The 132,489-nt window shown below is 44.3% G+C and overlaps 1 protein-coding gene across 1 annotated transcript; it reads right to left on the minus strand.

Annotated features, from left to right (window-relative positions):
- Positions 1–27,464: 27,464 nt before the first annotated feature.
- On the minus strand, positions 27,465–121,527 carry Enpp6 (ectonucleotide pyrophosphatase/phosphodiesterase 6). Its single transcript, XM_038327572.1, has 8 exons — positions 121,212–121,527; positions 83,713–83,892; positions 59,829–59,940; positions 48,817–48,958; positions 48,185–48,364; positions 45,124–45,261; positions 32,734–32,857; positions 27,465–27,798 (listed from the first exon to the last, which is right to left on the minus strand). The coding sequence occupies exons 1-8, from the start codon at positions 121,450–121,452 to the stop codon at positions 27,593–27,595; spliced, it is 1,323 nt and encodes a 440-aa protein (XP_038183500.1). The 5' UTR covers positions 121,453–121,527; the 3' UTR covers positions 27,465–27,592.
- Positions 121,528–132,489: the final 10,962 nt, after the last annotated feature.

Genomic DNA, 132,489 nt, shown 5'->3' on the forward strand with positions numbered 1-132,489 from the left:
GAGATTTGTACTTTATATTCTAAAATATATTCTAAAAAATCCTCTCTGCGTGTGCATGCACACACACACACACACACACATGCACACACACGCGCAAACACACACACACACAGATCACATTTTGTCATATCTGCTCTCAAAGAGTGGCTTCATTAAATAGTTTTGAAGATTAGTGTTTTAAGAGATTTAAAAAAACTAAAAACAAATTTCTCTATCACCCAGTGAAGATTGTGTTTTCTATTGCAAACCGAATTTATCAGTTTCTGGGTCAGAAATGGTCTCGCAAAGACTGACCAACTTGTCAGAGAGTTGCCCAGATCAGTCTGTGCATTTATGGTATTAAGTTAATGCCCTATGAGGTGATTGCCCATGGACAACCTTCATGACCAGTTCCTGCGACATGTTGCTTCTCAAGAGAGGTGTGTGAGATGGGAGACACAGATCTAGAATTCTTATAATTTCAGGGTGGGAGACTATTGGTTTTATAATTGATGGGGAAAAATGCTTTTTTTCCTCCTAAACCAAAGAATTACTTTATAATCTTATTACAAAGATGAGATATCTTCACAATAGACAAATTAGAAAATGCAGAATATCCTGAACTTAGATAGAAATAAGGATTGTTAACTCTTGGTTCCTTTATTTTTTTAATTACAAGACTGTACATGACTTCTCCATGCCAAAGACTGGCCACATCTAAACCTTGCTTTCCTGTCATGGCCCCTTTTCGAGGGAGCTGACTTCTCTCAACCAGTGCCAACTGCTGAGAGGTGCCCACACTAGGCCGGTCACTCTTCTTTCCTCGTTGGGTTCTCACGGTTTCCGATTTCACCTTTCCATTCCAAGGTCTGGATATCCAGTTCTGGCGTTCAATGTAATTAATGTACCGAAAATTCTGGCATTCTATGTCATTAATACACTGAAATTTTAATGTTCATCTTCTCACACAGCTTTGCACTAATGCATATCTTATTACCAAATGCCAAGCACACGACCACAACTGTTAACTGGTTCCCCTAACTCTATTTCCTTCCCCTAATCTGTCGTTTGTACTGACACAAGTTTATTTTTTCTGGAATTCTTTTTTTTAAATATTGTCTAACATTTCTCTGATGTCTAAAAGATCATATGTTAAAACCTGAACCTAGAAATCAAAATGTTTTGCAATCTTGCCTTATCTGTTCAGTTGACCTTCCCCACTATCATGGCCCTGTGAAGTTTCCAGTCCTTTACTGTTTGGGCCTAGGCAGTCAAGTTCCAACTAAAGGAATGTGGGTAGAATTACAGTTTGTCTCTCTGAGGTCTGGCCCTGACGGCCGCTCAGTGGCTCTCTGCCTTTTCATGTTTCATGGCGTCTTCAGGGCATCTTGGACATGAAGTTCCAGAGACAGAAGTTATGAAGTAATGGAGTCTTCACGAGCTAGGGGTCCTGAGTGACAGGGTGGTATAGAGTTCATGTTCGGGTAGGTACTTTATAGTCACTTGCTGAAGAAATCGTTCATTCTCTTAGGAAAAGAGGAGTGACAGAAGCATTGGCTGAAGTTTCAGTTAACGTCTCTGGTCTACTTGTCTGTCCTTCAACCATTGTTCAGACTTAGCGCTGGAAGCCTAACCATCTGGAAAGTCACAGTCCCGAGCAGACCTGGTCACCTTTCCTCCTACCAGCATGCCTTGGTTATTTCCACGTAAACAACCTCCTTACAAATAGCATGACTCCTTTTATTCTGAAATGATGGCATGACCATACAGTGTGCTGCTGTCCCCCTTCCAGTCCGGCAGCTGGATGAAGTGGCTCCCTGCACCTGCTCTACCAGGAATGCCCATGGTATACCAAGGCTCAGGGATTTCTCTAGAGATGACAGGTAGGACCCTGATGGCCATGGCTAATATTTGTTGATGCAATGATAACGTTTTGGGTAATGCACAGCTAAGACTTAGGACCATAGAAATTACAGTGGGAAAATTGAAAACCTCCTGCCCTATGTCTGGTTTGGGATATGTCTGGAGAGTATTGAGACTGAGCTGCCCAAGGAAGAGCCTCCTCCTACCCCTGTCACCCATGAGTGCCCATACACACACACACACACACACACACACACACACGGAGAAGGAGCATGAAAGTGATCTGTGGCAATTTCTCATCACATCTCATTAGGTACCACCAGTGATCCTGTGGCTCCAAACAACTTTGAGTTCCCTGACTGGCCAAATGGACCCCTTCGACTTTCTCGAAATTGTCCTATTTATTTATGTTTCTATCATGTCTGCAGATGTGTGTTATGTGGGCTTCCTTCTCTGTGTTTCCTCAGCTGTGGCTCCATCATTTATTCTGCCAGGCTCAGCACGTCCTTGACATACCAAGCCATTAACTTGAAATCAGAAAAGTTCTGTGGGGTCTCTAAATTCTTTCCTACGATTATCAGCCCCTTCGCTAGCTGAGAATAAAGTTGCTGGCTGCAAGACAAAATATAATTGGTCTGAGTGGTCACAGAAAAGTCTAAACAGGGGACTGTCTTTCTCTCCCCACTTGCAATGATTTATTTTCAGGGTTTTATGAGACTTTAATGAGGAAACCTTATCTGTATGTCTGATAATTATCCACCAAATTCCCATTTCCTGTCAGAAAAATCCACACTAAGTAAAACAAAAAAAATGGTGGAATGGGGAGAGTTTTTGACCTCTGACCTGTGTGGCTGAGGAATATCTTGTCGCCACACAGTATATGTGGCTAGAGGCACGACTGTGATTTTTCTCATTTACTTCTATTTAACCCAGCTAGCCACATTCATCTTAGGACAATGGTGAAATAGGACCCTGTGGTTCCTCGGGGTTCTATACTGAGAGGTAGCTCGCTTGGGCAAGGCAAGTCCAGTTTCCCTCTTTATCATCTAATATTAATCCAGTATCTTGGCCAGTTCCATCTGTTGGGTGATGCTGTGGGATGGTCCTTCTGTATGCTGTAAGTATGTATTCCTCATTGATTAATAATAAAAGCTGTTTGATCAATCACCAGGCAGGATAAGGTTAGGCTGAACAATTAAACTGAGGACTGGGATGAAGAGGGGCAGAGGTGGGGGAGACGTGAGCCAGCCACCCAAGGAGCAAGATGCCAGAAGACAGATAAAGCCACAGCCACGGTAATACATAGATCACTAGAAATTGGCTAAATTAAATATAAGAGCTAATTAGTAATAAGCCTGAGTTATTGGCCAAACATTTATAATTAATATAGGGCTCTGTGTGGTAATTTGGGAAGCAGCTGCTGGGAATTTGGAAACAGGCAGACAGGAGGCAAAGCTCTTCTTACAAGGGTGAGGTACACCTGAACCAAATGAAGTCTAAATTTTGAGGAGTCTATCCTTTTTGTTTTCCTTGCTGTGCATTGTATCTTCTGCTGGAAAGAAAGATGCTACTACAGTTTGGGTTATGAAGTAAAGTTGCTATGGTCACTAAGTGAAGACTCCGTTGTGAGTCTGTGCTGAACATTCTGAGATTCACACAGAGGGCTTTGTCACTCTCATTGTGAACATCACTGAGCTTTTAGATTAGAAACCACGAGTAGGTGGGGTTCCCGTGAGCCCACTGGGAAGATGGAGACTGGCGAGTGTTTTCGTCTTTTTAGAATTTTTTAGAGCACCATTGTGTGAATTTATTTTCAGTTCTAGCTTAGTGAACAAGGTGAGACTCTTCGCACTTTTCTCTCTAGGTGTGAAATTCGCCGTACTCTCAGCGTTTCCTTGCTTGTTCTGTCATTTAAAGGGAGGCTTGCTAATCCTTTAATTGCATCTTTCTTGGTATCTAGGCCAGTCATGAAAAGAGCCTGCACGGCGATTTTGAGACCTTGAATTAAAGAAACACTTTTCAAAACCTGCATTTTTGAAGGGACTGCGGGTAGGTGGGAGAGAGGAGTTTGTATCAGATGCAGGGTCCACAGGAGAAAGCCAGGTGGTTGAACTTGCTCCAATCCCTTCGCTCCATCTGGGGGACCCTCCTCAATCTAGTCTTCTGCATTGCGACTAGAAAGGAACAGGACCCTGGGGGCTGGAAGCCATGATGCAGTGTAGACTTATCATGAGCTCCGAATACTGCTGGGTTTTTATTTTCTTCCCAGTTACTGAGCAGCTCCCGCCCTTTGACTCACCTGGATTGTAGGCGGGTTTGTATTTGGCAGGCTTTCTGCACTGATGGATGAGTTAGGCCAGACCTGCCTACTCTTGAGGACCCATGGCAATGAGATCACCTTGCTAAAATAGCGGTGCAGACAGCTCTTGGCTCACTAGTACTAACCAGAGGACACTTCAAGGTCAAGCATCTTCTAAACTAAGACTCAGGCAGTATACTGACCTAGAACAGGACTATCTGACAGAACTATAGTGCAAATCATATAAATAGTTAAAGATCTTCAGGTTGATATATTTACTAAAAAATGGGAGGTTTTAATTTTTAATAGCTCATATAAGACGATTTTAAATTTTTATCTCAATATATAGCCAGTATAAAACGAAGTAATATACCTTATATTAAGATATAATGACAAATATTATATAAAATGATACAAGATACAAGAGTGTAACTCTATCTCTAATTAGTGATGTTTTAAATGATTACTAGCCATGTGTCTATGGAATATACTGTTAGCCTGGCTATGGAAAATTATTTATTGCATCTAAGCACACAGCCTCAGATAGTCTACATCTGATGTTCTGGGTACATGAACGACTGTGTGTAGTTATCAGGCACAGTCTGTTCCAGGAAGCCTAGTTTTCTCTGCCGTATGTTACTATATTTTATCCACTACCCATTCTCTGGCAAAACTTAGAACTAGGGTTCAAATTCAGGCAACGCCATCACTTCCTTGTCTTCTGCAAGTGATCTGTCAATTCACTACAGACCTTCAGACTGTTAAGTTTAAACTGGTTCTCAGAGCTCGGGGCAAATAAAAATCAGCTTATTAAAATTCAGATTTCTGGGCAGAACTCCAGTCCAGCTGATGTTCAAGTTTCAGAAGGTGAGACTGAGAGAAACAGCTTGTATCCACATCCCCCACCCCCTCGTAAACTCAGTTTGAGAACCCTCCCTGGGCCCTCAAATAGCTTAGAGCAGTTTCTCCGTGGAGAAACTCCTGGCTTTTCACTTTCAATCCGGCTCTTCTTCTAGTGATAGCCCATGCACGCTCACGGCATACAGGACCTTCCTGGAAGGTGGCGGATTAGCCACCGTCCTACATTACACAATTGCCAGCCTCTCAGTCCTTTGCAGTCAGAGACCTACATAGCACCTGAAGCAACCGAGAAACAGAACCGTGCTGTATTTCAAAGAGGTGAAACCTCCTTTTGAATCCAGTTCCCTCTAGTTTTGAGAATTCCGAGACAGCTCTCCATATACACTACTTCACACTTACACAACTTCTTTTCACTCCAGGGTTTTAAAATTATTTATAAACATCTTGTTAATCTTAATTGCCCTCCTCAAAAAGAGGTAATAAGCGAGAAGGGCTTCGTTTTATAAGAAGAAAACTGAGGTCCCCGGTCGTTGATTTGCAAAGACTTACACTCAAGTGTAAGGCAGAGAGTTAAATCGTTTCGTCTTCCCATAGCCCACCTGTGCTTTCATGTCTCTGGCCACTGCAATAGCTTGCGGTCTGCTGTCGTTGAAGCTGATTTGGAAGTGCGCTTCTGGTGCAAACACTCTGCAGCAGACGCTGTGGGTTGCCCATTTCCGGTTCAGATGAAGAGGGAAGGTAGGATTACTCCGCGGTTGTGACGGGAGACTTCAGGTGGGAGGTGAGTTCTTCCATTTCATACTTATCCCGGACACTGTGTCTTCTGGAACACATTCTTCTACAGCTTCCAAATCCCGGGAGCCAAGTGATGCACATTTGAAATGAAAACTTAGGTCTCCCCCTCCCCTGTGCCCTTGCTCCCCCATGGAGCTGACAGGATGATTCATTCCCTGGCTGCAGCAGGCTCAGGGAGGGCTTCATGTCTCACACAGTGAGGGCCGGGCTGTGATTTCTTAACTTGGTCCCAAGGCCATTTCTGCCTATAGACTTGAAACATCTATCTGCCAGGAAAGGCACATGTGTGCATAGCCCTCCAGAGAAGAATTTCTGTAAAGAATATTTCAAATCACTGTTTTAGTGACTGATGAGACTTCCAAAGATACACTTTAATACATTTATTTTTACAGGTGTGTTTTCTTAATATACTTTTGTTCTCCACCTTTTTAGTCTAAAGGTCTTATTTTCTTCAAACAGTCGCTGTAGAAAATGTTAAAATATTGAAACATTAAAAAGGAAACTTTAAATTGGCTATAAACCACAACTCTTTGGGTGTATTTTCTTTAGGTTCCTCCTGCTTGCTTTCTTGCTTCCTCCCTTCCTCCCCCCTCTCTCTCCCTTCCTCCCTCCCTTTTTTCTTTTTTTCTTTCTTTCTCTTTCTTTCCTTCCTTCCTTCCTTTCTCTTTCTCTCCTTCCTTCCTTTCTTTCATAATATTTCAATTTACTAAATACTTGAAATCAGCTTTTTCTTCCTAAAGTCCTGGTCTCCTTTAAAGGAAAACCACAGGCTGTACACCAGGAATGCTAACAGTATACAATTTGTTCTAGGTCTTTTCTTAAAAAAATGAATTAGAAGATATATATGCTTAAAAATAAAAATAAAAATCTCTATGTTTTAAGTTGATCATTTCTACATAAAAGTTATCACAGAGAGGTTTGGGTATCTTTTATGTTGTATATTTGTATCTCCTTTCTTCTATAATAAAAAATCCTGTCTCTTAGACACACCTATCAATGGGTATGCTTTATTTCATACTACTTTATTTCATATACTTTATTTCATATTTTGATAGTCTCAAAATAATAGGCCAAATATTTATACCACCAACATAATGACTAAAAATAGACTTTTAATATAATGTATATATTTATTTTGTCACCTTTCTATAAGAAAACGTAGACATTACATGCATCATCAAAGTTCATAGCCCTTATATACTGTGCCATTTTTTTACACAGTGTATATATTTTATGTTCATTACTGTGGTAATATTTCTCTGGTAATTTTTGTGTTTGAATCTTGTTCTCTAATAAATTAATCTGGAAAGACTTACGGAAACTATATTATCTAAATTTTAGTGGTCATATTTGCGAAAGTCAGTTTTGCTAGGTATGAAATCTTTTGCTCACAGTTTCTTTCCTTCAGGGATTTAAATACATTAGTCCAGGTTCTTCTGCCATAAAGTATTGTGTTTTAAAATTGTATCATCGTACTTCATTTCTTCTTTTTACTAAGATTCCAAAGAATTCTTTAAAAGAAAAAACCAGAATGTTTTGCTTTTAGCATTAGTTGTTCTGGCTGCTAGCCTCATGTACACAGAGCTTTCACTCAATATATAATATCAGGCTTAGTTTTCTTTTTAGTTTTATAAAAACTTTCCTTGCTGTACCCTCTTGCATTTACGATATTTAAAGACGGTGTCTACTGGCTAGATAGGGAAAAAGAAGGCAGACTGATAGCATCAATAACTTTCCTGGGTTTGAGTGGGCACTCTAATTAACAGTCTTCTTGATGTTGATGCCTGCTATGAACTTGTATATTTTTCAGTAAAAAGTTGGTGTGAATGGGCAGTGGCGGCACACACCTTTTATCCCAGCACTCAAGAGGCAGAGGCAGGTAGATGTCCGTGAGTTTGAGGCCAGCCTGGTCTAGAAGGTGAGTTCCAGAACAGCCAGAGCTGTTACACAGAGAAACCCTGTTTCTGTTTTTTAAAAAATGGTGTGAAAGCCTGGCGGTGGTGGTGCACGCCTTTAATCCCAGCACTCGGGAGGCAGAGGCAGGCGGATCTCTGTGAGTTCGAGACCAGCCTGGTCTACAAGAGCTAGTTCCAGGACAGGCTCTAAAGCTGCAGAGAAACCCTGTCTCGAAAAACCAAAAAAAAAAAAAAAAAATGGTGTGAAGAAGTCATGGAGAATTAAAGATGTGAATATATCATATCTACTCTTACAAGAACTACAGACCAGTTATTACTTTCTAAAAGATACCTGTTCCTATCTCAGAAGATACAATCCAAAGGAAGATGGCCAGTCGAGAAAGCCAAAGGCTCAATGTGATCAGAATGATTTCCTTGTCACTGTCCTTCCAAAAGAGATGTGTGCTGCCTGGGTCCTCCTTCTGCTGCTGCTCTTCACAATGGCATCGATAGATTTTCATTTGAGGTTGCCAAACTGGCAACATACAAACATAAGAGCATGTACTTTTACAATTCTATGCCCAGGATGTCAGAGATGACCTCTTGAAGATGTGTTTACACACAGGGGTGTGCATGTGGTGCTTCTGATAGAAGCATACACCCAATAGTATAGGAAGCCCAGGTGATGATGTAGCTTCTGATAGAAGCATACACCCAACAGTATAGGAAGCCCAGGTGATGATGTAGCTTCTTATAGAAACATGCACCCAACAGTATAGGAAGCTCAGGTGATGATGTAGCTTCTGGTAGAAACATGCACCCAACAGTATAGGAAGCCCAGGTGATGATGTAGCTTCTGGTAGAAACATAAACCCAACAGTATAGGAAGCCCAGGTGATGATGTAGCTTCTGATAGAAGCATGTACCCCATAGTATAAGAAGCCCAGGTGATGATGTAGCTCCTGATAGAAACATACACCCAACAGTATAGGAAGCCCAGGTGATGATGTAGCTTGACCTCTGAGACAATTCTCAATCTTTGATGGATAAACAAATAACACTTCACATTGGCATGGTGCCCATGTGAGAAACTGAAGTCTTTTCCTCCAACAGGAAAGACTCAAAATATCTCTGTTGAGTTTCAGGCTTATATTATTGTTGACAAATTTTATACTACGTTTGAATATTCTTGCCCATATTCTACTTTAGTTTATATAATTAGCAATTATATATAAAACCTCTGAATTCTTGGATAGCATTGTCAACTCTTGTCAAATATGTGCCTTCCATAGAAGCCATATTTATATTTATGTATATTTATATTTGATGGCACATATTATTGTTAGATATAATATATAGATGAACTGTATATGTATACACACATATGTGTTTGTGTGTATGTGCCATCTGTGCATATCCCAGAGAACAATAATTATTATTTTCTTTCTTGTGTGTTGAAACAGGCCATGTTGTATAGTCCAGGCTAGTTTAAAAACTCACTATCTAGCCCGTCATGGTCATGAACTTTCTGTGGTACAGACTGGACTTGAATTCATCCTGGCTCAGCATTCTGAGTGCCATGGGATTATCAACCCATACCACCATGCCTGAGTCAGCTATCATGACTCACAGAAAAATGTTTCTAAGTAATTACTGTAAATTTTTAAGTGGGCAGAAACATGGCAATGAGATAAAATCTGTTATGAAGATAAAAGTGCCAATAAATTTATAAGCTAATTCTGTGCTTCTGAACTGAATCTTTGATTATACCAGAGATTTGTAAAAACCAAGTGTTCAAGTTATAGCATGTTTTTCTTCAATGGCAAGAAAAATTACAGGAGCATTTGAAAAGTTGCTTAACAATGAAAAGAAGAAACTAACAAGCTGTGAGTGGAAACAGCTTTAATATCTGCTCCTTTTCTTTGTGTTTGGGTTTGTCTTAGATTCCTAACATCCATGAGTTAGACAATATGCTTATTTTCAGCATTAACCTGTTTTTTTAAAAAATATTATCTCTAATTTTGTTTCTGGTTTTCCAAATTGTGCTCCATCTCACCTTTTATTTTTCCTAAAACAATATCCCTGGGGTTATTGATTCTTATTTTCCATCTGCTCTAGACTTTGTTTCTGAAAGTGTTTTTCTTTATCTCTTAACTCTTTCTTGACTATAACCCTTTGTGCTTTTACTATTTGAATTATATTGTTATTTTCCATCTTGTACAGTATGGTGTTTTCATGTATTTTATCTTATCTTGAGATAGTAATGAATAGTTTTGATTTGTTTTCTAAGCAGGTCTTTCTGGCGTGTTTTCATTTATGTAAAATTGTTTCTTTGCTCTGGATTTTCCTCTTAAACCATCTGAAGGGAACTCTCAACATGTATTGCCCACTCTGGCAAGGAGAAACCTAATGAATCTGATCAGTTTCAGGGACTTCCTGAAGCTATTTTGAGTAGTTTACCTTCCTGTTTAAAGACACCTGGAGTGTTCAGAACCGTGGCTTCTTTCCTTTTAAGAGTTTCAAGTTCTCAGTATGGTGGCTTGTCTTCTAGGTATTCCGAGTTGTCAATATGGCAGCACACCTTCTGAGTCTTTCAAGGTCTCTCTCTGAGGCTGCCTCCAGGACATTCTCTTTCCCTCATCTTTGTTGTTACTTTCTTCCTTTATTTTGGGTCACCTCCCAGCAGATTTCCCTGAATTTGGGGCTTTGTCCTAGAACCCAACACAGCCTGCTTAGCTGCAGAAGTTCCAAGAGGGCAGCCTTTTCTAAGCACATGCTTTCCCTAGAAGCCACATTTTAGGAATATCCCAGCCTTCAGAATTTTCTATGAGTCCCCTGTACTTGTTCTCCACGGGGCCAGTGAAGGCCCGAGTGTCAGCGATTACCAGCAAGTGGATACATTCCTCCTCAGTGTTCAAGCCTTGACTAGCTGAGATTCCTTTGTTTCTGAACCTGTCACATGCCTCTTGCTTCCACCTGCTCTTCTCCCACAGAACTAACGTCACACTCGCCTCATGAGTACATGTACTTTCTTTCCAGTCATGCAATTGCTACGTTCTTGGGGGATACTTTGACACCTACTTTTATTGTGAAGGTGTCTGTGCATTGTTAAATCCGCAGATTGATTAAAAATTATTGCATTTTTATTCATTGGGGCTGGAAATACATGTTGAAGTCTGAAGACAATCTGTACAAGTAGTTTCTCTCCTTCTACTGTATGAATCCCGGAGACCAAACTCAGGTTTGGTCAGACTTTGGGCTTTGACCTACCCAGCCAACTTGACAGCCGCAGGTCAAAGCTTTTAATGTAAGATTTGGGAGATCGTTCTTACCTTCCCAGAGTCCTCCAGTTAGATAACTGTATTTCGAGAAATTCATAAAAGTAGCTTTGAACCTGAGGCTGCTACCTAACCAGGCACGGCATTAACTTTGCTCAACTCCTGTTTTATGGCCAGTTGCTCTTCCTCCTAGGTTCAGAACCCCATCCCCGCCTGTAGTAGTGTCTTAATATTCATCTTGTGCCTTAGAGCAAACTCCAGCCATACTAAGCTACCCACTTGGGTGATCCAGGTAATGGCCAAAGATGCCAGTCATTATTTTGGTCACTGTTTCGATTACATAATTGTACCCATTTTGAGAAGTCTCCTTCAACCTCACTTTCTCCCCATAAATTAATGTTTGATACATAGCTTAACAGAATATGGGGCTTGTATATTTTGGTAAATCATATCTCATGACAGAAGTAGCTGCACATTTTCACATACGGCGCACGGGAAAGAGCATTTGGAAATTATTAAGTCATTGTGCTTCAAGGCTAAGAATGAATGAACAGATGATCCTGTTAAATCAGGAAGAACCTGTGTCGTGGTGGAGGAGATAACCGGGCACGGGGAGCCTTGCCAGCTGTGCTCTCTAAAGCACCCATTAGCGTTGCCGAAAACTGCCAAATAACCATGGTGAGAGGAAAAGATGGATGCAGGATGCTGGGGAAATCAGATTTGCTGTCGAAAAATCTAAGCTATGGTGGCGTAAGCATATTGTGTATGGACAGAATTTGGAGGTAGATACTAGAAAAGCACTGTTAGCATCTCAAGTTCAAAGAACTGAAAAACTAGAATTTGGGATTGTACTATTATTATTATTACTATTATTATTATTTTCTCTTTCATTCTATTTGACCTTGAAAATATGTTCATGGATTACTTCATGAGTACTTGTGAAAACATTTTAAAGCAACATTGGCTTTTCAAGGCCAAGTTGTTATTACACAGAGGACATAATTTAAGACCGACAGGGTCATGTTTTCCCTTCTGATGTGTCCTTAGAGGTTGCTCAGTTTCTGCTGGGCAACAGCACTGACTGCTTCTGCCACAACCATTGAAATAGCCTTTGTCAATTTTATACTAATGTCTTACCTGCTTACAATTTTAATCACTCATAAGGTTGTACAATAAAAAAGTCCATTAAATATTTATAAATAGTAGCCTATGTCCTTTATCCACTTGTTTATTTGGGACATTGATGAGTTTCTCCTTTTCTTCTTAAGGATTTTTGATGGTTAGGGAATTCAGCATTTAGTATGTTTACTATTTATTTATTTTGTCATTTTTGCTATTTAGGAATCAATTTAGCTAAGTTTTGCTTAACTCTTCATACATTGGACTTAAAAGTTTTATACCCCTATATATTTAGTCTCTACTGGGCCTATTCTAGACAATGCTAATTTAATTTACTAGACTTTTTTAATGCATCATGAGAAACAGAACGCAGGACATGAGTGTGATTACCAGTCAGTGCTCAACTATTGAGCTGTACAATCAGGCCATGGATTTAACTTTTTTAATTCAACTGGTGTGTTAAAGTATGTGACAGAATTTCTCCCAAAGAAAAATTTTCAGTCACATCTTGTGACCCAAAACAAAACCAACTGTCTTTCACCTGAAGTTTTTGTTTTGAGTTATACCAATGAGGTATTTTCCTGCCTGGCCAGCGAACACCTATGACTAGGTTGATGTGTTCAACAGTCCTTGAGGGAGGACTCAGGTAGCCTCTGTTTCACCCTAGGGAGAGTGTTTGTCTTCCTTGTGATGAGTTCCACAATGGGAACAGTAACTTGGTTATTACCAAGTTCTCTATAACCGGCACCCTCTTAACTGTCTCTGCTAGACACAAATTCTAATATTAAAAGTACATCATCTCTTAATGTTCTGTCAAGAGTCATAGGAGGATATAGTTTGTACTGGCTTTTCTTTCTTTTTTTCTTCCCAGGTAATAGTGGTTTTTGTTCCTGCTTGACACTAGAACCACCTGAGGGATTTTGGAACACTAGTAACACCTGGACCCTCCCCAGACGATTTCAGTCTCTTGCAGACTGGAGCCTGGACATCAGTACTTTGAGGTCATTTCCTCAGTTAATTTTGGACATCCAGTTCTGAAATTCTATGACTCAAATAAAAAAATTTAATTGGGTAGGTTATTTCCCTGTCACGCACAAGACCTTGGGTTCAATTCCCATCATTGAGAAATACATTTTAAAGGAAAAATTGAATTTGTCATAGTTATCAATGCCATAAATAAGAAGTACTCATCTCCAGGAGCTTATATGGGGACCATGTGATCTTTGGGTACCAAAAAGTGATGTAGAGGAGTATGGGCAACTGCTTGGTGGGGGTTGAGCTAAGGGTATGTTTGGTATCAAGAGCTGTTTGCTTCCCCCCTTGGTGTTTTGGGGTCACTATTACAATATTTTAGGTCATTTATAAAGGATATTATTTATCACTCCCAGCTCTGGAAACAGGGGAGTCTAACATCAAGCAAATGGCAGATTTGGTATTTGGTGATGCCTATTCCCTATAGATAGGGCTTTTCTTAAATCTTAATATAGTGGATGGCAATGGTTTATAAAGGTACCAATTCATTTATGAGGAAAAATACCCATGACCAAATCACTTCTTAAAGGCTCCACTTATTAATACTGTCATTTTGGAACTAGGTTCTGCAGTGGGTTAAATGAGAAATGCTCCCTTCAGTAGGGTCGAGCATCTGAGTTCTTGGTCCCCAGTTGGTGGTGCTATTTGGGGAGGCTTAGGAGGCGCCCTCTTGCTGAAGAAAGTGTGTCACTGCTGTGCAGATTTGAGAACTTGAAGCCTTTACTCTGCTTCCAGTTTGTCCTCTCTGCTTCCTATCTGCTGATGAAGCTATGAGCCTCCTGCCCCATCCCCCAGCCTGCTGCTCAGTGTCCCTCATCTTCAGCCTTGGTGCAGTCTTACCCTGCTCTGGAACTGTAAGCCACACTATATGTTGCCTTGGTTACTCTACTCCATCACAGCAACGTACAAATTTGAGACTGACAACCACATGCAGATCTAGTACCGCTCCGATGTGATCATTTGCGAGGCGACTTGTAGAAAAAACTAGTGGATTTGCAGGGCTGAGACAGTATAAGGCCACCCTTGAAGGCTTCCTTTCATTCTCGAAGTTCAGTGCTAGCCCTGGTCCCTTTCTTGCCATCTCAAGCAAACCCTTCAGCTGCCAAGTTATCCGTGATAAGCAAGAGACGCTGTGAAGTGAAGGAATATGTGGGGTCTTTGCTAGTTTTAGAGTTCTGGATGCACGGAGTCACCTGGATTCTAGAAGGCTGGGATCTCCCAGAGGCCTTCTGCCATTCTGCGCAGCTCCTGGAGTCTACTAGGAAAGGCTCCTTGCTGGCTGTTCATTAGCGCGGCAACCTCAGTTCACACTGGGGAAGTGGCTGGGCTAGGATGAGCATCCTGGCTTCAGTTTAAAGGCAGCTTGGCGGCTTCCATCCTTTTTCCTGGACCCTTAGCCCCTTCTCTTTCTGAAGTCCATCCTCAACTACTGGAAGAAGGCACAGGCTGAAAGTTTAGCTTTCTGCTCTTTTGGCTGACATCCAAAGATTAGCTAAGCAGCGGTGTGGTAGGGCAGCCAAGAAGGTGCAGACTACCACCTCGATGCCCCCTGGCTGTTGAAGGAATCAAAGGTAAACCCCACCCTCTGAGACGTGGAAGAAAGGAGATGGCAATTAGGAGCCTCTCTGTATAAAATCTTGCGTGGTCGGGACTGTGGGCTCCTTCTCATTGTCTCTTCCAAGGTCTGGGGAAAACGGCAGTAGAGCCTTGTACTAAAGACTTGTTGAAAAGTTCGGTTAAATATGGTGAAGACAGAGCTAATTTATCACTCCTTCCTTTCTTCCCACTGCTCCACTTCCTTTACATGACTAATGAGGGGGAGCTGCTAAAATGCTGGAAAAGAAACCCCTGCCCTCTGTATTCCGTGTCACGGCACGTGTCATTTCTCAAGCCCTCTAGTTCCAGCAAAGCATTCTCCGCATCTGCATCCGGGGTCTCCGGGGTCTTGCCGCATCTCCGAGAAAACTCTGTCCTAACCTAAATCATCTTCCATCCGGAGTCCCCTCACCGTCTCAGGGCATCCATCGTCCGCTCATTCAGAAGACAACTACTGTCGCTTATCAATTGTTGCTAAGCAAATAGGAAGATTGCAGAGAGAGATGGGGCACTGGGTAATATTTTAATGCGTGCATCCACGGTGTAACGTTTCAACCAGGATAAACATGTTTTTGTCGATCCAACACTTATCATTTCTTTATGATGAGAACTCAGAATGCTTTGTGAAATTCTCAGGACAGCGCTGCTCTGCGCACGCCCTCCCTGTGCACAAAAGCACACCAGAATGGCACTCCTGTCTGTCGTCAGCACCCACTGACTAGACTTCACCCATCCAATCGACGCCTTAGCCTCTGCTAACCAACACGCTACTCAGAGGTTCCACAGGACTTGTCAACTATTTTGTGGCAGACTTTGCTGAGTGTAGAGGGAAAACCAACCCAAACATGAAAAGACTCTATGCCGTCATTCTTTCTAGCGTACAGCCTAGTCTGAGAAAACAAAGTGATTACAAGGCAGTTTGGCTTCCTTTGTAATAAACATGACAATAAAAAGAATGTAAAGGCATAAGGGACTCACGGGAATCTGGAATTTTACTTTCTTTCCTGTTTGTGCTGTGGAGGGAATTGAACCCCAAAGCCTTGTGCAGAGGAAGCAGACACTCTACCACTGAGCTCTATTCCCCACTCCCGGAGAACCAAGAATTTCAAGAAAAGAAAAAAGAGTTTGCTAAACAGAGTAAGAAGAAACACCCAGGGTCCAAAGACAAGGCAAGAGAGTTGAGGATGGCACACCCAAGGATCAGCTGAAGAATTAGGTTGGCACATGGGGAGATTTAGGGAGAAGATAAATCGCAGGCATTTATTGGCGATGGAGTCTGTATTTTAATTCTGTAGGAGCAAGAAAGACAAGAGTGTTGTTTAAGAAGGCAAACAACACAGCCACCTCTGTTTAACAGAGGGAGTTATCTCAGCAAGGCAAAGAGCCAACCGGGGGCACAGAAAATGGCAAGAGTTAGATGCCCAAGGAAGCAGAAGATGGACTCTGCTAAAAACCCACTAGCTGGACTCCCTGCTTCCAGCCCTCAGGCCTTGAGGTAGGGTGTCCTACTCTGTTCCTTGGGCTCTCTCTGAGTTTCTCTTTATTCCTCTTAGCCACCAGAGTATTTACTACCACAACGTCAAGAATTCACTCTGCCCCAGCATGGAAGGATCCAATGACTGCAGCGTACACTCAGTGTAACAATCCCCAGATGTTTCCGTGTCTCCAGCCCCCGCACACACCCCGGTGTCTTGGAGGAAGGAGGAGAGCTGAGGAAAATGATGAGCTGGGTTGACTCGAGGCAATTTGAAGGTCAGGCTAATTTCTTCCAGCTGCCATGACAGATTACCACAAACGGGAGTGCTCGGGACAATGGGGATGTGTTTTCCCAGGTCTGGAGGCCAGAAGTCTGAAGTCAAGACGGTAGAAGAACCATGACCCCCTGAAAGGTCCATGGCAGAGTCCTCCCTTCCCACTTTCCAACTAATAGCTGGGATTGGCGGCAATCTGTGGCCAGCTGTGGCTTGCAGCTGCACCCCGTCTCTGTCTCTGTCATCACCTAACCGCTTTCTCTGTATCTCCGAGCCCCAATTTACCTCGCTATATAAGTATACCTGTCAATGGATTAGGGTCCGCCCTAAATCACGATGACCAACTAAACCGATGACATCTGCAAACATCTTGTTTCCAAATTAACTCACATCCAGAGCGATCTTTTCGAGGATAAGGTATCTTTTGGAGAAGACAGTCTATCCCCCGAAAAAGGGTGTGGGGATTTTGCTATTGTTTTCTTACCAGTTCAGATCTCTTCGGGCCATATGGGGCAGGCTGGACCAGTGCCCACTAAAGAACTTTAAGTAAGTATATTCCATAGTTACAGATCTCTTTTCTAGAAACTGTATGCATCCAATCTCCCAGAGTTTGATGACCTAGGACACTGTTCTAGGGTCTGATGTGGAAAAGGTAAGAAAGCCACCCCAGACTCTTCTCCAAACAAACGATTTAGGCTTCCAATTTGCCAACAGCAAAGTAAACTTTTCTGGATAATTTAATGTAATTTAAGAGTCAAGAAAATCAATCTTTTTATTACTATGGTTGTTGTTTTTGTTCAAAAGTGAAATGACTGTGTATAACTGGGAAGATGTAATTATATAGAATCAGACTTTGTTTACAAAGGCTTCTGGCAAAAATGTGGAACCCTACTTGAAGCTCCGAGTTTGAGCACACCAGGGATGGGGGGCCTGAAGGAAAAACCGAGTGAGGTGAGCTATGTGACATCACCCTCCAAGGCTCAGGTTACAGGTGCACCTGGGACCCCGATTGTGGAGGGTTACCCAGAGTTCTCCTGAATCACCATAGAGACAGATGGACCCAGGAGAGATGCTCCTTTGGAACTTGTCTGGAACCTTCCCAGAAGACAATAAGTAAGCATTCAGAGAAGGCCACCGGAGCCACCATGTCTTTGTGCTCACTTCTCTCTCTGAGTGTGACTCCTCTCCCATTATCCTGAACTCTTGGATCCATGCTACATCTTTCTGTAGCTTTCCAACTCAATGACACATAATATGTCACAGCTAAGGGGGATTTCTTGGGTATCACGCTTTCCATAATAAAGTACAAGCACTAGTCGAATGTTATGCTTACAATAAGAATTCCTGTCCAATTTCTCAGCTATTACCCCATTGTATTATGATTTTGTTATACTATAACCTGCAGATAAAGTTCAGTATTCATTAAATGAAATAAGTAGCTATTGTGGAATATTCCTTTACACGGTGTGAAAATGTGTTGCTATGATTGGTTTAATAAAAAGCTAAACAGCCAATAGCTAGGCAGGAGGTATAGGCGGGACTTCTGGACAGAGAGAGCTCTGGGAAGAAGAAAGCAGAGCCACCAGCAGACGCAGAAGGAACAGACGTGCAGGAGAGGTAAAAGCCAGCTACCGCGGCAGCTTCAGTGGCTGCAAATCCAGGGATGAGTGGCGATCTTGTGATCTTGTGGCCTGAGTTGGACACCAGCTAAAGCATCTATCTAATTATTCTTTATCAATAAAAACTCAGGAGTCAGATATTGGGGTTGGAGCCTGAATGGTTAGAGAGATGGTGGAACAGTGAGCAGTGACCTCCTCTCTCTCTTTCCTCAATCCAAAAGGTCAAGACCCTTGCTAAGCCCACCCTACTACTTCCTATGTCTCTCTATCTGTTCCCAGTCCTCTAAAAACCTCTATGGTTAATTTTGGCAAGCTAGTAGCTAGCTCTGCCCTCTGATTTAAAAGCAAGCTTTATTGGTAGCCTCGGGAGCATCAGAATGCTATGAAAATATCACACATTAAGTAGTCACCATCTTTGACTGTTGCCCAAATGTATTGAAGGCTTATGGTTTCTACTCATGCTATGAATGGACTATTCCATGCCCTTTAACAATTGTTGACATGGGATGGTAAGGCATTCACGAAAAATGGCTATATTTATTCCCCAAGCCATCAAAAAAATGAGTTCATGTTATTTTTGTATTAATCTACTTACATTCATTTGCATGCCATTTAAAAAAAATTAATTTCAGTATTTGAAAGTAAATTCAGGAAACCCATGGTACTTATGTTTAGCACTTATGGAAGGGTAATTAATGCAAGTGGCCGTCATGCACCCACTTCACCAAGATGCTATGCAAGAGAGTGAAGATGCGTGTGATGAGGTGGGAAGTCTCCTGGGAGATGCTCTATTCTAATTACCCTGGGTTATTGCAGTGTGAGAAGTGGGAACATACGGTGCATGCTGCAGTCAAACATTCAGCTTCATCATTCAAACCCAGACCTCCAGTTATTCCGTAGGCCTGACCGAAATCCTACTTCTGTGAGCCTCTGATGCCCAGGGTGGGCAAGCGTGACTACCCAGTGACTGTCCTCCAGAGAGAGCCTGCGATTCATTATAACAAGGTAGCATTTCCTGTCCCCCCACCCCAGCTCTCAGCAAGTCTAGCCTTGTCCAGACTCTGCTACCACTGACCTTCCCATGACATGTATCACTGTGACAATTAGGGTTTGAATGTGAAAAGACACCCACAGACTCACGGGTTTAAACACTTGGTTCACAGCAGGTGGTGCTCCCTGGGGACCTCCCAGAACCTTTGGGAATGTTGCCTAGTTGGCAGAAGTGAGTCACTGTGGGGCAGGCCTGTCGGGGATGCTGCCCAGCCTGGCAGCTGATGCTGTTCGCTGATTGCTGCCTACTGTTGGATGCCCAGCTGCCTTACCGCACAGCCAACACTGGGCAGAGCCCCTCCTGTGGGCACGCCTTCCCGGCCACAGTGCCTGCATTTGTTCCTGGAAGGTAATTTGTCACAATGATGGAGAAAGTAACTCAAACGGTGACGGAGCTACTTCTTGACCTTGTCTGTCCAATCTTCTCATGTAGGAATCTGTAGTTTGGCCATGTTTCTATAACTAAAGAGGTTCCACCTTCCATTTGCAGGAATGTAACACAGTTCCAATTCATCCAATCTCCTTTCTCGCCACCCATGCACCCCACTCCCACGCTTAGAAATGACTTATGCAATTGGTGAGTTTGAGACCCCCATTGCATCTCCACAAGACCTGTGTATACTAAGCTCTGCTCCTCTGTGAGCTTTTGTTGGCAGTGTATGACTAAACAGGATGCATTAAAAGCTGTATTCTCCAATATCTATCAGGCTTATTGAATCTGCTGAACCCTGGGTCTATTTCAGTGAGTTCTAACCCTGTGTCTATTTCAGGATGGAGGTGACAAGGATTTTTTTTAGGGTACCTCAAACTCTGAAATTCTGAACACCGAGGGAAAAAGAAAATGAGAAAGATTTCTCTTCCCAAAGAAGCTGTAATCTGTGGGGATAGAAAAGGAAAATGAATTGTTTACAAATTTACTGTGTAAAACAAACCAATATAAAACAAAATGTTTACGAATATGAGGAGTTAGAACTCAAGATAGTTGTGAGGTGTAACGATGATGTGGGGTTCCCCTCTGTATGCTATGAATATGCTTTATTACCATTGGTTATTAAAGAAGCTATTCCAGCCAATGACTTAGTAGAGTAAAGCCAGGTGGGAAATCTGAACAGAGATATAGAGAGAAAGGAGGCGGAATCAAGGAGATGCCATATAGCTGCTGAAGGAGAAAGGCGCCAGCTGCCAGCCAGAATCTTGCCGGTAGGCCACAGCCATGTGGTGATTCACAGATTAATAGGAATGGGTTAATTTAAGATGTAAGAGTTAGCTAGAAATATACATAAGCTATTGGCCGAACAGTGTTGTAATTTATCTAGTTTCTGTGTGATTATTCAGGTTCCAGTGGCCAGGAAACAACCAAGCAGTCTCTGCCTACATGACACTCTTCATTACTAAAGGGGAATAGAGTGAAGACATAAAGAGCGGGAGTGTATGAAGATGCTGGAGCCTGGGTTCAAAGAGAGTCTGAGGCTATATAAGGGGGGGTAGGGTGAGATGGAGAGGCAGATCAAAGAGAGCGGAAAGTACAATAAACAAGTGAACACAAGTGAACTTCGTGCACACTCCCTGAGTCAGCAGGCAGGCAGATCTGGGCCACACAGACAAACCATACTCACAGTGCTGACGTAAGACAGTGGGAAGCCATCGAGGAGAAAGAGTAGGGCAATAGCCTGGTCTCAGTGGCCTTTTAGAAAGAATGTCAGAAAGGTGAGGGAGCCCGGACCTTAAAGGTGCTTGGGAAATGTGAAAAGAGGTCATCGCATGATGGTGAAGGAAAGCCTCTGGGAGTGTTGGAAACAAGAGACACGTAGAGCTTACTGAGTTTTGTTTTGTTTTTATGAAACCGTAAGTGTGCTCTGGGAAATGCTGGGTGCATTCGAATGGTACAGTTGGATAGAGATGGGTTTTTGACTCTTTCTAAATCTAAATTGACACAGAGGCTCCCATACTAACACAGGTAGAAGATGGTGTAAACTCTTTCTGACTTGCTTGTCCCAACAATCCAGTGGATGTGATCTACCTTCAAGACCATTCGATGCTCACCTTCTGCAGAAGGTGTCTCTCCTCAAGTTTAGGGCGTTTATTTAATGGTTGTGTACCTGGTGATTGGACATCTAGGAATAGAAAAAAAATCAAACTTCTGAAGTTAGTCAGGTCTTTTAAAAAAAGAATACATATTTTTGTTTAATAGAAGGAATCATTGTAACATTTCTCTAAAAGAAGTAGATCTGTTTTGCAGCAAAGACATGGAGGTTGTGCTCCTTTCTTACCACCATACATAACAATGAACTAAAAACAGATTTTAGATTTAGATGTTAGAGTTAAAACTAAGCACTCACAGAAGAATGTAAGAAAGAAACCATCATGGTCTTGGATTGAGCAAAGCCTTCTTAGGTATGACACAGAAAAAGCACAACTGACTGATGCTGAATTTCATCAAAAACTTAAAAAGTGTGAGCTGCAAGGGATGCCATCAAGGAAGTGTGTGAGCCCCAGAATAGAAAAGCAAGGGCAAATAAACAATATCTGATATGAAACTAGTATGCAGAATCTATGTTAAGCTTGCAGCTCAATATGAAAAAGACAATTCAATGCAAAAATGAGCACAAGATTTGAGTTGACATTTCTCTGAAGGGCACATAAAAATACCATGCTGCATAACTTGGGAGGCACAAATATAAGCATAGTGAGATGGCTCACTCATTAAGAGGTCTACAATCCCCAAAGACTAGTAATTACAAGTGCCAGTTGGGGCACACAGAAAGTCATAGATGACTGGTGGAAATGTGAAGTGGAGCAGTCAATTCAGAAAACAGTGTGGCAGTTCCTCAGAAGTCTAACTTAAAGTTGTCATATATTATTAGTTATATTCCCGAGATAATGAAAATATATGAACAGAAAACATATATATGACTATTCAGATCTGTGTTGTTTGTATCTAAACAGTGAGGAAAATTAACATGCTGGCCAATGGATGGATAAATAAATAAAATAGTATCTATCCATACAATGGGATGTTATTTATAGATGAATGAAGTATGGATTCAATCCACAACCTTTAAAAATTATATTTAGTGAAAGAAGCTATACACCAAAGTATGTTTATAAAATATCCCAAATTGACAAAGTTGTTGACACAGAAAACAGCTTAATGTTTGACAGTATGTCAGGTGGTTTGTGTCAACTTGACACAAGGCAGAGTCATTTTGGAAGAGGGATTTCAATTAAGAAAATGCCTCTGTAAGACTGGCCTGGTAACAGGCAAATCTGTTGCGCATTTTCTTCATTAATGAGTGTGTGGGAGGGCCCAGCCCACTGTGATGATGTTGCCACCCCTGGGCAGGTGGTCCTGAGATGTGTAAGCAGGCATGGTGAGCAAGGCAGTAAGCAGCAGCCCCTTCTGTCTCTGGGTTCCTGCCCTGTGTTCCTGCTCTGCTTACCCCAAGGATGGATGGACTATTAGCTGAAAGTAGAAAGTTAAATAAACCCTTTCCTCTTTGTTGCTTTTGTTCAAGGTGTTTTACCACAACCTTAACTGAAACAGGAAGGGGTAGGGAATGGATGCTAAGCACTAATGGCTGTGGAGCTGTGGTGACAAGCCTGGTTGCACAGCACTGTGAATACCAGAAAAGCTACTGTCCTGTGTAGAAGGAGCGGCGGGCTGCGTCCAGCCACCCAGCTATCTTTACCCAAAATAATTACACGGAAACTGTATTCTTTTAAACACTGCCTGGCCCATTATCTGTAGCCTCTTATTGGTTAATTCTCACATCTTCCTTTAACCCATATTTAGTAATCCGTGTAGCACCACGAGGTGTGGCTTAACAGGAGAGATCTTAACCTGCGTCCATCTCGGAGAGGAGAAGCATGGCGACTGCCTGAAGCGTCTCCCCACTCCTGCTACCCAGCACTCTGTTCTGTCTACTCCGCCTACCTAATTTTCCTGTTCTCTTAAAGGGCCAAGGCAGTTTTCTTTATTAATTAACCAATGAAAGTAACATAGACAGATAACTCTCCTCCATTAGTCCTGTGTACTTCAAACAGATGAGTGGTACAGTAAGTGAGTGCACTCTCGATAACTTATTATATTTTTAAAAGTTAGTATTTTGTGGAAAGGAGAGGCCTCACAAGTCCCCACCCTCAGCTGAGGAGCTGTTGGCTTCTAGGGGTGGGAGAGTCAGTGTTCCTCAAGGGTGTGGCCCCTGTGACATGTCAGACACACTCCAGTAGACGACCCACACCCATGAGTATATGAGCAACCCAATTGGACTCAGGGTTAAAAACATGGAAAAGAGAAAAAAGATCATGAAGGTTGGAGAGGTAGGGGAGGTAGGGGAGATTAGGGGGGAGTTGAGCCAGCGTAGGCAGTGGTTAGGATTAAAGTACATTGTATGCATGTATGAAATTGTCAAAAATTAACAAAATATTACGTCTTAAAAAAGAAAAATTAGTATGCTGAATGCATTTGAAATTGAGTCGCCTACTCAGTTCTCTCTTTCCCTTCTGTGATGGTTTGAAAGAAAATGGCCCCCAAAGAGAGTGCTATATCAAGTTGAAACATTTTTCTTTATAAGAGTTGATGTGGTCAATGATGGTCTCTCGACAGCCATAAGTAAAAACCTAAGTAAGAGATGTTCCCACCTCCTGTTTTTCGACCGCCTTTGTTCCTCCTCCAGCGCGGAGGGCAAAGGACGAGTGGATTACGCACTAAACGAAACAAGAACCTCCCTCTATCTCACCTCCTCCCTCTCTCCTCCTCCCTTCTCATTCTTCTCCTTCCTTCCTTCCTTCCTTCCTTCCTGACTTCACTGCATCCTTTCTTCATTCTTACACTATCTTTTCCTCACTCCCTTGCCTTCCTCCAAGCTCAGTTTAAACCTGGGATAGCATACAATTTAGTCCATGCCATTATGGTGTAATGATATTGTCAACTGGGAGATAAGAAGAGACAGCAAGCCAAATGTGGAAAATTCACTTAACTGAAGCAACCCCAGACAAGAAAGAGAGAGTATCAGAAGTTTACATCTCCCTTTGACATTTATTCTTTTCATTTAAAATATAAACATTCAAGGCATTGTACTGATGCCATTTTATGATTTCTAAGCAAGACACATTCTCCTTAGCTTAAACTTGAGACCAAGTTTCAAATGTTTAATGACCAGTGGACATTGGTTATGCCCTCCTTTTCTGTAGTGAATAATTTATAGTCGCTGACTTTGGTAAAAAACAAATCACACTTGGAAATCTCTTGACATTTACACAAACTCGAAACAGTTAGAAAATTCCACAAAAGAGCTGTGTGTCTTGAACAATGTCCAAGTTGGTTTGATAGCACCATTGGGATTCTTAGAACCACAAGGAACGGCAGAAGCTGACTTTGTTATTGCTCTTTCCTCCACAAGTTTCTTCCTCCCCAAGAGCTTTCAGACTCCACCTCCCTCATTGGTTTTGGAGGGATGGAAGTTTGACCCAAATGGGGTTGGTCAGTGGCCAATGTCAGCTAATGATCCCTGGAGAAACTGACTAATTATGAAATGGGTCTCTGAGGATTCAGATGTCCCAGGAATGAATTAAAACCCACATCTCCTCGGGAAAGCCCCAGCTTTCCTTATTATGACTCACAAGTGTTGTCTGAGGCTCTACCCTGCAACTCTGGAAGGGTTTACCAGGTACTATCTGTGGCTGAACGCAGATCAAATATGGGTTTCCAAAGTCATTTTAAAAGTGAAGAGAATTGGGCCTTTATAATTTAAGACTCTTCTAGGCTTGTGAGAATTCCCTGCACCTATGGTAGTTTATGGTTAGGTCTTTAGAAATTAATTAAATTGGATTCTGGAGATGAGGCATATGGGCAGAGAAAGTAGCCCTTAGTCTTGTCTCTAATTTGAAGACCATCCCTTTCATTTCGCTGTGGTAGGTCCGCTCGGTTGTCTCCCTCCTGGGATCAGCAGTCAAGTCTCAGAAAACTTCAGGAGGCTGGATGCATGTGCATATTCCCAGGACTTCTTACTTTTACAGACACATTCCATTTAGAATGTCTAAGCTATAGGGTCGTTAACATACTGTGTCTCACCGCACCTCAGAGGCTAAGCGGGGTTAGTAGTGGGTGGGGAAAATAATCAGACTTTAAAGCAAAACAAATTTCAGCTAACTAATTATGACATCAGAATATATGCATTAGTTTCGGGCAAAGAATGTGTTTCCTAAGTTTTATTATTGACCTCTACTCAAGATTCCTTTGGTATCTCATTCTTATCCGTGTATTCAACATTACTTATTGAGAAATTATATTTTATCAGACAGAGATCTGAAAATTGGTTGTATAACTTAAGGGTTTTTAAGGATGAGTGAAGGAAAGAACAGTATAGACCAAGAAAGAAAAATGCAACATTGTGTCCAATCTTATTATCCCCTCTTGATTTTAATGGTTCACTTTTAATTGAATCACTTGACTGTCTCTCAGAAACCCTTCTTCTGTAGAGGAAGTCAAGCCTGCTTCCTGGAATTCAACAAAACACCATTCTTTGGTGGGGGGGAGAAAACTTTGAACAATAGATGTCTGTTTCCACAGCTTGTATCAGTGTTCTGAAAGTACTAATTTGCTCTCAACCACACAACAAAGGCTGATTCGCCTCCTTTCCAGTTGATTCCATGGTTTGTTGGAGCTTTTAAAAACACATTACATAAATCCTCAGTCTTTTGTGAGGATAAACACGACGGTTTGTAAGCGGTGATCTTTTGCTCTGCCCCATAGGTACTTCATCTTTACCGAACCCGGGAGCTGTTTGGTCAGGGCGAGCACCAAACAAAGGCTTCCTCCTCCTGAGCTCTGATGTTTTGTCTTTTCCCAAAGCAGTGTCGCTTACTAGTGAACCATCTGCTGTCAGTTCATTTCGGATCCTAAGCAACAAGATGCATAAGTTCCACTGTTACCATCCTCAACTTACAGTGGGGTCACATCCCAATAGAACCACCATGAACTGGAAATACTATCTAGTCAAAATGAATTTAATACCCCATCCTACAGAACCCCTTAGTTTGGCAACACACAGTGCTCTCAGGTACTGTGTGTTTACACCCAGGACCACGTGGCCGGGTGGGAGCGGTGGTTGGCTGCCGCTTCTGGCCAGCCTTGTGAGATAGTGTCATAGTACATGATACTAGGTTGAGAAAATGTTCAAGATCAAAATTCAGATTGCATTCTATTGAAGGTGTCTTGCTGCCTCGCCATAAAAAAAAGGAAAAAAAAAATCCAAGCTGGGTGGTGGTGGCACATGCCTTTAATCCCAGCCCTTGGGAGACAGAGGCTGGCAGATTTCTGTCAGTTGGAGGCCAGCCTGGTCTACAGAGTGAGTCCCAGCACAGGCTCCAAAACTACACAGTGAAACCCTGACTTGAAAAAGCAAAACAAAACAAAGAAAAGAAAGAAAGAAAGAAAGAAAGAAAGAAAGAAAGAAAGAAAGAAAGAGAAAGGGAAAAAGTGAAACTCCTAAGTCTATCATATAAAGAAGACTGTATGTGTGCCTCTAATTGTTTAAAAATAAAATCAACTCTTTTTACATGTGTCTTCTGGACTCCTGAAATATGAACTTGCATTTGATATATCACCATCCCTAGCAGTGAGTTACGATTTCTAATGTTCATACTATTATTGCAAAGCCATCTCTTCCTTCCTAAGCCCATGCTGACATATCAGGTATTTACCTGCTTTCCACCCCAACTCAAGGGCTAAAGAGTGGCAGTGTCTGAGGAAAGTAAGTGGTCAGATTCAGATCAGAGATTATGTATGAAGTCTCACGGAACCCTGTAAGGTTGCACTCAGTGAAACTGAGAAGCTATTGTGTTCACAGATTTTGAGAGAAGACATCATGGCTTCCACCGGTTCTATGAGTTGTCTAGTGTTTTGATACCCCAATTGGTTGATCAGTGATCTCTCCTGGCCCATGTGCTTTCTGGGGTGGTGTTATAAAAATACCATGCACCATGGCAGAAACAGACAGCATGTATTGCTTTCCTGTAGCTAGACCTCCTCTTTCTGAAATAGAAAAGACAGTGCAGAATTTGGGATGCAGATCCCCAAATATGAGCCCTTGGATGTTAACTAAACCCAGAGGGCTTTACTGACAGGACAAGGCATGATGAGGGACCCAGGATGACTACAGGATATCCATTTAAAGTTTGGCTGTTGCTTCAGTAGGATGCTCAAAGAAAGGAGAAAACTGTAGTGATAGGAATGAAAAGGTAAAAAAAAATGTCAAAATTTTAGGTAAAACAGTTTAAGAATTTTTTTAAAAGAAGGGACTTTTGTGTACATAATCATCCAAGAATAATGTATTTATAACTTTAATGGCCTTGATTGTGTTAATAAGCTATTATTGATACAGAAAATAAACACTGTCCCGTGCTGGTGGCAGGCCTTACTGCAGCAGTGCTTTGGAATGAGCAATCCGACCAGCTATGCAAAGTATAAGAGGAGAATCAAGACCAGGACACAGCGGTTGAGTGGGACAGATGGAGCCGAGCTGGTCTGACCCTTCAGCATGCACACCACCCTGGACCAGGACCCGTTGTTGGGCAGTGGGGTGATGCCTGCTACATTGCACATAATGTTGTAGACGTCCACGGATCTGATCGGAGCAGCTCTGAAGTTGGACTTGAAATCTAAAAGGCAAAAACAGACAAGCAGGTGGTCACGACTGGTCACTCAGAAAAGGAAAGTTGACTCAAGGATGGAGAAACTCTACTGAGGCTCCAGGAAAGTCAGCTCCCTCCCTGTGCCTAAGTGATTATAAAAGAGGAAGCATATGTGGGCAGTTGTAGGCCGTAAAGGAACAAACCTGCCTTGGAATATTTGTTTACACTGTAGAGATGCGTCTCTGCTAAGGCACCTTCTGATTGGTTTAATGAAGGGCTAAATGACAAATAGCTATGTGGGGAAGATAGGCGGGACTTCTAGGGAGAGAGAGGAAGAGGAGGAGCAATTACAGGAGACACCACTGAGGTGCAGAACAAGACAGACACACAGAATGGGAGAGAGGTAAAAGCCATGTGGTAGAATGTAGATTAATAAAAATAAGTTATAAAAGCTAATGGGGCAGGCCTAATCTAAGGTCAAGCTTTCATAATTAATAGTCAGTCTCCAAGTCATTATTTGGGAGCTGGGGGCTCAAAGAAAAACCTGTGTACACCCTTCTATGGGACATAGAGATGATACCCTTCAGAAGACAAGTTAGCAGACAGGCTTCTTTGTGCCTAAGCTTCCTATACTTCTGTTACAATGAAGCATTCCTGCAAAGGGAGAGAGGCCAGCTAAGGTGCTCCACTTCTTTAGAGCATTTGGGAGCCAGTGTGGCCAAAGAAGTCAGACTACTTTGCTGGGTTCTTTGAAAACATCATGGCTATCTTCTAGAACTTCTGGCTAGCTGGTGCTTTTCAGAGCACCTAAGGCAACTTGAGAATGTCTCTCTCAGCCTGCCCTACCAAAGTCACAGTTCTCTTTGGCCCATAAAGCTGTATCGCCTTCTGGGGACTGAAAGCTCACCAGTAATGGCAGTAATATTCTCAATAAATTTAGAGAATTAACTACATATGGGAGCCTTTTGGAAACTGATGAAGTAATTTGCCTTAGGGAAATGAACTAACTGGTATTGGAGTTGAGATTTCAGGGAAGACTTCAAGTGACCTCTGGAGGTCAGGGCATTGTGCCTCTACTCAGATCCTGTGCAGGCAGAGGACATTAAACACAGGCGTGTAAAACAGAGGCTGGTCATGGAGAACACTGTTCTCCAGGGGCACAAAAAGTGATGTTTCAAGCAGTTGGACCGGTGTGCCTGTTGCTTCCCCGTGCTACAGATAATGAATATGGAGCCCTATTCCTTTAGACCCATGGCTTTCAACCTTCCTAATGCTGCAATCAGTTAACACAGTTCCTCATGTTGTGGTGTTTCCTGACCATGAAATTACTTTCATTGCTACTTCATAAATGCAATTTTGCTACTGTTATTAATTATAATATAAAATCTGTGATTTCCTATGGTCTTAGGTGACCCCTGCGTAAGGGTTATTTGACACCCAAAGGGGTCACAAACCATAGGTTGAGAACCACTGCAATAAACAGCAATAATCTGAATAAAACATAAAGAAGCAAATTTGCGTTTAGGCCCCAAACAAACTGTCTAACAAAAACCCCAAGCTATGCTAAGGTTGAATTCAGGGTTGAGTTTTGATCCATAAACAGAGGCCCGTGCTTTTAATGTTCATCTTAGATCTTTAAAGGAGAAACGGAACCTGAGAGGTGCCAATATGGCTTTCCATTTAAGAAAACAATCATTTCGTGTGTTCTGCTAAAATGATCAGATACACTTAAATTTAAAAGGCACAAACAATGTATCAGAATCCTCTGGAAGTACAGTACTAACACCAATTCTCTCCCTGAAATTATAATTATGGAAGAAAGTTATAGATAGAAGCCCCTGTCACCCAGTGTGTGTGTGAGATCTAGGGAAACTTCAAGAAATGGATTTTGCTTAACTTTGGAGAATTAAGTTGAATTCAGTGTGAAGAGGTACCAGCACTCTACAGGGTGTGGGAAATAGCACCTAAATCATAATGTAAGACATAAGAGCCATTATTATTAATAAATAAGTATAGTAAGTGGCAGCTAGAACAAAATTAGGGTTGAAAAATTATAACCTTATAAATGGCTTAGGAGGTTCATTTTCTTGTGAGGAAAGGAGACTAAGGGTCTGAATTGCTTAAAAGTAAAACTAGTTAAAAAAAATGAGAACTTAAAGAAGCACAGGAAAATGCAAAGGAGGCTTCTCTCAATGTCAAGGCGAATTATGTAATCGGATGAGGGTGTTGGTGATCACATGACAGCACATGAAGCCACCACAGCCTACGGGATCAATGGAAAGACTGTCCAAGGGTCATGAGAGCAGCTTTCTTCCTTCCTGCTGCTGTGCCGTGTGACTTGGATGTGAAGGTCACACTGCTTTCCACATGAGGCCAAATCACCATCAGGTGGTGGCAGGGGGCAGGGAGAGATGTGAGGGGTCCTTCTCTGACCTTTCAAAAATCCGTGTTTCAAAGACAGAAGGAGCAGTGGAGAGAAAGTTCTGACAGAAGTCCCAGGGAGGATGATCATATTTGAAATATGACCGAGAATGCAAAGTTGTGTCCAATGCCTCTGCCTGTTCAGCAGGAGAACACAGATTTCTTTTTGATCTAGTTCATGACCTTCCGTTCTAAAGGCATGGAATTCTGAGCTCAAGTCAAAGACATGCAAACTTTTAGAAAATTCCCTGGTAGATGACAAACACCTCGTCTGATCTGGAAGTCTTTTGCCAAGTTCCTCTAGCTCAAGATGATGCTTTGAACCTAGATTTGAATCTAACTTATTCCCACAGGCTGACACATGGGCATTACATTTGGGTATAAAAGACCCTGTAGGCCTGCGCTGTGCCCAGCCACCTTCTACCTTCATCTGTAGCCCTGAGAGGGGCTTACATGGTTGTGCCCATTCGCCGATTCCTGCTCCTGCAACCTCAGTTCTCCTGGACATGACCAGGTAGTTGAAATTAGGAACTGGGATTAACCACAGAGAGGCTGTCTTCAGAATTATTTTCCTTTCTCTCTGCTGGGCCAGACTTACTGGCTTGGAAAGCTGGTATCTAGGCAGCCGCAATGATTAGCTTCCTCCCTAAGCAAGAAGCACAAGGAATCAGGAGGTAGGCACCTTTATCTGTAAGTGCAGCTAGATACCTATTAAAGGGCTCACTCTTAAATATTCTTCTGAGTAAACAGTCAGTGTGTAAAGCTATTTAATCTTTCATGAGAATTGAAGCCTGGAATGTGATGGTTTGCAAGGCTCTCAAGAAAACATTTTTGCAATTAGCTCAGCCCATTTTCTTCCGGGGTTGTCTTTCTGTCTGTAAAATACTGAGGGCTTTCCATTTGAAAGGAGCTGATGACAGAGGCGTCTGCTAATGGACAAAACATCCCTGGTGAATTTAACTCTAAGTTAGCGTCAGGCTGGGCATTTCATTTAGAACGCTTGATGTGGAGATAGAATGACTTATGCTTTAAAACACACATGAGACTTGCTCATATACAGTCCAACAGACAACTGTTTGACATTCTTGACTTTACTTCCCTCTTCTGGGGAAGAAAGCGCTGACATATTTGACTGAAAAATTCTGATGACTGACATTCTCCATGACCTTGGAATGTCTTCTTTCTGATCTACAACAGACCTCAACATAGTCCTGAAAGCTCCGTTCTTAATTTTCTTGCACTGAAATTCTGCAAGTCCTGGGCTTGGCCAACAGGGAGCTCTCCTAACTTTCATTGGCCAATGACAATGTACTCAGACATCCTCTGGTCTCTTGGACCTGTGTTAGGAACTCAGCCAGCTCTCTAGAAATGTTTGCTGTCACTGATCCTGATGCTGACTTTGGGATTTGAGAATCAAATGTGGGGTCACATGGAGGTCGCCAATAGCTCCCCCCCCCTTCAGGCTCTTAACAGCTCGGTGTGTGGTGTGTGTGTGTGTGTGTGTGTGTGTGTGTGTGTGATAAGTGGGATATACAGAGACAGGCACAATAAGAAGGGCGAATTGACACGGTTGGTCTCGCTACTCGGATGAGAAGAGCAGAGTTCACATGACTTAGTATACAATTGGAAACAAAAGGGTGGACTTTCTTGAGTAGATACACTTTGATCAACACACAGAAATGAGCCTTTGGACCACAGACGTCAGAGGGAGAATGTTCAATAAAGGAGTGCACAGTAGTGGAAAGGACGGCTGTGAACTGGCCACCTGATGCCTGATAGCTGTTGGAGCGACTGCTCCCTTCTTCCTCGCCCCTGGATGCCTTTCTTTGAGGCACGGATCTGGCCATACGCTCATTAGACTACTTGGTAAGTTTTTCCATTGTACAGATTCATAGTGCCATGTCAATCAAGTCAAGTGGCCAAAGAGACTCTCCCCATCTGTCTTTTCTTCCAGACCTTTGGACTATAATCTGATCAAGGAAAGATCAGCAAATTTACTTCTATACAAACATCTCTCCTTATTCTGGCTCATTCTCAAAGTCAATCTCAAGGTCATTTCTGAGCCTGCCCTTGAATACATCCTAGTTTCTAGCTGGACTCTAAATGGACCCCACAGGTGTGGATATTCTAGACAAAGCAGGGCTATTGCTGGGAAGCAACAGCATCAACCTTGAGACTGAAGTTGCCAGCAAATTGGTGTGTTTGATAAGCCTTTCTAGACTTCAGATAGCTGTGAAAAAAAAAGTCTCGATGAATTAAGTAAAAAATGAATCACAGACATGTGGAATACATTTTCGGCACTATTCTCAGGATTTAAAATTTACAAGGAAAAGTATTTGGCCACAGTTGCCAAACCAAAGAAGCATCTGAAAGGAAGCCAGCCAAAGATGTTGCACGGAGAAGCGGCTGGATCTGCTTAGCTTGGCTCATAAAGAGGGTCCATAAAGAAACCTCTCCAGCTTTGTAGGAGTGTGGTTAGTCCCTATTAGAGCTGCTTCCTTGGAATGCTGCCTACGAGGGTCCAGTCATCTCCTTGCCTACCAGGTCCGAAGGCCAGGAAGATGCCTCTCATGTCCATGAGTTCGTTGTCATATCCGTGCCATCCACGCTGCCAGCCTTCGCGCTTGCCACTGCTGTTCATCCAGAATGGAAGCATCTCTCGATTCTGAAGTCAAGAAAGGCAATTGTATTATATTGCTCCTGGACAATTACAACCAGTGAGGCAAACTGACGCCAGTGTGGAGATTTCCTCACTAATATCTCTGAGACCAGGATCATCCAGCTTCAGCTAGGCCACTTCCTACTTCAGGTAGCTCTGACCCTTGGCAGCAGCCTCCTAGATCCCTGAACATCTCTGGTTAAGACGAATCGCATGGTGTAATGAGGTTTGGACCACTAAACGCAGCATGCTAGAGATAGAAAGGATGTTAGAACCTGTCTGTGGTATAAAAGCCAATTTGTTCTTCATCCCAAGTTCCTGTCAGAGAGCTCCTAAGACCCTCAAAATTTCCTGGACGACAGAGGGACTTTTGTTGTCCCTCATGAGTGCCTTCCTCCCATACTGGAGTCTATGCAAAGATAACTACTGGACTGGGGACTAATAGCCTCAGGAGGGGGTGGTCACCTAAGGAACAAACCTCCTGATTAGAAGGTTTTCTTGTTAGTTCCTGTTCCCCAACTACTGAAGAGACAGTGAGGTTGCTGGCTTTTGAGTCCCATCATGTAGCCAATACAAAATCTCATCCCCACAAAATGACACCCCGGATTTGACCCTGCCAAGCATAGTTCAGACACCTTCCAAGGAATAAAAGTGCTATGCCCCCCACTTCTCACCTGTATGTGTCTACTTGGCTATAATTACAAGCACAGCACTTCTCTGAGTCCAAGGATTTGTTCCAATGAGCTGAAGCCAGAGGGTGAGAACCCTAGCCTAAACAGGCATAGGTGTTGGTCGCCTGAGGACCCAGTCCTTGCACCTGGTAAATGTGTGGAGTCTTGCAGGGCTGGACCCTTTAATCTGTGATGTCTGCTCTAACTTCAGGCATTGGTATGGGGGCATAAAATTGAATGTTCAGGTACTGAGATATTAAAGGAGTGTTATAAAATATGATGTGTATAGAATCACCTCATTTTGTAGCAAAGCAACCAAAGCCCTGTGGGGTTCACTCAGCCCATCCAAGCGCCCCTTCCACAACACACACCATGACATCCTTCTTCCGGCTCTGCCTTCAGGGACAACACTCTACTCAGTGCCCCCTGCTCCCTGTTTTTAGCCATTTGCCTCCACAAGTTTCCATCTGGGAAAGGGTGTCAGGGCTACCATTTCTGGGTCATTTTAGAGACTGTATTATCTGGGGCTTTAGAGGCTCAGTTAATGTTGAAAAAGGAGCTCAAAGCTTTTGTGGGTCCCGAAGAGCCCACAGCCTGTCTAACACAACTCTAGCCATTTGTTGTAGACAGACTTTGTGCTTTTGACAGTCATATCATCTTCCTGGTGAGAATTCATCACCGCAAGTGTTCAAATGTAGGCACAGAATCAAAACAGCACAATAACCAGCCATTTCTAAGTTGTGTCCCGAAGCTAATGGTATCATGTATGTATTGAGTCATGCAGCACACCCAGGGCCGATCCCGCTGCTTACAATCATCATGTATGGAAGTCCTATCTTTTATCATTTGTAATTAAAAGCACTAAGGTGTACAGAGGTTAAGTTAAAGTCTCAGCATCACACAGCCAATAGGAGGTAGTGCCAGGACTGGAGCTTGTCTGTCTTCTCAGTCATTATACACATTCCGCCATCCCAAAGCCACAGTGCTCCTGGTGAAACTGGACCATGGAGTGTCTTCTCATGTCTTAGGTCTTTACCCACCATGTGGGGTAGAGAGAGGAGAGTCTGGACTTGGGTTGGCTATGGAGTTGAAGTTAGTTTTCTACTCTCTGATCTCAGAAGTTCTGTCCCTTCTCTTAACTCCACTTTCCCTGTTAGATGTTGCTCAACGCTCACCTTGTGGAATTTGGGAGACTACGATGACTATGTGTTAAGTACTTGGCACACAGTAGGTGCTCAGCAAATGGCTGGTCTGGCCACCAGATGCCACTAGCAATGGGGCGGGGCACTCTGGTTCTGAGGTGGAAGGTTCTTCTGCGTATGTAGCCACGGCACACTGCGTCCTCCTGCAGCTGCAGCTTGTATTCTTCCGCGGACGCTTTTACCACTTCGCTAACTTTTCATACTGCCTTTTTTTTTGTTTGTTTGTTTGCTAGCCGGCTGTAGTGAGGATCACAACACATTCCAATTTAGCTTCATCAGCTAACTTAATCTGTTGCTTTCCCCACTTTCTGTCTCCAAGACAGCAAGGCCGGAAGCCCTAAGCGGAACGATCTGATTCTTCAAGTCTCACTTGTGAGGAGTCCTGTAGTATGTCTGTTGCCCATAGCCAAAGGAGAGACAGACAGCCTAACTTAATAACTAGACTCTACAAGGCTACCATTTCTTTCTTTGTTTGTTTGTTTTTGTTTTTTTTTGTTTTTGTTTTTGTTTTTCAAGACAGGGTTTCCCTGTAGTTTCTAGAGCCTGTCCTGGAACTAGCTCTTGTAGACCAGGCTGGCCTTGAACTCAGAGATCCGCCTGCCTCTGCCTCCCGAGTGCTGGGATTAAAGGCGTGCACCACCACCGCCCGGCTAAGACTACCATTTCTTATTGCACAAATAAATACAATAACAATCTCAGTCCTGAAAGTAATTGGGGAATTGTCCAATCGCAGATGAATCACTATTGTTTATTAAAGTGACAAGTTGTCTCAGAGAGGAGAAAAAAAAACCAAAATTATTTTTATCTATATAAATAATAATAATGTAATCATGTAAGGAAGAACTAATTCTCTTAAAGAACGTGGGTGGACCAGGTGATATGTAAAGACACCTTTGATTTAAAATGATTTTGGGGAATCTTTGTATCATGCATGCATCCTCTTCTTATGGCACACACACGGAACTATGCAGTAGGAAGGGTGTACGCCACAGTTCTCTGAGTTCAGAATCCAAAATGGCAGCTTTGGGGGTCTTCTGGCTCCTAATTGAGAAGCTGACCCTATCCGTACCCCTACCGTGGACTGCCACACAGTGCCACCTAGTGACGTGCTGGGGAGGTAACCAGATCATAGAGATCTGGCCAAAGGTGAGAAAGGCGTGTGTGTGTGTGTGTGTGTGTGTGTGTGTGTGTGTGTGTGTGTGTCACATGGCTGGCTGCAGGAGAGGTGATCACAATGAGGAGGCTGCAGCAAGGAGCCAATCAAGAGGAGCAGATATCCTATAGCTCCTGTCAGGACCTGGGGGACACTGCTGACGCAAGGCCTGACCCTCAGGAGGCTGTGAGAAGTGAGGAGCTTTCACACTGCTCCCCTCATGTGGGACAAGACCAGATGAAAGCGACAGCCAGAGCGCACAGTCACGGGGCTTTCTACTCTCGCCTAGGGAAGTACCAACCCAGCAAGGTCACCAGCTGTCCCATTTTGCTGCCATGGGGACTCTAGAGAGTCAAGACTTCAGTTGTAAAACTGAACCAGCCCCAGGCAAACCAGGGCAAGTTGCTGGCTCTGCATTTAACACTGTGTAGAGTTCAATGATCTTCGCACTGTATGATCTCCCCAGCACTTCTGGCACCTCCCAAGCCCCTGCCGTGCATGTCACGTGGTTGATGCAATGGTCAGGAAGGCTCCCAGGCATGCTGTCACTCATCACCCAACGTTCTGATCATTCCCAGTGGGAAGGAACTAGAAGCTGACGGCACCATACGAGGGAACCCTGGGAAAAATGGGTGAGGGTTTTGGCTTCTTCCCCTGGTGTCTGTGCTCTGCTTCCAGCCTACTGCCACGACACCTATGATGCACCAGACTTTTATTTGGGATGCCAGAGGGAAAATGACAAGATTTGCAGATCAGGGCTTTGTTTCAACCATCTTTGGCACTAATAAGGAAAAGTGGCGTTCAAGTCAGAACCTGTAGGTGAGGTTTGCTCAGGCTGTGCTGGGGACTGTTGCTTTAAATCCCACCACGCAGGACTCTGTGGTTTTAATCTGCAGTGAAAGAGTGGCTAGAGATGTTGGGCTGGGAGTGGGAGTGGAGGTGGGAGGAGAGGCACAAGGCTGGGGAAAGGAGGAAGCAGCCTGAGCAGCGTGGATTCGTCATTTCCTGTTTGCACACAGGCAGAGAGAGCTCTTGCTCTGTTGGGCTCGTTTTACTCACCTGCCATTGTGTCTTTGGTGCACATTAGGATGTCTGGTCCTCACCCATGCACTCCCATTTCTCCTGACTGACTGCTGAGTCTCAGGGAAAGGCACCCCTGAGGAGGCAGGGAGGCAGAGGGTGAGCAGCTGAGAGGGTAACATCTGGCCTCTGTGTCCCGCCTCGAATCACAGACTGACTTCTGATGACTGGGACAAATGCTCTCTCTGGCCAGAGGGACTGGAGCGGGGCCTCACTGTGTCCTCCTCCTGGTGGATGCTCCTTTGGAGGCCACGGCTGTGGTGGCCAACCTTAGAAGGGAACACTCATTGTTCCTCCTGGTGGCTCGGAAACCAGGCTGGGCATAGGACCCTGAGCTTGTCCTACATCCCACTCTTGGAGGTTGTATTCTGTAGGTCCAGGATCATCAGGGCTTGATCTTCCCCTTTTTGGAGCATGGAACCTCCCTGGAAACCATTCATCCAGCATCCTTAATTGGTAATTCATCATTTACTGAAGATAGGCTTTGTTCTTGCTACCATCCCAAGGTCAGATCATGTGTTTTCCATGTGGCTCTGGGTACAGCTTGAGAAACCCTCCCCAGAATGGCCACAAAGCTTCAGGAATGGCATGATCAAGCATAAAACCGGCTTTGACCCAATGGTATAGCTGGGCAGCCAGCTTTCTCCAACTGGGCCCCGTTCTCGTTGACTGGTGCCTGAGGAGCCCTGGTTGCTCTATGTTAACCATCTTCCCTCTCCTACTGTTGCTGCGATTTGGATTCAGACCTAGAAAATCCCCAAAGGCCCATGTGTTAAAGGCTTGCTTTCCAGCCAGTGGTACCATAGGCAAGTGATAGAACCTTTAAGAAGTGGGCTCTAGAAGGAGGAAGTTGGATCTTTGGAAGGTTGCCGTTGAAGGTAGTATTTGAACCTTGGCCCCTTCCTTCTCTCTTTGCTTCACAAGGACCATAAGGCAGATGGTTCTCCTCTGCCATGCACTCCCACCGTGGTATGATGATGCGCTGGTCCCAAACAGGATCAATTGATCATGGAACCAGGAGCCAAAGTAAATCTTTTTGTCTTTTCTAATTGATTAACTCGGTTATTCTGCCACAGGAACAGAAAGCAGACTAACAAAACCACGAAGAGTATAAATCTTTTTCCTCCTTAAGTTATTTCAAAAAAAAAAATCTTGGTGAGGGACGGGGTGGGAGGATGTTATAGAAATTTAAGCAAAATAAATAAAATGTGGAACTACTTAAGATGCCTTGGAATTCTAATTTAAAAATCAACGTGCTATCATTTCCCTGGCCCTGCTTTTCACAGGTACCTTCCTCTTCCCCAAAGAGAGGGAAACTATAGAGTTACATTGTGTCATCTCAGAATGAGAAGGAGGAGCAACAATGTTGCCATTGTGGGAGGCCCTGCTGGGAAGGCCTGCCAGCTGAGAGCACATTGAAAGTCTCAGATCTGTTTGGGGGTTGAGAAGGAGTTGGTTGTCTCCTATACACCATGTGTTCTGTTGCCGTGTTCTTTCTGCCTCCAACTGAAAGCATTTCTTCCTGGAGGGAAGAAGGTGTCTCGTAAGACTCAAGATACTACCTATGCTTCCACAGCTAAGAAGATCAGAGAGTTGGAGGATTCACTAAAGATTGATCACAGAAGCAAGTGATGGCTGCCTGGCCAGAGGAGATTCTGGCGGGGCGGGGGGAGGCGGGGGGAGAGCGCAGGTGTCTGTGGGTCATCCATGGAGCTCCAGGGACCCAGCGTCTGTGAGTCGTGACTCAAACTGGGGTAGGCTCTCCAGGCATGCAGCTGCCTTGAGTCACCAGGGCTATGTAACAGGTGACCGATGCTGCTGTCAGAACCACCAGTAACCTCGCTGGTTCATGGAATTATTGCTCTGGTTTGTTATCAGTGCCCTGTCTAAGATGAAGAGGCATTTGTTTGCATCTGACGAAAGGACACACGGCCCCATTTGCTTAGTTTGTGTATCACTACTTTTTAAAAGTGTTAGGCAGGATGCCTTCCCGTTTCAGGACCCTAGGAGCCCCAGGGATCAGTGGTCTTATACTTGGGTATGTGTTTACTAAGTGGCACTCCCAAGAGATATCCTAACAGTTGCTCGACTTCTGTCTTGACAGGACTTAACTACTCAGCCTTGGTCCCCCGGCCTGACCTTGGAGAGTCTCCTGCAGCATACAGCTTGATCCTTGACATAGAAAATGCCAGACTGCAGAGTGACAGGAATGAAGAGAAGCCGGGGCAGAGTAAAGTGTTGGAGAGCACCGCTAAGTGGACCAGGGATCTCTCTCTCTCTTTTCTGGGATCACATTTGTTGAATCATTTTGAGAGGAGGAAGGGGGGAGGTCTGTACTCCCAGACAGCTTCCACATGTGACCCCAATCACTGGAGAGCAAGCTGTTTCTAGCATTTCATAGCTGACTTCCTGGAGCTCCGTTAGTTGGGCCTGGACAAGCCACTCTAGCTGCCAGAACCTCTCAGAAATCACGCTTCCCAGATTGTCTTGATTTCCTCAAATATTCTGGAGCTAGGCCTCCCTGCCACGGGCTTTAGAACTGAGCCTGACATGTCATACCCTTTACTGGTCTTCAAAGCAAGTCTTTCTTCTGTAGACAGATATTGGCCTCCTGTAAATGTCTGGGCCTGTGCTTGCCCTGCTGGTTTTAACCGACACAGGAATCCGGATGATCAGCACAAAGCACCATGCTTCACAGTCCTTTTCCAGGCTCTTGCTCCATCTTGTTTTTCTTCAGCTCAGTTGACACTTTCCTGGACAGGCCACAGACATTGGCCCTTGAAAGCTGGCTGGGGACTACATGCTCTGACATGTCCTGCTCAAGCTGGGGCTCACTAAAGCTAGAATCGCTGTTCATAGTTTTAATCACCTTTCCCAGCTGAACTCTTTTCTAGGGCTATGAGGAATTAGCTGAATTTTCGAGTTAGCCCTCCTTTCCTAGGTAATTGCTTGCCAACCAAGAAGTGAATAGTCTTAGAATAAACAATGCAACAGTCTAGGTATTTATGAATCTGTCCAATCCACCCGCATATACTGTGACTCTACTTCACCGTAGTACATACCCTTCCTGAGCAGGGGCTAAGCTCAAAAGACCTTATCAAAGGAACCTCTACTCTAGACCAGAGAGTCCAGATGCAGGCAAATTAGTGCCCAGCAGAACGATTTGAGGTCTTAGGAAAGTCCCAAATGAGAATAATTAGGATCAAGTAAGTGTATCAAGGGAGAGGGGGGTCATCATTGGCCTTTGAAGGACAGGAAGGACGTTGGAAGAGTTAGAACAACCCAGAGATCCCGTTCACTACTTATGGGGGCTGATTGAAGGTCCTAGGAATGACTTAATTCAAGATAGTCATTGAGGTTATCACTGTTGTTGACCAAAAATTTTAAAATAAAAAGTCCTTGCTATATTTACAATGTGAAAAATATTAAATGACTTAATATCCCCGGATGTTACTGCAACCTTTTCTGTGCACAGCTGGAGGCTCACTTAGCTCCTTCGAGACCCTGGCGCGACAAAGGAAGATTATGACCACAGTTTCTTCCCACACTTGATATTGCTATTTCAAGGATAATGAGACGAGCTCATCATTTCCGCATCTGCAAGAAAATGATTGGAACTGGAAATCATGTTTAGTGAAATAAGCCAGAAGCAGAAAGGCCAGCAGATAGTGTTTTCTCTCGTGGGCAGAGCCCTGAGTCTTTAGCACGTGGAACACATCTGTAATGACACGCTGGTTAACAAGCATGCTGATCCGATCTTTGGTTCCCTCTCTGGACTGCATCAGGCAGCTGGGGACTCCCGGGGGCTCCTCAGTGGATCAGTGGATTTAGCTTGTTATACAGTTCATTGCCTGAGAAGGCACTAGGTAAATATTTGCGGAGTTTGATAGGCCGGGATTCTTCAGACCCGGGGGGCTTAATAATTCAGAGTGCAAGAACCGACAAGTAGAGAGTGCAAGGTTGGTGGAAATGACTCTGGATTATTTCCTGTGTCGTTCTAACTGTCCCATGCCAGGGATATTTGGTAGTGCTGGCTGTATCTATTGAGGGCCCTTGGATGGCATCGGACATTGTGACACCCCGGTCTGTCTGCTCTGTGGCCAAGCCCCGGTTGAAGGAGGAGGTGGCAATATGGCTGCCCGAGAAGACCGTGAGTGAAGACGGAATGGCTCAGGGCTCTGATGCTCTGGGGGAAAGTGTGACCTCATCCCCTAAGAGAAAGAAGCAACACCCACGAATTTTTTTTTTCTAGAGGAACTGGACAGCTCTTAGGGAGAGAGAGGGGATAAGACATGAGTCGAGAATCCTGCTTCCTGTCCTGAGGAACCCAGACTGGCTGGGAGGACCGTGGGCCTTGACCTTATTGGTGACTCATTTTCCTCTGCCTCTTTAGTCCTTTGGAAACATGAACACCTCCAGATTTCCGCTGGCTGAGGAAGGGAGGTCAGACGAAGGACAGATGTTGGGAACGAGCTTGTATTTTAAACCATGTGGAGCGGAAGTGACCTGAGAAGAAGTCATCGAGCACCTGGGTCGCTCTGGATCTTGGTTCAATTCCTGTGACAAATTGAATCTGTATCTCTGTCTTCTCAGTGACCGCTCTCTAGGCGACCATGAGAAGAAACGAACTAACTCTCAGCTGTTCTCTTCTTCCGGTGAGCGCTTTAGTGGGAGGCGGGGCTTACAGGGCAGCGGCGTGTCCAGCAACGAAGCCGGATCCTTTGTGGCTGTGGGGAGGTGGCCGTGGGCACCGTGGTCCGAGGAAGGGCTGGGGCTCTCTTTTAGCAGCTGCTAGCGAGCATCGGCTTGTCCTCACTCAGCTGTTCCTCTAATCACGTCAAAACCAGAGCACAGATTCCCCTGCCGTCAGAGAGAGACCCGGCGAGACTGCGTTCAGGGCTGAGACTTTGTCGTCTGCCGATCGGGAGTGTAACCCCGTTCTGTAAGGCCACAGCACGCATCTCGGACAGGTGTGCGGGTTGCAGGGCCAAACACGACCCCTTTTTCTTCTGACTTGGGGAGAAATTTGCAAAGGGAAATGTGAGTGACCAGTGGTTCTGGTCCTGAGTGGACGCAGGGATGAAGAATGCAGTCGTCAGGGGACTGTAGGCAGGAGAGGGTAATAGGCATTCCGGGGCTGCAGAGGAAAGGCCACAGAGATACGAAAGACGCCTGTTTTCAGGACTTTGCAGAGAACGACTCCTCGGCGTTAGAGTAGAATCAGCACTTGAGATTCTTCCGTATGATATCCAGAAAATAGAAAGGTGTACGCCCCAGAACAGGAGTAAAGTAACCACAGTGCTAAGGTAAAAACGTGAGCGACGGAGACACCCCGGTTCCCCTCAGGATAGACAGTGACGACTCCCTAGAGAAACACGCACTCATGTATGATAGACACCATAAACGATACGAGTAAGACTGATTGTTCTGAGCAGCCCTGAGATAAACCCGTGTTCTACTCTCTGTCCCCACGTGTCACTTCAGGACTCACAGTACCCACGATCCAACTGAGGATAGCTAACAGGAGGCAATTAGTTCAAGACTTTTTTTAGTTGTTATTACTGACCAATGCTCATTTTTCCCAGGATATATTTATTGTTTGATAAAAAAGGTTAAATAGTTTTAAGTACACATCGTACAAACATTGGGAAAGCAGTTGTTCAAAATGCACAGTGCAGACGTGACCAACGTGAACTGGTGAGCACATTTCCCTGTTCCGTGCAGAGCGGCCCTCTCTTTAATGCCATGGGTCTCCTTAACAATTACAGCCTCTCTTGGTTGAAGCACGAAACTTTCCATTGCTCTCCTTTCTCTCCAAACTGTACATTTTGTATTTCTTTCTGCACTTTGCTTTTTTGTCATTACAGACTTATATAAATATTATCAGAAACAACGGAGAGAGAGAGAGAGAAAGAGAGAGAGAGGAGGGAGAGGGAGAGAGAGAGAGAGAGAGAGAGAGAGAGAGAGAGAACAGAGAACTAGTGTGCAGTTCCGTAATAATTAGGTCAACATGATGGGTAGGTCAACACACATCTTTCAGATGCTAATCTTATATTTTCATGTCAGATTTATCTTACTCTTATTTCTGTCTTTTCTTATTCTAGAGGTTTTATTTATTTTCTCCTTTGACAATTGTGTTATGTACACAATGCATTCTGGTTACTCTTGCCCCCACCATCTCTTATCTCCTACCCATCCTGATTTCTTTACATTTCTTTCTTCTTCTTCTTTTTTAAAATAACTTTTTGTTTTACTTATTTATTTATTTTTGGTTATCCAAGACAGGGTTTCTCTGTGTAACAGCCCTGGCTGTCCTGGAACTCACTCTGTATACCAGGCTGGCCTCATACTAACAGAGATTCTCCTGCCTCTGCCTCCCAAGTCCTGGCATTAAAGGCGTGTGCCACCACTCTCGGCTCTTGTTTTATGTATTTGTAATACCTCAAATCTCCCTCTTGAAGTAGTTCTCCCTTCCTCCTTTCCTTTCTTCCTCCCCTGCCTTTCTTTTTTTCCAGATGGGGTCTCATGCATCTGAGGCAGGCCTGGAGCTTCCTATATGGTCAAGGATGACCTTAAACTTCTGATCTCCCTTGCTTCCACCTCTGTGTGCTGGCATTACTGGTGTGTGCCAAATCGGCCAGTTTATGTGGTCCCTGGGATGAAACCCAGGGCTTTCATGATAGAACAAGCAGTCTATAAGCTGAGCTACATCCCCGCCCCTAATTATATATTTTTAAATCTGTTCATATAGTTGTCTATGGTGTGGATTCTTTTTATGGGGTTTTCTTTGTTCTTAAGCCCACATCATGAAATACTTGGGCATCTTTGCTAACTGGTGACTCTTAGTTTTTAATAACTTAAATTAATGTGTGCGATACATACAAAAGTAATACACAATATAATCTATATAACCATATAACAGAAGATACTAATTTCCAGTTTAATTCAGGGAAGCATGACTCAGGTCCCCTTAGGGTGTGGGGGGAGATGGGGGACCCAAAGCCAGGGACAGGAGGAAGCTTTTGCAGGTAGTCGCAGGCTTCCCAGAGTGGACTGTCGGTCTCCTGGGAAACGAAGCCATGCCCTATGCTCTCTTCCTCGCTGTTTCGTTTTGAGGCCCCTGTCTCTTAACCCCAGTTTCTGCATCTCTTCAGTCCTGTGACTGTGGTTCTTTACCCTGTAGTGCAGTACAACTCAGTGGCAAATCTCACCTCAGGCAGGGATTTTCTAGTCACACCAACCAGGTAGTCGGTCAATGAGATCAAAGAGGAAGTGGCTAATGGTTTCTAGACAGGGGCAGAAACTTCACTACAAGAACTTCTCGGGTATATGGGTTTCTTTTAAGACCTCGTCTTCATAATTACACACCTTTCCTTACAGAGATCTCCCCACCGGCATTCCCTAATCTTCAGGGTCCTGCATATCGGTTTCTATCTGTGGTTCACCTATCCCATAATAGTAGGTGATGTGTAATGAAAAGTCACACCATTTCCTTCCTGCTTTGGGGTGTTTCTAGCGGATACGCAGCTTGGAGCTGCGGCAACTCTTTTGTGATCTTGAGGAGAAAAGCAGAATTCTGTAGAGCTCCTTGATTTCGCCATTTCTGGATTAAGTGACCATAGATAGAGCCTATTGTCTCCAGATGTTCACTTAAATGAGATGGCCAATCATTATCGAAGCCATTGCTCAAGTGGTCTGTGATCCAGACTTGGTGACACATGCCTTAATCTAAGTACTCAGGAGGCTGAGGCAAGGGGATAGTGAATTTGAGTCCAGTCTTCACTACATAGTAAACTCCCATAGTAAAGCTATATGGGGAACATAGCAATACTCTATTTCAAGAAGCCAAAAATAAAAATAGAAAGGCAGAGGTCACAGTAATTTTTCTGCTTTAAGCTACACAGGTTGTATAGAAGCTTGAGTAATTTAGTTAAGGCCAATTTATTACAAAACAGGGGATCTGGAGCCATGAAGTCTCAATCTCGACTGTCAGTTTGTGCCTGAAGCTTGTGTTCACCTAGACAGCCGTCCAGCCTTTTGATTTTCTAAATAAGGAAGCGGGGCAGCAAAGGACTCCGAGAGAACGAATCTCAATAATTGCTACTTACCCGTGGGCTGTGGATAGAGTTTGAACAATGAGAGGAATGCCATGGATTTTATAATTACCTCCGTTATGAACCACCCTTCATCAGCCACCAAAGTCAAAGGAGAGACGAATTTCCCTTTCTTATAATAGAACCTGCTGGGTATCGCTTCTTTCTCATACACAGTCATGTGTTCCACTGCGCTGAGTTTGTGGTATATCTGCAAAGAAAACCAAAAATAAGCTGTTTGAACACTCATGTTAGATCTGTGAGATAGATTATAAACACACATGTCCGTGCACATACAACACACACACGCACACAGAGTTTAGCTACATAAAATAAATACTTTATTTTCTTGTGATAGGATTTCTATGTAGCCTTAGCTGGTCTGGAACTCACTATATAGACCAGGCTGGCCTTGAACTTACAGAGCTCAGCGTGTCTCTGCCTCCCCAGTGCTGAGATTAACAGTGTGTGCTATGAGAGACTTTTTGTATAGCTTGCAAATCAAGCCGGCTTTATCCAGGAAGTCTAAAGATCCATATGCTCTCTGACAAAAGAAATGGATGCCCTAGGGACTGTAATGAAACGCTCTCACATGTGTGCACCTGTAGATGTATGTACAGAATAGTCCAGGCACACAGCAGAAGCGGAAGAGCAAAGAGAACGGGGAGAGATAAAGACACGCTGGTGCAGTTTAAGGGCAAGACACTACAAAGTATAGTAAAGATAGACATTGCATCCTCAAAGATGCTTGGAAGACTCAAGACCTCAGCTGGATAAAAAATAATGTGCATTGTAGAAAACACCACAGGGGTTCTTATCGTATAAAACTCAAGTAACCACACAACCATACCATAAGTAATGGTTTCTTCTTAGTGGTTTTTCTGAGAGTGTAGAAAGCTCATGGGATCTGGGAAAGACTTTCAGAAAGTGCCATAGGTCATGCCAACATTCTACTTCTATCAAATATGAGGTGAGCAATGTTATCCTATACTGCTTAGAAGGATAATGTATTTTATTGTGCGTGTGTGTATACATACATACATATATATATAAACATGTACACACTATATGTATTCTTTTGTAAATAATCAGTGACTGGTGAACATATTACAAAATTTACTTACCAAAATCCAGAATTTTATGCGTTAAAATTAAGAGGCATTTGTAAAAGTGGCCTGGCTGATGTTAAATATCATCAAAATGGCGAAAAGATTAGTGCTCTTTAACTTGACATCAAGATTATGTCCTACCAATATACAAATTTTAAAATCACCAGGAATTGTTTACTAATCACATTGCCAATTCCATAATGAAGACGTAAAGCCTATACACACTTCCAATATTTAGCAGAAGCTCAAATATTTGTGACTAAAATTGAAAAGCAACCTGCTGGTGCTGGTTTGCTGGCCACTAGCCAAATCAGATATGTATTCCTTAATAATAAAATTGTGTTTATTCACTCATGACTTAAAAATAGTCTTTGGGCTGCTGAGTAGAAACTTGTTCACAGTTCCATGAATTAATCTCCTCTGTTTGATTAAAAACAACGTATGCAGAATGCAGAATTATTTTGAATAAGCGGAAAATCTGCTGACATACACCAGGTCTTGCAGATTGCTGTGTCCATCACATGACACAACTGTCACCAAACACAGCCCCCACTTTTGAACCCCTACCAACTGCTATTGGCTGCTGGCAGGGCTTGGGATGCACATCCCTGCTGGAAGATGCTCTTCCCAGCTCGTGAATGGTAATGCCCAAGCATTCTGGAGGTGTCTCATGCCTACGTGCCAAATTGGAGACAAAGATGATCTTCCCTGCCAGGAAGACAGAGTTGCTTCCCAGGAACCTGCCAACATGTAACATATTCTTTCCGTTTTCATATTTAGGGGTTTGCTGGGACGCTGTGTAAACTTCGTTTCCTGGCTATGGAGCTTGAGAAAACGAAAAGGGGGAGGCATTTCCCGCGTGAATGGGGACAAGGCTGAGAGCAGTGGGGTACTGTTGACAGGGGACCTCAAATGAGGGTAGGCAAGGCGGTGATGGGACTGCCTAGGAGCCAAAGGACCAGAGTCTGGCTCCCGTCGGGACCCTTTGACTAACGACAACTGTGCACAGGCAACTGTCCTGTCGCCGTCAGGATGAAGGAAGGCAGCAGCTCTCAGACTCCTCCTGACTCCCCTGTTGCTGGCATTGCCCACCCCCTCAGAAAGATAGATGCTTCCTGGCCCGTGTCAGCTCCCTGGGGATGGACAGACACTGCATCTATGCACTGGGAGGTGACGAACCAACATGATCACGAAGTTGTCAGCCAAGACTGTCACACATTCCTCCTTATTCTTACCACCCACTGCCATCCCTAACTACTGTTGTTTTCTGAAAGGGTGAGCATGGGGTACTGAGTTCCTGAAAGGAACTTTGGGTCCTCATCTGCACACACTCTCATCCAATGAGGAATCTTCTCATTTTGATGGTGAGCTTCGTGAGTGTGAGTGGCTCATCCGTTGTCTTCGCTGTGATCTCAGCCTGCTTCTGTGTACTCCCACGGGCTTTAGGATGGCACTCACTGCCATGCGCACATGCAGACGGCAGAGGGGCCAGACTTGTCAATGCCTCGTATGGCAGTCGATAATAGAACTGGGATCAGAACCTAAGGGGTGGGGCTGTGAAGTCAGGGGCTGACCCACTGCGCACGCGGGGCCTATGCTGTCTTCTTTGGTCAGTTTTATCATCTCCAGCCCCCTGGTGAAAGGGAAACGGGAGCAGATCAGAGTGGCAGCTTCAGTCTGAAGAGTCTGCCTCTGACAGCCTCCTCAGGAGTTTGTCCGATGATAAAATAGCTTTAATAAGGGCATGCTGACATGTGCCAGGTGTTTGCAAAGTATGGAGCGCTGCCTATCTCACTTAATTTCTATGGAATTCAGTAGAGGTAGACGCTATTATAGAGCAAAACAAACACAGAGAATGAATGACCTTTAGAAAGGTCACTTGGTAAGTGAATGACAGCTGATTCCAAAGTCTGTGCTCCTAACCCTGTTACACGGTTTCTTAAGAAATCTCTAAGAGGAACGACAAAGTGCAAATGAAGGGCTGATGGGTCCACGTCACCTCCCCTCCACCACCGCGTGTCTTGCCTCAGAGTGTTTGCCAGGGGCTGGCCACAGGCTCACAACGGGCCCTCGGTCCTTCACTTGCTGCAGGTCATCCAGGCTGACGTGCTTGCTCAGCTCAATCACTTTATCCATCCAGAAGATGTCTGTCATCCCATGGTCTGAGAAAATGATGACATTTAGGTCATTCTGCAGGCCTCGTTCCTGTGGGGTGGACACAAGACGTCGTTACAGTGACTGGAGAAAGGTCCTTTCATGCAAAAATCCTTGTAAAGAGGCATTTGTAAGCTATTGGTTAAAGGAGAAAAGAGATTGTTAAAGTCAGAACCCACATTTAACCCCTATGTACAGGTCAATAGACTTACTAATAGTCAATAGACTTACTAATAGTCAATAGACTTACTAATAGTCCTAAGAACCTGGCCAACGCTCTAGGCAAGCCAGGCAAAAACACACATTAGATGAGTTAAACCCCACTGGCCATCCATGATATAAGGAGTCTCTTGGTGCCCAAAAAAGTACAAAGTGGAGAAAAGAGAGCCTCACGCTGGCCTAGTAGAAAAATTGTTGGAGGATATATGAAGGAGTGGCAGTCAGGGAGATGACAAGACATGACAGGGAAACATGCCAGATTAGTTGCCCTTGCTTTGGGTCACCTGGATCCACTGGATCATATACTTCAGTACCGTGTCCACAGCTTTGAGGGCATCTTTTCGCTGAGGTGACGAGGGTCCATAGTGGTGGCCTTCCACATCAATGCGCTCATGGTATATGGCCGCCAGATCAGCTCGGCCACTCCTGGAGGGAACAGAGTGAGATAGTCACAGTTGAAGGAGACCTCTGGGGGCTGCTCCCTTGGGACCCACTGACCCTCTGTTGTGAAAATGTGAGAGTCTCCAAGTGGACCTGTCCAGTAGATGAGTCAAAACCCACATATCCACATAAACAAGGTGAGTTAACATTGAACTCAAGGTTTCCAGCCCTGAGCCACTTGTTGGCAGGATTTGAGAAGTGGGTCTATTGGTCACCCCTTCTTCTGGCCACACTGCCTTGCTTTTCCTATCCACAAATTGAAAATTGAAAGATGTAGTATGAGAGGGAGCATGGTCCATATAACTCCCTTCTCATAACCTGTTGGAACTGGAAAGTCAAGAAACTAGAGGCGTTGCTTTCAATAATGACTGTAAAATTATTAGCAGACTTTAAGGGAGTCCCAAAAACATGTTAGACTGTGGGTCTGTCTGACAAGAATATAAACGGTGTAGCCACAGCCACTTCTGTAGCTGTGGATGGAGTAATCCTTAGGATCTGCCATCGCAGACACACCTACCCCAGCCATGTGCTCTACGGGGACCTGTGACAGGCTAGCTCTTGGATAGACACAGAGTAAATCCTAAAAGTAACTGTCCTTTTAGGAACTCCCAAACTCCCCCAGGGTCAGCATCAATGGTGAAAATCCAAACCATTTCGCCCCCAGTGCTGGTCAAAGAAGCTAGCAATATCTATAGACATGGTCAGCTTATGGGACGAAGGGAGAGGAGTCCAGGAAATGTCCTCTCCTTCCTCCACGCAACACTTTCCACTGGGACTTCCCCTCCCCAAGCTCTGGCTTTGCCTTTCTTCCCATCAAGCACGCAACATAGATGGGAGTGATGTTAATAGCAGTAGAGACGGTATGCCGGCATCCAGAACTGACAGATGAGCCAATGGAAAAGAAATGGAAGGTATTTCTTTCGGCTTGGATCTGTACAAGAGGTAGTATTAATATCCTTGTCATATTTTCTTATTTCTCTTCTTTAAAAAAAAAAAAACCTCTACTTTAGGCACATCTTTGTAAAGCACACAGACACAGACCCATAGGCACATATTCCAACATCATGTTTCCCCTCAATACGGTCTTCCCAGCATGAGCAATGGAAGAGTGTGATTTCAGAGCTGCGAGGGCTTGGGTCTTGCTCTCCTCCAGCAGAGAACATCCTATAACGCTTGGAGAGCTTGATTTACCTGTCAGAGTCACACAGTAGCCATTCTTCCTTAAGATTTGTGGCAATCGTTGCCTCCTCCAGGAAGTTTCCTATGATGTTCTGAGGCTAGAACATCGTAGGTGGCCTTGGGACATGACAGTGTGATCCCATGACTCTATGCTCACTTCCGGGCACTTTTATCCGTACTTTTCTCCCTCTAAACTATGAGATTCTTTCACCTTGGGAATGGTGATTCATTCTCCATGGTATCTCAACTCAAGCCTAGCATTTGGCACACAGTAAACATGCTACAGCTGTCAACTAAGTGTATAATAACAAGTGGCCACTAGATGGGCTTTTGCCTATGGCCAGGTACTCTGCTGCAGCGTTTGCCAAGAGCCAGTGATGAAGGGGAAACCATTCCACCCAACCCAGGGGAACTTTGGAAATCCTTGCTCTGTTGTGTGACACCTTTCAACTCCCAGAAGCTGGCTGTGAGAAAGGGCAAACGTAACACTAGGAGACACCGTTCTTGTCACCTAGGTGCTCTGTGTTATGGGTTGACTTTGTTTCCAGGCCTGGAGCTATAGGGACAAGTGTCCTCACAAAAGAGCATTTACAGATTTACACATGGAGGCAAGCTTCAGAGGGTTCTAGAAGTTTCCCGCTCCCTGGCAGGTCTCTGAGACACAGCTGGAATGTGGAGATGTAAAGAGGGCCTTTGAAAGTCCATCCATATCTACTCTGTCTTCTAAACCAGGGAAGAGATTCCAGAGTGTTCTCTGCCTGGCACCCCCTTTTACGGTCACATACCCTTCAGTGATGTCATTGGGGGGGGTCTCCTTAGCACTCTGGGGTGCACATCATCAACAGCTCTGAGGAAACATTGGTTTCAGGTGAAGTGACATCGTTTGTCCTTTTAGAACAAAACAAGTCGACCCTTCGTTTAAAAACCCCATCACCAGCCTCCTCCACAGTGTGGATTGGGCTGTGTTAGTATTTAGATTTTTCTCACAAATAGTGTGATTATTATTCATATTCCCTGGTGTGAGAATGACTAACTCAAGCCTCCTGTGCACCTATACGTGGTGAGGTACAAAAGGTCCCTCTAGGACCCTGCGAGTGTGTGGGTGGTGGGGATAAGACCATACTAGGCAATATGATTTCTATTCATATGCTGAAACTCGTTCCTGGTCCATACCTGGGAGAGCTCTGGGCTCTCCCTCCCTCGCTACATCTGAACACAACGGACGCTTCCATAAAACCTGTCCCGGAGATAAGCCTCCACATTTATCTGCTTTACGTACCGGCCTCTTAGGCATTCCAGATGTGCTGGTTCATGCACTATATCAACTGTTTAGGTGTCCACACTTCCAGCACAGGCCCTAGATACGGTGGGAAATCCCACTTAATGCATTGGCGACTTAATAAAGTGAGGTTTACTGTGGCATTGGAGTTTAATGAAATCCACCCAGGCCTCCTCATTTTAATACCCACTGTATGGTAATGTATCCATAATGCACTCTAGTGTAGGTTGGTTTCTCCAAGGCTGTTTATCACATCTGAAAATCTCCATGCGGTCAGAAAGCTGGAGTGTGTCACAATTTACCCGATGGCATTGTTTCAGGAAGCTGTCAACCTCCGATGCCAGGAACACTTGATTTGGGATGCTTGTGTTACAGGGAATACACACGTGAGAGGTTGCTGTGTTAGGGTTTCATTGATTCATTAGGGACCCAAGTCTCCCAGGGCTGACAGTTCTGGCCTGTTTGGAGTTTAGCAGATAAATTCTTGGTAGCCAGCTGTTTCCGATGTGGGTCTGGTCTCTATCACAGGTCAGCTCATTTGTTATGAGGTTGGGTAGGGCAAGTGGGATGGAAATGCCTGCATGTCTGCTATTGGCCATTTATAGCTTTGAGGTTCAGGAACCTTGCCAGAAGGACATGTGGCCATCAAACCCAGTTCCCAGAAAGCTGCAGGGGGCCTCCAATCCGAGGGTTTCAGGGACACCCAAGTCTCCTATCACCTTATAATTCTGTCTAGATTGTTTTGCAGTATAAAGAGTTCATAATGTCATATGCATTTTTCTTACTGAAGTAAGTTGGGAAGAGAGGAGAATGGGGCAGAGGGAAATGGAAACAATTTAAAGGTATAGCTAGTTATTGACTGTTAAGAAAGATGACTTAATATTTAGGGAAAAGGGCTGAGAGGGTCAGTACACCCAAAGGGTCAGTATCACCTTGGGGCACTGTCCAATACCCTTGCTTCAAGGTCACCAGATTTCATTCACGGCTGTCATACAGATTCTGTAAACTTAGCAGCTAGTGAGCAGAAAAAAAATGATAATATAAAATGTGAATTTGGAGGCCAGCCTGGTCTACAAGAGTGAGTTCCAGGACAGGCTCCAAAGCCACAGAGAAACCCTGTCTCGAAAAACCAAAAAAAAAAAAAAATGTGAATTTGGAGAAAACCCTGAAATTACAGTTTGATTATCTCAATATTATTGATATTTTTACATGCATCAATACCCACACTCGTCACTCTCCAGCTTCCTCTGTTTTTATTTTGTGTTTCTCATCTTTCCCCTCTAACCACCTTGCTATCCCCACTCCCTCCCTACTAAACTGATCTGAATCTTGGCAGAATTCCCTAAATGAAGGGTTATGGACATAGCAGATTTAATTGTGAGAATTGTGGACAGGAGCACAAATACGGTTTCAGATCCTGATTTCTCTTCTCAATAAATAACGTGTCTCAGATGAATGGTAAAATATCTCCACACCGCAGTTTCCCTGTCTGGGAAACCTACCTGCAGTGATTTGAATGGGAATTGCCTCCTATAGTCTCATGAATTTGAACCCATGGCCCCCAGCTGATGGTGCTGTTCAGGGAGGTTTAGGTGGTGTGTGGAGGAAGCGTGTCACCTGTTTTCAGTCTTCTCTCTCTCTCTCTCTCTCTCTCTCTCTCTCTCTCTCTGTGTGTGTGTGTGTGTGTGTGTGTGTGTCTCTTCCTCCCTCCCTCCCTCCTTCCCACCCCCCTGCTTCATGGCAGTGACTGAAATATGCATGCTCAGCTCTCTACCCTAGCCACCATTCCAGCCGCCTGCTGGATCTGCCATCATGGATGCTATTTGTATAGAACCATAAGCCCAAATAAATGCTTTCTTCTGTAAGTTGCCTTGGTTATGGTGTTTATTACACCACAGAAAAGTAAGTAACTAAAGCACCGCCATCCAAATGCTGAATGAGCTGCTGGTATAGTACTGGACACGTAGCAAAGAGGAAGGGAGGAAGAGAGGAAAGGAGGGTGGGACAGAGGGAGGGAGGGAGGGAGGGAGGGAGGGAGGGAGGGAGGGAGGGAGGGAGGGAAAAGAAATGCCTCCTTCCGGTTGTGCCTTCATCACTTTGCCTGAGTGTGCGGGTTTTAGCAGGGAGGAGCATTTAAGCCCCACTGAGCAGCAGCAAGCTTCTCCACTCTTCTTAGTCTGCCCATAGAGAGCAGGGTCCCAGCCAAGACACCTGAGCCGGCTTCCTTTCCCAGGTGGCAGCAATTCTCTACTCGTCCATCTGTTCCTTTATTAACATCAGCGGTGACAGGGGTTGTGAGATTCGGGGTTGCCGAAGAAGTCCTCTGCAGCTGTCCACGGAAGTCATTAGCTTGTGTCCACCGTTGCTGCCACCCAGTGCTTTCTTTCTTTGCTTTTCTATGCTCCTTACTCGTGTGCTTGTTATTCTTTTCAACTCTCAGCATTAACCTTGGACTCCATTTGGAATGATTGGCAGGTACTTTATCACCAAGCTACCTCCCAGCTCTTTTTATTTTGGGACAGAGTCTCACTAGGTTTTCCAGAGTGGCCTTGGGCTCACTTTGTGGCCCAGACAGGACTTGAACCTGTGAACCTTTTGTCTCAGCATAGTTGGGATTATGGACTTGTACTACCAGACCTGGATTCTAGAGCCTCCTTGAACAGGTTGCTTGGACAATCTGCGTGGCACCATGTTGAAAGCTGTTACTGACCCTTCCTTCCAGCCGGGGCATACTAGCTACCTCCGATCCCTCCTCTGTTACCCCCCAAACTATTCTTTAAGTCTACCAAGTCTTTAGCACCAGGTATATGTTTTGTTTCTCACTGAACCATGAACCTCCTGCAAACAGAATTTCCCAAAAGACAAATCAAGTGATATGAAACATGAATTGCTTTATGTTTTGAAAGTGGGCGGGTGGCATTGTGTGCAGGGGCACTGACTGCTGAGTCTGTTATTCTTTTATAAAGATATGGTGGTTGGGAAAGCCGGTCCCAAGAGGGGCAGTGGTCCCACGAGGGGCCGTGGCGGGTCACCCAAGGCCTCAAAGAGCAGCAGTGGGTCACCTGAGGCATCGGTGGGTCCCCTTGGTAGGTAGGACACAACGGATAAGAGACAGACAGATATGCCATTCAGAGAGAGTTTGGGTACGGAGTTTATTTAGTGGGTTATGGAGGGGAAAGGGAAGGGAGAAGGGGAGAAGGAGGAGAAAGAGAGAGAGGCAAAGAGAAGTGGGGGAGAGAGAAGAGGGACCAACAGAGTGAGCATGCAGGTTGGAGGAGGTGGGAGATCTGCTTGCCTTGGCAGAAGGGGGGGGGCATGGGGGTGGAAGTGGGTGGGGCTTTCTCTTAAAGGGACAGGGTACCCAGGTGACAGGACAGGCCAGCAGATCAGTCTTGTGTGTGATAACAGGGCTCAGAAAGCATCAGTGTGTGGGGCTGGATGCTGCTGAACACATAGAGCTGCATTCCTCTTCGTCTTTGTTACTGTTGTGTTGCTATGAAGAGACACATGGCCAAGGCAGCATAACAGAGAATATTTACTTTGGGAGCTTGCTTATAGTTTCAGAGGGTGGGGCTATGACCATCATGGCAGGAAACATGGCAACAGTCAGGCAGACTGGCACTTGAGCAATAGCTGAGAGCTTATATCTTATCCACCAACAACAGGGAGTGGGATGGAGAGAGGGAGAGGATGAAGGGAGGGAAAGGAGGGAAAGAAAGAGGAGGGGGCAGGGGGTCTCATAGACTTTTGAAACCTCATAGCCCACCCCCAGTGACACACCTCCACTAAGCATGCCACACCTCCTAATCCCTCCCCCCAAACAGGTCAGCCAACTGGGGACCAGCCATTCAAATATATGAAATATATCCTTTGGGGATATTCTCATTCAAAGCACCAAACTCTTTCAACCTGCAAGAGCCCCAGCCCCAGCCTCAGAGATATGAGTTTCAACCTCTTCTATCTAATTCTTCCGGCAAGCCACATTAGAGATGTGAGTATGGACCAGGTTATCAGATTAAGGAGCCATTTTTCAGCGATTCCACACATAGGGGAGGCCCTGGAAGCCTAGCCTACCTAAGCCTCTACCGAAAGCGGTAGGTGCTGACTCTCTCTACCCTAAGAATTTGAGGTCAAGAGAGGCAGTTAACTTTCGAGCGTCAGTGATGTTTTTGTGAGATGGTGTCATAATTAAAATTTATTAACTTGACACAGACCTAGGCATGTCTGTAAGGAAGGAACCTGAGTTGAAGAGATCAGATTGGCCTATGGACATGTCTGTGAGCCTTTTTCTTGATTGCTGATTGATGTAGGAAAGCCCAACTCACTATGGGTGGTACCATCCCTGGCACATGGGCCCGGGCTATACAAGAAAGGTAGCTGAACAAGCCAGTAAGCAATGATCCTCTATGGTCTCTGCTTCAGTTCCTGCACCCAGGATGCTATTTGAGTTCCTGCCTAGACTTCTTATGGTGGTGGACTCTAACTGTAGACTAAAATAAACCCTTTCTTCCTCAAGTTGCTTTTGGTTATAGGGTTTATTACAGCAACAGAAAAGTCAAACAAGGACAGATGGGGAGAACACCTATGGAACATGGCAGATAAAGAGCAAAATAGGTTTGTGTAAATAAAACCCTTTGTCCCAGTGCTATTGATATTAAAGATGACACCTTTCCTTTTAGCTCCTTCATTTTCTATGTAAAAAAGTCATCTCAATTCAAAGGTAATATCTTACAAGGCTATGGCCAAGGAAGGCAATGCCCAGGTAAATACAGATGCTGGCTGATCCCTTCCTGTCTAGACACATAAAGCCTCTTGATCTGTCTGGACTCATGCTGAAATGTCCCTGGGTAAGAACGCTTGGTCAAGGTCCTAATGATGGCTCTAAGTTCTGTCATATCTGTCCCACGTGCATTCTCTCCGAAAGGTAGTCCAACTCTGAACAACACAGATTCAGAGGAATATGTGTGAGTGTGTTTGAACACTTGTGTGTGGAAATTTCCAAATGCTCTTCAAATTTGAATTAGGAACTCGAGATAGAGAAAACCAAAAGAGCCTAGTGTCTGGACTTGTGGCGCCAGGCAAGGCTACCCGATGGGAAGCCAAATCGCTCCACAGCTCTGCCTAAACACACCTACCCCAAGAATCAGCTCCCTTCTGCCATATGCACAAGTTCATGGACAAGTTCTTACCTGCAAAGCAATCCCTAGCATTCTAGAGTGTTTCAATCTGGCTAAAACTGTCGACCACTTCATTCCTGAAGAGGATGGTTCGATTTTTGCTTGAGTAGCAGTATTGACTTACAAACATCAGTCTTTAGTTTGCTTTGTAAGAAGGGAAATGAGAGGTGAAGGAAGTGCTTCCTTGTTTCTCCTGGGGGAGAGAGGACCGAGCTCACCTCCACTACCTTCCCCAGGCAGTAACCCCTGGGCTTTCCTTTCTCTCTCTTTCCCAATGCTCACTAGCTTAGAGATGATGAGCAGGAGGCTGTATTTCCGCCCTTCTTTGTCAGCTCATAAACAGAATGGACCTGGATTACATTAGAAATGATCTTTATACCTACTATGTAAAGAAGCTGCTTCTAGCTGCCCTGTTAACTTTGGCAGTATGAAGACCCCCACATACTTCCACCCCAAGACAATTGCATTAGCCTTGCTCAATCCTGCCCAGGTCCATGCTGTCAGAATCCAGATGCATCATCTAGGTTGCAGATTTATGAATGACAGTCCGTGGCAACAGCTCTCAGCCTGTCATCATAACCCCTTTGGGTGCATATCAAATATCCTGCATATCAGATACTTACATTATGATTCATAACAGTAGCAAAATTACAGTTATGAAGTAGCAATGAAATAATTTTATGGTTGGAGGTCACCACAACATCAAAAGCTATATTAAAGGGTTGCAGCATTTGGAAGGTTGAGAAACACTTGACTATGGAGTTCAAGGTCACGCACCTGGACTACCTGCACATGAGTGGCATTGAGTTGGGCAATGCACAGCCCCAGATACCATCTGGAATCCTAACCTGAGGCCAACTCTATGGACTCGCACTCTTTGTGGCCTTTTGTTTCTAGAGAAGCCCAACTCCTTTACCAAATATAAACCTGCACCCCACCACTACCACTAGGAACTAGAGTAACAATCAGAAAATCTTCTCTGTTACCAAGAGGAGATGTATCTCCTAGAGTTCTATTACCTTCACCATGTTGCTTGAAAAAGAAAAACAAAAGGAAAAGAAAACCCACAAAGACAACACTTCTCTAAAGGAAACAGAGCCCGGTTTTTATTCCTCTAGCATTGTGGTGCTATGAAAAGGAGAATGTCTGCTCAGATTGATGAGCACTAGCCTGGAGGTCTTGTGGTACTGCTTGCTATTTTGCTTTGACCACTAGATTGGGTTCAAAGAGAGTCCATTTAGCTCCAAACACGAGATAAACATGAGACCTATACAAACATACTCATAACCAGGCTGTCAGACTACTTGGAGGTATTTCTGTGGCAATTACAACCCCAACTCTCATATCTCTCATAGCAGTAGGGTATAGGGATGGATTGTGTTTGGGTCTGGGATACATCGGAAGCAGCACTGAGTAGACATGGAAGAATTCTGAAGTTCCAGCGCTGTTCATCTGCCATGCATGCTGTGGCAGTCTGCTTTGCATTAACCAGACAGCAGCCCAGTATACCAGCTCTGCCTGCACATGGCTCTCCAGCCCTCGTGGGCAAGAAAAAGAAAGGCAGATGAGGTAGCAGGAGGCAGCATCATATAACACACACAACACACATGATATATAAACTGTATGAAGAACACCCGATTACGTTAACTCTGCCCCTTTTGAATACAACCAGAATCAAATGACATGAACAAGTTTGTTTCTTCTTGATGCTTAGTATTTTGAAGCCATTTTCCCTTTAGCGTGTCAGTCATGCTAAACCATTTTGAGACCTAAAGACCCGTCTTTATAGGTTTCATGCAGGTAGATTGATCTGAAAATCAACACGGGACGGGGTCCTGCTTTCTCCTCTGATAACCCTGTGGGAGTGGTGACCACTCACTGAAGGCTGGGGCAGGAAAAGAAGTGAAAGCGTGGCATCCGTCATCAGTCTCTTCTGTACCACGGGGCTATCGTAAACCACGAGGAAGACCCCGCTGCCACGTGGATTCTTGGGTTACTTGGAGGTAATCTCACCCAGCTGCTCACCTCTGTACCTGAGACAATTTAGAATTCAATACATAGTTGGTCTCCTGAGTGAAAGATAATCTCAACCATAGCCGGCCATCACTGTTTGGTGCCAGCCATTCATGCCCTGGGTTTAAGAAGGGTGATCGCTCAGTGCCTCTCTGGAAACCACGCTCTTTCAAAATGATCAAGCTCCTGCCCCAGTCTATATACAGTGATTCTCTCGGTGTCTTCTGTTTTGACCCCACCCAACAAGATGACCTCAAAGGACCTCAAGTCCAGCTCCAGAAATAGGCAACCCCAACAGCCTCCGGCTCCTTCTTGCTGATTTCTAAAGCACTCTCCCTGCTAGACCTCCATCTGGGTGACCTGACTGCTTCCAGTTGAGCTAAAGCTTTATGTTTGACTTGGTAATTAGTTCCCTGACAGAGCTATGTGTTTTTCAGGGGCGAGGAACTCATCTTAGCTTGTTTCACACCATGTCACTGTTCCGGGCGCAAGGGAGAAACAAAACAAACTAAACAAAATCAAAAACCTTACTTTGTTCTAATAGGCTCATGTGCTTTGTGCATTTCAAACAAGAACATGGGAACGGTGATTTCCCCCAAACACATCTGCCTTCCTTTATGCAACACATATTGATGTCTTTGAAATGTACCTGTTCAGAAAATCATCACTATGAAAATTTTGATAGCTATATGGTTTCTCTATAGTCTAATAACAGAAAAAAAAGGTCCTCATGCCCTGGGGATTCTCTAACATTTCATTCTTTGTGGGCAATGGAGTAAGTACGACTGCTCAGAGCTACAATCCCTTAGTACACCGCGTAACAATCACTACATAAAACTTTCTGAGACATTATGCCACCTAGGTCCAACTCGCTTAAACCACTTTAAGACGTGCTATTCGTCCAAGAAACAAGGAAGAGGGAATGGAGAGATGGCCCAGTGGTCAAGAGAGCTTGCTGCTTTTTCAGAGGACCAGAGTTTGGTGCTTGGCACCCATGTCAGGTGACTCACAACTGCATGCAGCTTTGCTTAAATGTGTAGTGGAGAGCACCATAAATGGGACCTAACTCTTCTGCTCTCTGCAAACACCTACATCCACCCTACCTTTGCATGCAAGCGTACACATGCACATACACACACTCACACACACACAATCTCTTCTGAAAAACAAGAACAATGTTAGGGCTAAAAAAGTGTGGGACACTTACTTTAATGAGTCAAGAGCGTCACTGACTGCATTGGCAAAATTGATATCCGTTGGGACATTTTTATATTCTAGGCAGTAAGTTGGTCTGACACCAAGAATCTCAACTTCACAGCCTATCAAGAAAAAAGAGGAAAAACAGTTATTGTCTCGAATGTTTAAAGTAGGGCTATGAGCCTGTTCCATAAAACAAACATCAGTCAAAATATTTTTGTACCTTTCCATAAACTAAAATAATTGATTCCTGATAGGTCACATAGTTAATTGTATTTTCGCTTTACTGGAGTAGTTTCTTGAATGCCATTACAACATAATACAGAAACTTCCATGACAGAGACTGCCACAAATTGGACCATAGAAACAAAATATAAATTAATTAGTGTCCCAAAGTGTCTCAATTAATTTTCTTCTCTATATTTTCCGTAACTACCATCTTCTAGTCTAATGTACTCTTCCCTACTCAAGAGACATGTGAAGGATAGCATCTTGTAGCCAGGGAATTATAAAATAATATTTCACTGTCCTGATATAAAGACTTAACTGGACTATAGAGTTGTAACAGCAAGCCAGTTTCACCGAGCTAAAGCAACGGTTCTGAGCTGGCTTCTTCCAAAAGGCAATGAAAGTCAAAAGCTGGTTGTGAATCTGCTTAGGTTTTCTACCCCAGACTCTTAGACACGGAGACATAGTTGTCGTCAGGAGGGGACACTTAATCAGGATATCATAACACAGAGGCAGAGGGGGAGTCAATCTCAGTTTACATTGGTTGAGCAAATATTTATTGGCACTAACTATGAACGAGTGGCTCTGTTCAGGCGGAGGAAACAAACATGAATCAGCCAGGGTTTCCTTCTCAGAGCAGTCCAGAGTCTAGTCTCAGGGGAGAGGGCAAGCCTGTGCTGTGTGAGGTGCCCGCTTCCGGGGTCGTGTCGAACGCAGCAAGGCTATGGGGGATGGAGGGAAGAGTCGGAGACAGGAGGAGATTGGATACCAAGGCAAAGAAAGTAGTGTGAACCAGAGTTCAGGGAACGTCCAAACAGTTAAGAACCGTGAAATGCCGGACCAGGGAAACTAGGACCGCAGATGTGGCTCTTGATTACAGCCCGGGGAAGATGACTTCCAAGTGGAAGCAAGTAAAAGTGGGAGATGGAGAATGTGGGGGAGGAAGACATCTGCCGGGAAACCGGTTGGCAAGCACCTTGGAGCACATCTGCCAGGGGATGCAAAAGATAGCAGAGCAGCTCCTATGAAGACTCCCTCATTAGCATATCGTCATTTGATTGGAATAGTCTGTGGGAGACCCTGTCTATGTCTGCCTGAGATCTTGGGATCCGGGAGGGCAAGGCTTAGCTGAGACAAACAAGAGAGGACTAAGAAGTAGGCAGTGCTCCTTCCCCGGACATGCTTACTAAGAAGATAAACAGGTGGTGAGGCCCAGGAAGGAATCTGCCCTTGGTTTCCAGAATAATAGGAAATGCAAGGGGAATGTTGACCACTTATTGCCTTGGATACCTGCGTTTTGTCTGTCAACAGTTGTTTGTAAATTTTGATTGTCATCTCAAAGTCATTTGTCCTGGATACAGCCTTTTCTTAGGGCTAGAAACACAGCAGACATCATGCGCCCTTTCAGAGTTCAGCCACTATCTGCAGTGTGGCCAGGTGTCTCTTTTCGCATTTCCAGTATGTGGGAATGGGAATTTTGAAGTAAGGAGATCCTGAGCATTCTCTCACAGAAAAATGAATGGCATGGTTTTTGTTCTTGTTAGCTTAGTGCAAATCACAGTTGGTTTTGATGTCAACCAACAATAAGTATATTTGCTAAAATTATCAAGCATGTGTTCTCTTGACACTTTCATTTGATTAAAATTAAGCTGGGCCTGGACTGAAGAAATGGCTCTGTGGTTAAGAGCACTGATTGCTCTTGTAGGGGTTCTAAGTTCAATTCCCAGCAACCACATTGTGGCTCACAACCATCTACAATGAAGTCTGGTGCCCTCTTCTGGCCTGTAGACATACATGCAGGCAGAAAACTATATACATAATAAATAAAATCTTTTTTTAAAAAATTAAACTGAGCTTAACACTGTTGTAGTAATCTCACCTGAGAAATTAACTCTTGGCCTAGGTTAAAATAGGATACAAGCTGGGTTGGTTTTTTTTTCCTGGTTAATTATATCTAGTCTTCTGTAGTAAGTACAGGTAAAACATAGGAAAGAAGAGATATTATTACACTGTTACAGAATTTTTTATATTAAAAAGTATGCACATATATCTCAGAGATACTTATGTGTAGGTTTAGTTCCAGACCATCATAATAAGTAAAATATCGCAATAAGGCTAAAAACAGGCATTTTTGGATCTCATTTGCCTATAAAAGTTGCATTTGCATCATACTATAGTTGAATGCAGTGTAGCATTGTTTATAAAAGCAGGACTTTCAGCTTAAAACTATATTTCTGAAAATGATCACAATCACATGAAGTTTTAGAAAATGGTGCAAGGGGTTAAATACCACAGAAATGAAGTAGCTGTGAACCAGAATATGATGACGTGCGTGTGCATGCATGTGCACGTGCACACACACACACAAATAGTAGGACCATAGTAGCATCTTACAAAAGTCTTTGGGAGTGATAGGATAATACAGATAAATTCTACCCAAGAGCACAGACTCTACACTAATTTTCATGTGATGTATATCAAATAAAACAGAATTCTGTGGAACAAATAATGATAAAGGGATATGTTGTGGGATATTTGTACATTGTGTGAAGATGTATTGCTGTGACTGGTTTAATAAAGAGCTGAATGACCAATAGCTAGACAGGAGGTGTAGGCGGGACTTCCAGGCAGAGAGAGAGGAAGTGAGAGATGAATCTAGGAGCACAAGAAACACCAGGAGACACGAAAAAGCATGGGCGGTACATGACAGAACATAGATTAATAGAAATGGGTTACTGAAGTTGTAAGAGCTAGTTAAGAACAAGCCTAAGCTAAGGCCAAGCGTTCACAGTTAAAAATAAATCTCCGTGTTGTTATTTAGGAGCTGGCTGGTGGACAGAGAAAGATTCGTTAGAGGGATGGGCAATTCTTACAACAAAAGTGGGAGGACAATGATGGAGCCGTCTATAAAATTGTTCCTTGGTGATATGGGTTCAATGTGAGGAATCCCCATGAATGCCTATGAATTATTTGGGGGAGTTACTAAGGTTTGCAGAGGTCCTAGAACTTCTAGACGGTGAGGCCTAGAAGAAAGAGGTGGATCACTGAGGGCAGGTTCTTAGGGGTCTCTTGTCCTCGCCCCTTCCTGTCCCTTCTTTTTCAGTTGCCAGAAATTGTGATGCTTTTCAGCTGCATCTTTCCACCATCAGCATACAGTTCCCAAGAGCATGGGACCAAGAGGCCGTGGACTGAACCCTCAGAATCCATGAGCCATGGTTTCAAAACCATTAGCTAATAAATAGCACTAAACCATGAAATAGTAAAAGTATAATTAAGAAAAATATTACATATGTGAAAGTGTTTTGTTTAAAATAAGTTGTATATTTAAAATTTTAAGTAGGATAATCTAAATCTAAAGCTCTAAATTTCAACAAAAACTAGGGTGCATGCCAGAGAAAGAAGGAAACTGTTTTGCTTACAGAGGGAGGGAAAGGTTAATTAAGATACATCTCATGCTAGACATTCTTTTAAAAGATATAGACATGCAAAAGAGTGTTGCATGAATAGCTACTAAATCACGAAAAGAAGAAAATAAAGCATCAATTTTTAACCAAACATCAAAGTTTATAAAAGGAAAAAGGAAAAAAAAAGAGAAAAAAGGAGGGAGGATTTAAGAAGTCATAATGACAAATAAGAACAAAAGCAAGGATTTTAGTTTTCAGACAAACATGAAAGGCATGTAAAGCTGGAAGGAGCCACGACTCCACACAGACATGTGTTTAGATTACTGCTTATGTGTCATGGACATGCACACACAGAGGAATCTTGGTAATGTATAAGGCTTTGACATTAATGGAAATTGGCTCGAGACACAATGAACAATCTGCCATGATGACTCACATCTGCAATCCTGTACCTGGAAGACTGAAGCAGGAGGGTCAGAGGTTAAATTCAGCCATGGTGATTGGCTACACAATGTTTGTGGCTAGACTGAGTGAGAGGCCCTGTATCAAATGCTTAAAAAAAACAAACATACAGATAAAATGAATAAATAGAGAAGATCCATGGAAAATTTGGGTGCTGGTATCAATGGGATGAACTAAATAAATCTGAATGTTTTTATCGTATGAGCATAGGAAGTGAATTTTTAAAGACAACTTTAAGGCAAACTGGGCATATTCTGATCCATAAATAAAATCTCAATAGTTTCCCCAAAGCAGAAAAGTTCCAAGCACAATGCATACAATCTGACCACAGGTAATAGCATTAGGGATTTAATCATAATAGTTAACTAAAAATAAAGCTAACCACTTACAAATTTGAAAGAAAGCTGTTATGTAAATGTATGCACAGAGGAAATGAAAACTTCTTTGACAGGCTAGTTATTAACGACAGTGAAAATTCCATACTGCACAACTTCAAGGGACACATTTTCACTTAGGCCAGAAGAAAATCAGGAATGTTTCCCTCAATGCTGTAATTTATTGCTCTTAACATGCTTTTCATCAAGTGAAAAATAGAAGTAAATAAATCTAGAAATCAGGAGATGTGCCCGAGAGTTTCTGTATGACCGTCTTTACTAAACTTTCCGCAGGGCCGAGAGATGGATCAGAGATTAAAATGTTGGCCATGCAAATGCAGACTCCTGAGGTCAGATCCCTAGCACCTATGTAACTGCCTGATGGTCATGGCAACCTGCCTTTAATTCAGGTCATCAGAAGTGGAAACAAGGGAGCTCCGGGGTAAGCTGGCTAGATTAACTTGGCTAGAATAATATGGGTGAGCTTTAGGTCCAAACTGAGAGACCCTGCCTCAAAGAATAAGAAAGTAGAGAGCAATTGAGGGGCTCTTAATTGTAAAACTACAGCAGTTCCATTCCACGTTCTACTCACTATGTGCTATGAGAACTAGGCTGAAAATTTAAAAACATACAAACACAGACAGAGACAGACAGACGGGGCAAGGGGGACATCCTTGAAGCAAGAATGCCAATAATGCCCACTTTATTGTGCTCAGGGGCAGCTTATATAGGGCTCTGGCCACGCCCCAGCTCTCGGGATCTTTCAGCTGCAGACTCATCAGAACCCACTCAGGGTCTCAAGCTCAAAGCAGCTGCAGGCTGCTCAGCGCAGAGGAAAACAAGTTGTTTACAAGAAATTCAGGGTCTGGTGGTCGGCAGTCTCCAACACCTAATGTCAGCCTCCAACTTCCAGATACACACATGTACACATGTGCAAACGTGCATATACGCATGCACACCACACACATGTGCACTTGTAGGAAATTTATGACATAGTACAGTAGTGTGAGCACGCACAGTAGGAGCAAAAGTATCTCCAAACTGTGAGCAATGGGCACTAATACTTATTCTATGTTAACCTCTCTAAGTACTTTTTAAAAGTTGATTAGCAAGCCACAGGTTTACATTATTGTTCACTATGGGTCCTGACCCGTGTTGGAACAATGTTAATGATTGCACCCTCTTATCCAGAGGATACCAGACCTCTGTGGATACCAGAAACCACAGAGAGCACAGAAACTCATGCACAAAACTGATCAACGATGTATATCAGATCATGTTGCCTAGTGATGTTGCAGTCTCCTTAGTTTGTGTTAATACACTGAATGATGTCCACACAATGAGATTGCCTAATACCACATTCCGCAAGATGCAGTCTGTCTTTGGATGTGCTGTAGATAGATTAGATAGATAATAGATAGATGGCAAATAGATTGATAGGTGGATGACAGACAGACAGACAGGCAGATAAATAGATAGGCCTATGACATTTCATCTCTAAATTAGTCATGATAAGAGATAAAAGCAATAATAAAATAGAAGAATTATAACAATATTCTATAGTAAAATTCATATGACTATGGTCCCTTTAAGTATCCTTTTCACTTAAAGGAAGTCCTTTCTAGCTTTTCTTCTGCCTAGATGATCATTTAAAAGAAGTACTTCCTAGCTTTCCTTCCGCCCGCGCCATTACTCTTGTGCTTCTTTACTAAGTAAAGTAGGAGTTACTTGATTACAAGCAACAGCCCACCTGGGAGCCAAGTTGGCTTTCAGGTGATTATGTGGGGGGTAGCTGTGTAAATACAGCTAGGCAAAGGGGAGATGTCCGTCCCGAGGGTGGGGGGGGGATATTTTAGCTCACACGTGCTGTGTATATTAAAACGCAATCATCGTTTCTTCTGCAGTTTCTATTTTCGCGTCGCAGTTGAGAAGTAGCTCAATGCACGGGAAGGAGCGCTTCGTGGAGCACGCACCTCAGAGGGGAATCTTCGGCCACTTCCATCCGCTGCGGGGAAAGGTTACAAAGCAGCGTACTCTGACCATGTCTAGGACAGTGCTGCCCGTCCTAACAAGCCACTTCCAGGAACACATTGCAAGCATACAAAGTCAGAAAGCCCGAAAGCACATTTTACGCCTAACAAAAGAGGGAAAATAAACGCAATACAATGGCCGCAGGAACACATGCTCGTGGCTGCTTGGATAAACTATTTTTGTAGTGATCCAAACTGAAATCACCTGGAACGTTCCTTACCGCCCCCCCTCCCCCATCTTTGACTCTAGCAGGAAAGCTTTCAGCAGCGGCTTCCTCGGGAGGGGATGGTCATGTGACCCAGCCCTGACCCCCAGGGTCTACTGAGGAGCTCGAGGTGGGAAGATTGGCTTCCCTAGTAAAGATAACGAGGCATTGCGGGGGCTCTCTCGCTCCTTTGGCACAGAATGTAGGTTGTGAAGAATCCCGGACTCAAGGCAGCCATCTTGAAAAGAATGAGACAAGAAGCGGGAAGATTCTAAAGCCAATATCTTAAAGCAAAGCAAAAAGTCCCAGGGTACGCACTCTGAAAACCGCACCGATAAGCATCAGAGCCATGTGCAATACTTCTCATGTGGTCCAAACAAGTCCCATTGTTGCCAACTCTTAGCCTGTTTTATATTAGTCATAACAGACATCTCTTAATTTGCGATATAAAAGGGATCTAGATATCCTAAATATTTTCATATGGCTCATTCAAATCGGCCTCGCTTTTATAAAACAAGTGTCTGTTGTGTTTGTCGGAAGGAGCCAAAAGCTGATGTTTAAGCGATAACTTTCCAACTTCTTCCTAATATACCAATCAGAACACAAAAGATCCATTATGTGACGGCTTTATTTACCCATCTACAGCTGCTGGACCCTCGCTTATTGCCAGCTTTTAAATGGTATGGATTATGCAGACATAAATATTTTCACATATGCCTTTTGGTTCATTTAGGGGCACGTTCCTGTTGGGATGTGTCATGAACAGAACTGTTAGGGCTGGGCATTGCATACAGTTAAAAGCTGTCGTGTGGCTTTACTCCCACCGGCATTTCCTGGGATGTCATTGTTCCACTTTTTTTTTTTTTTTTTTTGAGACAGGGTTTCTCTGTGTAACTTTGAAGCCTGTCCTGGAACTAGCTCTTGTAGACCAGGCTGGTCTCGAACTCACAGAGATCCGCCTGCCTCTACCTCCCGAGCGCTGGGATTAAAGGCGTGTGCTACCACCGCCCGGCTCATTGTCCTACTCTTATCAACATTTGGATTTGCGATTTCTTTTTAAAATTAGCCATTTTTCCGTTTTAGCGTGTGTAGTTAACCAGGAGTAAATTCTGTCAAAGTTTTGCGCGGACTCTCCCCTCCCTCCCTCCACAGCAGCCACAGCTGAAGTCAAGTTTGCCTGCGGGCACGTGAAGCTGGGGCCTAGCGAACGGCTATCCGAAGCGGTGACTACACGCAAATATTCCTGGCTGAAAGAGCAAAGTAAAACAGAGGAATTCTGCAAAGAAAGAGGGTTTAGAATCTATCCTGGAGGTGTTGGCTTTGTTTGGGAAGCTCTCCTCTCCCTGCCAGAGCCCACACCACCAGCAGGGACCAGAGGTGCTGAAAAACGCTTTGGACTTTCAGTACCTTACTTGCTAAAGGGCTGGAAATCAGGGTGGATCTAGCACAGCAGTGGCATTAGCAGGTGCCGTGTTGAAAACCCTGTTGAAGCGCTGGGCACTTGGCACTGGCTGCTCAGCACTCCGCCCTCAGCAGCACCTGTCCCTGGCACTCAAGGGAGCATCAGCGAGGTGATATGGTCCACAGCTCTCTGCCTTGTCTGTGACTCTGCAGCCCGAGATCCATTGTGAATCTCATTCTTGGGAAAACCCAGAGCAAGTGTTGCTTGAACTATGCATTGCAACCTGCCCAACAGCGTACTGCTAGACTGCAGGAGGAAACCGAATCCGAGTCCTGGATGCAGGGCGCTGAATCTGAGCCGAGACAGAATCTGCCCAGGGCTCTAACACAGGCTCCAAGCTGCGTTTTCCAACAACAGGGAGTACCCCGCACTGGAAATCAAGCTTCTGACAAGCCCAGTGTGTCGCATGCCTTTAATCCCAGCTCTAATGACTCCAGATATGAAAGTCCAAATGCAAAAACACAGGGAACTCGTGAATAACGGAGCAACGTGTCTCCCGCAAAACTGCCAACTCCACAGTAAGGGCCGCCCAAGAAGAGTGATGCACAGTTTTAGGCGAGAATTCCAAAGGATGCTTATAAATATGTCAGAGACGTGAACGAGGACACAAGTGAACGCCTGAATGAATTCTAAGAGCATATACAAACATCTAAAAAAAAAATAAGTCAACACAGGATATGAAAATGGAATTCAATTAAGAGAGAAATACTGAAGAAAAACCAAATTTGAAATGGTATAAATAAATTCCATTGAAAAATTTCCATAAGTAAATAAAAAGTTTAGTAGAAAGATTAATAATAGAACAGATCATCGGGAAGACAGAATACCAGGGCTTGAAGATAAGGGGAAGGGATTATCTTTTATCAGTAACAAAAAATAAATTAATAAAAACATGCTTTAAGCCAGGAGGTGGTGGTACACTCCTTTTTCTTTTTTTTTTTTGTTTTTTTTTTTTGTTTTGTTTTGTTTTTTTCGAGACAGGGTTTCTCTGTAGCTTTGGAGCCTGTCCTGGAACTAGCTCTTGTAGACCAGGCTGGTCTCGAACTCACAGAGATCCGCCTGCCTCTGCCTCCCGAGTGCTGGGATTAAAGGCGTGCGGGTACACTCCTTTTTAAGCCCAGCACTCAGGAGGAAGAGGCAGGCAGGTGGATCTCTGTGAGTTCAAGGCCAGACTGGTCTACAAAGCAACAACAATAGAAACCCTAAGTAACACAAGTTGGTACCAGGGACTAGGGTATCGCTGTGATATCTTGGACCATGTTTTTGTTTGGAGGAATATGGACTTTCGGACTATGGATCAGCAAAGCAGTTGAATACTTAAAGTGGAGCCATCCTAGTAGAAGATGGTGACAATAGTGTCTAGGGTGATTTGGACTGTGTGGGCTTGGCTCAAGAGAGTTCAGAGGAGTAGAATGTTAGTATGTGGCCTAGAGACCAGGCTTGGTGGTATTTTGATGAAGAACATAGTTACTTTTCGCTCTTGTCTGAAGAGTCTGCCTGGTACTAAAGTGAAGAGGTTTGGATTAATTCCACTGGCATGGGAATCTCAAGACAGCCAAGCATTGACTCTATTTTGTGGTTATTAGTGTTAACTCTAATGAAGATTCACATTGAAAAGAAGTAAGTTGAGAAAGAAAAGATATAAAATGTACAATTTGAGGAGAAAAGGAACACTAGGAAGTGTATTGGAGCTAAGCTAAATTCAAGGATATAAACAGATTAAGAAAAGGATAAAAGGGAGTGGTGACCTCAGGGCAAGATCTGACTCAGTTGAGTTTCCAACTTGTGAAATTAAAGAAAAGCTTAGCGCTAGATGTGGTGGTGCATATGTTTAATCCCAGCACTCCAGAGGCAGAGGCTGGCAGATCTTTGAATTTAAGGCCAGCCTGGTCTACAGATTCAGTTTCAGCACAGCCAAAACTTAGGCTGTGAGGGAAACCATTGAAAACATAAAGTTGGTGAAAATGTAATTGAACAAGGAGACCATGTTCTAGCTCCAGCAAGAAGCAGAACTTGGCAGTTTTGGCCACATGGTTCTGGCTTTAGAGTCAAGGGTAGAAGAAAGGGGTTATGGAATCTTCCTCTGGGACTAAGGAAAGCCACGGAGGCCAGACACGTATCAGGGGTGTCCCTGAATGGAGGCTCGGGGGTGTCATTGTGTGAAGTGGAAGCCTGGATTACCTTGGAGAACCCAAAATGTTAGAGATGCCAGAGTCACAGGATACCCGTGGAGAAGAGCTGCTAACAGGGAGTGGAATCGGTCCAAGAGAAAGAAGTGTGTTGCAGGCAACAAAGATAAAAGGAGTTGGAGACCAGCCTGGTCTACAAGAGCTAGTTCCAGGACAGGCTCCAAAGCCACAGAGAAACCCTGTCTCGAAAAACCAAAAAAAAAAAAAAAAAAAAAAAAAAAAAAAAAAAAAAAAGGAGTTGGAGATTTGAAGAACACTTTGATATCAGACATGGAGATGCAGAGTTTGGAGTTTGCTCAGATGGGTTTTGGTCTTACTTTGGCTGGCATTTCCTCACTATCTTCTCTTTCCTACATTTTGGAATGGTAATGTATATCCTGTGCCATTATATGTTCGAAGTATGTGATTCTTTTTTATTTTGATTTTACATGAAATTATAGTTAAGAGGTTGCATGAATCTCAGAAAAAGACTTTGAACTTTAGGTTTTTAAGTGAGTTTGAGACTATTATAGACTTTTGAAGTTAGACTGAAATGTATTTCTGCATTGTGAAATGAATATAAGCCTGTGGGAACCAGGGAGTGGAATGTGGTGATTTGGAAGAAAATGGGCCACATAGGGAGTGACACTATTAGCAGGTGTGACTTTGTTGCAGTAGACATGGTCACATTGGAGGAAGTGTGTCACTGTGGGGTTGGATTTTGAGGTCTCCTATGCTCAAGCTATACCCAGTGTGGAACACAGTTCACTTCCTGCTGCCTGTGGATCAAGATACAGAATCCTCAGCTCCTTTGACGCCATGTGTGCCTGTACACCACCATGTTGCACCACGATGATAATGAACTAAACCTCTGAAACTGTAAGTTAGCGTCAACTAATTGTTTTTCTTTATGAGAGTTGCCATGGTCATGATGTCTCTTCACAGCAATAGAAACTTTAACACAGACACTCCTGCTCCAATGTTAATGCTCAGTTAATGTGTGTCTGATCTATTATACAAGCACAGATACATCAACTGCCCGGTAATTCTAGTTAGGCCTAGAGAAAAAAAAAATGTTCTCAAACTTCTTAGCATGTCTTTGTATCAGGTAGATCCAAATTCTAACAATTTTTTTTGATTTATTTATTTATTATGTATACAACATTCTGCCTCGATGTATGCCCGCATGCCAGTTCTCAGTACAGATGGTTGTGAGCCACCATGTGGTTGCTGGGAATTGAACTCAGGACCTCTGGAAGAGCAGCCAGTGCTCTTAACCTCTGAGCCATCTCTCCAGCCCATCTAACAATTTTTAAATATTAAGAACATAACATTTTATTATAAAGGCGTTTCTTAGTTTAAGGAACAAAGAAGCTTTAAAGGCTAACTTACATGTCCATGGATGAAAATGACTAATATCTAGAATGAGAGAATTCAGAATCAGTTCTGCTTCTCTTTCTGTAGTATGAGTGCTAAGAAAGTTGTTCACATAAATAAATGGATGAGAATAGGAATCATTTGAACCAATGTAATTTAATTCTTTGAACATCAAAATGTGATTCAGCACAAATTTTAAAACAGTATTTCAGTTGACAATTCAATTAAGTTTTTCTAAATAACTTTAAAAACAAGAGTAGCAACAACTTATTTTTTTATTTACTTTCCAAATACACAAACATGTGAGCCGTGTTTGGTGCTGGAAGTGTCTATGTACGGTCAGGATAACACAATGTACCTTAGCAAAATTCTGGGTGAGGGGTATTCTTTCTTATGTAAAGTAAGAAAAAGGCATATACCAGTCAGAGTAATTTTAATACCAAATATTAAACTTGGGGGAGTCTATAAAATATCCCATCAAAATTAATCTTGGTCTTGGAGATGCTTGGTCACCCAGTTTGAAGATCTCTGAACTAGGAAAGAAAGTCACAGTACCAAAGTGCAGAAAACAACAGGACATGAAGTGAGTTGGGAGCTGCTGATGAGAAATGGCTTATGACTGACAGTCCACCTTGAGGTCATTCACAACCCAAGGTCTGTAAGGGGAGAGAGAGAGAGAGAGAGAGAGAGAGAGAGAGAGAGAGAGAGAGAGAGAGAGAGAGAGAGAGAGAGAGAGAGAGAGAGAGAGAGAGAGAGAGAGAACCATTGCCATAGGGCCAATGGAGCATATCGGTCTGTTCAGGGTCAGCGATCCAGACAATGGAGCAAGAAGTCCTGTCCCAATTGAGAGATGTTCTGAATGCAAGTCCTAAAGGTGCCATCAATTTGAATGAAAGCTATATCCCTCCACATGCCTCACAGAATGGACTGGATAAGTAGCCAACTAGATACCTCTGAGGTAAGTAAATCCTTCTTCTTTGTCAGTCCACCATGGGGTCTTTCCTGTGTGAACTCTCAAAGCGAAAAGCATTGCACCTTATTGGGAATGCTAAAAACCACCAGTGAAAGCCGGTGAGAAAGACAATGGCAGCGTAATGGGACACAGTGGAAACTGAATCGGTAGCTTCAGAGAGAGCAGAGTTAATTACTCCTAGGTGGATTTGTGTGGGCGCTTTGTTTTGCTTTCTTTGGTCTTTGTCTGATAGGAATCAGCAGACTGGAAGGGGGTGTTGTGTGGATAGCTCTCTAATCAGGAGTCTGTGGACTCCTGGATTGGCCACAGGCTCATTCTGATCTGTGAGTGTGGGCAAGCATTTCTCAACTTCCGGGCTGCTAACTCTGAGCCTGCTTCGTGGTTTGTCAGAGAGAACAACAAATGTGGTCCACTGAGGTCACTCAAGTGTGTCTGAGGGAAGTGTGAAGCTTTAGACTGTTGCCTCAAGGATCTGCAGGGAAGGTCGTGGCCAAGGCATGGTCTGGAAGTTTAGTTTACATGACAATCGTGAGGGTGTGGTTTCTCTTTTATTCCATCTTCCTTCCTCGTTATTACTGCTGAGCTTGGAAGGGAATTGCCCTTAATTAAGGTACACTCATCTAGATCTACTCTTGTTCTTATTAGAGCCTGGCTTCTTGCTTAATAGTGGTACCTTGCGCTATTTCTGATGACCTACTAATTGTCCTGATAAGAAACGAGTTAGAAGGAACAATTACCAAAGGCCACCACTATGTTTGTGAACTCTTGTGTTAATACTTTAAGGCAGTTTTTCTCATCTTTCCTCTATCAGAAGATTATTTTAATATACTTTTTTTTTTAACAGCAAGACCTCATTGCCCTAAATAAGCTATCAAAACAAATATGCAAATCTATTGTGGGCAACGCATCACGTAGATACAGCGTCCTTGTCGGAGGAACCATTTCAAAGCAATACCCAACAAGCTTCCATAAAACCCTATTCTTTCATAGCTGTGAAACCAAACCCTCAGACAGAAGTGAATGTTCCAACACCTCTTTGCAGGCTAATCATCTGATCTCTTCCTAGTTCCGGTGCTTTCCTATCGTGCACATTGTTTTCATCAATGTGCCTCGCTTCCTAGCAACTCTCTCTGAGGACCACCAACCCGAGCCCATAAACATCACCTTTCTCCCAGCCTCCTAGAGCACAGGTCTCGCCTTCCAAGTGGAGTTCCCGCGTGCCAACTTTGACACATCTTGTAACAATAACTCCTGTGAGCTGCATTTTATGTGATGTGAGACAGGTGTGCAACTGTTGAATACATGTCTCAAGAGAGCTTATTAAAGCGGCTAAGCCAATTAACTCTCAGAGAAACGCACAACCTTTTCCAGGAAAATACATCTGAGGTACAGGAGCTTGTGGGAACAGGTCTTTGGAGGGAAGCGTGGCCTTTGATCTCAGAGACCCTTTCCCCAGGGTTGGCCTGGCCCCAGAAGACCAGAAGAACTATTGTAGGTTTCTTCTGACGGCCGGGGGAAAGAAGCTGGCTGTGCCATGGAAGACTGGCCTTGTGTACAAAGATTCAAGTTAGGAGCAGCTGAGGAGCAGCTCCTCTGTGACACTTGAGTCCGGAAGTTTGGCAGAAAGCGACCAACTGGGGATAAAAGCAGGAAGCCTAGGAGACAAGGGAAAGCATGATCTACAGGGCCAAGGCTCTGTTAAGATCCCATAGTTAGCTTTAGATGAGGAGAACAGTCTGGCTGGAGAAAAAAATGATCCTGGTAGCCCATGGTGGGCCAGGAATTAGGACAGGACCAGCACAGGGCTCTCTGGACTGGTCCCCTTCCCAAAGGTCTGCCATTACTTGTTCAACACCAATAAAGAATATGTTACAGGTCCAGGCAGGGGCCAGACCATGCAGAATGGATTCAGGTCCCCAAGACTCTGTCCCCCTCATCTGAGGACTAATCTGATATAAGAAGTACCAACTTTGAACCCCTTTCTTTATTTTGCTAGAAGCCCTTCTGAATCAGCCACTTTCTATTGAACATTTGGTAGCTGAGCAAGTAAAACTGGAAGACAGACTGGTGTGTGGCCCTTACCAGGCTTGGAGCTCAGGTGCCAATACAGGACAATCTGCAAAGGGTTTGGAGTCAGATGGGAGGGATGGTGCCTCAATTGGCTTGCTTCCTGGTTGTATGTTCTCTGAGTGTCGTTTTTCTCAGGTATTCCCTGAGCTAGGGAGCATGGACCAGGAGACATTTCCCCCAGAATCCTTTACAGAGACCCTCCCCCCAGGAAGAGGAATCATTACTGGAGCAGACCGAGGAGCCTGATGCTCACAGTAGCCCAGTGCCTTTTCTCGGGTACCCCTGGAGATGAGCCGCCACATAACATCAGCATCCGCTCTGAGCCAGAAGAAATCAAGGTGCGAATGAACCTCAAACTCACAAATTCACAAGCTGCCAGAGTGCCTGGAAGCCAGGTGTAAGCTGGGAGGGAACTATTGAGCTCTATGGATGACACCTGGTCTTGCAGCGCAGCCTCCTTCCTTGATCAAACTCAAAGCCCGTGATTCCCTTACTAGCTCCTCCTTCAGCTCAGACCAGCACAAGGGCACGGTGACTGACTACTCTATGGCCTGGGACACTGCAGCAGCGGCCTGACTGGAAATCTCCCGGTCAGGTTAGGTGTGAGCAAAGGTGCTGGACTAGCCGAGAGGGGGTTCTGTGAGTGCCGGGATGCTCTGCACTTGGAATCTGGGTTCAAGAGGGCATCAGCAAAAGGCAGTTAAGCCTAACGGTGAGCCTACAGCATCTCAGAGGCTGTCACAAAATAATGACAGCAACAGGGCCCTGGGAAAACATCTCCCTCTTTGGATTTGCGGTCACCCAAAGCCTTGCTTTGACTTACTTACTTGACTCCTAACCCATACTCCATTTCTCCGCTTCTTCATCTTCATTTCTAGCTTCTCTTCCTTCGCCTTACTATTCTTTCTTTATTCCTCTTTCCTTTCCAGCTTCTTCCATTTTCCCTTCTTGCTTTCTTCAACATGAAAACAGAGCTCTCATGTTGTTTTCTATTCCTGTTGTGGCATTCAGTTCATTTCAGGCAAAGGTGTGGAGCAGCTCTGTGGTTGGTCTGCACCGGGTTGGCCATGCTGTGGAGTGGTTACTTTCTGCACGCCTGGTCACATTATCAGACTCCAAGCTGCTTGGTGGCAGGGCTATACCAAGTCAGTCTGTATTTCATGCATCGGGAACGCAGATCACATAAGAAAGCAGCCATGGGATGAGTACATTAATGAACACTATACCCAAGAGATTCCAGATTTTCTTTTAGATATATGTGTTTACCAAGTCACTCCAAGCTCTCCCCTGAATTCCCAACATGCAAGCCCCTAAGGCATAACTGTGACAACTGAGGGCAGTGAACACAGATGCAAGACCTTTGGTAGATGCCTTCCAGCGCATGGAGGCCTTCCTCTCTTTAGGTCCCTAGAGGCCAAGTGAATCACCCGAGAATATACAGAGTGATATATAGTTTAATTGAAATCAATTTGGAGAAAAACAGTTCGACTGAAAATAATTTGATCAATACGCAAATTAGATCAAATCAGCTTCATGTACAATTACCCCCTGGTTTCCACAGGAGGTAAGTTCCAGTTCCCTTTAGGATAGTGCTGTAGAATATTATTTTAACCAGGCAAAGATGCGCTACATTTGTTTTTGCTGTAGAATATTACTCTAACAGAGTGATGGTGTATTACTTTTTTATGCTACATTTGTTTACTGATGTAAAGACGTGTGTTTAATTATGTAAAGATGTGTTGCATTTGTTTCACCTTGCCTGCCTAAGGCACCTGATTGGTCTGATAAAAAGCTGAATGGCCAATAGCTAGGCAGAGAAAGGACAGGTGGGGCTGGCATGTAGAGAAAATAAATAGGAGGAGAACTCTAGACTCAGAAGAGTGAGAGGGGAGAACAAGGTGCATTACCCAGCGCAAGAAGCCAGGCAGATAAAGAAAAGCAGTGAATTAAGATACATAGAAGTAAGAAAGGCAATAAAACCTTGAAGTAAAGCAGAGATGAAGAGAAACAGGTGAAGTTATAAGAGCTAGCCAGAAATACGCCTAAGCTAGGCCAAGCATTGGAGACTAATAATAAGTCTCTGTGTCGTGATTTGGGAGCTGGTTGACGCACCACAAGAAAAGGTCTGGTACAAGATAGCACAATTCTTGCTTAGGTCCCTACCAAAAAATGATGAGTTCCTCACCTTTAACCTAATTCACCTTTCTGTGTGCCTGGCATCATCTATGTAGTGCCCAGTACAGTGTAAATGGACATGTTCCTGGGTGGTGACTAAGGATGTTGAAAAATGTTTAGGATATTTAGAAATTAGTTGGAACAACTGTAATAGCTTTTTAAATATAAACTCAAAACGTTATTTCTAAAAGAAAATATTGACAAGTAAAGAAAACATATGAACCTTCATAATTTCACCTGATGGTAACGGTTGCTTTTCATGTGTATACACACACATATATACATACATATACACATGTGTATATGTATATTTCCACATAAATATATGTGTATATATTTCATGTATACATATATATCCACATCCTTTTAATATATATGTGTGTTTTTCATATATATAGTTTCTATATATATTTCTATATCTTTTTATGTAAAAGTATATTACTATTTTCTATCCATAAATAGAACAATTCTCTTTGTAGCATTTGATAATAATTTACATATTATACTTGTGTATATGGTAACACATTCCAGTAAGCTCCCTATGGTATCCAAGACTGTAAGCTTTTTGTCAAATATGTGTCCTCTTTGACCTGGACAAACAGATTTCTCAGGCTTCCTAGAAGCTGATGTGGTCGCACGATAAAGTTCTAGCCAACTGGACAAGCAAGAGCAGAAATGAAGCGAATCGATTCCCAGTCACAGGACCTTCCACATGCAATGCTTGCGCTCATGCCTAAGTGTGAGCCTGAAAGTCCTGTGTGGGTGACGGTGAAGTGACAAGACGGGAGGAGCCTGGGTGATGCCTGCATCAGTGCCTCCATGTCTGGAGAGAACTGACTGTGAGCAGGCATCCCATTTGAAATTTGTGGATAAAAATAAAAATTCTACTTGATTGATCTACCAAGACTCGGGGCCTTGTTTCTGCTATTGATAGTGCCGTTACTGTTCCTTGAGCCCAAATCTCTTTATATGACTATAAGATTCTTGAAAGCCTGAACATTTCTAGTTTCAAAGCAACTTATGCCTTGATTTGACCAACAGTTGCAATGTTATTTACTCTTGTTTTGTTTTTTCGAAACAAGGTTTCTCTGTAGCTTTGGAGGCTGTCCTAGAACTAGCTCTTGTAGACCAGGCTGGCCTCGAACTCACAGAGATCCTCCTGCCTCTGCTTCCCAAGTGCTGGGATTAAAGGCATGTGCCACAATTATCTGGCTTGACCTTATTTACTCTTTATGTTGCACAAATACAGTGTGGCCATATTTGTCTTGCCTTTAACCTTACCACATGAACCTTGCATGAGTCCTAAGTGTTCCTCTGCTCTACATGTAGAGTTAATATCCTAATATAAATATCATGTAGAATAGCTATAACATAGAGAATAAACAGATTCTACAATATAACATATGTCCATATATATATATATATTAGTCTTATACATATGTATAAGACTAATGCCAAACTGGTGACAGTATTGGGAAGTTTAATGACTATGTAGATTGTTTTATTTGCACATAAAATATCTGTCTTAAAAATGATCGCAAACTTTAGATGTTTAGCGTCATGTGCACACAGGAAATGATGGAGCTATAATGTTGGCTCACACTTTTTTTGTGTGATGGATGCTTCTAATTTTACCTGTGCCCAAGGTGATATGCATCGAAGGTCAACTTGACAGAAGGGCATCAAGGTTGCACCATGACCAGATACAGGAAGGTACTGTAGATGATCCATAACTCTTGACCAATATTTAGTATGTTCTTTTTGCTAATTCAAATGAAATAACTATGGTTATAATTGTCTAAACTGGATTTGAGCTGAGTAGATAGCCACCTACAGCCCTTATCTAGAAAGGGAGGGAGAGGAGGCTGGTAACCATGTGTGTTTTCATACACAGAAAGTAGCTTACTGGTCTAAATACCTGTATGGAACAGGAAAAGGCAGTGGCATTGAGCCAAGGTACATCCAACATCATCCTAAGGTAAATGGGTGGTTTGTTCAAGTCTTCCTGACAGAAGGCTGTTGAAAATTAGCAGCAAAATCCATAGCAAAAGAACACAGAACTGGAATGCCAGCACTTACTGGATAACTAGAATACACTTGCAATCTGCTGCCACCGTGTGATACAAGGAGCTCAAATATTCTCCCCATCTGATCACCTGACCTAATTCCCTGACTTCTTCCTTGAGACAGCCATCTATACCTTTTATCAATTGATGACTCTTTTTGTCCTTCAAAACAAAATTTCCTTGAGATCAAAAAATAAAGTTTGTGATCAACATGTAATTAGTTACAAACCTTTTGAAAGCACCAGGGGATCCTGGTGCCTGGCTTATTTCAGCCTGGAACTATTTCCTGAGCATCTTTCCTCTGTATAGCTCAATGGGACCAGTGGGCAGGGCTTTGAAGGCTCTGTTGACAAATCTTAAATGTCTTAAGACTTGGGCTGACAGAGGGAGGCCTCTTCCCCTTTGCTCAGTTTTTCACCCTCTTGCTTTATCTACCTGACAGAAAGACTTGAACTACTGCCATTTTAAAGTTATGCTTCTAAACACTGCCTTAAAGGCAAGACTCAAAGTGTCATAACACAGCTCACTGAAGCAACGAAGATTGTCCAGGCCTCTCCGAGAAGTCTGTGCAATGTCCCACCAGGAGTGGAAAAGGAAACAGAAGATACAAGAAGACAAATAAAATCCAGGCGTGTTTAGAAGACACACATGGCACTTCACTTAATCTTGTAGAGACAAATGAGCACTTGTTAGGTCGTTATCTGATGCTGGAAGGCACCAGGAAGGAGAGAATGGACAACAGTGACCGTGACTCCCTCAGCCCTTTTTGGCAGGAAGGAAGGGGAACTGGGACATTGCAGCCTGGGCTAGGCGGCCTACACTCAGAAAAACCTCCATAAGGTATTCATTCAGTTTTGAAGGACTAGACAGAGTAAGAAACAACATACTTTTTATCTCATTGATATAAAGACATCAGTCCAGATCTTTGGCTAACTTCCATGTAGGTCGCTGAGGAAGCCTCGTTTTAGCCTCTTCTCTTCTCATTGTTAACTCTGTAACTGCTAATCAGGCAGTTTTACTATGTCTGTTAGCTGCTGAACTAGGGCTCCTTCCTATCCATAGAGAGCTGTTCTGGAGGAGCAATAAGGTATTATACAGGGATATTGCCTTTGGATTCATCACATATTCAGCGATTATACATAAATTAAGATTCTCCTGGATGAAGCAAAAACAATGCTCTGTAGGACCACAGTAGGAGCTTTGTAGGACCACAGTAGGAGCTTTGTAGGACCACAGTAGGAGCTTTGTAGGACCACAGTAGGAGCTTTGGAATATAATCACTGCTCCTCTGCGGGTTTTCTCCCACCTTGCCCTAACACTGGCTTCTATGGCTATACCTAACACCATTGGCAGAGCTGGATGCAAACAAGGCATGTGGATGTTGGTGTGTGTGTGTGTCTGTGTGTGTGTGTGTCTGTGTGTGTGTGGAGGAGGGACGCCAACTATACAGATGGTGCCTTTCAAAACCTTAAAGTACCATGAAAGGTGGCTACACTGTATTGTGTCAGTAGTCATCTTGGTGTCCTTACTCCAATGACCAGTCAGCTGTCATATCCTCCTGTGCCTGCACATGCAATCTCTTGCATTCATTGATAATGTTTCTAAAAGTAACCTCAATGTGCAGCAAAGTCTTTTTTCTTTGTCAGACCTTGCATTACGGGTTTAAATCTGAACTGGACCCTACACAAGTCTAGATTGGCCTGCACTTCCTTAGTCTAGCATCCAACTTCATGGCCCCACTTGGGTCTCTATTTCAGATAAAGGCATACCCCTAAACTTGTATGTTATAGGTTGAGCCATAAATGGTCCCTGTAGATCCATGCTTTTAATACTTGTTCCCAAGGCACTATTTGGGGATGCTGAGGAACCCTTAGGAGATAGGACCTAGCTGACAGTAGTAGGTCACTAGGAGTAGGCCTTTGATAGTTACAGTCTGGTCTCGGGGTCCAGTCTTGCTGTCTGTCCCTGGTCCACTGTGATGTGAATGGTTGTTCTCTGCCATAGGTTCCATGAACCACAGTATTTTATTCAAGAGCACAATGCCAAGTGACTGTAGACATCAATCTTTAAAACCAGAAGTGAAAATAATTAAACCCTTGTTCTCTTACGGAATTTCTGTCAGATATATTTGGTCACTGTGGTGTCAAACAAATGATTCTCCTCCCCCTGACCCAAAGCATTTCATCAGTCTAGGTAACTGATGGTTGATGCACAAAATCCCTCATGCCACTTTGAACTTACCCCTGATGGTAAAATAAGCCAGTTAGCTCTTCTGGCTAAGTTGGACTTAACACTGTATGTGCTGGCCTTTGCGAGCCTACCTGTGGATGCTTGTCCCTGCTTTGTGACAAGCTTCCTGCACAGCTTGGCAGTGGGGCTGCCTTCTGCAGGCTCCATCTGTCTATGTCCTGCGATCCTTTGAGATCTGCAGAGAACCCTGAGCATCTCTCCACGTGGCCACCCCCAGAGAGCGTCCTCCGAACTCCTGTAGAAAGCCCACACCCTCAGTGCAGGCCATCTGCGGCTAGGCATTGGATGGCTCACTTTTCCCTCCGCTCTCCCCCACACCTGTCAGCCACCCTCTCCCATAATCCCCTGGGCTTTCGCAATTCCCTCAGCTGTTCCTTCCCTCCCTCCCCCACAGCCTGAGCCAGTGAGATCTCTAATGTTTTTCTCTGCCTCCCACCAGGCTACTGTTCATTTATTCCTTCGTTTCTTCTAGGCTTTTACCAATAGCTGACTCCACAAGGATAAGTGTCAGTATTATTGCATTGGAGGAAAGTGTCATAGCCATGTGCCCAAGAAGACACATTGCATATCAGCTGTGAAAGAATGAACCCAATTTTGTCAGTACTGAATTCCCTCATGGTTTTACCTGTATTTAGTGTGTGTGTGTGTGTGTGTGTGTGTGTGTGTAGACAACTCGCTGGAGTCTGTTCTCTCCTTCCAACATGTGGGTTCTGAAGATTGAATTCAGGTCTTCCAGTTGGTGGCAAATGCCTTTGGCTCCTCCTAAATCTCCTTATTCTTTTTTGTTTGTTTGTTTGTTTTTTGAGACAGCGTTTCTCTGTAGCTTTGGAGCCTACTCTGGAACTAGCTCTTGTAGACCAGGCTGGCCTTGAACTCACAGAGATCCGCCTGCCTCTGCCTCCGGAGTGCTGGGATTAAAGGCGTGCGCCACCACCGCCCAGCCAAATCTCCTCATTCTTAATGAAAGATATTCAACGGACAGGCTGAGAGTATCCACTGGCTTTCACAGGAGCCAAGACAGGTTGTAGCATTACTTAACTTCATTACAACACAAGAGTTTTGCTTCCCAGTTATCTAGGTGTACAAAGGAGTCCACCGCGAGAGGTGTCCTGTAACTCATTACCAAGCAGTTGGGTGGGCCTTTGTTTATCATTCCCAGTGCTGTGAGGGAAGTTGAAGGGGCATAGAAATTCAAAATCTATCGGATGAAATTCTCAAAGAACAAATAAAAACATTCCTTCTAAAAAGTGTATAGAAAGGGTACTCCACTCCTTTGTAAAAGTCAATAAGCAAACCAAAAATGATTTCTCTTCCATACTGAAAATGCTGCACATGAAATTCAAGCACGCGACACTGGAGCCAGGGGAGCAGGAAACGGCTTTGTAGCTGCTCATATCACAGAGCTCAGGAATGGGGTCTTTAAGACCTGCCGGTAGACCATCTTTGCCAGGTATTGCAGCTGGGAGAGGATTACTATCCAGAATATACAAAGAACTCAAACAAATAAAGCAACAAGAAAGTAAGCTAATAAACGGGGTTGTGAAATAAATGAAATCATAAAAGAAGATCATAAAAGAAGAAACACAAATACATGAAAAAAATCAGCCTCATTGGCTATCATAGAAATATAAATAAAAAATACACAGATTCCATCATATCCCAGTCAGAATAGCAGTCGCTAAGAAAACAACAGCCAAAATGCTAGAGCAGATGTGGATAGAAGGGAACTCTGGTGCCCTGTTGGTAGGATCTAGGCTAGTCCAGACCCCCACGGAAATAAGTATGAGGGCCTCTCCACAAGCTCGGACTAGAGCTTCTGTATGACAGAGCTGCTTCACTGAGTGGTCATTCAAAGGCTTCTAAGTCTTCCTGCAGAAACACTTGCACGTCGGGTCCCTGCAGCATGGTTCACAGCAGCTGAGTTAGAGAACCAATCTAGGTTGCACAGCCTCGGCGTGTAGCGACGGTAGAAATTATACTCAGGCTGGCTTTTCTGTCATCTCTGGGCAAAGGGATGCAACTGAAGACAACGTCCTAAGCACAGTAAGCCAGCCTCAGAGAGACAAAGACCATGTGCTTTCTCTCCTTTGTGGTCCCTGGTTTCTATAGTCACATTAAAATCACGTGTGTATACAGTAAATAACAGTAGGAATGAAACTAGGTGAACAAAGGGGATTAGTGTGAGAGAGGAGGGGTAAAGGGGTGGGGAGGGGGTAATGGAGCAGGGAGGGATAGGGGAGGGAATTCATTCAATATGAAATATATACCTTTAGCCGGGCGGTGGTGGCACACGCCTTTAATCCTAGCACTCGGGAGGCAGAGGCAGGCGGATCTCTGTGAGTTCGAGACCAGCCTGGTCTACAAGAGCTAGTTCCAGGACAGGCTCCAAAGCCGCAGAGAAACCCTGTCTCGAAAAAAAACCAAAAAAAAAAAAAAAAAAAAAAAAAAAAAAAAGAAATATATACCTTTAAGAAAAATTTAAGTTAATTTAAAAAACTTTAACATGCCCCTAGAACATAGTTCTTAAGTAAAAACTCTCTCCTTTCAACCAGGGCGTGGTCTTTGAAGGGCTCTGCCTTGTTCTCTTGGGCAGACTCCATGGTGTTTGAGGTTTGGGAGAGGGAGGGGCCTGGAGGCCAGCACACTCACCTGGCCAGTAATACATGTAGACCTTCCTCCTGGCCTTCATCAGCGTGATCCACAAGGGTTCTGACCCATTCCACCAAAGGGGCATCAGGCTGTCTCGGTTGACCCCGATGTCGAACGACTTGTTGGTCCTGGGATCCCACATGTAGTTCCCGATCATCTGGTGGACCTCACAATGGCGGCCTGCGGGCAGGAGGAGGCATGTGGTCACTGCATTCTTTGCTTTAAATCTTTGCTCAATCCGACTGCAGGAACTTTTCATCCTCACTTAGGGAAGAGAGAAAGTACCACAACTTGTTCCTTTCTGTTGTCACTACGGAGACTTCTTTTTCATAGATGGTGCCACAAGGACAAACAAAAGAGCCACCAACGGGTTAGAGGCCAGCCAATTCTACATACCAGGTTCCAGACCAGCCAAAGAGGTGTAATGAGACCCTGTCTCAAAAAAATAAAGCAGACATCCACTAGCTGATTGAGGGTGGGATCGCTTTGCAGGAAGCTGGGCCTTTCCAACCAGTCTGTTTTAAGTTACATTGAGGGGACTGGTGGGATGGTTTAGTATGCAAAAGAGCTTGCCACCAAGCTTGACAACCTGAATTCGATTCCCACAACCTACACAGTAGAAGGAAAGAATGGATTCAAGTTATCCTCTGACCTCTGATTCTCTGGTTGTTGTGTGAGTGTTGCACGCACACACACACACACACACACACACACACACGCACGCACGCACGCACTCACGCATGCATGCACGCGCACATCTATTTATAGCATATACATATGCATCAGCCTGGGAAGAGTGGATTCTTGCAATAGGTGGCTTAGCTTTTCAAGCCAGAGACAGTTCAGCATCCCTTCAGTTCTCCTCCCACAAGATCAGGGAGTAAGCTGCTAAGAACATGATTCTCTCCTTTCTTGGAAAAGATGAGGTATTGCTTCAGTGATAAACTATGACCCACCCGATAACATTTGGGACTAAATAGTAAAAATCAGACTCCAGTTGAGAAAAAAAAAAGGAAAAGAAAGCAAGAAAACACCCTACACGTGGAGTGAGGTAACAAAGCACGGGCTGCCTATGATGGACAGAGCCCCACCCCAGAGAAGCCAGAAGTGAAAGTCGCAAGTTCTGGGACTCTTTGAAACATTAGATTAAATTATTTATTTTAGAGCAATCTGTTCCGTCTTTAAAGTTAAAAATAACACAAACATTGGCAAGGGCACCAGAAATCGCTGCAATCTGAGCGAGTGTTGTTTTGGCACCGGGACGAAACACACTTGAACAAGCTCCGCAAGCAAGCGTAATCAGAGCAGTGCTTTCTGTTTGCTTGCTCTTGTTGTTTCTTCTAGCCTCCCCGCCCCTTGCCCAACTCGATTTTAAAACAAAAACAAAGAGGAACTACCAAGTACAATTTTGAAAAGCTGAATGCCAAAATTTATAAAAAGGAGAAGCCTTGCCTCTCATCATAGAAAACCAGACATTCCACAAACCATACCATAAATGTAAGGCCCTAGCACCAGGTTTCTCCCTAACCCCATAATGAGCCGCTCTATCAAGATATTGCTTTCATTTCTCTTCCTTTCCGCCCCTCCCCCAACTCAGCCATCCCTATTTCCTCCCTCCTTTCTCCCAGTTTACCCAGGAGATTTCATGCATTTCCCCTTCCCAGGGAGATCCATGCATGTCCCTCTTAGGGTCTTCCTTGTTACCTAGCTTCTCTGAGGCTGTGGATTGCAGCCTGGTTATTCTTTGCTTTATATCTAATATCCCCTTATGAGTGAATACATACCATGTTTGTCTTTTTGGATCTGGGTTACCTCACTCAGTATGTTTTTTTTTTTTCTAGTTCCATCCATTTGCCTGCGAATTTTGTGATGTCATTGTCTTTTAACTGCTGAGTAGTACTCGATTGTGCAAATGTACCACATTTTCTTTATCCATTCTTTAGTTGAGGGGCATCTAAGTTGTTTCCAGGTTCTGGCCATTATGAATAATGCCGCTATGAAACTAGTTGCGCAAATGTCTTTATGGTATGACTGAGCATCCAGCTAAGACTCCTAGCAATAGTGGAGAGGGTTCCTGAATCAGCCTTCTCTTATAATCAGATTGATGACTATCATAATTGTCATCATAGAACCTTCATCCAGTAACCGATGGGAGCAAATGCAGAGATCCACAGCCAAGCCCTAGGTCAAGCTCCTGGAGTCCAGTCGAAGAGAGGGAGGAGGGATCTTATGAGCAAGAGGGTAGCGTCATGATCCTGATGGGGAAACCCCCAGAGCCAGCTGACCTGAAGTACTAGGAGATCCCAGACTCTGGACTGACAGCTGGGGAGCCTGCACGGGACCGAACTAGGCCCTCTTAATGTGGGTGACAATTGTGTGGCTTGGTCTGCTTGTGAGACCCCTGGTAGGGGGACCAGGATTTAGCCCTGGTGCATGAACTGGCTTTTTGGAAACCATTCTCTATGGTGGAATACCTTGCTCAGCCTTGATGCAGGGGTGAGAGACTTGGTCCTTCCTCAACTATGCCAGGTTTAGTTGACTCCCCATGGGAGGTCTTAACTCACACTAATTGAACACACACATGCACGCACACACACACACACACACACACACACACACACACACACTCCTATCTACTATATACTATATATAAGCATAGAGGGTCAAATGTGAAGCCTGGTCTCTGCCTTCAGTGGTTTTTAATTTAATACCCAGCAGAAGGCCAGCTTCCAGGGACCCAGGAAGCCAGGAAGGCGACCAGACTGCAACTTCCCCTCAGAACCATGACCATCAGCAATGTCCCTGTTGCTGAGAAGAGACATCTTTCTTCTTGATTCAAAACTTTCAGTTCAGGAAAGTTGAAGCACATTAAAGAGCTGCCCACCACCACCACACCCCGCCCCCACCGGCAAAAGTGCTTATGACTTCTTCCTTCAAAACAATGAAGTCAGACACCTCCATCTTCTTAAGGCTGTTTGCTCACGGTTCCGTAAGGCAGTCATGATAACAGTCACTGCGAAGGCAGTTTACAGAATATGTTCAGTGCCAAGAAGCACGAAACACCAAAAGTAATTTCTAAAGTACTTTAAACAACCGCCGAACCCCAGGTCATAGGGCAATGCCCGCTTCCTTAACTTCCGTCTCCAGTGTGCAGAATCTGGAGTCTGAGAGAGAGAGAGAGAGGGAGAGGGAGAGGGAGAGGGAGAGGGAGAGGGAGAGGAGGGAGAGGGAGAGGGAGAAGAGGGAGAGGGAGAGGGAGAGGAAGGGAGGGAGGGAGGGAGGGAGGGAGGGAGGGAGGGAGGGAGAGAGAGAGAGAGAGAGAGAGAGAGAGAGAGAGAGAGAGAGAGAGAGAGAGAGAGAGAGGGAGGGAGATTCTGAAAGCCTTTCTGGGTGACCATCCAACCATTTCACAAAAAATTACCTCAGACGCACGTTCAGACTTTTTTTGTTTGGATAGTTTTGTTTTTGTTTTGTTTTTTGGTGGACTACCCTTGTTGTTCAAAGGCTGAACGGCAGGTGGCTGGACGCCCCTAACCCATCTGCCCTCTCTTCTCCCCCAGCTCAGCCGCCTGTGCTCCCATGAGCACAACATGCCTTGGAGCAGCCTGAGCCCTGACTCCAGCAGAATTTTTTTTCTACCTAGCCTCTCTCTCTCCTGCAACTCATTCTTGCGATTTTATTGCCGGGGGTGAAAGAGGTAGCTGAGAAAACAGAACAAAACAAAACACAGTGTACCAGCTTCACAGCCTACGGAGAGCTCATCTCCATATTCCTGCCTGACCCACATCTATTTTTACACATCTGCGGAGCTTGAGTTCTCTCCGCGCTGTGTTTTCCATGGAGCCGTGATATGGCTTGGCTATCTGGAACATTTATTCAGAGCGTTAGGAGAAACTTTCTACAGCACAGTTCTCAATATTTCCCAGAAATTATGTAAAGTCTTACTTAATGGGTTCTGGTGCCAATGGCATCGCCAGAGACTTTCAAGCCCTGCACCAAATTCCATCTTACTACCAGTAAAGAATTTGATAGCCTTCACGTGGCACGGGAAAAGAGAGGCTCCGGGCACTGTGTCTGTCACTGGTGGTCGCAAGAGCTTTCTCTTGACTGAACTTTAACTGGGCTCCTCTTCCTCTGAGCCTTCTGTTCAACCGCAGGTGGCTTTAGGCTTCCCTCTTGTGAAATCCAATTTGAGCAAGAATACTACTCTGTGATTTTGGGGAAAACCCACTGCCCGGTTCTCTCTTGCTTCTCAGTTCTCGCTCAACATCCACATGCTGGCCAATACCAAAACCTATGCCCAGCCCTGTATTCCAGCAGTTGTCTCAGACACCAAGCTATTCACATGGAGATGTGCAGACCTCCAGAATACCAGACGGGCTGTCATCTCCCACAACCAAGTATCCTGCCCCCCACAGCAGCCTTGTAAGTACCTCTTAAGTGTGGGATGCTGGAAGGCAAAGGAGACCATGATCTCAGATTTCCTCTCCCTCTGGAAATAGTCCAGCTGTGCAGAGAAAGGCTCCCAAAGTTCTGAAATCCGGGGTCTCAGGTTAATGCGTTTTAGACACTGGTCATATACATATTCCCTTAAACTGACATGGCGCCAAGAAATATCTTTATATATCCCATTCCAAGCCAAGCAGCTTAAGGATATGTTACATAAGTCAGATTTCTACACATTAGAGCCCTCGTAGCACATATCCTTGAGCCTTTGGGAGGCTAAGGATTAAGTGAGACTCTGTTTAGGTTAGTGAACTTTTCAAATAACTTCCTCCCAGCCAAGACATGTAAAAGAATTAACCACGCACGGCTCCAAGCACTCAACTTACAAATTGAAATTTGCTTTGCATATCACCCTGCTGGGAAGTAGATCCTATTTTCTTAACTTAGGGTGCAGTGTGGTAAAGGTAAAGGAAGAGTTTCACATCGAACATGCAAGATTAAGTTGAAATAGGAAGCTCACGGTTGGCACTTCTTTAAAAGTGACTGCCGATGCATGTGCCAGACGGGGTCATGATTAGAGAAAGTCACACATTGCAAGTCCAAGATAGCAGGAGATAGCAGGCTTTGATTACAGTGTGAAGTGTAAGGACTGCAATTAAAAAAAAAAAAAAAAAAAAACACCCAAAATGTTAAAGGAGATTTTTCACTGGAGACATCCACGCCCGTAGTTTTGAGGTCACCAGACAAAAGGCGGTGGTAGGGGAAGCACTGTTTTATGATTCTGTAGGTCTAGTTGCATCGAGCAATTCCCTGGCAGTGAAAATATTGGATAAAATGAGTTGTCTTCTTGCACAGGGAGAAAACGGAAAGTTTTGGACTTCTGCTTTGAACGCTTCTACTTTTGGAAAATTCGTTTTTATCGAAGCTCAAAGGAGTCCTGGAGATGTGGTTCAGTGAGGCTCAACCCTCAGCACCGGGGCAGGGAACCTAAAAGAAGTCTGGGGCGTTGTAGGAACTGGAGAGGTTGGGGACACCAGGAGAACACGGCCCACAGAATCACTAAGCAGGGTTCACAGAGACTAAGCAGCAAACATGGAGTCTATATGGGTAAGCACTAGGTCATCTGCATATATGTTATGGTTGTTAGCGTTACTTGTGGGACTCTTGACAGCGGGAGTGAGGATGTCTCTGACTCTTTTGCCTGTCCTTGGGACCCCTTTCTTCCTACTGTGTTGCCTCACCCAGCTTTGATATGAGGGTTTCTGCCTAATCTTGTTGTATCTTGTTATGCCGTGTTAGGTCGATAGCCCTGGTGGTCTGCTCTTTTCTAAAGAGAAACAGAATACCTGGCGGGGGAGGGAGAGGAATATAGGGGTATCTGGGAGGAGTAGAGGAAAGAGAAACTGTAGTAGAGATGTATTGGGTGAGAGAAAAATAGCCATAAATAAATAAATAAGTTTCCAGCCAATGAAATCCACTGTGATCTCTGTGCAAACTCAGAAAGTGGCTGAGTTTATTACAAGAGAAAAGGGATTTTTTTTTTTTTTTTGCCAGGTGGTGGTGGCACAGACCTTTAATCCCGGCACTCAGGAGGCAGAGGCAGGCAGCTCTGTGAGTGAGTTCAAGGCCAGCCTGGGCTACAGAGTGAGTTCCAGGACATGTTCCAAAGCTACACAGAGAAACCCTGTCTCAAAACAACAGCAGCAACAACAACAACAAACCAAACAAACAAACAAAAAGGTAAGGGGTCTGGAAGGAGAAATTGTTCTCATTTTGATCACCTCTCCATCCATAGACAGAACTCAGCCAATACTGTACCCTGAAGCCCCACCACTGGCCCTCCCCTGTGGCAACGGTTCCAGTTTCCTCTCTGATGGGCTCCACAACTTTCTTTTCCCCAGGGCCATCAGTTTCCTTAGATTTATGGAGATGGTGACTTGGGGCTCACAGACACCAGACTCCGGCTCCCCATACTGCCTGGCTGCAGAAGGTGGGGCCCAACCCCCCTTCCATTCCCTTTCTTCCCCAGGACAAGAGACCCGGAGTCCTAGGGAATTCTCTAGCTGTCTAGCCTAGGGCAAGAGTCAGTAGTAAGGATGGGGGATTTAATTAGCGGAAAAACAAAGCAGAGTTAGGTCTTGGATCCAAGCCACGTTCTCCAGTCAAGCTTTTAATTGGTCCAAGGGTGATCTCTAAAGAGGATGATCAGATTCCAAATAGTCACCCGAGTAACCCTCAGTGCTAGCCATGGATAAACTAAAGCCAGCTCTTTCAAGGGTTGTGAACTAACAATGACTTCAATCAAGTATTGTGAGCCAACCAATCAGTCAAACCCTCTCCCCTTTTATAGAGAAAAGCAAATCTTGTTTGTTGTCTATTAAACAGCAGAAATGCCGTTTCTCACAGCTACGGAGGCTGAGAAATCCAAGATGGAAGACAGCAGACTCTGGGTTTCCTCACAGAGAGGAAAGGACGGGGAGGGTCTCTCTTCTTCATCAGAGCCCTGATCATATCTGAGGGCTTTGCCTTCCTCACCTCTTCACCCCCCCCCCCCCCAAGTCTCTACCTACTAACATCATCCCCTTGGAGGCGAGGACTTCAGGGGACATAAAAATTGTTGTCGCCCAGTGTCTCCATAGTTGTTGGAGCATTCTACAATCATAACCCTGTGAGACAGATTATTGTTTCCTTTGCTAACTTGCACGTAGGTGCAGCCAAAACGGTGCTCAGTCTTGGCTAGCTATTTCGCATGATTTGGGAAAGACAACTGACCAGTTGAACTCTGAGGGTTTTCAGCACTCTAAAGGGAAAAGCAGCCTTCCACCCTACCCGTCCCCTCCCCCCACTGCCTCCTGCCCCCGATTTGAGCTGATTTCATTGTTCTTTCATCCGGGAGGCTGCAGCAGGGAACCTGGCCTTGGCAGCTTCAAAGCAAGTCTCTGGATGATCTGGCCTCTGATATTCTTATAAATAAAAGCATACAGAACTTTAATTATGACCCAGATTGTTGTACCCTACATATTTTAAAAGAAAGTTCATTGAAGAATTATTTTATGTGTGTGTGCATGTGTGCATACTTGCATGCGTGCATGCATACTTACGTGCGTGTGTGCATGCGTGTGTGCGTGCATGTGTGTGTATACTTACATGCGGCATGCATGTGTGTGTGCCTGTGTGTGCATGTGTGTGTGTGTGTGTGCATGTGTGCATGCGTGTGTGCATGTGTGTGTGCGTGTGTGTGCGTGTGTGTATACTTACATGCGGCATGCATGTGTGTGTGCGTGTGTGTGCGCATGTGTGTGCATGTGTGTGTGCGTGTGTGTGTATGAGTGCCATGGTGCACATTTGGCAGTCAGAGGCCAGCTTGCTGGAGTCAGTTCTCTCCTTCCACTGTGTGAGTTCCAGGGACTGAACTCAAGTCACGGGCTTGGCAGCAGACACTCTCAGCCACTGAGCCATCTCATGGGCCAATAGAAAGCCCATTTTGTCAGTGCGATTAATTTCTTTGTTGATGCTAGATTTTGTGAAGCCGATAAAACGCTGGCCTAGCTGGGCTCACAGCCTCCGGTCAGAGTCTCCCATAATACCAGACTAGCCTCTTTCTGTGTAGTCAGGAGTTCACAGCATCCCTGTGGCTACTGTCAGCATCATGGCCCATTACAGCCATGGCTGAGATGTCCCAGTCAGTGATCAGCAGTGATCAGATTAGAAACAGATGTGCTTGGAGTAGATACAGGGCCTGCTTAATAATATGGGTGTGTTGTGTTTCCTGGATGCTGTGCTGAAAGATAATTTGCCTGAGGGTTGAAAGACAAACCTCAGTGAGCAGTTCAGCACTCTGGCAGGTGTGAGAAGTGTCTTTTTGTTGCATTGATAATTTCAGTACAAGGGCTTCATACCGCTGAAAGGGGACGGTGCGTGCTTGGAGGGGGGTGGTGGTGGTGGTGGTGGTTTCTGATGTTGAAGTTTTCCAAGGTAGCACTAGGAAGTCTGAGAACAGGAATTCGGGACCTGTGACTAGCCCGTGACCTCACAAAACTTTTAGAAGCCAATAGGTCGAAGTAGAATCCCATCCCCGTTACTCACTAACCCTGGGACCTCACCCAATCCACTGAGCTTCACTAGTCTTAGGTTTTCCCATCTGAGAGGGCTTTTCTTTTCTTCTTGTTTAAGTTCCGAGGAACCCGGGACCTTGCAATGATTCTGCTACTGACCTACACCCTCAGCACCGATTGCTTAGATATCATCATGCCTTCTTAGCAAGGTTAAATGATGGTTAGAAGATGCCTGGGGTAACAGAACCTTGGATTGGTAAGTGTGTACTGATGTCTATATCCCCGTTAAAGGACTGCCTTATTGAGCATGGTGTACTTTTAAATGGTATCTAGACCAGGGAAACTTGAAGGATTGAAAGGAGATGCGGACTAGACTCAGCTACTAACCAAAAGCTCAGCATAGCTGAGAAAGCAACTGCCTGAGACTTGAGAAATACTTGACCTGACACTGCCCTCTACTGGTTGTAAAAAATACTCCACTCCTCTCTTCGGTAACCAAGTGCTAGCTTGCCGAGCCCTGCCAGCCTGGTAGACAGTCTTTTCATAGCCTGTCTTGAGTCCTCAAGAGCCATGGCGTTGGTAGGTCTGCTCAGGACTCTACTACACACGTCGAGAATACTGGCCCAGACAGCTCCTGGAAGCCATGTAGGATACTGTTGGGATTTTACTGGCTTTGACTCTGTCATCTTTCTGCGTCCCCATTCCCTCAATCCGCCACCATCCTAGGCATCACTGGGCTTCACTTTCTTTCCCAGGACTTTGAATTCTTCGTTGTGTTTTATCTTCTCTAAAATGCATTTCTTCTCGCCTTCCCCGTGGTCATCGTTCCTCTTGGGTCACTGGTTTCTCTTCAGCCCCATGGGTACGGTCACTGTAGTACCATTCTGCTCTGGCTTCACATATCTTTCTCCACATGGTGAAATACTTTTTAAAGCAAATTCTGGATATTATCGTGAGCATGTCTGTGCCTGTCTTCATACTGAAGGAGTCAAACCTGGCTATACTCAACAAGACGGACCACACTCCTTAACATCATCTGACCCATCCATGACCAGCTTTTTCTTATTCTTTTGAAAATGTCAAATTCTCTTTACAGACAGCTATCACTATAGGTCCTCAATTTTTTTTTGCGAACCTACCCAGGTATTAGATACATTTTGAGGTTCTGAGGTGAAGGAGGAAGCAAGAGAAACCAGCAAGCTACCGAGAAAACAGTTAACAAGATGTAAAACTAGTCAGATTCTGAAAGACAAATTCAGAAAGTGTCGTGAAGATAACAGAGCAGAGAAATTAAGTGTTCCTGCTGCAGTGCACTGCTTCAGTTGTCGGAGAAGTTGTCTTAAAAGACGGGGGATCGCACTCCAGTGGCAGTGTTGAAACGCTCACTCGTGAGGATGCTGCGCAGGAAATCAAGTAAGGCAAAAAACGTCCTTGGAGAAAAGAAGGCTGGGTGCCTTGAAGGACAAGAAGGGGAGTCAGGCAGGGGAAGGAAGCCAGGGAAGTGTGTGAGAAGGTCCAAAGCAGGGCTGACTGTGGGCAGAGCCATCATGGATGTGGTGACGTGGGATGGCCTCCTGTATATGTGTTGCTTGGTTAATGAATAAAGCTGCTTTAGCCTATGGCAGGGCAGAATAGAGCCAGGCTGGAAGTGAGGGTAGGCAGAGTCAAGGAAGTGCCATTTAGCTGCCCAAGGAGACAAATGCCCGGGAACAGCCTCATGGTGGTGCACAGATGAAGAGAAATGGGTTAATTTAGAATATAAGAGTGAGTTAATTAGAAGCCTGAGTTAATAGGCCAAACAGTGTTGTAATTAATATAGTTTCTGTGTGACTATTCAGGTCTGGGAGGCCGGGAAATGAACGAGCAGCCTCCGTTTACAATGCGGCTTTATTCTGTGTATCTGGACATATCTGAGGATTCTCCTTCATGAAAGATGCTGCCTGGGAGTTCTTGGGAAGGTAGAGGCTTGGACAAGGCATTGTCTTGTTCCTGGACCCTATTCTCTTAGACACGAGAGAAATTCAGCTCTCGGCTCTATCTTAAAACTTGCCATCTTTAGAATGACACTCTGTATTTCTCCACACTCAGTTATCTGCCTTCCCTGGGGATCCCAGGACGGTTAATTCCTCACAGCAGTAAAGGCAGAAGCAGCCGCCTGACTGTCCAGGAGCCTGAAAGGTAACCTAAACTGTATAGGAGGTGGGTGGAGAAGGGGCTAGGGTAGAAACAGGGAGACTAGGTCAGGCATATGACTTGGACCAAGAGTGAACACTGAGAGAATGAGAAGAGGCTGGCTTCTAACTGTGGATTCTATCCACCCATCTTCTTGACTTGAGTTTGAGGCCTCAGAGGGCTTCTACCCTCTAGTCACTGTGCCCACCACAGGCATATACAAAATGAATGGCTATGGGATATTGATGTAGCTAAAATGCTTAAGTTAACAGTAATGTAATCTTGCACCAGGAAGTGGTGGCCTGCCTCTTATCCCAGCACTCAGGAGGCAGAGGCAGATGGATCTCTGTGAGTCCAAGGCGAGCCTGGTCTACAGAGCAAGTTCTGGGAGAGGTTTCAAAGCTACACAGAGAAATATGTCTCAATAACTCAAAAAAGGTAATATCACTTTAATTCTTTGACCTTTCAAGATATAGTTTGAAAATAATAGGATTCAAGAAGGCAGTGAAGGCAGTGAAATTGGTTGAGAAGTGTGTATAGGGAAGTGTGTATAGGGAAGTGTGTATGGGGAAGGGTGTATAGGGAAGTGTGTATGGGGAAGTGTGTATAAGGAAGTGTGTATAGGGAAGTGTGTATGGGGAAGGGTGTATAGGGAAGTGGGTATAGGGAAGTGTGTATGGAGAAGTGTGTATAGGGAAGTGTGCATGGGGAAGTGTGCATGGAGAAGTGTGCATGGGAAGTGTGTATGGGGAAGTGTGCATGGGAAGTGTGTATGGGCAAGGGTATATAGGGAAGGGTTATAGGGTAAGATATATAGGGAAGTGTATATAGGGAAGTGTGTATAGGGAAGTGTGTATGGGGAAGTGTGCTTGGGAAAGTGTATATAGGGAAGTGGTATTGGGACGTGTGTATGGGCAAGGGTGTATAGGGAAGTGTATATAGGGAAATGTATATAGGGAAGTGTGTATGGGGAAGCACCCTTTCTGGAGGAGCGGCAAAGAAATTTTTTTTCAGGATTTTTAAAAGTGTCCATTGAAGTCTGGTGTAGCACTATTTGACTTTGGAATGTCCAGCAAAATAGAAAAAAAAATCAAAGATAAGATTTTGTAAACGCAGATACTCAGCAGTGTTAGACATAGCCTGAGTTAGTGTGTGGCAGTCACTCTGGGCATATTGTAGTCAAGGTGGGGTTATACTTCCTCTCTTTCTAAGACAGATTAGGCATGAGTGCTAGGGGTAGAAGGCTGAATTTGATCTTCACAAGGGTACCAGGCACTTACCTTAATTACAAAGATCTTTTTGTTGTGGTGTTAGTGACAGATTTTCAAGAGAGGGCTTCTCTGCGTAGCCTTGGCTGTCCTAGAATTCGCTCTGTAAACCAGGCTGCCCTTGATCTCACAGAGATCTGTCTGCTTCTGCCTCAGCTAGGATTAAAGACATGCACCACCACTAAAAACACAAACCTTTGGTCCACACGCAGCTGGCACTTGGCATTTTCCCGGAGGACTTTACTATTCTCCCAAAGGATTCACTTGGTGAAATCTGAGGATTTGAACGTGTTCCTGGAGTTTTCTGCTAAGGGAATAGGCAAGTCCCCTGGGACTCTCTCCCAAAAGGCAGAGTCAGCTTTAAAAAGACCATTAGGGATGGTCTTTAAACATTTACCCGCTCCTGTGGCATCCACTGTTTCATAACCTGGTATCAGGTGCTGTGAAAAGCCTAAGAATGGGGAGGCGACAGGGTCCCAACTTCAGGGGAGTCTGACAGGACAATGCTGGAAAAAAAAATGCCATCCAGGGATCATGTGGAAAATGCCAGGACAATACGAAGGAGGCATGAGGGCCTGTGCTGGCTGCCCATAATAGAGGTCTCTGCTTAGCTTAGAGTTCTCATAACTCTGAAGAAAACTGATACGAAGGAGCCATACTCTAGGGAAAAGCAGAGTCAGCAATTCGGATAAATGACTAAACGGAATGCTTTAAAGAGACAGCTCTACCTAGACCAGACGCTTCCAGAAGAAGTCCTAGATGCTCCTTTAGGAAATCGTACAGGGAATCAGCCAAATCGTTGATCATCTCTGAAGCATCATATGGTCAACCCTCTCTAGGCTAATGAAGTCTGCACAGTGCAGTGTGCTGGGGACACCGCAAATAATAATGGGCAACAGTGGCAACTCTTACTGCACTCCAAGCTCTGTGCTGAGAGATTTCCAGAATTATTGCCTGATAGCAGCCCTCTGTGGCAAATATTTAACTAGGAACTAAGACTTGGGAGAAATAAGCTTCACTTTCCCCATCAGTAAGTGGTGACACCAGGATTAGAAACAAGGAACCCTGAATTTCAAGCCTATGGTATCTTGAAGTATTTTACACTGGCTTTTTGCGGACTTGGAGGCTGAACTCCAAACTTCAATCGTGCTGTGTAAGCGCCCTACCTGCTTAGCACCGAGCTCCGCCTCTAAGTCTTCAGATGTTGATTGTAAAGGAAGTTTCTCCAATTGATCTTATTGCTCCGTGCATGTATGCACTTTGGAGACCTGAACAAACGGGGAGAGTGTTGTTCATCGACGTTCATCGTGTGTAACTGCACCAACTTGCATTAGAGGAGATCCACAGGGCACCGCAGTTTCCCCATTTACCTGCTGGTCACCTTGGATGACTCCTAGTTTTGTTATCATAAAAGGAAGGACGTGTACTCAGTGCATCAGCCAACTCTGCTGCCTTCTTGTCTTCACAATGACTTTGAAGCTGAGACCATTGCTTCTCTGCACTGACAGGAAATAAATGATCTTCCCAGAACCTTGGGTCATTGTGCAAGACTCGTGAACAATCTGCTGGACCCAGCACTTCCTCCAAAACCTTTCTGAGTCTCCTCGCCTTGCTTTGTGCTTCCCAGAACTCTTCTCATTCCTCACCCAATGGTGCTCAGGTTGGGGTCCTGACCACACCCCAATCTGCCCCAGCCTTAGAACGTCTCAGCTCCCTCTTTGCTTTGTCAGAGGCGTTCAGCGAAGCCCCAGTCCTAGGTGTGCAAACCCTCACACCCACACCCATTTCCATGCTTGGACAAACTAAGAGCCGCTCTTAGTTTCAAAGTCAGTGCACGGCCAGTGTCTTAGTTAGAGGTTCTACTGCTGTGATCGAACGTAATGACCAAACACAACCCGGGGAGGGAAGGGTACATAACTACCAAAAACAACCTGGGGAGGGAAGGGTTTGCTTCACCCTACATCTCTAAGGTCCCACTCCATCACTGAGAGAGGTCAGGGCAGGAACCTGGAGGCAGGAACTGAAGCAGAAGTCATGGAGGGTGCCGCCTAACTGCTTGCCAGCTTGCTCAGCCTGATTTATTATACAACTCAGGGCCCCCTGCCCAGGGAAGGTACTGTCCTACTGTGGGCTAGGCCCACCCGCATCCATCATTAATAAAGAAAATGTCCTATGGAGTTGACCACAGGCAATCCGATGGCGGCATTTTCTCCAGGGAAGTTCCTCTTCCCAAATAACTCCAGCTTGTGCCACTTTGACAGAAAACTGACTAGCATAGCCATGTAAGACACGCTGTTGTTCCTTTTAGGATCGGGGGACAACTCATACAAATGGCCATGTAATGGTCACGGACTTAATGGCAGCTATTATTTTCATAAGGGGAGAACGCAGACCTACCCTGCTCTCTTCCTCTTACTCCTCCATGGAGCCCATGTTAAGTGGTGGAAAGGTTTCATTAGCGCCAGCCGTTCCAGAGGGAAGCACAGGAAGAAACAAAATCCTATTGGACTGCAAGCCTACAAGTTGTCGACAGGTGGTCTAGAAACTAGACAGGCTCTAAATGAGAAGTCTAACGATGATGAGGAAGCTTGGGATGTGCTTTTGGCTGGGGACTCTGAGGAGTAGGAGTCTCTCTCACAACAGAGGTGTTCTGCACCCTCACCCCTAAACACAGAAGGAAGCTGTGCTGCACCAGAATAGGGCCTGGGACTGGAAGAGCAGGGCAGGCACTGGAGAGAAGGGTCGGTGCTGAAGAACGCTGGCTGCTCTTCCGGAGGACCTGGGCTCAGTTCCTAGCATCTACGTGGTGACTCACAACCACCGGTAACTTCAGTTCCAGAAGATCTTACGCCCTCTTCTGACTTCCCTAGACACGAGTCACGTACATGGTTTGTAGACATATATGTGAGTAACACACTCAGAATTATTTATATAATTTTCCCATTAACCTTCATGCAGTAAGCATGACGCTTACGTTCTTTTAGAATTGGTGAGCAGAAAGATGCTCAGAGAAGTGGAGAAGTCTGCTCAAGTCTTTAGGAGAACAGAGGGCCGTTTTTCTGACATGGAAATGGGGCTTTTGAGTGGCGTGATGTCCGGCCTCTCCATGGGGCCACACAAGCAGAATTTACTCCACACTGATCTGGAAGGTGGAAGGACTTTGCCAAGGGTCGGAGCACTTCCAGAAACCAACAGGGCAGGGCCACTGAGATGGGAGGAATGGTGTAGATATCTTTAGTACTTTTGGTACTCAAGATCTGGCACTCAAGATGGGGAAGAGATAATCTATAGAGTTGACAGAAACACTTTCAAGGTGACTGAAGAAGTCATAAGGGACGTTATCACAGGCCTATGAAACATTAAAATTAAGAGAAAACTGTAAATACCCCACTTTGGTGGGCTCCTTTTGCCCCACAACATCCCCTGCTTCTCCCATCACGCACATTGTATCAATCTTTCCTTATCTGGTTCTCTTTCTTCCTCCCATGGTCCCCTTTCTAGTGTCATGCATGACCTCTAACCGCCCCCATACATAAAAATTAAAATGTAGGCTCCACATATAAGAGAAAGCACACAGTGTTTATCTTTCTGAGTCTGGTTTACTTCCCTAATATGATGTTTCCAGTTACACATATGTTCTGTGCGCCAGTTAATTCTACCCGTCAAAATGATGCAGAATCACCCCAGAAAAGACTGACCCACTGACGGGTTCTCTAGATCAGGTTGGCCTAAGGGCATGGCAGTGAGAGAGGTCTCTGTGTGCAGTGGGGGCTGACCCATTGTGGGCAGTACCATCTCCTGCATTTAGGACCTGAACTACTAAATGTACTCTACTAAAAGTAGAGAACATGAGCTGGTCACACACACGCATGCATCTGTTTCTGTTCGTGCCTTCGGATGTACTGTGATTGGCTTTTCTCAGGTCCCAGACCTTTTTTGACGTGATAAACTACAGCTTGGAGTTTCCCTAAGTCACTTTTTGTTGGGGTATTTTGTAACAAATGGCATCAGAAACGAAAGCATGACATATGTGGTTCTTGCATTTACGCCTCCTGTTAGTAGGAAACCAGATGTTCAGGCTGACAGTACATGATTGTGTTAGGCGACACTGACTACATAGAAGTGTGTGTATTTTACATTGCCAGCCATTGCGGATGTGGTGGGACATGCCTAGAAATCCCAGCACTTGGGAACAGGTAAGACTGTGACTTTGAGGCCACTCTGGGCTCCACAGAGAGACCCTGTCTCATCACCGCCACCCTTAGCTGCCAGCTGTTGCAGAATTAATGGAGCAGATTAAATCAGAATATCATGAGTATAGATACTTCCCACCACTGGCAGACATATTAGGAATGTTGGTGTAGAAAGTGTTGGATGCAGTCCCAGCAGGCATGCAGGCAGGGCTCATGAAGTCCCTCCTGTACCTGAGGAAGTATTGGTGACTGATGTAAAATCTGTGAAAAAGAGACAAAAGAAGGGAGGATAGTGGGTAAAAGGACCCTTGCAATCTAAGGGAATGTCAGCCAGGGTATCCTGAAGGTGGTCACCTTTCAGAGGAATGGGTCAGAACTAGATACCTGCTTTGCTCAGTGGCTGGTCACGTTCAGTCTGGTGGACGTGAATCTTCAGGATTAGTATGACGGATCTGGGGACATCAGCAATGACTGGTGAGCAAGTCCTCCTCCCACAGCAGGAGTTCTGGGCAGCACGCTGTCATTGCCACCGTACTTGCTGCCCCTCGGATCTCACCTCCCAGTCTTCCCAGAATTCCTTTGTGTTGTAGCTGCTCGGCTCTTGGCTGTCCTTCACTGTCCCAAGGGTGTGCCCGTCTCATGTCTGTTGCTTTTCCTGTTCCCTCTTTGTGATGCTTTGATTCCAGATAGCTGCGTGGTCAGCTCTCTTCCTTCTCTCAAATCTGAGTTCAAAAATTCATCTCCACAGCACCCGTGGAAAAGGCCATCTCTGCTCATTCCTGCTGTCAAGGCCCCTTTCTAACCTTTCCCACAGACTCGACTACCACTTGATATCACAATTCCTGTCTTCAGCATTTGATAAGATTAGAAGTTCCTTGAAACTAGACACTTAGTCCTCCTTGCTAGATGCACATACTCAGGGCCTAGAAGAATATATCTCTTGATCTGTAAAAAGCAATAGATACTTTTTGAATAAAGGAATGGTGACCACCCATTACATAGGTATAGAAACCACTCTGAAGATATTGGCGAATGAATGAATGAATGAATGAATGAACGAATGAACGAACTGGTTAGGACATGTCCAGAAACTGGAATTCAAAGCTGAGCAAGACTTTGTATCCCCTGCTCCCGTGGAGCCTTGCACTCTTAAATAAAAATCAGTTATTGGCTGCTAGAATCAGTCATTTATAGGAGCAGGAGTATCTCATTACAGATCACTTATTCTGCCTTTAAAGGAGCCCACACTCACAGAATATCATCTCAGGAAAGAATGTAAAAAGGAACAAACCCAGTGGTCTTTCATTTTTCTTCGTGCATTCATGTTTCAATTCTGGAAGCTAGGTCTAGGTTGACATTGTGTCTTAAGCTTTTCCTAATGGTGTTTCCTTAAGAAAATATTATCTCAGGTTGGCTTCTGTGGGGTAAATTTCAAGACGTAGAAAGCAAACGTTTTCTTAAAATATCAGCCTAATTCCACTTAGTTAAATCAAATATTGTCCCAGACTTGTGCTTTAGGCTAGGAAGGTAATTTTTCTTCTGTTTCCACATACTCTCTTCACCCTCAGATTTATTTCAAGTTCTAGGAACCAGGCCAGCAGCAGTGTGCCTGGGGTAGCACGGGCTGGAAGCTGTCACCCTGAACTTGTATCTCTCCTGCCAGTCTGTAGACTGACGTTATTGGGAATAACCGCTGCGGGCCGACAGAGGCTCATCTCACGGAAGAGCTAGAGCGAGTTTAGGAGAAACCGCACGGGAAAAGGGTTGCCACATGGGGTGTGGTGGTGCATGTCCGTAACCCCAGCACTAGGGAGGTTCAAGCAAAGGCATTGCCATGAGTTCGAGCCCAGTCAAGGCCACAGAGTAAGACTTTGTCTCCAAAAACCCAACTAAGGGCCAGCAAGAGGGCTCAGTGGGTAAAAATGCTTGTTGTACAAGCCTGGGGAATTGAAGTCAGTCCCTGGAACCTACGTAAAGAGGAAAACTGATTTCACAGAGTATTTCGCAGGATGTGGTGTATACGCACATGCACTCGTGCATACGCGCACACACACACACACACACACACACACACACACACACACACACACGCACGTGCGCATGCGCACATATGCACACAAACAGTAAATCATTTTAATGAAAACAAACCAAAAAAATACAGAAGGAAAACTGATTCTAATTGCCCCCCAGATGTTTGAAAATTGAGGAACAATTTAGTTTGAAGAAAAAGTGGTTCTCATGAGAAAAAGATTTAGAAAACTACATCGGGAAGTTCATAGGTGGAAGAGTGTTTTAAAATAAAGACTCCAGAAGTCCACAACGGTGAAGCTAAACGTTCATCTCCTAGTCCCATGAGCAAAGCAAAAGTTTGCCTTTTACTCGTGTTTGTCTGTGATGAACACGTTCTCCTTGCCACGCAGAGGTCAGACCCTGGCCTTATAGACACGGCCACTTCAAACTGAATAGAAACGGGAGATTCTAGGGGGCAGAACGACAGACAGATAAGGGAGTACCGTAAGTAAGCAAATGTATTTGTCAATCTTTCAAAACTTAATTTCCTGAACTTCCCATCTGTGTTCCCCCAGGCTGTCCACTTGGCCTCGGGTTGAGCTGGGACTAGGAACTGCACAGCTGTGCTGTAGGAGAGTAGACTGGGGTAGATACAACGAATTATTCCTTGTGTTTGCATCAAGGGACTCTTCCATCGGCCCTTGCCGCACAAGCACGACTCTACGTGGGGGTAATTCTACAGTGAACTGGGGCTGGTGATAGCGGAGATCATTTGATATTTCCCAAAACAGGATTCAACTTTGTTCACCAGGTAAACTGATAATGAAGGGCATGATTTTAAATAGAAAAATTTTGGCCTACGTTTCTAACCCCACAAATCCTAACGTAAGCCAGAACATTCCCCCTCCTTTCTTAAATTATAACTTGAATTTTAAATAGAAGAAGGGGCACTCAAACTAAATTTATGTCTTGGAAAGTAAATCCCCAGCCATGGGGATTTATTTGCTGAGGTTCCTGCTCAGTGCTCAGTGTAGTGACAGGCGTGAAGAGGGTATGTTCACAGGGTTGAAGAGTAACCTTTTTATTGACATGAGCAAAAGTTACAAATTTCTAGAAGGAAATGGACCCGAAAGGACCAAAACAAAAAAGACCTTGGCAGTAGCCTTTGAATGTTCTCCTTGGACTCCACCCCCCTCCCCATTGGCTTAGGAAACAAACATGCATCCAAAGTGACCATATTTTAGAAAACAGAATTTGCATAGCTCCATAGCCCAGACAAGAGCCCGTGTCTCTTGCTTCTATCCCATCATGGCTCTCGTCACAAGAACTTCCTCAGGGGCCAAAGAAGCAACCCATTTGAAACCCTAGGTTACATGTGAAGGTGGGTAGAGGGGGGTGAGAGGAGCTGAGTCGCTGGATTTGGCAGTCAACTGAGAGATGATAAAATACAGCTGAGGAAAACACGGGGCAATCTTTTTTTGGCAGAAGTACTGCCGTTTCACTTCACATTATTAAAAACTTCATATTCTCCTGCTGACCACGAACCACCTGGAAGCAGGAGCTGAGCTAACAGAGCACAGGTCTACCTCACACCGCGTCCCCTGGGGAACTGCTAGTTCTGCGGGCTTTCCCAGACTCTGGGTTTCAGATGGCTTAAACTCCCCGAAGTGAAGAACCTCTTGGGCGAAACGGAAGAGTTGGTTGAAAGCTTTGGAGCGCTGGGCCACTCACCAATCTGGAATTTTCTATAAAGGTAAACTGTGGGGCTTCCAAGCCTTGCTGTTTATGACATTTGAAAGAGTTAGCAAAACACTGAATGCATCCGGAGTTGAGTGTGGGCTGGCGCTGGGGAGAAGGCAAAGGGAATGACACACTGGGTGGGGTGGCCTTTGCCACATTCCTTTGGACTTTCCTTCAGCTGACAGGATCACCTTAGTGGATAGGTAACAAGACCTTTCTTTCCCCTAGCGTGTGAGGAAGAAAACAGCTGAAAAAGAAACTGTTTGGGATAAACCAGTTCCAAATGACTTTAAAATGAAAGCAAAGAAGGGACCGACAAACTGCAGCTGGAAAAGGGATTTGCAACAAGCCCGGTGGCCTGGGTTCAATCCCCAGGACCCACAAAATGGAAGGGGAGAAGGGATTCCTAATCACACACACACACACACACACACACACACACACACACACACACAAGCCTGGTGGCCTGAGTTCAATCCCCAGGACCCACATAATGAAAGGGGAGAAGAAAGTCCTAATCTAAATACACACACACACACACACACACACACACACACAAAATAAATAAATAGATGCGGTTTTTAAGCAAAGAAACTTTATTTATTTTATTGAGTTTCTACAAAGTATCAGAGAGCATGAGGCAGGCCGAGTGGGAAGTGGAATGAGTTCCACGCTGCCCTGACTGAGATCCTGTGCCCTCCCATGTTCCCCAAGATCAAGCACAAGAAGTAACAAGCCTAAAGCTGCCTACTGGTGGTCTGGGTCCGTGTCCCAGGTGCGGGCTATCAAAAGAGGCCTGTCTGTTTCGACCGTTTTCACAGTTGTGCTGCCTTGGCCGTCTGGAATGAGTAGCCAAGTGTGTGCGGCTGAATTCCCCCCTTTATTCTCAACGCCAGGCACACTTATTGTTCACATTGTCCATTGAGACCCACAAAGGGGGGTTAACATGCAGGGAGCCAGGAGGTCGCTCCGTCTGGAGGAAGCTTGGACAGGCGGAGATGCTCGCACTGTGTGGACAGGAAGATGCCACGGGCACAAGGCAGCTACAAGATGGCTGTCTGAGGGAAAGATGCTGAGGGCAGAGTTGCCCTGCAAACCCTGTCCTTGAAAGCAAAAAGGAAGGCTTGTAATCAAAATCTGTTCTTGTCCAGATTAGTTCCATGTTTCTGAGGCAAAACATGAAAGCCTAGTGATTCAGTTACAGTTTGTAAGCTTCTGAGATTTCTTAAGTTTTTCTTCTTTAACAATTTTTTTTTTCAAATTCTATGTATCCTGCTTACTAATACCACTTAATAGGTTCTCTCATGCCAGGGAAACACCCAGGAATCCATCAGGATGACCCCAACAATAGCGGAGAAGGTGCCTGAAATGGCCTTCTCCTGTAACCAGATTGGTGACTACCCTAAATGTCAAGATAGAACTTCCATCAGGAACTGATGGACACTCATGCAGAGATCCACAGTCAAGCACTGGGCCAAACTTTGTGATTCAGTCGGAGAGAGGGAGGAGGAATCATATGGGGGGGGGGGAACAAGATCATGATGGGGAAACCCAGAGAGACAGCTGACCAGAGCTCGTGGGAGTTCACAAACAATAGATCACAGCTGGGGAGCCTGCATGGGACCGACCTTGGCCCTCTGCATGTGGGTGACAGTGGTGTAAGTGGTGTAGCTTGATCTGTTTGTGGGGCCCCTAGCGGTGGGACCAGGATCTGTCCCCAGCGCATGAACTGACTTTTTGAAACCCAATCCCTATACTGGAGTAACTTGCTCAGCCTTGATGCAACGGGGAGGAGATTAGTCCTGCTTCAACTTGATGTGCCATGTTTAGTTGAGTTCCCCTTTCTGAGGAACAGATGGGGGCGCTGTAGAAAGGAGGTGGGGGAGGGAACAGGAATAAAGAAGGAAGGGGAAACTGTGGTTGGTATGTAAAATAAATAAAAAATTTAAAATAATAAAAGTGGGAAAAAAGCAATAGGTTCTATAGAAGACCTAATTTCTTGCATAGCTAATTCTAGGGAACCACCAAAAACCTTATTCTTATTAACATCAACTTTTATAAGAATTGTTACATTGTCCCAGTTCTAGCCTATGATGAGGGACCCTTAGCAGCAAGGAATTCAAACATTAAACATGCCAAAGACAAAAGCAAGTGTTGGGCAGTAAATTCCACCAAGGGCAGTGAAGGGTCAGTCAAGTTGTCCTGGCACTGTGAGCTTTGTGAAGCAGCGCCTTCAAGACACTTGGCCTCACCAGCACGGAGTGTGGTACACGGTCTGGAAATCCTGTACCCTGCTTGCAACACAGGAAGACAATCAGAGGACACAGCCTGTCCATTGTCTTCTAAGAATGACTGACCCACGGGAAGTGGCGTGGTAAAAATGCAAAGCGACAGAGGGGTGGTTGTGTCCTCTGTGCCGACTCTGATGCACTCGCTCCCTGCCTACAGATATCAGACAAGCCATGTGTCTTCTCTAGAGCTGCTTTATCCTCCATCAGGATCCCATGTAACTTCCCAGATGCCTACGAGGACCAAGACTAGAGAGGAAGAACTACCTGTTTTTATTGATAGAAAACATGTTCTCGTGTGCAAAAATGCTAAGGAATCTATATGAATATTTCAATTAATTGAAAAATCGATGAAGGTAGCAGGACACAGCGTCTGCACTGGATCACTTATGTTCTGTATACTGAGAAATGGAATTAGGAATCTAATTCCAAGCATAACATCCAAAGAGTAAAATATATGAGCATTTTTAATGCAGAAAATGCAAGACTAATACAATGAAGACCCCAGAGTATTGTTGCTGGAAACTTTAAAGAAATGGAAAGACGTTCCATGTTCATGGATCAGTAGATTTAAGATACCCTCCCAACTGATACAAACTCAATACAACTCCTATTAGAATTCTGATTGGCATGGTTTTTCTTTTTCTTTTTCTGGGGGGTGGGGAGCAATAAACTGACAAGCTCATTCTAAACTCATATGAAAACTTGGAACAGTCAAAAAAACTTGAAAAAATAACAAAATTAGAAGACTTACACATATTGCTCTTAAAACCAACTGCGAAACTATGTGGCAGTCATAATCATAACGGTATCATCGTTATGTAGGAATACACATACATGTACACAAGTGGAATAAAGTTGAGAACCTAGGAGCAAGCTCTAACAGTTATGTTCACTTTTGGGCAAAGACTATTTTGTCAAATCAGTAGAAAAAGAACTACCACATACTTTATGTTTTCTTTCTTCCTTTTTTTGTTTTGTTTTTTGTTTGTTTGTTTGTTTAAAGGGTTCACAAACCTAAATGGAGCCCTTAGGAGAAAATACAGCAGATAGCTTCATTGTTTTGGATTAGACAATGACTTCTCAAATATGACAGAAAAAGTATGAATGGTGATTTTAAAAAAACTTTATTTACATTTAGCTTGTACTTCAAGATGTTCCATCAAATAGCTACAAACAGCTCACAACCCAGGCTATAAACCATATATCTCATAAGGAATTTATACCCAGAGTATATAATGAACTCCTACAGCTAAAAATTTAAAAAGACAATCCAACTTTTAAAAAGGCTAAAAGGATTTAAATAGACATTTTTCTGAAGTTATCAAATACCCCAAAAAACACATGAAAAGATATCCAATGCCATTAGTCCTTAGGGAACTGTAAATTAAAACCTTGGTGAAATACTGATTCATCTTCTATTGATATGGTTCAAAGAGAAATGAAGGTAGGAAGAAAGAGGGGAGAGAGGGAGGGAGGAAGGGAGGATGTGAGGATGGGAAGAAAGGGAGGGAGGAAGGGAAGATGGGAGGAAGGGAGAAGGGAGAAAGGGAGGAAGAAAGGGGAGGAACAGAGGAAGGAGGAAGGGAAGGAAGGTATTGCTATAGGAGGGAGGAAGGACAGGAGGGAGGCTTGCTCTAGGAGGAAGGAAGGACAAGAGGGAGGTATTGCTCTAGGAGGAAGGAAGGACAGGAGGGAGGCTTGCTCTAGGAGGGAGGAAGGATAGGAGGGAGGTATTGCTCTAGGAGGAAGGAAGGACAGGAGGGAGGTATTGCTCTAGGAGGAAGGAAGGACAGGAGGGAGGTATTGCTCTAGGAGGAAGGTAAAGCAGGTGTCATGGCTTGAAGGACCTGCTATGAAATGAGAATGTGGGAGCTCTTGGCAGAATGAAGAATTTCAACAGGAAGAAAGGATTCTGGAGCTCACACCACAAAGAACTGATGAACGCTTCAGGGGGAAATGCCTTTACCCTGACTTGAACATCAAGCACTGTGTGGCCTTCTAGACGCTTCCACTTCCTTTCTTACCTGAATCTCATTTCTATTTCAACTTGCACACTCTGGGAATGAGAAAAGGAGTAACAGCAGCTGGGGGATGGTTAGCCATGCAAAAGCACATAGCAATGACGGAGGAGGGGGAGGAGGGGGGCTAGGCAAAAAGGCCAGGAATCCCCGTGCTTCTATTTGTCATCTCAGAAGAGGCCCAGACCTGTCCCCAATTCAGACACCTGCACTTGGTGGGCTCATACCAGCTCTTGGGCTCGAGTCTTGACCTCTGCATCAAATACACCAGACCCTTTAGAGTGCTTTCTGCATTTTACCTGTGGGGATGCTAAATGCTAAATTTACCTCTTGAAGAAACCTAGAGCAGTCTGGGATAGCCAGGTAGGGGTGGCAGGAATCTGGGGAATGTGTCCGGGTTACTCACTACACTAGTGAGTGAAAGATTACAGTATTTGAGGTTTTCCTCCAAAACATCAACGTTTGTTTAAGATTTTTGCCTTCAGGCATTAAAGCAGAATGTTTTCTCAGGTCCCCCTGTGAAAGCCAAGTTTAAACATACAGCTGTTTTCTCACAGAAACCCAGACATGCCATGGAGCCAGAGAGTGTATTTGTTTGGTTTGTGCGCAGTGTTTGGAAGAAGAGAACAAGCCCCAGGAGCCCCTTCAGCAAACTCTGGGGGTGTCTCAATTGCTACACCCAAAGATATAGGGACTTCTAGGCGCTGCCTCATTTCCTCAGCCCAGAATCCTTGTCGTGGACCATCAGCATTGCAGAGATACTGCAAACAACTTTCTCTAAATGCACGAAGTAGGTCAAAGTTAAATTGTTGCAATCATAAGGAAGACTGCAAAACGTCCTGGATTGCCATCCCCCTGTCTTAGTTAGGATTTCTATTGCAGTGATAACTACACCATGGTCAAAAGCAACTTGGGCAGAAGAGTTTATTTCAGCTTATGGTTCCACGTCATTGCAGAAAGTCAGGGCAGGAACCTGGAAGCAGGAACCTGATATAGAAGCCATTAAGAATGGAGTGTATTGACTTCGCTCTACATGGTTTGCTCAGATTGTTTTCCTATAGAACCCAGGACAACCTGCTTGGGGTAGCACCACCCACCATGGGCTTGACTCTTCTTACATCAGTCATTAATTAAGAAAAGGCCCTACAGGCTTGTACACAGGCTAATCTGGTGTAGGTAATTTTCTGAGTTGAGATTTCCTCTTCCCAAAGGACTCTAGGCAGTGCAGAGTTGACCTAAGACTAGCCAGCACACCCACACCCCAGGCTCACTCTGTAACTCTTTTTTTTTTATTTTTTCCTCATGGTTTATTTTTTTATATTTAAAAATTTCCATCTCCTTCCCTCCTCCTCCCCCCTCCCTCCCCTCCTCCTCCCCCTTCCCTCCCCTCCTTCTCCCCCTTCCCTCCCCTCCCCTCCACCCATACCTCCCCTCCCTCCCTCTCAAGGCCAAGGAGCCATCAGGGTTCCCCACTCTATGCTAAACTCTGTAACTCTTAAGACTCTTCTGGGAGCTTTGCCATTAGACTTCTGACATCCACAACACCTTTAGCACACACCTGGCAGTCACTAAGGCATAGCTGACAAGTCCTTCAGACACAGGACTAGCAAGAGAGAGTGGCTTATCCAAATCCGAGCTAACTGTGGCAAGATCGGGAAGAGAGACTTGGCTTCAAACTCCCATACTTGAACCCTCTTTGGTCTACCAACTTGTCCCCATATGGGTTACTCTAACCAGGCATGCTGTGTTGAGTGTACAAGGCTACTCAAGGCTCGAGGTGACTGGCGAGGATACCTGGTCCTGCCTGCTTACAACCCACAGCACATAATAGGTTGTGTGTCTGTTAAGGATGCTTGCGTACATTCTCATGACTACTGATCCTTCCAAAGACTAAGAGGCACTTCCTCTCAAAGACACCCAATGGGGAATTTCTTCTTCCTGGACCAAGATATCCAAAGTATTCCAAACCACAAGTCCATTTGCAATTCCAGTGCGTGCAGCTCTTTGTCTGAATGTCTACCAACAAATCACTCCAAGACCTGACTGTCGGAACTTCTCTCCTTGTTTTCAAAAGGGCTGAAGATATGTGTTGGTTACAATTAAGAAAAGTGTCCAGCAAGAGTCAAATGTTACCCACAGGACCTGAGCCTCAGTCCTGCCCCAGGTTCCTGCCCATTGAAACTGTGGAGACAATGGCCCTATTCACCCAAGGAGACTCTGAAACAAGAAACACGGGTAGGTGAAAGAAATGTTAACTTGCTGAGTCAGGTATCCTCCCCCCCAATTAATTTCAAGTCTGCTTAACCCATTTTTTTTTTTTTGGCACAGAATTTCAGGATGAAGTGGGTCCTGAGAACAGAACAGTCTAACTAAACTCCCAGAAGCCCTAGGAAAAGGCATGTGGTCCAATCAAAATTGAGCTAGAGCAAGCAAGACCAGGGCTAGATCTGCCATGGTTTGTAGACCACAAGGACTCTATTTGGAGGAATCTTCGGGGTGGGGGGGTTAAATAGGCCTGCTGTTACTGTAATCAAAATCTTTCAGCACGTTTTAAGGCTTCACCCCTCACCCCACCACTCCCTCCTACAGGCAGCGTGTTTCCAGCAAGGGCTCCCTCTTGGCTCCGTGGAGGCCAAGAGAAACATGCTTTTTGAGAAGTGGCACTTCAGTGTGGAGAGGTCATTGATGGGAGCTTAAATAAGGATGTGCCAGGAGACATTATTTCTTGTAAACACTTTGAGCACGGTTTTTCCTCTTCAAGGCGTGAGTTGGCGAGAGCTCTTTAAGGCTTCTGTTGCCCCACACTTCAGCTACCCAGTGTGCATCCAGAGGCTTCCCCGGGGCTCGTTACAGAGACTTTGGTTTTACTCTGGACAGGGGAAAGAGGTTCTTAGGTGTTAGATGTACATTTGTGAGAATCATTCTCTCTCAGAAGTGTGGAAAGTAGGGAGAACACGTCTCGGCCTTGGAAGCTACTCAAGCTCCCTTCCCTTTAATTCTTTCACACCTGTCCTTCAGGTGGTCAGTAACTCCTTCCTCAAAGGTAGTCTTCCAACTCAAGTCTGCCCCTTCGCAAAGAATGGATGTTTAAAAGTTCGTGGGGGGAAGGAGGGGTGGACTCACTCTATCATCCTCCCTTGGGTTTTCTAAGTCTTCCTCTAGTCACACGTGCTGTTTGCAAATTTAAAATAAATTTACAAATTCCTCTCTCTGTATCCTGCTAGTCCACACCTAAATGCCAGGTGTGTTTAACCTCTCTTCTTGCCTTCTTCAGATTTGCTTCTCTTGGTCTAAGTCATGGCCCTCGTATCGCCGAACTCTTTATTGATGTTTTTTCTTTAATTATCTGGCTCAAATTTAATTTCCTACTTAAAAGCCTTTTGGCTTATCTTGTAATATTTAATTCTACACCTGTCTTCTCTATGAAAATGGTCAAGATCCTTGTAGCTCCCAAGGACACCCACTTCTTCCCAGGTCCAGGCGCCTGTCTGCACACTGTTCGATTGAGTTATTCTGTTTTCAGCTTTAGGGTAGCTCTTGTTTTGGTCTGTGGTGGTTTCAGTGAGAATAGTCCTCATAGACTCGAGTGTCTAAATGCTAGGTGCCCAGTCAGTAGAACTAGTACAGGATTAGTAATTGCCAATCAGTCAGTCAGTCAGTCAGTCAGTCCCTCCCTCTCCCTTCCTTCCTCCTTCCTCCCTCCTTCCCTTCCTCCTCCCTTCCCACTGCCTATGGATTGAGATGTAAAGCTCTCCAGTACATGACTGACTGCTCCCCATCATGATGATTTAACCCTCTAAAACTGTAAGGAAGTCACCAATGAAATGCTTTTCTCTTATAAGAGTTGTCTTGGTCGAGGTGTCTCTTCACAACAATAGGACAGCAACTGAGAGAGCCTGTTCTTTCATTATTTCACTCATAAATCAATCTTTGACATGCTAGTGCCTTTGAAATCCCCTTCCCATCTAAGCTTGTTAAATGCAATAAGATCTACAAGTTTCTCACTGTAGCTATATCATTTTCAATGTATTTGTGGCACATGGCATTAAAGTTAAAAATAATCCCTGGCCCTCCTTATGGGAGGATTGTATAGCTCACTGTTGGCATCAAGCTTGGCATTGTGATTTACGTCAGTCATTGAAATGCAAGCCTCTGTAATCTGTGCCACCTCTGAGCAGAAATTTCGAACACACTGCATTGTTCCACTATTTTCTCTTTCATGCAAGCATCTTGTCTCTTCTAGAAGACAATTTTATTCAGTCTAGGTTGTACCCCCTCTCCAATACGTAGAAAAGCTGAAGCAGAGTTAATTCCATAAGTTATGTTCATAACTGAAGAATAATGAATCATGTTTCTGGTACTGTTTGGATTTGCTCGTTACTGGAGCGTAACTTAGATTGACCTTACTGGTAACTTGCAAATGTGTACAGCTATCACCATGGTAATTTAACACACACACACACACACACACACTCTCTCTCTCTCTCTCTCTCTCTCTCTCTCTCTCTGTCTGTCTTCACAGTAAACTTATTGGCTAATTTTTACTTTGTCCATCCTACTGCTAATGAATCAAGCAAACAAACAAGAGACATTAAAACCCAAGGCTGAGCAAGTTCTATAAATCAAAATATGGCAAATCAGATTAAATTGTGTGGAGGTTTGACTAAGAATGGCTCCCTAGGCTCATATATTTTCTTGCTTATTCCCCAGTTGATGAACTGCTTGGAAAGGACTAAAATGTGTGGACTTGTTGGAGAAGGTGCATCACTGGGAATGGGCTTTGAGGTCTTGAAAGTCCATGCCAGGTCCAGACTCTCTCTCTCTCTCTCTCTCTCTCTCTCTCTCTTACACTCTCCCTCTCTCTCTCTCCCTCTCTCTCTTATTCTCTCTCTCCCTCTCTTACTCTCTCCCTCTCTCTTACTCTCTTACTCTCTCTCTCCCCCTCTCTTACTCTCTCCCTCTCTCTCCCTCTCTTACTCTCTCCTCTCTCTCCCTCTCTCTTACTCTCTTACTCTCTCTCTCCCTCTCTCTTACTCTCTCTCCCACTCTTACTCCCCCCCCCCTCTCTCTGCTGCCTGTGGCCGGAATGTGAAGCTCTCACTTACTGTTCCAGCACTATGCCGGCTTCCATGATGCATGATGCCATGCTCCCTGTCACGACAATGGCGAGGTAACCCTCTAAAACTGGAAGTAAGTCCCCAATTAAGTATTTTTTTTTAAAAAAAAAAAAATAAGAGTTGCCTATTTCATGGTTTCTCTTCACAGGAATAGAACAGTAACTAAGACAAATTGGATTTTTGTAGCAAATCCCTCACTCTTCCCACTATACCAAGTATTACAGGTATCCTTCAAAAGCACACATTCTGGTTCCCAGTCCCTACAGATGTGGTCTTTGTCCTAGTTTCATTCCTGTTGCTGGGATAAAATACCCCGACAAAAGCAACTCAGGGGAGAAAGGGTTAATTTCAGCTTGCAACTCCAGGTCACTGTCTATCATTGTGAGGAAGTCAAGGCAGGAACTCACATAGCTGCTCAAGTCACATCTCACTTAAGAGCAGAGAAAAATTAATGTGTACCTGCTTGCTTGTTTGCTGGCTTGCTTATAATTTTTCTTCTCTTGTACAGCCCAAGATCTACTGCCTAGGGAGTGGTGTCGCCCACAGTAGTCTGGCTCTTCCCACCTTGGCTGGTGTTAGGAATCAAGACAACCTCAACCTCCCATAGACATGCCCACAGGCCAACTCAATGTAGACAATACCTCACTAAGATTCTCTTCCCGGATGATTCTAAATAATCCCGAGAAGACAACCAGAGCATCACAGCCTTTTGAACATAGCAAAGTTGTTGTGATGTCATCAGAGAAGCGTCCAGTTCCACAAGGATGGAGCCCGTATAAGAAGAAAAGAGAGGCAGACACAAACAGGAAGAATGTCATGCGACAGCAGAGGCAGAGCTCTTAGGACCCAACAACACTGAGAATGATTGGCAATAATAGAAGCTAAGAGAAAGGTCTGTGCCAAATTTACCCTGGGGCCTTCAGAGAGAGCACAGCCTTGCCACAACTTTAATTTTAGACTCCTGGCCACAAAGGCTGTGAGAAGATAAACACCAGCTGATGTAAGCTGCCTTATTCAGAATCATTTTATGGAAGTCCTGGGAAACCTAAATACTACCAGTGTCTTAATTCCTGGGCAGAAATTTCCAGAAACTCTCGCAAAGTAGGATGGGGAATGGATACAGCCTGTCTGAAACCCCATAATTCTTCCAGAGACAACCAAGTTTCAATCTTGTTCAGTTCATTTACAAGGTCATAATGGGGTAGCTTACACAGAAGAACTTTTTTTTTCTCAAGTTCTGGAGTCCAGAAGTTCAAGACCCAAGTTCAACAGGGTCCATTCCTCTGAGGCTTCCCTATGAGGCTTGAGATGGCCTTCTCTGTGTGGTCTCACAGGTCTTCCTCTTAGATCTGTCTGGGTTCCAATTTTCTCTTTATGCATAGGCATAAATGATATTAGACTAGGGCTTGTTCTAATTTATTTATTTATTTATTTTTTAAAAAACATTTATTTATTTAGTATACAATATATGCCTTCAGGCCAGAAGAGGGCACCTGACCTCATTTCAGATGGTTGTGAGCCACCATGTGGTTGCTGGGAATTGAACTCAGGACCTTTGGAAGAGCAGACAATGCTCTTAACCACTGAGCCATCTCTCCAGCCCCTAATTTATTTATTTATTTATCTGAATTACCTATCCAAGTACCTTCTCTCCCACAGGTCACATTCTGGGGTGTTAGGGTAGATTTTAACTCATGAACGTCACAGTGGATACAAGTCATCTCGAGACACTATCTCATGTTTCTGAGTATCTAAGGACCGTCTTATGATGCTAGAATGCATGGATTGGCCACAACAGTAGTAAGGATTGGATCCCAAGAATACAAGAATAGCCCCAAAGACTTTTGAAGTAGCCAGCTGCATCCCTAAATCTGACAGCCAGGACTATACCAAAATAAGCCCTTCCTTCTTCTTTTATAGTTCTCTGCACCGGTTCCAGAGTCTTTGCCTTGTTCTGTGTCTTGCTGTTTCATCTCCTTCCTTGGCTTTAGGAGTCTTAACTACAACTAGATTCTCCTTCGGGCTGTGATAACTACTGGCATTATGGCTAAATTTTCTACCCATATCACATTCTCTTTCATCCCTTCCTGTGGCCAACCCTTTCTATCAGGAAATTCTCCCCCTAGCCTTCTGGTACCTCCAACCTTACAATCAAAACTGAAAGATGCATTTTGAGATCTACAACTTGACATAAACGTGCACCTACACGGCTCTCGATTGCTTTCATATAATCATGAGTTTAGCCTTTTCTCCTTATTAGGAGCATGGACTCTGGGGTTCTGAATGTCTGAGTCACTGGGATAGTGCTTCTTCACTGTAGTAAATCTTATTTGGGAAGATAGAAATATACACTAGTGCTCTGGTGGATTGGAAGATAAAGGATCAAGAGTGATGGAGGTGGGGTCAGTTATTCTACTTCAGATGGTGGGGAAAGATGCATCTGCTACCAGGGCTTTGAAGAAGAAGTCAGAAAAGGCAGAGGGACAGTCTTGGGATTTTGGGGGTGCAGGAAGAAGCAGGCAGTTCAATGTGTCCTGAGATGGGAATACACTTGGTTTAGCAGGGTACCAAAAGGACAAATATGAACCAGCCTGGGGAAGGTAAAACAGGAGCAGGCTGGGACCAGTTCTGTGAGGGTTTTTACTTGGAGTGACCATGGAATCTTCTGAAAGTCTTGACTGAAAAGTGACACAGACAGATGGATGTTTCCCAAAGACTCTCTGGTTCTGTCTGGTTCTGTCGTGTGACTAGAGGTCACAGGAGGCAGAAGGGCCAGAACAGGGAAGCGGTTCTAGGCAACCACGGAGGTGGAAGAAACACAGGCTGCGAATGTGCCCTTGGAAGCACAGCAGACTTGGGCTGTGAGAGAGAAAGATCAGGAAGATGAGGAGGAGCCAGGAGAATGATGAACAAAGAGGAAGTAGAGAGAGCAGAGGGGGGGTGCGCTGGCACCAGAAAAGTTGTCAACGACGGGGAGCGGTAGGTATGCTGGTTCTGGGTAAGAGCCTTGAAGTAAAGAATGGAGCCTGCGTCTCTAGGATGACACTTGCAAAAACAGAAGTTTAGGGGGTTGGTGTGAGAGAAAGGGACAAGAAGAAAAGGATGCCCAAGTACAGAACACTTAATAGCGGAGGAATTTAAATCTGAGAAGCTTAACATCTGGGGTTCACCATCTTGTGTCAATGCTGAGGTCTAGGGCAGAGAGGAGCCCAAGGATGTTGTCTCTCTCATTCTCCCTGGTGCTGTGGGTGAGTAGAGGTTCATGGACTTCGTACCCTAGCCCCGCAACGGCCTGAATTCTGCAAAAGCCTGTGAGTGTGTGCTTTTCTCAAAATGGGACTGCTTAAGGACTTCCTACATTGATTCCCTTTGGTCCAAGTTTGGTTTTAATCTACATCAGTCATTTTCTTTAAATTGTAGGGAAGCATGTCTGGCCATGCTGTCCGCTACTCCTAGAATGCCGCGTCCTTGATATCTGGCAAGAATTTATAGCGCATGCAATTTCTGGGAGTGTGGTCGGAAGCACACTGGCACAGAGACTAATTGGGGCAGTTCACATCCTGGTTTTTGCTTTCGTTCCCACAAAGGACTTAGAAAGCTCCATGACTCGGGCTCTCCTGCTAACATTCTGAGGATCTCAGAGCAACCACTCAGCCCCACCCCTCCCTGGTTTCTCATTTGCTGCTTTTCAGGGCAGAGATGATCACGTTGGCACATTTTCACGTCTTGGCAGAAGGTTTTAAATGAAGCTAAAATTCTAGACTGGCTTTCCAGCTAATGAGGGGGATGTCTGGAACACTTCAACTTCTTAGCCAGGAGTTTCAGAAGCTTACAAACAAGTGTTCCATTGGCCTTGGTGAAGCAATGTTATGTCACTCCGGATAGCATTTTCTCTGACCCATGACCTGGACTGAACAGATCACTCTCCTTTCCAATATTAATTCTATGGGAAATTACCAAGTCAAATGTGAAATTGCCTGCCAAATAAACTCTCATTTTCCAGAAAGTTCCCCAGTAAAACAAACTTAAACAGAATGTGCTCTAACCACGTTTAAACTGTGGCTGCATTTTAACTAACATTAACTTGATCCATAAGCAGAAAGGCAGATACAGCAATGGAAGCCATGCTTCTGCCTGTTCTTTAGTTCAGATCTAAGCTTCGCTGCTTTCTCATAGCCAGGCAGAGAGGTACATATATGTGATTCCAATAGCAAGGAAGGAGGTTGAGGCAAAAAGTTCAGGAGCTCAGAGCTAACCTAGGCTACATGGCTCAGTCCCAACAAAACCATGTCTTCCTGCTCTATGACTGGAAGGAAATTATCCACTCTGTCCCTTACAGCAGGTCAGGAAACTACTTCTGGATCCTTTCTGTCTGAATCAGTCCAGGTTTCCCCAACCCCACCCCGACAAGCTCACACCTAAGTAGAATACCATAGCAAAATACCTCAGGCTGAGTGTCTTAAACAGTAGAAACTCATTTACAGTTTGGGAGCTGGAGCCAGATTTGGTTTCTTCAGAAGTTTCTCTCTGAACTTTTTTGTAACCTTGCCTTTTCTCTACACATGTCATACACCAGGTGTCTCTTCTTCTTCCTCATTCTCCTCCTCTTCCCCCAATCCTCCCCCTCCTCGTTCTTCCTCCCCCCCCCCCCGTCCTTCTCTTTCTCCCCCTCCCCCCCTTTTGAGACATGGTTTCTCTGTGTAGCCCTAGCTGTCTTGGAACTCACTCTTCTTCGAACTCATAGAGATCCACCTGCCTCTGCCTCCGTAGCACTGGCATTAAAGCCTTCGAGCTCACAACACATCGTGGTGTATTTTACAATATTAGTAGGTATCTAGTCTCTGAGTGGCTCTTTTCCTCAAGCGCAGTGTAAACCTCCTTGGTAAAAAACCTTGTTTTAAGACTCTGTGATTATAGCAATCAATTGATTGATCTTAATCACTATCCTAATTTTGTTCACAGATGTCCTGTTGGAAACGCCTTGGTGGGGGTGGTGATCAGCACAGCGGCTTCTTCCTGATAGATGAGGCAGGAGAATCCCTAAAGTTGCCTAAAAATAAGTTTGTTTATTTATATTCCATTGACTGTCCTAGAAAATTCTGTCCCTAGGGAGTCTCAGCCATTTGTTAATGTCTATATGAAAGCCTCCCTAGAAGGCTGTATTCATCTGGCTTTTGTTACTATCATGAAATGTCTAAGGCTGAGAGCTTTATAAAGAAAACTAGCTTGTTTGGTTTACAGTCCTGGAGGCTGTAAGTCCTGGATTGGGTAGTTCCCCTAATTTGATCTTGGTTGATGTCTTGACGGCACTTGGCATCGTGAGAAGAGAACACATGGAAGAAATAAATCATATCTCACATTAGAAATCCAGAGAACATTCAAGGGTCAGGCTCGAGTGTCTATGCTAAGTCTTGTGAGAACCCATGGATTCCATGAGACCTACAGTAATTTCTCTCCTGAGAGCATGTCCCTGCAGTGACCTAAGGGCTTCCTGGCAGTCTTCACCCTTGAAAGCTTCCACAGCATTCCTCAACATAGCTACACTGAAGACCAAGCCCCCAGCACACAAGCCTGTGGAACACACCACATTTAAACAATAGATGGGGTTGGGGGAGGCAGTCCTAAAATCTCGGACTCCCAGACACCACTCATTTCTGTATCTGCACCTAGTAGCACCTAACCAGGAGGAGCCTAGACCTGGCAGTTTATCTTATTTTATGTTATGGCCGACGACACAGAGGCTGAGGGCAATAGGACAATTGTCAAAGTCCTTCCTGGAAGGGCTCCAAGTAAGTTCTTCTGACTCCAAGGCCAGCAATGTTTTCCTTCCGATAACCCATTATCCCTCATTACGTGAAATTAAAAATATCAAGGGTACGCTAACCCATGCAATGGAGCAAGAACAGTTTCTCTTGTGAAGTCTGAGAAATCCAAACAGCCTATCTTTTGGTACCAAGTGACCTCCCTCACAATTTTGTTGGCTTATAAAATGCTCAAACGCTCAAGTCATAGGTTTAGATAGAATTCTCAATGGATATATTCTTCCTTCTACTTAAGCGCAAATGGAATCTCTCAACATCAAGTGGAAAAACCGTCTAAATGTGTCCTTCAGTCAGCTACGGGACATGAAATGATGTAAGTGGATTTCATGGTCTGAAAATTCTTCCCTGAAACCATGGGTTTTACTCCTCAGGTGCAAGATGAATCATGCCTGGAGGCGTCTGTGCGTAAACATGGGTCTGGCTGGCTGTGCTACATCTAGCATCTCCTCTAAAAGCAAACAGAAGAGCAGACTTTCCAATCAGATCATGTATTTGCCTGAAAATCTATAGACAGAAAGTATATGTGGCCTCTTCCTCTGGCTAGCCTTAGTGTCAAAATTAGGGTGAGATCTTTGTGTGCTTGGAGCTATAGTCTCCCCCCCCGTGGGATCGCTTTCTCTCTTGAGAATACTGGGACACAGAGCCTGAGGTTGTAGCACTCTTATAGGATCACTTAGCCCATAGCCTCTAGAGACCCAGAGCCTGGAAAGAAGGCGTGTGTTTGCTTGACAGAGGTTTCATGGAAATTCATCCTCGTGCCATGTCAGGCATGTGGCTCTGAGAAACAAAGTCCATCCACATCACTGGCTGCATGTCCGCGTGGGCTTGCAATAGGCCCTTTTGACGGGCTGGAGTCAGATTTGATAAACTGGATTTTGTTCATTCTGCACTGCAATTGAAAAAAAGCCGCACGTGGCAGCTTATGAATTGTGTCTCCCAGCAGGCGCTGAAAGACAAGTGGAGAGGGGGTGGCCAGTGTGTGTGACCCCCCCCCCCCGCAGAATCGGCTTGGGACATACAATAACATCTATGTGTAGCCCAGAACCCTGCAGACTGCTTCCCAGCGAGCGAGCGAGCATGGGCAAGCAGGCCGAGGGAAGGTCAGAGAAGCTTTTGTTAACTGTTTATCTTAGAGACTGGTTTGTCTGTTTTGGGGGAAACAAACAAAGTCCTTGCTTGTGTAATTTTTTTATCCCCCATATCTTCGTTTCTAATTCTCCAAAGTATCTATTCCCTTTAATTTGTGAAGTCAGCTCAAGGCGAGTTTGTGTACACCTGGGGCAAGACAGAAATCCCAGGGTTCTCGGCCCCTTTCTGTTACCATCCTTTATTGAATGATTTCAATAGCCGGAACGCACAGCTAAAGATGCCAGTACCATGTTTTCAGACTCCTTTGGCGTTGGGAGTTGTGTAACGCTATTTAATGAGATATCAGTTCTCAGGTCTTGTTTGGTAATGTCATTTCAAAGTTCTCCCTGAGTCCAGGGCAGGTAGTGAAGTCCCGCCATGACTGCATTCTTAGCCTCCCTGGATAGCTGGTTGGCAAAAGAAAACCCAAAACTTTCTGGACACCTCTTGCTGGTTTTGCAAAGTTAGATGAGCAAAGCAGAAGCTGGGAGCCCAGCTGCGTGAGCAGGAAGAGGCTAAAGGATTTATCACGCAGAGGCTCAGTTTTCTGGAATCACCTTTGGCATTCTGGCAATCCCAGACAGAGGGAGGTCATCTTTAGCCAAATCCACTTTTCCCAAACGAGCAGCTGGAATTCTATCTGTTCATTAGGGGTTTGTGCTTACTTTTTGCCATTCCCCTGTCCCTCGTTTCATAGATGGCAGGAAATCTCAATTCCCCAACAAAAATGATTCGTCTCTGTATCATGCTACCTGGCCCAAAAAGGCCAAAATAGAGCGTAGTATTGCTGAAGAATACTGGAGTGTGAATTAAAATGTCCCTTCCAAGCTGTCTAGAAACTAAGTTCCCTGCCTGAGAGTAATTGTCACAGTTTTTCCCATGGCTAAGCCAATCTGCAAGAATTCAGGCATCAGCCAAGGGACGGAGGGACTTGGTGTAGGTCCACAGAGCACTGTCTGTCTTTTATATCTGAACTTAGAAAATGCAATGTTGTTTTCTTAAAATCTGTGAACAAGCAATGATATAACCACTTTTTAAAATCTCCAACTTCCGTCTATCGTTATTGTCATCTCTTCTGTTTATAGACAATTCGAAACAGTTCCTTGGGAGGACGTTTGTGGGAAAACACAACTGTGACAGAAGGAAAGCCTTAGATGCCACCACAGATTCCTGCCTGTCTTTGATGCCAGAGAACAGCTGTGCCCTCCCCTCCCAGAAGTGGACGTGGTAGGTACTCACCGGTCATTAGGGTGTAGTAATTGGGATAGGAGAGGCTGGGGAAGTCCGGAGTCAAGTAATCCACTTTGACTCCCCTGTTCACAATCTCTCTGAAACCAGGCAAGGATGCCAGGACCTCCTCACTGATGTAGTCTGAGCGAAAGCCGTCCAGGAGAAACACCAGGAGCTTCCGGTGGGCAGAAGCTGGCCAGACCAGGCTTAGCCCAAACATCAGCAGGACGGCCCCGAGCTTTACTGCCATGCTGCCAGGGGCCTGTCAGAGCCAGCTGGCACCACTGTCCCCTGTGAAGCCCGAGGATGGAGAGCCAGGAGCTGTTCTCTCCTCTAGGGGCTGGACCTCGAGCTGCTGTTCTTCCTAAGCCAACTTCACTTGCGGGATTTAAAGGAACAGCACTCCATTTTTTAAAAACGTTCCTGTTCACCCCTACCAAGTCCAGAGACTGACCCCTTCTGCATAGGCTGTGCTCTCTGACACCCTAGAATTAACACAAAGGGAGAAAGCAAAACCTCGTTGTTTTTGGTGAAAGTTCTATAAATATAAACATCCGCGAAGAGGCGAAGGCTTGGAAAATGACAAAGTCAACACTTAAATTTGCAATTGTGTTGACCAAAGGGAGGAGCCAGGGAGAAGGGAAGTCTTTGAACTTGTGCTGCCTGATTTAAACCTTCTGACTTCTTCACTTAATCATTCCGTAACCCCAAACTCTTAACTTAGGGTATTAATTTAGGCGGGCTCTGGTGAGCTATGAAGTCTTATCACTGCCATAGCCTTTAAAAACAAATGACTTATCTAGGTCTCCACTATGGATTCTTGTCTTCATATGCCCTGAAATGCAATGCTATTGTTTTATTTTTCAGATTCAAATAAACTACTGGTGCCTAGCACTCACCTGGAGGAGGCGTTGCTAAACAGAGATGCTACCAGAGGAGCCGGAGAGAGAGAAGATTCTACAGCTGGATCTAAAGAGGTCAGGCCTAGCAGGTTCGTCTGAGGCAGCATTGCCCATGAGGCTTTGACATGGAAGAAGAACTTGAAACAACCAAGCAAGTCCAACACAGGAGTAAGAGGAGCCTCTCCCAGGAGGAGGGCTAGGAAGGGGAGAAGGTACAGGTCCTCAAGGAGATGGCCAGGACGAAGTCCCCAGGTCAGAGGAACTCTCTACAGTGGTTCTTGCATCTGGGGCAAAACTAAACGATATGTTTAGGCAAAAGCTCATAAAATATGCGTGGTCACAGAAGCAACTTAGAAAATATTGGGTTGTGTTGGCGTTATAGGGTTGCTTGGATCCTGAGGAGCCATGCAGGCATGGTCAGCCTGCGGTCTCTCTCATCTCCGTGACTCTGACCAGCTGCTCACCTTCTCCTGCTGAATTCACCGTTCCCTCGTGGTGAAAGTCAAACCTTCACACGGCACCACGGATAAAATGAAATTAGCCAACCAGGCAGTGGTGACACACACCTTTAATCCCAGCACTTGGAAGGCAGAGGCGGTCGGCCAGCCTGGTCTACAGAGAGAGTGCCAGGATAGGCTCCAAAGCTACACAGAGAAACCGTGTCTTGAAAACAAACAAACAAAAAGGAATTAACCAACTGACATTTCAGTTGACTCAGACAAGAATGAAACTTCATTTCTTTTCTCTAATGAAAAAAAAATGCTTTTATAATTAAATTCATTTTTTTCTTTTTAAAAATTGAAAAGGCTAGTTTATCCTTAATGTGTATTAGTTTGAAAACACAATTTTATTCTTGCTTTGTTTTTCAAGTGTTTCTCTGTGTTGCCTTGGCTGTCCTGGAACTCACTCTGTAGACCAGGCTGGCCTTGAACTCACAGAGATCTGCTTTCCTCTGCCTCCCGAGTGCTGGGATTAAAGGTGTACACTACCACCACCTGGCTATCCAATTTTAGTCTTATCTATTTGAATAGTAATATATTGTTGCTTCATTAAATAGAAAAGATGAGAGACATGAAGGAAGGGGATGGGGAGGAAAAGAATGAAGAATTGAAAGAAGAGCAGAGGGGAGGGGAAGAGAGGGGAAGGGAGGGGAAAGAAGGGAGGGAGGGAGGGGAAAGGTACTAATAACTGGTGGGTGCCCAGCCTTGGGCATCACACGTATAAAAAGAACTCCCCATGAAGAAGCCCCAGGAAGCTGCAGACTCAGCTGGATCCTGAAGCCTGAGTTTTGCTAGCTGGGCAAGTCCACATATTTGCCTTGGGGTTACCCCAGGTTAGCTCAGGAGAGAATCAGTGGTCAGACTCTGAAAATGAGCATAAAATGACTGGCATTTCTCTGCCCTGTTAGAGAGGGACGAGCTCGCTGCCTAGCTTGACTTTTCGCTTTGGCCTTTTAATCTCCGCAACATTGCACTGTTGTTATTGTTAAGAATGTAACACTTAACGGAGCCACGTTTTCTGCTTCAGCTTCTTCAGCTCCCACTAAAATATCAAGTAATTCTTCTGCTCTTGGCAACACTTGGCTTTTTTTAAAGAGGATTTTTATGTTTTATCAAGATAATTGTGTTTCCCACTAAGTGTCAAATTTACACTTAGGAAATTGAGTCTTTATACATATATATAAATACTTATTAATCTACCTCGCTGTCTTTCTTTTGTCAGTCTTGGTGATATAGTTCCCAGGATTATTTATTCAATTTTCAGTTTACACACTGACTCCTTTGTGGTCCTCTTCATTTCCTCAGTGTTTGTCTTTCGATATGTTGGTTTTATCTCTGCTTTGGGTCTTGTCTTACAACTGTTTAAATTATATTATTAAGATACCAATATATTTATAAATTCTGCTCTTTTCTAGTTAATTAACATAACCTATACCGTTATTAAAGTCTTTCTCCTTCTTTAGCTTTATTTTGTTGCTTTTATTTATGCTTCTTGAGAGCAGAATTATTTGCATTATATCTGGTTTCAGTAATATTTTTGTTATACTTTTAAAGTAATAATGTTTATTATTATGCTTTTCCTTGTATGAACATACCTTTTTCGGATCCAATAGGATTGCTATATAAATGTTTAATTTTCACTAGAGTAAAAACATCTGACATTAATTCATTCCTTAAGTGGATAATTGTCGATTTTTAACCAAGTGCTTTCTGACTATCCAGGTAGAGTTTGCTGTTGCTCTCTATTGCTTTGTGCTCAGATGATAGACTCTGCATTAAACCTACGTTGTTTGTGCTTTATTTTATATATGGCCGAATCCTGTGGCTGCTCCAGGGATTTGGGTAAAGAAGATATATACGCTCTGTTTACCAGGCACAGATGTTGACACACATTTAGTTGCTCATTATTAGAAGTTCCTGCATGTGGGATAAATCTCCAGCCGTGACCTGTGTCAGGGTAGCTGGCAGCTATGAGGTGCAGATGTGCATGGTCAGGAGCACTGGGGAAAGCTGATGTTCTCTTCCGAAGCCTCCAGGGTCCTGTGGCTCAGAGACTTCCTGAACTCCAAAGCTCTGCAACCGACGCTGATGCAAATATAAAAGTCTTCACGTAGCCAAAAGGTACTGCATTGTGTATGAGAAATAGAGTCTTAACAGAGTCGAGATTTATTTAAAAATCTGCTTACTTTCATAAGCTTTAGCTAAATTAGTGGTTCTCAAGCTGGGGGTCACAACCCTTGTAGGATCAAAAGACCCTTTCAGAGGGGTTGCCTAAGACAGAAAACACAAATATTTATGATTCATAACAGCAGCAGGATTACAGTCGTGAAGCAGCAACGAGAACAGTTTATGGTTGGAGGTCAGCACAACAACGTAAGGAATTGCATTAAAGGTCACAGCATTAGGAGGGTTGAGAACCACTGCTTTAATTACACAACAGTTAACTTTAAATCACTACTCACTCTCTAGGACTAGTGTGTCTGACCTTCCAGGTTTTCAACAGTCATACTTAAGAAGTCAAGACTGAGAGAGACGAATGGGCTTAAGAAAGAGCCCCTTTTCCACTTTTGCCAGGTGTCAGGACCTCAGAAGGACTGGTAAGTTACCTATTGTTTTTAATCAGAGAGGCTGTGGTGACCCAGCCATCAGACCATAGCCAGTGGGCATTCTGTAAAGATCTGAGTAATCTAATTACAGAGAAAAGTATCCTCAAGTCTTCCCAGGGAAGCTGCATAGTCAGCAAGACCTCCACCCAGCCCAGATAACACAACTAGACAGAAAAAGATTAAAGGAACCCTGGGTATCCTCGTAAGTAGGTATTTAAGAATCATCCTTGTGCGGTCTTGACTGACAACGATGATGATGATGATGATGATGATGATGATGATGTTAATTTTTGGCTACCTACACGATCTTAAATACTAAGGAGGAACATATAACCAAAAAGTAAATTACTTAGTTGTGTAACAAAACAAATATCTACCAACCCCTTACTAGGATTTTCATCCAAAACCTGTCCAATTAGGGGCCCTGGTTCCCCTAAAGACCTACATAGGTAATCCATGTACCCCACTATCTATCAGACCCTAGGGAATTAATGTCATCGTTTGCTTTCTGTTGCTGTGATAAAACACTAACCAAAGCAGCTCATGGAGGAAAGGGTTTACTTGGCTTACAGATTACAGGCCACTATCTCATCAAGGAAAGTCAAAGCAGGAACCTGGAGAGGAACCAGGAGGCAGGAACTGAAGCATAGGCCATAGAGGAGCGGGTCTCAACCTTCTGTGACCCCGTTGGGGGTCACAGATCAGATATTCTGCATAGCAGACATTTACATTGCAATTCATAATAGCTGCAAAATTATAGTTATGAAGTAACAACAAAGACAATCTTATGGATGGGGGTCTCCACCACATGAGGAACTGTATTAAAGGGTCACAGCATCAGGAAGGTTGAGAACTGCTGCCATACAGGAACGCTGCTTACTGCCTTCTTCCTCACAGTATCTCAGCTTGCTCTCTTATACATCCTAGGATCACCTGTCTAGAACCGACACCAACCACACTGGGCTTGACCCTCAAACATTGATCATTAATCAAGAAAATGTCCCCCAGGCTTGCCTGCAGGCCAATCTGATGGAAGCAACTCCCCAGTTGGGCTTCCCTCTTTCCAAGTGATTCCAGTTTATGGCAAGTTGACAAAGACCAACCAGACCAATTACTAACTGGGTTCATCTGTCCAAAATAAAAACCTAACATTCCAGAAAATGCTTGCAGTAAAACAGAAGAGAATACATTAAGACCTTACATTTTCTTTTCAGAAAAGGACCCAAGAGTAAGTCTCAGATAAGTAAATCTAAACTCATAGTCCACATGGCTTCTGATTCTGGCTTTTGGAATCATTCCACTGGGGAGTTAGCTGGTACCACTAATACCTTACCTTTGACCCAGCAGGCAAATCTGGGATCCAAACTGAGAGAACCATTTTTCCCCTAACAGTCCTTCCCATCCAGAAATTACCCAAGACAGGACCGGATTTGAGAGACACAAGTCTGCCTTTTTATCTACACAAATTGTGGAGGACTACCCATTTCAGGCCCCGTCACTGCAGACATGTCTCTGGGTACTCCTAGAGAGACCAGTGTGGGCCACTTTGCTACAATTCCTGGACAAGGTGTTGGGATATTTAGAGTACAAAAAATTCACCCCTGCCCCCCCCCCCCAGGAAGGGAAGGCTTCCAGATATGAAAGCAGAAACCTTTCCCTCCTGATCTCTCACTGGAATTCAATTTGGAAATTCAACCTCAAATATTTGGGACATAGAGTGATTCTAACTCTGAACATAAACTTTCTTTAAAAATGGGAGAGGTGGGTAGGGGACTTGGAGCTGAAGAAATGGCTCAGTGGTTAAGTGCACTGACTTCTTAACCAGTGTAGGAAACCAGCATAGAGACAGCAAAAATAGTATAAAGCCCACCTTAAATGTAAGCTAACACAATGAACCCTCCAGACATTGTCCACTCTTAACCTTGAGTGCTCCACCAGAATGTTCTTTGGCCATACCTACTCTCAGCCCCTTCTGGTTTGATTGACAGCACTCACTTAGCTGTCCACAGACATCTGTAACTCCAATCCCAAGCATCTGATTCCCCATCTGGCCTTCATGGGCATTACACAACCATGGTGCATGGATACACATATAGATGAAACACTTATATGTATAAACTAATAAAAACATTTTTTAGAAAGGGTCTTACTTTGTGTGTTGTTTCCAATATACAAAAGCAAGGAAATATTTCCTTTAGAGAAAATCGTGTGTAGATATACCTCGATTTATGACAGTATTATATTCTAAAACTCCAAATCTATAAGGCAGAAGTATCAAAGGTTGAAAATTCAATCAGTACTTTAGACCTACTAAACACAGTTTAGCACCACAGTGCCCCACAGAGTATCATTACGTCACATCAGTGATCACAGAGTGTCTGCCAGCCTGCTATGGCTTCTCATCAGCTCTTCAGTCTTTGGGAAAGACTGTTGAAAGAATTTAGATGAGACACATAGAACACAGTATAAAAGATATGCTGGGTTTGTTATAAAATGAAGTACTCACACACAGAACACAGTATAAAAGATATGCTGGGTTTGTTATAAAATGAAGTACTCACAGAACACAGTATAAAAGATATGTTGGGTTTGTTATAAAATGAAGTACTCACAAGGGCAATGGCAAAATGAACCCTTGTACAGGGCATACTCTCAGAGCTGAGAGTGGGTATAACCACAGAACATTCTGGTAGAGCACTGTGGTAGGTGGAATATAATTGGCCCCCATAAGTTTGTAGGGAGTGGCACTATTAGGAGGTATGGCTTTGTTGGAGTAGGTGTGGCCCCGAAGGAAGTGTATCACTGCCAGGTGTGGGCTTTGAGGTCTCCTTTGCTCAAGCTACACTCAGTGTGACACTCAGACTCCTTCCTGTTGCCTGCAGATCAAGCTGTAGAACTCTCACCTACCTCCCCAGCATCTTGTCAGCCTGCATGCCACCATGCTTCGGCCATGACAATAATGAACTAAACCTCTGAACTGCAAGTGAGCCTCTATTAGTTGCCATGGTCATGGTGTCTCTTCACAGCAACAGAAACCCTAAGACAAGCACTCTTTCAAAAGGATGAGAGAGGACAATGACTGGTAAGGTCACTGTGTTAGCCTATATTTTAGGAAGGCCTCACACTATTTCCAGTCTCTATGTCAGTTTCTACAGGGGCATTTTCCTGTGAAAGTGGTTAACAAACTCTTTTTGAATTAACTCTTAGGGAAGTCTGTCTATCAGAAAGCCTCTGCATAAATAGAAATCTTATAAGGAAAACATATTTAGTTATTAATGACCTTTCGGCAGCCCATATGTATGTTTCCACTCTGGGTCACAGATCTGACTCAGATCCTATTCTTTGGATCAGCAACCAGAGTCCTACAACATCAGTTCCTGGTTTTACAGGCAGCTGGTTATGAGGGAGGAGACCATCCCTAATGCCCGTGGAGTCTGCTAATACCTAACCAGCTATGTAACACCAAGAACGCATTGCTGATTCCCAGCTTTGAGCATCACACTGCATACTGCTGACGTGGGAGAAGATCAGATGCAGAGTTCAGTTTCCAGGGGGTTTCATATCACTCAGATAATCGTATGTCAACACTGAACAATGAAAAGACAGCAAAGTTCTATAAGGGAAAAATATCATAGATTCACCTTACTGAAACTGGAGTCATTGGAGCTGGGGAGAATGAGACAGATAGACAGACAGACACATGCATATATATATACATGTGTATACATACACATGCAATAAATATATATGCATACAACCTGATGTACACATTCTCACAAACATGAACGTGTACACATGCATACACACACACACACACACACACACACAGAGAGAGAGAGAGAGAGAGAGAGAGAGAGAGAGAGAGAGAGAGAGAGAGAGAGAGAGAGAGCTCACAAAACTTGAAAAAGAAAAAAAAGCATTAGGGAAAAATATCTCAGTAAATCCAAGTGACTGCCAAAGGTTATTTAATAGTATTACAAGCCAATTTCTTAGTTTTGGTAACAGTACTAGGTTTCATTATAGTGATAAAAATGGAGTTTATGGGGACCATCTACATTGTGCTGAAAATCCTTCAGGAAATCTAAATTTTTTTCAGGATACACAGGTTTTTTGTTTTGTTTTGTTTTTAATTGTGATCAGAATCCTGGTCATCAGTAGGAGGTCACAGGGAGGATAAAAGTGTCTTTGAAACTACCAAACAATAGAGTAACAACTGCCCATTGTTTAGAAGCTAGGAGGGAAGGCTTTCTCGAAATCTATCTAGCAGGCTACCTTGTGAACCAAATCTGCAATTACTTGCTTCTTGTCATAGCAAAGTGTCTTAAGTGTCCTCACTAAAGCAGGAGGAGACTGTCTGTAGTATCCAGACAGCTTATAATTCTTAACCCAAAGCAAGCAAAGCAACACACTCAAGTTTGTTAAAGGAACCCATGGAAAGCATAGTTCATCACTCGAAAATATGAGCGTCATTTTTCATAGGAGTTTTGTTCCACCCACGTGCCCAGGGAAGATAGTCACTACCCTTGCCTGATGTCTCACACTGACACTGGCAAATTCTCAGCCAGTATGAACAGATCGTGTTGATTCTCAGAGCTAGGATATGGCTCATTGATATTCCTTCCTGTGAAATAAAGGTCTATTTCAAATTAAAATGCAATGTCCGTAATGTAGTACTGGAGCAACCACAGCTCAGCACATACAGTTATACCTGAAAAATAGAAGGCGATATTACCCCTCGGATAGAATATATGGTGAATACTGAAATATCAGTAAAGAAAAAAATATGAAGGAAAGGGCAGGAGACGCGAAGAGCCAAGTAGCAGAGCAAGAACAGCAAATGGCTAGGAAAGTTACCAAATGTTCAGTCTCGCAGTAGTGAGGAAAATGAAGCACCAAGTACAGACTTACCATTCTGTTGTCTGTCAGGTTGGGACACGAGACTCTTAGATGATCCTGGCAGGATTATGGGGCATTTGAAAAATGAGTAGCATCAGTTTCGGGCACTCGGTCTGCTCCTAGCACTTCTGCTCCTGGGAACGTTCCAAGGAGCAGCGTAGACCCTACTCAGCAGCACTGAGGACCAGTCAGTGTTCTTCCGCCGTTCAGCACGCACCTTGGTTGTGCTCCTTGACTTCCTTCTGTGCTTCCGTTTCTCTGTTTGTGAAATGAGTAAAACGAGGATCTTGCCGGTCACGGAACTCGCTCATGTAGACCACGCTGGCATCAAACACACAAGAGATCCGCCTGCCTCTGCCGCCCGAGTGCTTCTGGGATTAAAGGTGTGCGCCACCAATGCCGGGCCCAGAGTGCATGATTTTTATGTAAAGAAAACCCTCAATATGTAGTATCTGTTCGAGTAGGACAAAAGAAGCTCAGGGGAGAAAAGGATGTGTGGGGCTTACACTTCCGGGTCACAGTCCATCATTGGGGGAAGAAGTCAGGACAGGAAGCCGGGCAGGAGCTTGAAACAGAAACCGCAAAGTCTATGCTGGTTGGCTTCCTTGTAAAACCCAGAGTGGCTGCACAGGCAATGCTACCTCCCACAGCAGGGGACCCCTCCTCTGTCAATCAACAACCAAGACAAACCCTTACACATTTGAACATCCACTAATGTGACCTAGTCAGTCACTCCATTGAAACTCCTTTCCCAAGCCATCTAGGCTGCATCTTGCTGTCAGTTAAAGCTAACTAGTACAGCATTCAGATGATTGGCATTACTCCTAGGGTAAGTGGAAGCAACCTCCCAGTGCCTAGATTTTCCTGATGTTTCAGGTCCCATCCCCCGGCCCCACCTGAGGAGGAGATAGATCTCTACCCTGCACACCTGAATGCATTTGTAAACTCTAGCACACACATTCCGCTATGCCCTAGGGACATTCAGGTTGGCTTCCTTGCACATCGAGACAGGTCCCTAGGTATTCGTTTCCACAACATTTGCTAAGATAAAAATATTAGAAACAATTCTAAATATTGATCAACAAGAATATGCATCATTGATAGGTGTCGTGCATGTTCATACAGTAGAATATTGTATAACTCTTCAAAAAGTAAATTAGAAAAATATTTAGATTTTGGTTGAGTTCAAGGGCACCATCCAGTGGTATAAACCAGTTACAGCTGGATGCATGTAGCACATATGTGAATACACAAGTGTACAATAACACTCTACAGAGACAGCAAATGTGCAAGGGAAAGCCAACAAGGCCCTGCATCTTTGAACATAATGTTCTACTTGTTTAAAAAGTTGACAATCTATTACAATTCCGCACACTCAAAGGTTGACTTATGGATGCCATTTGTATTATGCCTTTTGTAGGCCAGACACTATTATAACATTTTTTTAAAAAAAAAATCAGCAGGTTTTGGTGATTAATTGAACATGTGGGTGGTGAGGGAGAGGGAAGGCCGTTGGATGACTCCCAAGGTTCCGCCTTAGATGACAGAATAGAGCCATTTGTCAAGATCTGGACTGTAGGGAAACTGCCATCTTTAAGCGTTCACCCCATCACATAAATCAGGAAAAGGAGAGATGTTAAGCTAATTTAAACCATGATCCAAGGTAACAAAGGAACTCTATCTTCTGCATAGACAGAGGGAGGTGATCTGAGCACAAGAGAGAAGAGCGAGCCGTCCTGAATCTCGCCTCAAGCTCTCTGATACAGATGACCCCATGTTCTTCCTTTATGTCTTCATTGGATAAATAGACACCATCACAGATACAGAGAAAAGGTTAACTGATGGATTGTTACGAATTATAAAAGAGTTGAAATGTAAAAAAAAAAAAAATCGTTTCAAAATCAACCAACATGCTAAGTCTTATTTCTTAGGAGAAGTGGGGGGAACATTTGTCAAATGAATATGCTTGAGTTTACATTTAAACTGTGAAACAGGAAGGGTGACGGAGAGCGGGGTGTTGACCTAAAACACCTTGATGGGAGAACTTATGTCTTGGTTGTAGCAGAGTGAGAGGATCTGATTTGAAGAAGGGACATAATGAGCAGCCGTAAACTCTAACCAGAGCCCCCCTCATCTCATCCAGCAGAGAAAGGGCTGAACTTATAAACAGGCAGAGGAGTGTGCCCTGGGAACATGAAAGGAATCTGGTGGACTCCTCAACCTCCCTCGACAGTCTCCTTCCAGATTTTGGATTTATCCCACCTCTTTTTTTTCCCCCACCACCTTCTATTGTTTATTGCTGGTAATATGTCTATTCTTTGCTCTGAGTGGCTTAGGGATATATTCTTTATTTGAGACTTTTGGGGTCACTGTGCTTCAGAAT

Source organism: Arvicola amphibius, chromosome 4, assembly GCF_903992535.2.
Source record: "Arvicola amphibius chromosome 4, mArvAmp1.2, whole genome shotgun sequence".
Lineage (NCBI taxonomy): Eukaryota > Metazoa > Chordata > Mammalia > Rodentia > Cricetidae > Arvicola > Arvicola amphibius.

Coding starts and splice junctions, on each gene's coding strand:
- Enpp6 (XM_038327572.1), bottom strand. CDS start 121,452: ATGGCAGTAAAGCTCGGGGCCGTCCTGCTGATGTTTGGGCTAAGCCTG. Junction 48,365..48,816: donor ATATGATCCAGTGGATCCAG/GTGACCCAAAGC, acceptor TCCACCCCACAG/GAACGAGGCCTGCAGAATGA. Junction 32,858..45,123: donor AAGGGTGGTTCATAACGGAG/GTAATTATAAAA, acceptor TCTTGACTTCAG/AATCGAGAGATGCTTCCATT.